Source organism: Dermacentor silvarum, chromosome 2 (genome assembly GCF_013339745.2).
Source record: "Dermacentor silvarum isolate Dsil-2018 chromosome 2, BIME_Dsil_1.4, whole genome shotgun sequence".
Lineage (NCBI taxonomy): Eukaryota > Metazoa > Arthropoda > Arachnida > Ixodida > Ixodidae > Dermacentor > Dermacentor silvarum.
In genome coordinates this window covers 178353441-178497619 of record NC_051155.1, presented here as the reverse complement: position 1 = coordinate 178497619, position 144179 = coordinate 178353441, and the positions used below count along the sequence as shown (strand labels likewise).

General features: G+C 46.2%; 3 protein-coding genes and 1 long non-coding RNA gene across 6 annotated transcripts in view; 1 reads left to right on the top strand and 3 right to left on the bottom strand.

Annotated features, from left to right (window-relative positions):
- Nucleotides 1-30411, bottom strand: part of LOC119442203 (sodium-coupled monocarboxylate transporter 1-like) — a 54638-nt gene extending 24227 nt beyond the window's left edge. Inside the window, exons 1-10 of one of the 2 annotated variants that reach the window (XM_049661956.1) lie at nucleotides 30289-30411; nucleotides 17212-17719; nucleotides 9678-9743; nucleotides 8999-9050; nucleotides 8516-8583; nucleotides 7462-7616; nucleotides 5362-5502; nucleotides 3198-3327; nucleotides 2062-2150; nucleotides 1349-1461 (exon numbers count right to left, since the gene is read on the bottom strand). In XM_049661956.1, coding sequence (XP_049517913.1) covers nucleotides 1349-1461; nucleotides 2062-2150; nucleotides 3198-3327; nucleotides 5362-5502; nucleotides 7462-7616; nucleotides 8516-8583; nucleotides 8999-9050; nucleotides 9678-9743; nucleotides 17212-17613 — 1216 coding nt within the window. In that variant the 5' untranslated portion in view covers nucleotides 17614-17719; nucleotides 30289-30411. The remainder of the gene's footprint in view (nucleotides 1-1348; nucleotides 1462-2061; nucleotides 2151-3197; nucleotides 3328-5361; nucleotides 5503-7461; nucleotides 7617-8515; nucleotides 8584-8998; nucleotides 9051-9677; nucleotides 9744-17211; nucleotides 17720-30288) is intronic. The other variant, XM_037706981.2, reaches the window with a different exon arrangement.
- An 18671-nt stretch (nucleotides 30412-49082) lies between these two features.
- LOC119442201 (sodium-coupled monocarboxylate transporter 1) lies at nucleotides 49083-100568 on the bottom strand. Its single transcript, XM_037706980.2, has 16 exons — nucleotides 100098-100568; nucleotides 94977-95042; nucleotides 91767-91818; nucleotides 88175-88242; nucleotides 80614-80768; nucleotides 79225-79365; nucleotides 76655-76784; nucleotides 75009-75097; nucleotides 74818-74930; nucleotides 71626-71693; nucleotides 70467-70553; nucleotides 62522-62697; nucleotides 62104-62204; nucleotides 59301-59419; nucleotides 58409-58610; nucleotides 49083-49629 (listed from the first exon to the last, which is right to left on the bottom strand). The coding sequence occupies exons 1-16, from the start codon at nucleotides 100470-100472 to the stop codon at nucleotides 49511-49513; spliced, it is 2061 nt and encodes a 686-aa protein (XP_037562908.1). The 5' UTR covers nucleotides 100473-100568; the 3' UTR covers nucleotides 49083-49510.
- Nucleotides 100569-138113: 37545 nt separating this feature from the next.
- Nucleotides 138114-144179, bottom strand: part of LOC119442200 (uncharacterized) — a 53622-nt gene continuing 47556 nt past the window's right edge. The window contains exon 10 of one of the 2 annotated variants that reach the window (XM_049661961.1): nucleotides 138114-140598. In XM_049661961.1, coding sequence (XP_049517918.1) covers nucleotides 140564-140598 — 35 coding nt within the window. In that variant the 3' untranslated portion in view covers nucleotides 138114-140563. Of the gene's footprint in view, nucleotides 140599-140757; nucleotides 142496-144179 lie in introns of those variants that run through there. The other variant, XM_037706979.2, reaches the window with a different exon arrangement.
- Nucleotides 141526-144179, top strand: part of LOC125943229 (uncharacterized) — a 40580-nt gene continuing 37926 nt past the window's right edge. Inside the window, exon 1 of the long non-coding RNA XR_007465676.1 lies at nucleotides 141526-141659. This is a non-coding gene — a long non-coding RNA (uncharacterized LOC125943229). The remainder of the gene's footprint in view (nucleotides 141660-144179) is intronic.

The window sequence follows — 144179 nt, the reverse complement described above, 5'->3', positions numbered from 1 at the left end:
AAGAGATAACCCGAAACAAAGCTTGTCTGATCATGCCAAGAACGCTATTCGCATTAAAAATACGCGCCTGTGTTGGTTTGTCTTCGCTTGGTTCTGTTTCTGCGCTGGTTTTTCTCGGACTGGCGATTTCACTGTTGATGGCATGCTATACGACAGCAGTTCCCCGTGGAAAGTCTACTTTTCAGGAATCTGAAGGTTCTGTTTGCAAGCTCACATTTTCGTTGAGCAACGCAAACGTGGGCCTTCTCGTTCCGATTAAGCGCAATCAATTTATTGCCCTTTGACGAACGAACAGTTTGCGATTGGCGTTGTCAGCTGACCTCCAGGTCTTCTCTCGTTATCGACGCGTCATTCGACGCTGGCGCAAGGGCACACTGCGACGCTCTGCAGCTTCATGAGCCGGTGCTCAGAAAGGGATGGAAAGACCCGTGCAGACGCATTAATGTCAACTGTATTGTGTTGATTTCTTCTTATTAGCGTTATCAATTATACGTCATCAGCTGCAGCGCTACACTAGCATCAACAGAAAACAATCGAAAATTTTCTTTGTCAGACGCTTACAACTCCCCTATTGAAGCCTTGATTAGGAGTAGCTACGACTGGAAAAAAAAAAACAACGCTTAACCTTGCACTCGGCCGCGCAACGCTTGAAACAGCGAAGCTGGGCGATCGTAGCCCAGCATTTTCCGAAAGTGCGCGCGAACTCTTCATCTTATTACTCATGATGATAACAATTTTTTTCGCGCGTATCGGTCTTACGGCCGTCACTGCGCGCTGCATAGCACAGCTTGCAACACTGACACCGCGTTCCACCCCGTTGCAACGCCGACAACTCGTTCCAGCAGACCCGCTCCGTGAATGCGTCGCTCTCTCTCTCTCTCTCTCACTCTCATAGCACGCAAAACTTCTTCCCCTCGCAGAGCACGAGCGTGCGAACCAAAGCCACCTAGAGGTGGCTTTTTGTGTGAACGCGCCAGCTGTGGACGAAGACGACGACGCTCGAACGCAATCATATGGTTCGCATAAATGCCTGTTCGGCAAGCGTGGCTGCCTATGACGCTCGCCTTGGGACCGTGGGTACGTGGATTCGAGTCCGGCCTCGGCAAGAAAGTTTATTTGATGGTTTCTTGATACGAACCACAAATTACGGCTGGCTTGAACAGCTTCGCTGTTAAAAGACTATTTCCTTTCATTTCTAAAAAATATAATGCGGATGTAAACACGGAATGTTTGGTTGACAAATGTGAAGGTTAGTTCGAGACCAACGGAAAGGAGTAATGTGCATCACCTTTCCTCGTGTTTATATTTATTTCCCCTCTCTTTGGGGGACGAAGTGCCATCCACCTACCTAGTGCCACAATAATCTTTGCCCCAATTTTGTCTGGAATGTCTGGCTTGATGATGGCAATGATGTCCACGTATGACACCGCACACAAGGCGTTGACTCCAGATGATATGGAGCTATAGAGGCATTATAATGAAACAAAAATGACAAATCAGTTTTTTGTAAGTGCCGAAAGACTAAGTTGCTTATATTGCACGAAATTTTCATGGGATACTTGGCAAAAATACAAAGGAAAATATTCTGCCTTAGAATGGCAAGGTGATGAAGAAAGTGAAACAACTGTTGTAAAACTAATAGAGATTCACTGAATAGATTACAAAATGACATCGAAGTTGCTCGACGTTGCATTAAGATGTGACGACAGGAAGTGTGCTATATTGATAGCGATGAGATTTGTCTCTAATGCTTTCTCGTTTATGAGAATTTTGTTGAATATTTCTTCAAATGGATCTCTTACAATGCATAGCTTTCAAAATGTTTATTCCTGGTCGTTCCGCGGACCAAGTACTGAAATACGCCTCTTAGGGGATATTTTGTGTTGTGTGTTTTTAATCAGATAAAAGATATTTCATAAAGCTTAAGCAGTCACTCACTGCTTCCCAGTTTGATACTTTCCTTGTCAGCAAAGGAAATTTCAAAATTTACATGCACCTTCATTTAGCCACCACTCAGACGTATCAAACATCGTTTGAAATGGCTGCAAAGGGGACGTTCACCTCAGTGAAGCCGCAAAGATACCGGCAACGAACAAGCCAGGAACTCCGGTCATCTTTCCAAGCACATCCATCACAAAGTAGGGCAGCAGCTGTGGAAACCGAAAGACAATAGTTTTAACATTGATCGCTTTTCTGTTTATTTCATTATGTTGTCAGATTAAGCAAGGTAAACGAAATTAAGTTTTTTTTTTTTTTTTTTTTTTTTGTTGGCGCTAGACCTGAAACGATTGCCGTTAAGGATAACCACTGGGGGGTGCCGTCTGCGATCTTCAACATTTCCCGTGTAACAGCGCCAATTCACGTAGAATAATAGTTGTACTCTCTTAATTACCACGCGCAATGCGTATTTATATGTTTTATAGATATAATAAGTTTTATAATTTAGAACGCAGATTGTTAACGATAGCGCATTATCCACGCCTGAAGCGTCCAGATGTGCAGATTTGCTAAAACAGGAACAAATATATCTACGCCAGCTGGCATCATCTGAATAAGTGTATGTAAATGCTGCAAGAAGTACGAGCAGGAACAGCTGAAATACAAATAAAAGAAGCTTACGCGTACTATAAAGCTCTGGAATAAGCTATAAGCGAAAACGCACGTGTTTTTTGGGCAGCTGCGCCTTTAAAATAAATTTATGAAAGGAGATGCATCTCTCCGAACCTGCTAAGCAAAACAATAAATGTACCGGTAGTCTGCCGAAAACTATACATTAGGCCTTGTAGCTGAAGCAAGACCCCTATAGAATGATAACAATGGTCAAATATATTCCGATTGACTGAAGCGTCGAGCCGAACATTAATTTTATTGTACAGACTCGAGCGAGAAAGGACAGAACCAGACTTGAATGGGCCCTTTTTATTTCAAAAGCGGTGCCTGAAAATAGAAGCAGTGCCACTTTATGTCATTTAAAATATGCATAAGTGCGCAGGCCTAGGTTTCTTCAACACTTTGGAAGACATCCAAAGTTTATTTATTTATGAATTGTTTTAACCACACCGCCAATACCCCAGTAGGCGTTAAATGTTTCAAATTTGTATTTTTAGGTATTAAGTAGGAGAGAGGTCACGTGCATTTGCCTCGTTGACCGCACGCTGGCTGATGAACGGGGTATAAATTCATATTCGGGGACTCACCTGGTCGTCCGTAGAAATTTGGTGAGCTGCCACGGGATCACAACTGGCGTATTTTACGTAGACTAGCAGACCAGCCAAGCAGCTCAGCGACAGCACAATGCACAGCAGGGGAAAGTTGAACCAGACGACACTTTTGGAAACAAAAACAGAGAACAGAGAATCAACAAACTTCAAAGCGAGAATCTCAAGCCAAAGTCCGCGAGGCGCTGTGAAAGCTGTCTCGAAAAAACAGTCATACAACTAGAGTCTGGAGGAGCTCTAACAACGGAGTGCGGGTACTCTCAGGCAGAATTCCACAGTGCTGCAGTACTTGGACGCCCGTTCAATTGCCGGCGATCAGAAGCAAACTAAGCTGAACTTACACCAAGCCAAATCATGCTAATTTCCTCAAGCCTAAAACTCCGAGTTTGTGCACGCTGATCGTGCGGTGTAGCTGCGCAAACCGACGCAAGCTCGCGCATAGTTATGCTTGAATGACACGCGGAATGTTATGATTGGATGACGGGCCCCAGAACAACACCGGAGATAAAGAGACGATGTTAGTGGAGGGCTCCCTGTTAATTTGGCAACCTGGGATTATTTAACGTGCATTTAAATTTAAGCACACCAGCATTATTGCATTCTGCCCCCGTCGAGAAATGGCCGTGGGGTTGGAACTCGAACCCATGACCACGTGACAGCAATATAACATTGTAGCACAGCAATGAGTTTCCGCGGTCGGATATTAAAATTATTTCAGCGTATAGTAGCGACATGCGCACAGTAAGTTTTATTGCGATAGCAATTATATGGACACTCCAAAGCAGATTTCTGCCGTCGGCGTCGCCGTCATCGTCGCCGTCGCCGTGAGGTTCCGTATGACGTCAATGGAGACAAAATCTTCGCCGCGCGCCGAACGCTGTATGTGCGAGTGAAAGGGCGCGAAGGATGCGCGCTTTCACTGTGAGTGAACCCACGGCGGAGAACAAACGCGCGTTCTGCGCCGTGCTCCCTTAAGGGCTGCAAAAGTAGGCGTCGCTTTCCTCCTTTACAATCACCATATATGTAGAGCAAACGTGCCTTCTTCCGACGCGCGAAAGGCCGTTGGGGGAAGGGGGGGGGGGAGGGAATCGAGGCGACGTTTAGCTGCGGCACCAAGTGCCTATTTATATAAAAACGTTGTGAGGCGAGAAGGTGGTAAAGACTTCGGACGCTGCTCGACGAGTGTCCCGTTCTGATGTGGTCGAAAACCTCCGAGCCGCCCCCAGAGGCTCCGGCAACAGTCACCAACGCCGCACGCGTTTTGTGCGAACGCGGGCAAAACGCCGACGGCGTCGACAACAGTTCTACGTGTTGCCGGTGCTGCTGCATGTCCAAGTTTATACAGCTGATAAAGCTACTATCATTACTCCGTATAGCTCTCTACAAATTTGCTATCGCAATTGATGCTTCGCCTTTCGGGTGAAACTGCGACAACTCTTTTTCATTAAGCTGTTCACTCAGCAGACGGTTCGTGGTACTTAACTGAGCTTAAGTTACGCTGAGGCTTCCATTAAGAAAAAGGGAATCTTTAAGAAACCACAAGACACATGGTTCAAGTTTCTTGAACCCATCGTCTTAAAGAGCGTGTAGCTTACACCTTCAGGAATATACCTATACGTGGTTCCTATACATCTGCGCAGTTTTGTGGCAGTTCGCACTGTATATAGCCTATTACTTTATTGAAATCACTGTAAACATGTTTTAACAATTCGTCTATTCATAATCACTAGCTGTTTTAATGCGAAGCATTTTTGTCGAGTTCAATCCACCTTTTTGTGACGACTGCCTCGCCGGTATCTGGCCTCTGGTGGCTTTCGTGGGCCGATCCCGAAGATTGTTCAGTCCAAATATGCCGGCACTTCCCGTGAATAAGGGTCATTACTGGGTATGTGTCACTTTTCAAAGAACCTCTTTGACGCCAACTTGTGTATGTGCCAGTGGAGCAACTGGGGCCACTGGATACGTGCCAAACCACAATTTTATTCGTTTTTCACATTACCCACAGCGCCCGTAGGCATGTTACCTGGAGTTGACTATGCTTATTTTCTCTGTTTATTAAATTTTGCTTCAGCTTGGGTACCAGTACAGTTATTGATCATGCTGCAATGAACACGTACTCACAATGCAATGAACAGGTACTCACAACTTGGCTTTGCTGAGTGTGGGCACAGTCAGGTAGCGCAGCACCATCATGTGGTTAGTCGCGTAGCTGGCTGCGTTGTTAAAGAAAGATCCAATAGCCAAGCCCCAGACGGTGTAGTGAACCGTGGGATCCGGGTCGATACTGTGAAATGAACGAGCCAAGCGCTATGAGTCGTCAAGAGGCTTTTGTACGGGCACCGAAAATCATGTACATATTATGAATTCGCTTCGCCGTCAGGAACAGGAATAATACTTTGCGAGTCGATGTTTTTTTTTTACATTTGTTTAGATAACCTAAACGCCTTGGATGGCATAAGGGCGATTAAAAAGAAGAATAAAAATTTTATTACAACATGCAATGCGAAGGTAGAGTACGAAGTTGCAGTGAATTAGATGGTTACAGCCCTGTAATAAACAGAAAGAGATGTGAACATCGAAAACTCGCGCAGGTCAACTACAGTCAACAAACGAACCACGGGAGTTCAGGCTTTAGTCACGTGCTTACATGATCTTGTAAGCTCTGAGTAAGTGAATAGTGTGCTTTGTGAATGTGTATTAAATTTTCACGAATGCGAACAATAAATTTCACCCCCGCTGCAAGCCGACGGTACTCGGGTTCGTGCAGTCGCTGGGAGATTTCGCCCGTGAATCAGGAATGTTTTCAAGGATATAGTTTAGCCTATTTTTTGTATTCTTTCTATTTTCCCTGTACCTTAACATAGGACAGCATTTTATGAACTTGCATTATAAAGTTTTTGTAATCCATTATATGAACACCTGGCAGGAAACAAAGCAGCACATGGTGTTGCCCGAAAGCATACCAGCCGGGATTTTCTGCCATATAGGCAGAAAATCCCGGCTGGTATGCTTTCGGCTGGAGGACGTTGTTATCAACTACGCCGCAATATTGCAGCACTACTGACTGTAAAGAAGGGAAAATCCACTACTACATCCAAAATTAGGCAAGGAAGAAGCCACCGTCCTCCGCAGGCTACAAACGAATACATATGTCCATAGATTTATCATGCACCTGACTGACCCCACACAATTCTCCTACCTATGCAGATTCTCTGATGTACCGGACACCCTCCAACACATCGGGTCGCTGTGCCCACACCGCGAGAAAAACACTCAAGATGAAGCTTCAGAATCGGTACAAGCTATGAGAAAACGTGGGAGGCAATGTTAACGGCACCGAGCCTGGAGGATCAGCGAAGTCTGGAAGCACGGGAACGGGTCGCGGCATTAGCCAACGGCTTTGTGGACTGAGACAGCAACCCACCTATAGGGCGAAGAAAGAACACTTTATCGCTGTTTCGCACAATAAACGTTTATTTTTCCTCCATTATATGGACTCATGCGTGTGTTTTTGTACGTGTTCCAGCGATTATTTACTCAGAGTGGTAGTCTTGGCTTGGACTGGGCGCCAGACTTACTACTACCAACAACACAATTATCATCATCATCATTATCGTCGTCATTGTCATCCGTCACAACGTGTAGCAAAGGGTTCATGCGTTAGCGTCTTTAGTTTATTCTCTAGGGCCGGTATTTTGTAGCGATGTATTTAAAGTAATAATGCCTTTTCGCGCTTATCGCGCTTTGTCAGTGGTCAGAGCGACGGTCCGCTCGCGTTATCAACGTTGATATCATGAGTGGACCGTCGCTCTGACCACTGACAAAGCGCGATAAGCGCGAAAAGGCATTATTACTTTAAAGGCATCGCTACAAAATAGCGGCCTAGAGCAGCGTTGCTGAGGTGCGGGATGTAGCTGGTCCGTGGTTTCTCAATCCGATTTCTGTGTTTGCGAATAGTGGTCCGTCCTTCAATCGCATACAAAACACTGAACAAAAACTAGCGTGACACAAATATATTGTTTTCTGAGGGGATCCAAAACTTCAGAACTCTACCGCGAGTCGTCAAATCAATTCTTCCATTTCAATAGAAATCAATTGTTTATTTAGAGCTTCGAAAACGCTCTGCCTCTTCTCAGTATGTGTGCCAACAAATAAAGATAATTTTTCCTGGTTCAAGTTTGTACCTTTTCACAGCTTCACCCATGCTGACATGCAGAGACAAAAGCTTTCCGCCGGTACTCACACATCGAATTGCACGCGGCCGCCACTGAGTGAGATCCGCCAGACTTCCTGCAGTCCCCCCATCTGATACATGCCCAGCGATAACACGACCAGCATAGCCACCACCGTCACCACCGCCTGGAAGGTGTCCGTCAGAACCACTGCCTTGATGCCTCCCTGCAAGAAGGGCGCGTATACCACGCATTGTCGCTGAGTGCGAGGTGTCAAACGACTGCGATCTTTACAGACGGCTATGTGTTGTACTGTATACAGTTATTGCAAATTTTTATTTTGATTGTGTACCTACTATGGCTTACGAAAAAGTGAAGCACTGGGGCTTGAAAACGGGCAGAAGAAAAAGGGCAGCAGAAAAAAAAAGACACACGCCACACAAAAAGAGGAGAAAAAAAAAGAAACAGAAATAAATCTGTCATTGTGCCACCTTGCGAATAAATTTTTATGCATAAGGAACCGGTCTGCCTTATTCTGAGCAAATAGTGCAAATCCTAACCTTTCTTTAATCTGATGAACTTCTCTGCCCTAAACATCTTAGTTTCATACACACTCTGTCTCTCTTTGACCTTCCTTTGAGTAAAATACACTAGGAGCCCAGAAATCCAGTTATGTGTTTTTTTCTCTCTCGTGCCCTTGGAGCTGTGCTTCAGACGATAACGTCCCTGTCGTTCCGTCTATTCCTCGTCCTCCCTCGCACTAAGCGGAACCAGCGAGGCGTCTTAAAGTTTTTGGTGCTGTTTTGCGTTTCTCAGCAGTCTGGTACCGCAATATGACCTAATATTGAGTGTAAATTATGTACGAACAGTTTATGCAGAATACCAGTTCGTTCCCCGTCCTCCGCATTTTCTTCCATCATCCTTTCGCCGTTTGAAAGCGTCAAGCTTGTATAAGAAAAAACAGCTGACATTGTTTGTGTTTCCCTCCACAGTAGAGATTTCACCAATGCCTAATACCTAAGTTTTAACTTAACCATTAATCATGCGATGCCTTGAGCTAGGGCACAAGTGCGTTTTATAAAACCGCAAAATTCACAATAAATGTCTAAACCAGAGAACACGTACGACGCTTGTGTAAACCGTGCAGACCAGTCCGATGGCCACGACTGCCGACCACAGCGTCATTCCGGTCACTGCAACGGGAACGAACCGATAACTGTTGGGACACGCCATTCTGGTTCACAATAAATGTCATGCTTTTCGAGCTCTCTTGATTACCCATGCTCTAAGTGTGCACGGTTTGTTACCGTGGTCGCTATGCCTGGCTATGGGCACCGTCATAAATATGCTGCATGACACCACCACAAAAATTGGCGCACTTAATTCGTAATCACATTACGTAAACGTGCATAATAAACATAGCTTCCACACCAAGACTGTAGGCGCCTTGCGGCGTAATATTAATGAAATTAACGTACCCACGTTTTGAGCAGCAGTGAAAGCGAATTTATTTGATGTAGTCAAAGATTGTAGTAAACGGGATCCCACGCGCGGATGTTATGCGAAAGGGAAAAAAAAGTACTACACATGTGCTTCGCATTTACTCACGTTGAGAAAGTGCCAAAGCTGGAGCGTACAGAGATATCGCGATGTAAATTGTCTGAAACAATAAAAATAGCAAGTCAGACAGTCAATAATTTTTCATTCAAACTTCACACTCTATTCTCTTAGCCAATTGGTCACTTTGTATTTTATTGGCTCATTGTACATTTCATTTTTATGGCAACCCCCTCCCCCCCCCCCCCCCCCCAAAAAAAAAAGAGCATGTTGAAGAAGGGTAGGTAGTTGCGCTGCTTGTCTTGCTGTCCTATCCATTGACCTAATGCTCAGTTCCCCGCCAATTTGCAGATAACTGAAGCAGCAGTAGAGTGCCGACAACTTTAGTTCTCGTACGTGTAACAAAACAGTCAAGAAAATGTTGAAAGTAGAAGTGGAACAAGAGTAAAAAATGATGAATAATATTTGAACTAACCTCCTCCTTTACCCCTCCCCCCGCCTAGATGGATTCACTTCCTGGGGGGCGGAAACTTTTTATGATTATTTTAATAAACGTTCTAACAACAACGCCAACAACCCCCTTGTTCCAATGTCGGCTGTGCAACAATCGTTCGTCCATGCCATGGCACTTGAATATGCTTCTTTTAGCTAGGATTATGTATTTCGCTTCGTATTGTGCGTTGTCCGCTTTTGAGTTCATTTAACTGGCACACTCTGCACCATCACTTACCATTTCGAACATATACAGGATAACAGCAGCAATCCGTACGATCCGACTAAAGCGCAATTCCAGATACTGTAACCAGAAAAGATGGAAAGGCACGAAAATAAGGAAAAACAAAAGAAAACATATAGTATCACAGAAACTGAGTGTAATTAAACAGTTCATCTAGACGGAATATGCTGAGAACAACATCGGTCAACAATTTTTCTTTCGAATTGAATACCAACAAAATTCACGTAACATACAAGGTGATTTTCACTTAACTTGGGTCAAACTTTAAAAATATGTGAATGCTGGGTAGCTGGACAGAACCAAGTTAATGGTGTTTGCCGTCGCTTGGAAATACTCAGATAATTTCTTGCATTCCGGCTAATTAGATAATTAGTCTGAATAATCAACTTCTCAATTATAATTTGATGAAAAGTATCAATGATAAAATTGTAGAGCAACGTGCGAAAATCCCGATACAGCTTTCTGTTGCTCAATACGTGCTACATAAAAGTAGTTTTCCAAGCGTGAAAGAAGCCCCCGAATAGACGCATAATTGCCGCTCGACTGGCCGCTCGAGACACTTTGCATGTATTCGCGGGCATCTTTCGTGCTCGGAAAAACACTTTTATGCAGCACGTATTGAGCAACAGAAAGCTGTATCAGCATTTTTCCATGCTGCTCTACAATTTTCTCATTGACACTTTAATCTAATTATAATTGATCAGTTCATTATTTAGACTAATTATCTAATTAGCCGGAATGCAAGAAATCATCTGAGTATCTTCAAGCAACGGCAAACAACATTACCTTGGTTCTGTCCAGCTACGTAGCATTTCCATATTTTGAAAGTCTGGCCCAAGTTATGTGAAGCACTCTGTATGTAATTATGATCCTACATGTTCAGCACTTGTGAGTCTAAGGCCTTTGCGACATTTTAACTGCTACTAGGCATCGAGAATAGCCTTTAATTTAACAACTACAGGTAGTGAAACGTAAATGAACCAGGCCACCGCACGTGACAAAGAAAGGGGACACGCTGAAAGTTGTTAACCTTAATGATACAATATGGTTAATTGACCGTATTGTACCTATTTCAATCCACTTCCCTGCTCCAAACCACATGCCAAGGCATTCATACTTGAGTTTTCCAGAGATAGTTTTTATGGCGCACTGCTCTTTCATGGTTTACTATATGCAGGTACAGGGCCCGGCCAACAAACCGGCAGCCAGCGTGGGTATATTGCCGCATGGTGGGGCTGCCGCAGCCATCAATGGGCGATGTTTTTTTTTTTTTATGTAGAAGCTTCCAGGACCTCGTCAAGCTTTTTCGCATACAATTCATACCAGTGCCAGCAAGCACATCACTGCCACAGAATATGCCCGCGCTATGTGCGGTTTCGTTTCGACTGGGAACCTTTGGGAAAATCAGTACATGTATGATCACGAAATAAATCTCCTTTCCGGGCGCACATTTTTGTGGCTCATAAAAAAAAAACGTAACAGTAACGACAAAAGCTATCGTTCGAGGCATAACAACGCATACGGGCCATGAACCTCTACCACAAGTGCGCTTGACGTGACGCTAGCCTATCGCTAATCAACCGTCACCCTGCTTGGAATCGGGCGCTGTACAGCTGCGAATGAGCGGGAGCAACAAACGTGCTGCGACTTTCGAGCACGAATTACTGCGTAGGTGAACTAAACAATATAGCGTTCAATTTTGTCGCTGCCGAACGACCTCAAAGGTTATTATCTGCTCGGTCTACGCTTTCCATAACTAAACAGTTAATCGCATGGCTTGACCCACACGTGAGAATACAAACAGTAATTTATGCAATGGTTGTAATAATTCACGACTATTGGAAATTGGCGGACCGCTTCGGGTGCAGCCCCCGGGGAGGGGGGGGGGGGGTGCAGCTGGGCAGTCAGATGCGGAGGGGAGGGAGTGAAATGAAAAAAAGATTATTCGTCAAAGAAGCGAAAAGGTACCGGGTGCTTTTCATTGAGGGGAACGGTGGCCCTATGTTCTGACTAAAGAAAGGAAAAAAAGGATGGAAATTTGGAGGAGGGTGCCCTTAGCAAAGCGTAATGACTTAGCGTGCTTTAGAGCGTGGAGTTAAAATGTAATACACATTAGAGAGGTCGCCCCTGAGAGGTACGTAAAATGCTTCGCAGATACACCCACGTAGAGCCCGTTGTAACTGCTGTAGAAATACTTCCCCACCGGGGCTGACCGCACTAGCGAATAGTGCGAGATTAGCACAAATTTGTGCTTTAATGTACTTACGAAAGCCCCTTTGAAATACCACACGTTGTAATGAGACTGCACTTTTCATCGCCTAGTCGCCTCCTCTTTCTGGCTTGTCTTCATTTTGCTTTCCTTTTTCTTTCAAGTTTCCTGCTTCCGAGGTGCTTCCTTTAAGTTCAATAAAATGCGGATAATCTATTCTTGTATATACTTACGTGGCTACGTATGCAATGTGCACCGCACGCGGCTTTGCATACACTGTGCCTACACATGTGCACACATATCGCTACAGGCCTTTCTACATGCTCAAAGTTTGCGTGTCTGAGATGAATCCGTAGTGTCTCCTGCGAAGACAGCACGCCAAGAGGCAGGCATATAGCTTCAGCTGCTGTTCCTAAGCGTGGAAAGCCCTTCGGATAGCCAAGACACTGAAAAACAGTTGTCTCGTCCTGCGTCAAGCTTTCGTTTGCTTGCGAGAGACAATTTGTGCAAATATATATATATATATATATATATATATATATATATATATATATATAAGAACCTGTGCTACGTCTAGCTTTGGGCAGGCCGTCGGAAGCATATACCAGAAGCATAGATACCGGAGATACCGGAGTGCACATATTGATTATGAGCAGCCACCTTCGCCGCATAGTTACACTTGCCGTTACTCGGGTCGTACGAATCGCCGACGGCAGCACCGTGGACGTGGCGGGACTGTGCACTGCACGTGTAAGCATTTCCGGCCGCCATACTGTCGTCCTTTTCACTGTGCTTGACCAATGCCCTTATGACCTCATACTAGCTAGGCCTAGACTCTACTAGGCCCATCCACTCTGCCCATTCAGCGCTCATCGATTGTTCCTCAAGTACTGTGCGTCTTGACCTGCCTCTGCTGGACGATCCTCCGACACCACATTAAATTCGCCTAAGACCGACTGATTTTGTTCACGTTCCACCACAGGCCTTGACATACATCGAAATGTCGTCTTCTACGCCAGTTCCCTAGGGTGATTACATCTCCGCTCCTACAACTTTCATCGTTCTCAGCCACAACGTTACTCTCCTGCATACAATACTGAGCGTCACAGACAATCGCAAGTATCTCCCTGTGGGGAATTTTGGGCTCACAAAGCAAGTTCTGCCTAAAGATATCACCCTGGCTACGATCACTTGATCTAGAAGTTCGCTGCGTTGAGACTTTTGCCATCGACGCTTCCTGTGAGCCTTCTCGATCTGCCAATTGTACTGACAACGACATTAGGAAAATGATCGCCCCGAATCTCACACCTGCGGAGGCTGAACAGCTCTGCAGTTTATTGCTTTTGTACAAGGACATAGTCGACCTGAATAACTGACCCTTAGGCCAGACGTCACTTGTCAAACACCGAATACATACAGGCGATAATCCACCCATCCATCGGCGACCCTACAGAGTTTCAGCCTCGGAGCGCCAAGTCATCAAAACGGAAGTAGACAAGATGCTCGCGAAAGACATCATTGAGCCATCGTCAAGTCCCTGGGCTTCACCTGTCGTGCTGGTCAAAAAGAAGGACGGCACATAGAGATTCTGCGTTGACTACTGGCACCTCAACCGCATCACGAAGAAAGACGTCTACCCACTACCTCGTATAGATGACGCCCTTGATTGCCTATATATATATATATATATATATATATATATATATATATATATATATATACGGGGCACAGTATTTTCGTCCATCGGCCTACGGTCCGGATATTGGCAAATCGCTGTGGATGATCTCGATCGTGAAAAGACCGCCTTTATAACGCCTGATGGTCTTTACCACTTCAAAGTTATGTCCTTTTGGGCTATGCAACGCTCCGGCTACCTTTGAGCGTATGATGGGCTCATTACTCCAAGGATTGAAGTGGTCGACTTGTCTCTGCTACCTAGATGATGTTATTGTGTTATCGCCCACATTCAGCCCACACCTCGAGTGCCTTTCAGCTGTACTTGATGTTTTTCGCAAAGCCGATCTACAGCTCAACTTGAAGAAATGTAACTTCGGACACCGTGAGATTAATGTCCTTGGACCTGTCGTCAATGCGTCTGGCATCCTGACGGACCCGGAGAAAATTCGCGCCGTGAAATAGTTTCCTGTTCCGCAGTCCGCAAAAGATATTCGAAGTTTCGTGGGCCTTTGCTTTTACTTCCACTGCTTTGTTAAAGATTTTGACACCCTAGCACACCCTCTGTCAGATCTCCTGAAGAAAAGTGTGCCGTTTTCATGGAGAGCCTCTCAGGCCGCCGCCTTTTCTTGCCTTACCACCATATTCCCGACCCCGCCGATTCTAGGACACTTCGATACATCAGCCCCTACAGAGGTGCACACCGATGCCAGTAGGCCACGGAATCGGTGCCGTCTTGGCACAAGTCCAGCACGGCCATGAACGTATTATCACGTACACTAGCCGTCTTTTGTCGCCTGCGAAGCGGAATTACTCCATTACCAAGCGCGAATGTTTGGCCCTTGTGTGGGCAATAGCAAAATTCCGCCCCTATTTATACGACAGGCCCTTTTCTATTGTAACGGACTACCCCGCCCTCTGTTGGCTTTCGCCTTTAAAAGATCCCACAGGGAGGCTTGGACGATGGGCTTTGCGGCTACAGGAGTATTCCTATTCTGTGGTGTATAGGTCTGGTCGACCACACAATGACGCCGACTGCTTATCCCGTTACCCAGTACACACGCCCGCCAACGCCAACACGGGACATTTTCACGGATGACCCTACAATTCATCGTCGCTCATGATGCGGACTTTTTGTGGCCTCTATAGGACAGCGATTCTTGTTTCGTCTTGAGCGAGCGATATCATCTCCGTCAGAAGAGCTATATGGCATGAAGAAGGCCCTTTGCATGTGCTTTGATAGCAGCCGTCAAGGAGCTGGGTGATGTTTTCGGATTCGAAAGCAGTCACACAAAGCATGTGGAACAGGCAAAAGCAATGTTACAACCAATCTGCAGCCTGTGACATTGCCTATCTACACCGCGAGGCCAACATTGCTGGGCATTGCATCACCTTCTAGTAGATACTTGGCCATGCGAGTATATTGAGTAACGAAAAAGCGGATGAAGCTGCCCGAAATGAATTTGGATACCAAATTTTTAGAATATTTATTTACAAAAGCCGGCGCTTTGAGCATAATAAGATGCGATTGCTAGCGTAACAGGACAGCGACCAAAGAAAGAACATGGGACTGTCTTACACTAGTAATCATGTCTTATTATGCTCGTTACCAAGTAGCCCAATTTTCTGCCTTAACGACGCTTTGGACATGGCAAAAATATGCATATGAAGGAAACTATCGCCTCTCTAATCTGTCCCTTCACCAAGATAACTTTCTGCCATCAATTGACCCTGGAGTAAGATCAAGCATTCCATGACCACTTCCTCGCCATTTAGAAACATTGTAGCATCGCTTCGACTGAACGTAGCATTCACGAACAATTATCTCTATCGTCTAAGGCGTATCACTGATTCTTACAGTCATACCCGTGACAGCTTATAAAGACAGTGGAGCACATTTGACTTGAATGCCCCGCGTACCGTGACGAGATACATTCTTTTGAACGCCAAATTGACATGATTTGTCATGATCCTCTAACGTTACCTAGCATCTTAATTAGGTCCAATGCCTATCAGAAATTGTTCTTCTCGAAAAGATTTAAAGATTCACTACACGACTCAGCAAATCCTGAATTGGTATTCACAGTGAAACCTGTGAATACCGTTATCAGGTTCACTGGCCCATTTCATATTTATTTTAATTATCTTTCTGTTTTTTAACTCCCCTCCGTCAAAACTATTGTTACGGAGCGATCCATACATGGATGAACGCAATGCCGGGCAGAGCGACGAAGACGGCGATGACGGCGATGAAGACACTTGCAGGTGGGCCGGATCAGACATCTTCTCTTGGCCTAGCCTTCTTTGTATGTACTCTGTAAATATATCGTTCAGCTACATCTCGCCTCTGTCACAGCAAGTTCTATTACGTGTTTTCTAATAATGAGCTCTCTCTCTCTCAATGTTGCCATTTCTTGTGATTTGTGTGCATGTTTATCTTTATAATGTTAATCTTCATTTGACGAAAATATTAGCTCTGTTTATTTTTTTAGAAGTGTTCTTTTCCGATATAAAATAATTGCACGCTCCTGTTCTTGTGCCTGTTAATACAAAATATAAACACGTAAATATGCGCTTTCAATGTGATGTGGTGCTGAATTGCGAGTTGTGTGGTGCACCCGTTACTTTGGACGTTTCAAAAATAAATACAAATAATTAGTCAGCTACAGAACAAACGCCATGCTGAAGCAAGCATTAGGATAAAATTGTGCTTCGCTGCTTGAAACGAGAAGGCGGGGAGGGGGGGGGGGGGGCGGCGGGCCACCACCACGGGTGCGGCTGACCCTAGTGACGCCATTGCGCCTATGAAAATGGGCTACCTCAACACATGTTCCGTACCACCAGGCTTTTCTTTTCTCTGGTAATCGCGTATTCTGGGCTTAACTTCGGAGCAGAGGTACACACGCAGACTCTCTTGACGTTGCATATAGTTATACAGAAATGAAAAGCGTGTTTGTCTTTCTACGTTCGACAGTGAGCTTGATAAGTTTGTGTTGTACGAGCAGAAAAGAGAAGTACTGCATTATGACACTAACGCGCACCGACAGTGAACGCTTCTTCTCAGCACTACGACGCCTCGATGCCAGCGGACGCTGGCATCAAGAAGCACTACCAACGCGTTCTCGCAGAAGCACTACTAGGTGGCTTTCACCGTACTCAGCACAGCGGAGCGTGGCCTCCGCAATTAGCTCTGAAAATGTTTCTGAAGTTGATCGCGGAGGCTGCAATTACGACGCGCTGTACGCGCTGATTTGACTCGGTGACGATTCAGTTACGTGCTTTGTCTTGCGCGTTGTATTAGTGTGTCAGTTACGTGCTTCGTCTTTCGCGTTGTGCTAGCGTGTGCAGCGTAGTGCAGCTTCCATATGCACGACGGTTGCTCATGGTCATCGACGTTGGTAGTCGTGATGGAGGAGACGTGCCACCAGGCGTCAGCGTGGGTGCATCAACGCCTAAGGGCGCTTTAGCCACAAAACACCAATAGACATTATATATCTGGCTGGGATGTTTTTGGCAGCCGCAACGTGTTTAGCGAGGCACATACGCCCCCTATGCCACTCTCCGCAATCCCCTAACCACGCACCTAGATGAATTTGAAGTCATATTCTTCCATTTCCCGACGAAACGCTCACGGTTTATACTCACCTCGTACGCTGTCATGACCTGAAGCTGGTAGAACACGGGCATGAACAGGTGCGCCGTCACGGCCAAAGCAAGCGCGTACGACACGAAGGTCATCATGTAGAGTGTTCCGTTGCGATACACCTCGGCCGCATTTCCCAGCAGGTAGGCGGCCGATATGAAGCTGGCCATGAGCGAGGCGCCCACGGGCACCGCTGGAAGTCGCCGCTCGCCGTTCAGCAGCAGCGAGATGCCACTCTTGGCATCGCTGCGGCTGTCGTGCCAGGCGCTCCACAGGCCCATCGAGCCGGACATGGCCAGCATGCACACGAACACCGCGTAGTCGTAGTACGTGAACCTCGCCAGCAGCTCCCGCCGGCTCGGGAAATGCAGCAGCGTCGGCGTTTGAGTGTACACAGACTCCATGACGTCACGAGAAGACTGCTACGTGCTTGCAGCACCGTGTTCGGTGAATCTTTTTGCGAGGCGATCTTTCAGCAAGCCTGTATTCGGCAGGACTGCAGCTGCAAGCCTAAACAGGGAAGACGCAGTGCTCACTTCGTGTATCTGCAGTGAACCAAGACGTCTCATGCAAAAGAAGGCCTGTACGCACTATCTGCGAGTTCAGTATAGGACGGCTGGAGCTTATATATTGAAAACCACGGTTTGTAAAAAGTATGATCACGTTAAGTGTCACCGGCATCACGCCATTGCAGTACATAGGCTTTTGGCTTTCCCGCGCGACGTTACAGATCAACAGAAGCAGATCTTTTGTTATCTAGTAGATGTTGAATAAATGCTGGTTTGTCCTTACTACGTGCTTGTAGACATCAGAAAAGCGGTATCGTGAGCCTCCTCAAGGCGTTCACAGTAGTCCAAGGTAATATGCATTTTTGTTTTACTGCGCAGAGTAAACAATAAAAATATTGATGTGTACAGACATTTTACGAAAGCAATTTAGTGTGCGTTCGCATACAGCGTGCTCCTTTGACTACTGAAGCCACAAAAGTGCTCGCAAGCACTGTATACACTTGCTCACAACAGGTGAGTGACCGCGCGAAATTTCCTTGCTTTTTTGGGGGGTATTACAAGGAACACATGTTTTTTTTGTGTGTGTGTGCGCTGAAGAAGTTTTCATGACAATAAATTGAGATGTAAAAAAAATTAAGAGTCCTTCCCCTGTCGAGGAAATGGGGCTAAGCGAAACTCGGTGGCAAGACGACGCTGTCGCAGGCGTTCCGCCGGCTCTTGGTGACGTTTGGCTTTAGCATCGCACTCCCGCAACTCGGGGTCCGCGGCTCTTCGCTGACGTTTTTCCTGGGCTTCGGAAGCCCTCACGCTAGAATCGGCACGTCGACGACGCGCCCTTTCCCGAGCGAGTTCGCGGCGCCGTTGCTCAAACGCAGCCTGCTCCTCGGCGGAACACACCACGCGAGGCCTTCCCATCCGGGCGCCGAAACTGATCTGAGGCGTGGGAAGTTTGGCGGAGCGCGCGCCAACACCCTTTTCTTCCCTTTCCCTCCCCGCGACACACCAAACGATCCTGATTTGTCGCGCACATCACGTGATCCGGCACCGCGCAGCTTTCCCCGCACATGATCTTTCTTTCTTTCTTTCTTTCTTTCTTCTTTCTTTCTTTCTTTCTTTCTTTCTTTCTTTCTTTCCTTCCTTACTTCCTTCTTAGCTTCTTCTATTCTCTATTTCTTCTATTGCTTCTTCTCTATTGCTTCTCTATTGCTTCCTCTCTATTGCTTCTTTCTCTATTGATTCTTCTATTCTCTATTTCTTTATTTATTGTCCCTTGCTCATACCCGCATATCCAATGCAGGTATCCGCCACATGTGACTTTTTGCGTGACTACGCCGCCACCGAAATCTGTAATGCAATACAAGCATGGCTTGAAAAACATTGCAACAAAGCATACAACATGTCACTGACACGGAAAAGCCATCACAACGTTACAGTGGCATAAATATTACGTCACACAAAATATATTGCTACGAGAGAGACATTCAGCCTGAGGCAGACGACGAATACGGTTCTCTCTGGTGCTGGTGGCTGTCCACCATCTTGGCTACTGTGTAGCCAAGATGGTACAATATTTAGCTCTATTTGGAAGGAACTAATGAAATTACTATCCACACAAAAATTGCGCAAGGCCTTTTTAGCTTCTGTTTGTTCATAGGTACCAGGCTTTTTTCCGAACAATTTCTTTGCCGATAATGGACGCCTGTTTAGAAATTCCCTTCTGATGTTGGTAAAATATTGGGCATTCGATGACTATGCGTTTTACGGAGGAGTTCAGTGTGCCCCAAAGTACGTCATCTGAAGAGGGTATTTTCCGTATCTGACATAGAAAGCGGGGTGTGTAGCCTACGCCAGAACGGGAAGCGTAAGCAAGAAAGCTTCGTTTTAAGATCGCCTAATTATCTAAAACCAAGCATTTATCTCTTTGAGGCTGTTGATCAGCAGACATCGTTCGCTCATATTACACAGTTCTAGGCACTTGCTGTGGTGGCTCAGTGACTGTGGCGTTGAGTCTGTGGGCACTAGGTAGCGGGTTCGATTACCAGTTCCGGCTGCCACTTTCACGTTGGGGTTAGATGCAAGAACTACCACCCTTTGGGGGTGCGTCAAAGTTAGACAGGTGGTCCAAGTTAATCTGAAGCCCCCCATTAGGGGCACTTCTCATAACGTCAGTGTGTTGCTTTGGCAAGATTAACTCCAACACACATATTTAAACCTTTATCTTGTGGAATATTTACACGTTATGGATCATGCCGCCGTTAACATCCTCAGGAACTGGCTTCTGGTAAGAGAACTTGCCTTGCCCCCATTTTGATCATTTTGATCATATGAGCTTGCTCTCTCCTTTTGATCCCCGAGTGTGTGGGTGTGTAAGCAAGCACGCTTTTGCGGTGTTTGTCTAGGACGTTCTCCTCTATAAATAAAATGTGGAATGCCATTTTGAAACCAGGTCATGGATACTTCGTATCTCGACAAGCACAGAAATGCTATCCTGAACGCACACTTCACCTGTATGTCAGCTATATTATTTTTACCGAAAAGCCACCTTCCTCTTTTTTTTTATGGTAATGTGCTAAGCTATCGGTCCCCACAACCTTCATCACCATCACCAGGCAAAGTTCAATTGCAGAACAAAGACCACTGCAAGAATATCCTTGTGCCGCTGTCTCGCGTTAGCCGAAAGAAAACCACACCCACATATTTCTTAATCTCACAGCTTCATTTCCTTCTCGTCACACTCGCCCGGATTTCCCGCGCTTCCAGTACTTTTGTGCAACAAATGGACTTCCGTGTATCTGTGCTATGCATTACAGTTTATTTTATTTCTGGCCCAATCAATTACTCATCTTCTTTCCCTTATTATGAATTAGCAATTGTTCAATTGACAATGATTTGTTGTACTTTGATGGTTCGCCTTTTAAAATCCTTATTCTTGCACTGTTTCTTGTTTTGCGAACTGCCTTATTATTTTTTTTTGTTACTATGCACCTTGTATATTCGCTTTTTTTATGTGCTTAATGCCCCTTCTGCTAGTTCCCAGTTCTGGGTCAGCAGTATTTTGTTGAATAAAGAAATTAAAAAAAAAATATGTGATTAGCCCTATCAGTAATGGTGTCACCATTTTGTGACACAAGTAATATTTTTAAATGTCGCAACGGTGACGACAAGACAAATATCGAAAGTGGTGGTGAATGTAAATGTAACCCTCTGCAAACAAAAACAATGTCATACGTGACATTAGTTTAGAGAGTAATGCAAAACAAAGGCAATTTAAGAGAACTAGTTGGTTTGACGAGAACTTCCAGCATTTGCTTTGTATTTCTGCTGTCAATTCGAGTCTTTTCTTGCATTAGAAGGCCATCAAGCTAATTTTAATCAGCGCGTCTACTTGTAAGAAACAAATATTTATCAGAGGTCAATATCCGCAATTGATTAATTTTTCAATATGAATATTGGTCGGACGTGACTTGAATATTCATGCTACAGGTTCGAAATTTGCCCTGCAGTATTTGCGCCTTATATTCAGACAAACATAAATGTAGAGGCCTTAAGAACACTGAACAATAATTCGTGACTAAGGGGTTCGAGGCGCATTGTTTTGTTATTGCGTCGTTTTTTCGTTGGAGGCGTGCGAGAAATTTTGAAATAGGAAAGAATAATTCCAGACAGCTAAATGTATTCCTTATAAATTAAGCTTTTACACTTTACTGCGCTTATTATTATTTTTTCTTTTTTTTACCCAGTATTGCAACACGCTAATGGTTTTCAATAAGGAACTATATCCAGCTTACATTCATCTTTTACACCTACTCCTGCCATAGCCCTAACGGGCTGCAGTTATGTATGTATGTATGTATGTATGTATGTATGTATGTATGTATGTATGTATGTATGTATGTATGTATGTATGTATGTATGTATGTATGTATGTATGTATGTATGTATGTATGTATGTATGTATGTATGTATGTATGTATGTATGTATGAATGTATGTATGTATGTATGTATGTATGTATGTATGTATGTATGTATGTATGTATGTATGTATGTATGTATAAATAAATAAATAAATAATTAATTAATAAATAAATAAAAACTTTCTCTCAAACAATGTGCAAAACACTTCTGTCTGCGAGTTTGCAGAAGAAAGCGAGCTCTTATCCCAGGCTATCTAACGGAAACTGGGAACATTTCCTTTACCACCTTGCGACTCACTTTTTCGATGCCGCCTCTGTGAACGAGTAGCGTAACAAATATTGCAGGCATATGCTTTTTTTTTCTTTACTCGGGTATTACCTACGCGTATGGGTCAGCGTTCTAGGTCTTTATTTTCCGAAAGTTCGGCGTACTCTCTTCGGTTATTTTTACCTAAAAATTTGTTTTTTTCTTTCGACGAACATATCTTTCCTGGTGAACTTTGATCGGCTTTTCGGTGGACGAGTTTTGGCGCTGATTTATTTCTTCAGTGGATATATGGATCGCTAAATGTGCTGATGTTGAAACGCGCTGTATATGACCGCAGATCAATCCTTTAAACATTGTGGTAGGATCCAATATACAACAAAGTTTTCGAGAATCAGTCTAGACAAAAGCAATGAGCCACATTGCGATGCGATTTTGCAAGAGTACGGATTCGTCTCTAACATTATGCACGTACACGCATTCAACAAATAATACACGAAAATATCACTAGGGTCAGTGACATGCAGCTCAACCACCGGAGTGGACGCAGCACGAAGACTACAAGGATCAGAACTCTTCCTACCTTCTCTGCGTACCTCCAACCCCACTTATCATTTTCGTCGTAGCGGCAGGTGAAACGGACCCAGATAAGGGAAAGGTAAAGATTGATTGGGTGGCAGGCTGACTTCGCCTGGCAACTCCTTGCATACAAGTGCATGTAGACTCGCATGTGCGCGCCGATAACCGCCGCTCAGGCAAATTTTCTTTCTTTGACCCATTTCGGTTGAAGCACGTTTCGGGGAAAAAAAAATCGGCGGACTTTTTTTTTTTCAACCAAGTGCACTGAACCCTATCTGTAGGCTATATCGCACTCGCTTTATTATTATTATTATTATTATTATTATTATTATTATTATTATTATTATTATTATTATTATTATTATTATTATTATTATTATTATTATTATTATTATTATTATTATTATTATTATTATTATTATTTGAGTTTGGCAGTTTGGTTCGTCTGTACTGGGTGCCTATTAGTCAAGGACACATTTATAGATATGACCTCCTAAGAAGAAATCTTCAATGATATTGCTATATTGATGTAACATTTTCTTGTGCTATTAGGCATTCTTACTGACCTTACCGAAACGGATGTATTCGTGAAAAGGCCAATTCGTTTGTTAGAAACGCATCTGGCGGAACATACGTGCATTGAAAGCTGACTGTTGTTCATGTGCGACTTGCCCCGATAGCCGGATGCAGAGCAAGAGCAGGTGCAGCACAAAGGGATGCAATCGTAAACCGAACTATAAGGAAGGCCAAAAAGAAAGTAGGAACGTAGTTCTATATGGGCGGCTATTATAATGCATGTATAACAGCCGTCAGGAATGGCACGATGGCTCGTACGTAAAAGATTATATATTGTGCTGAGATTATTCGAAGATTTTTTTTTTCAGAAAGTCAATTTTGAGAAAATATCTCGTGTTAGTACTGTTGGTGACAATGCGCCTCTAACGCCTTAATTTACTTTTTATGCCTTGTATGTACATATAGACGACATTGTCACTAACTTTCTGTTGCCGTAAGGTTGACTCTTGGGTTTAAACAAATGTGTAGATCCAACGCACACGTTGGAATTTATGTGAAGCGATAATGTAGTGAAGCGGTCAATTGAAAGCTTTACAACTAAGGGCGATGCGTACAATTTCGTTTCCCTCACAAGCTATGCCGAAATGCAAACTCCAAATCAGACGGACGCACTGTGTGACACGTACACGCAGCGATGTCGCAAGGACGAAACCGGTGTATATTGCCAAACAAAGGAAACACAGTGATTACAGGTGCGCGCACAGAAAAGCATGGCACGTATCAAGCAGCATTTAGGGATTCGGTACCTCTTGTGTTACAGTGGGAGATAGCCATTCTGAAGGATTGGTCAAGAACGGGCACACATCACGTGGCATATACCGAGTATCTAAATCGAAGAAAATGAAGTAAATCAAGAGAATTCGGTAAATAAAATTCACGATTCCATTAAAAGACCAGTGTGCTTTAGAGATGCCTGTGTGCCGACCTTACATGTTTTGGCTTTATGTAGGAAGTTATTTTTATTTCGGTTACGCATAATACATGCCCGCATGATTGATCAGCATGCAAGGGTTATATCAGCCCGTTCTCTGGTTTCTTTCATTCGGTGCACATACATCATTTGTATAAATATCGACAAATATATCAGCCGAGATAGCGACCTACTTAAAGACACCCTGCAGCCAGGCAGGCGCACCAAACCCAGGAAAGTAGGCAAATAAAGATTCGCCTTAAAAATTTGCACTGGCAAGCAGAACATGTTTGCAGTTGCTCTTCCATGACCATGTTTCTTTCGTAATCTATACATGTTGCACGGCTCACGTTATAGGTCAGGCACCTGTGCGTTTGGGTATAGGCTTACCTTTGACAGATCATATGAAAGTATACTGCAGAAATTATTGTTTGCCAAACAGAGGGCACAGTTTTTATCGTAGGTGTAACCACAATGTGGTTACTGGGCCGATGTAAAAATGCGCGTGAATGACGGTGCTGTGCAAGCTGTGGATTATTCCGTGTGTCCCAGCAAACGTTAATCAAGCTGTTCGGCGAAAAAGAATATTTAAGAAACACGGCGCACAATAAATTTATAATACCTACAATGTTCAGTTGTCAGAATTCTCACGACCAAACACCGTAGATATTAAGATCGTATTTTGCACCGTTTACTTTTATTGTTTTTCGTTTAACAGTTTGGCTAACCTTAGTTGGGGCACCCAATTTATATCTCCTTCTCGTGGCCTGTTAGAAGCCAACTAACATGGCGTTATATACGAACAAGGAAATAGAGCTACTTCACAGTCTTTGTACGCAACGAAATGCGGATAGCATTGCACCTATGTTCTAGCTTCTGAACTTGGATTGTGAACTAGTCGTTTTTGGGTCACGACTTGTGAACTACTCGCGGGAAGTCGTTTTTGCGTGTTTTTGCGTTGATATGGCTTTATTGTCCCAAGAGCGTTTATCTTTTTAGTGCGCGTCGGTGCAGACGATCTCTACGAGGCGCAAAAATATCCTTACATATATTTAAAAAAATAGATTTGAAGTTCTCAGTTGTACCGTCTCCATCCCAAATAAACGGAGCAGCAAACTAAGTTAGGTCAACCAGACCAGACATAAACCCTAAAATTTACTTCGTCATCTTTGGACATAGCTGGCCTTTGCGCCATTAAACACTACACATCATCACTTCGTGGATTTTATCGAGGGTAAGATGGCAGATCTTTCGTATTTCGGACGCCAAATATCCCAAGCCCTCAAGACGCAACCACGCTCTAGAGGTTACCTTCGAGCCGCAAAGCGCGAGACATCAACAACATGGATTAAGAATCAAATGCGACTAAATCGTATTGTTTACATTCGCAGGCAGGTAAATCATGTAATGAACATAGCAAGTAAGTGCGAATAACTGGTGTCACTTGGAGCAGCAAACACACTGGAAGGAAAGTTTAGTCGATGGCGGCGGAGAATTAGCTGGAGGAATGAGCTTGAGAAATAATTGATTGACGTAGGTGAGCGGCAGTTGAAGTTCCGTGCGAGATGTAGTTTTCCTGCAGTGGACGTAATTAAGTTGACGATAACTATGTGATCCCTTAGCCGAGATCACAGAGCCTGTGGGGCCAGTCAGTTAAAACGTGGCGTAAATTTTAGCCTGGATAAGTCTCGTGGTGTAATGATGGTCTTGTCGGTTCTAAATCTAATGACAAGGGGTTTGCTTTTGTCTTTTTCCCAATATCTAGGTCGGTGAGGCGCAACCTGGAATGCTGGAGACAAAAGCAAGGGCCATATAGGTCCTTGCCACACGTGCACAGTTCACTGAGACACATGATGAACCACTATAAGAACAGAATATACGTCCCGGGGCGTCCAGGGCGGTGAAGAAATCTTATGATTGGGTGCGCAAGCAAGATGGCGGATGTCGACATAAAGGAGGAGGAAACAACTTTATTTTGTTAATTTGCTTAGTGAGGGGTGGCTACCAGGTGGTGCCTTACAGCCACCTCCTCAGCTCTTTTGATGGCCCGAAGTTGAACCTCCAGGTTCGGGTTCATGAGTATCGCTTCCCACGCTTCAGGCGAGGGAGCGGCCAGGCGATCTGGGGGGGGGGGAGATCTTCTCTGCAGTCCCAGAGAATATGATTTAAGGAGGCTATGGACCCACATAATGAGCAGTGTGGGTCTGTCAAGTCAGGGTAAAAGTGTGCGTATATTTGTGGGCTGGGAAAGGAGTGCGTTTGGAGTCGGCGCCAGGTGACTTCTTGTCCCTTGGTGAGCTTGGGATGAGGTGGGGGTTTTGTCCGTCTTGCGAGGCGGTAGTATTGGGCAATTTCGTGGTATGTGGTCAGTGGCTCGCTGACCAGGTCCCCTGGGTCGGAGACGGGACCCACCGCTCGGCTGACGAATCCTCGAGCACACTGGTGGGCCGCCTCGTTCCCCGGGTTCCCTGCGTGAGCCGGGACCCATATCAATTCAATTGGGGTGGGTTCTTCTTCACTATCTTGTTGTTTAGGGGAGAGTAGGGGATGCAGTAGTCGTAGTGTGGCTGGGGCCACGATTCCACGTGCAAAGTTGGATATGGCGGTCTTTGAGTCGCTGATTATGGTTGTAAATCCGGCTGCTGCAGCGAGGGCAATTGCCGCCTCTTCTGCCTCCGCCGAGTTGAGGGCACGCAAAGAACAGGCCGTCCGTATTGGTGTTGCTCGGGGAGTAAATTGGTCGACATAGATGGTCGACAGTAATGTCGACATAAAGATTGCTGACGGCTGACTGATTCCGAATCACATGATCTTTCCAGCCATCCTGGCATACTATTTTCAATGGCCAGGTATTGCCAAGCACAGTGTTAATGCTCACGAAAATGCCGTGAAGGAACCCATCCTGATATCAACAACCGATGCAACAACAAAGCTTCGCATATCCTCGCGTGATGCCACACGATACATGTGGAACATGCCAGGTTTCCAGCATACTAGACTGCACCGCCTGGACCCCTCCCTCCGACTATGCATTCCATCTGGACTATCCCGGATCGAGACAACCGTTCTCTGCCGACTGTGGAGTGGAGCATCTTTTACGAATGCATTTTCTTGCCGCATTGGAGTGGCCGACAGTGCTGACTCTGATAGCTGCTGCAGCGAGGAAAAAAATGTCGCAGTTTCGACCGAAAGGCGAAGCATCAATTGCAATAGCAAATTAGTAGAGAGCTGTTCGGAGTAGGGATATTAGTTTTTATCGGCTGCATAAACTTGGGCACATTCGCCTACTAACTGAATTAATAAGCGTGGTGTCAGCGCGCACAAGAAAACATGAATAGATCACACTCGATAACCGCAGACAACCACTGTCAAAACGCTGGCAGCAAGCGCAGCCGCCGCAGCGAGAGAAGTTTCATGCGGTCTATTGCTTCAACGGAAACTGAGCGGGGCGAATGCACAGCGCATACAAAGCTCAGAGCCGTGTGGAGATCGCTTTCAAGATACGGCGCGCGTGACAGCCCGCACCGGCGCAAAGTTCAAGCGCAGTTGTTAGCAAAGTAGAAGCTGCCCCCCCCCCCTCCCGCGCTGCCTTCCCGCTTTCCTCCTTTCCCATGGGAGATTGAGTGGCCAGTTCTCCTTGCGCCCGTTTGCAGGATACGCATTTGGTGCCGCAACACAGCGTCGCCCCCCCCCCTCCCTCCCTCCCTCCCTCCAATACCCCCACGGCCTTTCGCGCTACGGAAGTCGCGTTTGCTCTCCGCCGTGCGTTCGCTCTCCGTGATAGCGCGCGTCCCCCGCGCGCTTTCACTCGCACATACTGCGCGCGGTGACGATTTTTCGCCCTCGGACTTCATACGGAACCTCACGGCGACGGCGACGCCGACGGCAGAAATCCGCTTGAAGTGTCCATATAATTGCTATCGCAATAAAATCAAACATACCCTCTGTCATTGACCTCGCTACAGCTTCCAGAGACAGTCGCTCGTCACGGCCTTGGTACGCCTCGACGACCGGCCGCTTTCTAAGCAGACGATCTTAGAGTGCCGGCTGAAGCGGTCTTCACACCAGAAGGCGACGAGGGCGCTACTGACGTGCCTCCGGTCAGAAATACGTCATAGAACATAATACAAAGAAAGAAACCAGAAGAAAAAGTTCCACAAACATGCAAAATTTGGGAATCGAACCCACGACCTCTCGGTCCGCGACGATAGATCGCCGAGCGTTTAACCCATTGCGCCACAAACGCATTCGCAGAGAGCTACACAGACGCGCCTTATATATCTAACACTCCTCCGTGTACCCGCGCTCTTGCTCGGGGCGGTGCCGCCGCCTACGAGCAGAAAAGAGAAGTACTGCATTATGACACTAAAGCCCGGGATACATGGAGCGAACTTTCTCGACGAACTTCACGCGTCAAGTAACGACGCGGCGACACGACGCAGGATGTTTGCTGTGTTGCAATACATGCGGCGAACGCCGCCGCGCGTTGGCCGCCGTGTTGGCGGCGGTCCCGGCCGCCCGCTTCGAACTGAATTTGGCGTTGTCCTTGTAGAATTCACTTAGTTGGAAGCAAATGACTGCGTAAACGGCTTTCGCTTAGTCTCAGGCCGCTTCGACGACAGAGTATTATGGATAACCTTGAGTAGTTTTCGAGATCGCTTCTCGTTTCGAACGCGTCTAAGCCTAGCGAAAGAAATATCCGATGCCAACGCCATCTATCGGGGAAGTCGGGAGATAGGCATGACGACAGCATGTGGCCTCTGAGATCAGAAGATTTCTGTTGAAGGTTGTTGTAGAGAGCTTGCACTGCTTGTCTGTTTCCTCGCAGATCAGCGGATATGGGATGTACAAATACAACGCGATTCCTGAGAGATCATACTAGGAACTACTCAATCGGTGCAGAGACATGCAGACACGGCAACACCAACGCGATTGCAGACGACGCGAAAAGGCGCGCGCGCGCGAAACACCAGCATGCATTGCGACCGGAACTAGTGCCTCCTGATTGGCTGTCGTCCACCGCTGCGCGCTAGACGCTTCCGGCTTCCAGAGACAGTCGCTCGTCACGGCGTTGGTACGCCTCGACGACCGGCCGCTTTCTAAGCAGACGATCTTAGAGTGCCGGCTGAAGCGGTCTTCACACCAGAAGGCGACGAGGGCGCTACTGACGTGCCTCCGGTCAATCAACATGTTTGAACGACTGTGACACTCCTTGTGTGCGGTATTTTTCTTTATCTCCCTCTCTTTCTGTGTACTTGCATTTTTTTCTTAATCTTTTTGTCTCCCCTTCCACAGTGCCGGGTTGCAAACTGGATATCTATGTTCAGGTTAGCTTCCCTACGTTTCCCATCTCATTTATCTGTCTCTCTCTTTCCTGTCGTCGATAATTGATCACACCGGAGTGGCCCTGGCGTGACAATCATATAAGTAAGGCTCTTAGAAATTTCAACTTGAGTCCTTGAACAGCATTTCACACTTTCCCTGTGAAGGAGTTTCAGAAAGTGTGCAGTGGAAGAAGACCTCCTGAAGTTCAATTTGAATATCAGTGTGACGACGAATTTGAAATTTTGAGGTTGTCTGCCACAAAAAATCGGAATCTCAGAACTCTAAACGGCGGTGAAGGAGCCGTGAGAAATTCATAAATAGTATGAAATATTCTCGGTTAGCACACAAAAACAAAAAAATTGTGCATAGATAAATTTACGATACATAAGTAGCAAACGTGCTTATTAGTAGGTTTGACAAACTGTAACAATTGCATCATGTGAAGAAGATTCCTCTGACACGCATAATTGTTTTCTACGGTTTTTAAGTCAGTGCTTAATTTCGGTGCCAAACAACAATATTGTGAATAAATTAATGCCTTAATGTACCCTATGAGCTTTTGCTTAGTATCATGCAGACGTTTAAGACCTTTAGGTCTTCAAAAAAGAATTCCTAAATTTGCCAGAAGTACATGTAATTGATGATATGCGTGGAACTTTAAGCTAATTCATGGTGATCTCCTTGGAATATTTTCCGCGTGAGATCGGAAATGCTCCGAACTCTTGCTGCCTGAAAGAAGGTCGATAAATTATATATCGAGGCGTACAATACGCAAGAGAAACCATGAAACGTAGTTACCCGACACTTAATAGCGAACGTCATGAAGTGGTAGTAATGGAGTACTCTTTTGAGAACGTCAGTACTTCCTAAGGCCACGGGGCCAGTCGCGTGTCATACAAAGTTTCATCACAATGCAGTCAACAGTGGCACATAAAACCAGGAAACAAGAAGAAAAATAAACAGAAGAGTAAAAAGAACAACAAGAAAAGCCGTCACGAACCTGCAGAAGAATGGGCGCTCCACTGCAGGGTGCACCTGATGTGGTATCTATATTTCCTTCACAGTTACAAATGAGACGATACGAGATGCAGCGCAAAACGGCGCAACACCACCACACAGAGTGTCAAAGGCAGCTGAGCGCGCCCTTCTCTCAGCCTCTATATATGCGCTAGCGCAAATGTCGCTCGCGCGTGCACTAAAGCTGCAGCATTAGAGGGTAGGAATGGGGGGGGGCTTCTGACGAGAGCGAGGGCCGAGAGGAATGAGGGAGCAGCTGGGCCGAGTGTGTCAGGTCGCTTCGGATCGTATACACGCTGCCACAGGAAGCAGATATGAGCAGTTCTGTTTTACTCGCGTTGCGGCAGTGGGCGTGTGACGTGCGCGTTCGTCGTTGTCAGGTTTGTGTCCGCGCTCGCCATATGGCCTCGCCCCTGGCTTGTATACACATGATCGTACGCGTGTCCTGTCCCGTCGTTGTCGTCTTCGCAGATAAACATTCCCGTCAAGCGGCGACGACGACCGCTTGATCGTACGGGATGGATGTGCAAGTCTTAGATAACGCTGTTATGCGTGGCGCGTGCATCCAGAGTAAACCTCGACGTAACTGCGCCCCCAGGGGAACCAGCTCTGGGTGGTCACGCAGCTCGGAACGTCCGTGACGCAAATAAGCTTCTCGATCAAAACAACAGCGACAACAACAACAGCAACTTGATGCATTCCTGCTTCTTTGCCCCTATATAGAGCAGCGGGCATGGGCTATTCGCGGTGTCTTCGTTTTTCCTTGCCCGTCGTTTTCGGCGCATTTAGTAAAACTTCGTTCAGACATCTCTGTTTTGCATCAGGAGCTATAAGATGGCGCGTAACACCATTGCTAAATCAATAAGTGCAAGGTGTGTGAACGTCTTTTGGCTCGAAAATTGTTTCCCAATCTTTATAAGTGCATTTCAAGAGCTTCTCAATTACCCCATTCGACGTTCCCAACATATTTTTTTTATTCTCTCTGCAGACATGCCTTCTGCTTTCCCCGGATACAAAATAGATACGCAACGTATTGCGCTTCCTACCTTACTACTTTCTTTTTAGGTTAACGGCCGTAATTATTTGCTTGTTAATGTGACTCCTTCAACCTTGGTTTCTGTTGCATGGTCGAATGCCCTAACAGTTCTACATATCTACCACAACAGTTGTACGGTTGCATTGTATTCAACATTTAAGTGAAATGAACCACAAAATGATTCTAACTGTTATTCGATACTGGATAATTTGCAAAGTTACCTGGATAGAGCCGCGTGAGACGACAATGACCTTTCAAAAATAGTTGGAAATGTTGATCCACCATTACATCTTGACTCTCAGGAATGTGTGAAAACAAGTGTTCTAGCTCGTTAATGAAATGCATACTTGGTGTTGTGTGCGCAGCGTTGCAGCCACGTATATAATTAGACACTTTATATTGATACAAGTTGAAAAGGTTCAAAAGGCAACAAGATGTACCTTATTCATAAAAGAGGTGAAAAGGCGCTAACCTCAATGACTCACTCAAACTCCCCCACTCTTTCACACCCCAACATTCCACCTGTGACGTAAGAGTGCACAACTTCATTGAAAAGAGACGGCTCTATCTAAACATGACTGTTTGAGAATGTTATATCTATTTCGCATCTGTTCAGTCAAAACTTCCGTTAGTCAGAATGCGTCTGTGGAAGAGGAAAACATTTATTTTTCGCTCTGCAACCAAAGATAACAACGACGAAACGTGCTGTTTGCACCGCGAAGTGCAATATTGAGCAAATGTCGACATTCTATTTTTGTTTGTTTGTTCGAATGAGGGCTCTTTTCTTCTAATTCTCATTCCACCATTCGGCAAAATGATGCAGCACTTGAGCCATATGTTATGGCACTGGGCAATCTGTGAGTTCACCAATTCGGCTTTGCCAAAGCTGCTAAGCTACAAAGGAAGCAGACAGCAACCCGTGTGGCACAATGACAGTTATGCTTCGAATGTGGTGGTGGTGGTGGTGGTGGTGGTGGTGGTGGTGGTATTGTCACAAGCAGTTTTAGCCTGGTAGACGAGGCCGGCAATTTCTCCGCCTGGAGTGCCTCTTTCTGGATATACAGTTCGTCGCCGAGCCAAAGGCCGTGCTCTCCTTTAGAAGTTAGGTGAAGTGACGCAATTAATTATGCCGGGCACAATATAGGGCATATAGCGTTTGGCACAGGTCAAACTTCAGTGCTTCAGTGCTTCATCATCGCGGGCGCTTCGTGCAGATCTCATCAGGAACTGCGTACGGTGTGTCGCCTTTATCGCCTTACGCCTTACATACGGTGTGTCGCCTTAAGACGCCCCATTTCTACGATAAATTCAGTACGAAGCGGCGTGAACTTTACTTGACGTTTGACAGCACACGTCTTGGGCATTTCAAGACAAGCGTTGTGTCGGTGCCAGAGCAGCGCTACAAAAGCAGCGAGATAGTCTCGATTCGACGTCAGGTTGTGATGGACGTGCAATCTCGGTCGGTTAACCTTTAATGCTACCTTCTCCAAGAAAAGACTTAACTCCAAGAAAAGACTTAAATGGAGCAACATTAACCAGGCCAAGTCAGAAGAACAGTGCACCTCTCCAAGTACAAAAACGGGCACGTTTTTTTTCTTTTTTTTATAGCGTTAGCTTTTATTAGTCCGTTGCTCATTTTTGTGCCGTTGGCGTGCCGTCCGCAGTGCTGGGCCGATCCCGGACATAGTGTGTGCCGCTGGGTATGTCGTCATGCCACAGGGTGTGTGTCACCATCGTCACGCATTCGCTGTCATACAGTCGTCGTCACGGAATCGCGCGCCATAGTCGTCATCCGATTTTTGTCACACGGTCGTCGTTCGGCCGTTTTCGTCACGTCATCGTCGTCCTACAGCCATCGTTACGCAGTCGTCGTCACACCGTCGTAATCACGTGGTCGTCGTTATAATATCTTCATCATTTCAGAATTGTCATCCCATTGTTATGCTGTCATTGACACGCTGTGAGTCGTCACACTATGTTTATAACCTTTCAGAGTTGGCATCTCCTTGTCATGCCGTCGTAGTCATATCGCCTTCAGTTGCGCTAGTGTATGCTTAGAAAACAGGTGAGCGTTCGAGCATCGGAGAGGAGCTTAGTCGTTTAAACCAAAACGCTATAAAACGTTTTTTTTTTACACTGTTAAGGAAGAAGCAGGACCTTCGGACCCCCAAGCGATTTGGCGAGCTCGATCGGGGAACGAACATGTGCCCTAAACACCGCAGCTAACGCTCAAACATTTGCGTTACAGACTCGTAATCGTCCTGCGAGATATTTTTACTGAAATTAAAATCAAAGAAAGAGATCTAGTCATCTGTGATGATGATGACTACTCCTTTTCATGTAATAGTAAGAATAACAAAGAAAATATTATGAAATAACAAGCCCGCGAATACACGCAAAATGCCTCCAGCAGCCAGTCGCGCGTTAATTTTGCGTGTATTCGCGGGCTTCTTTCACGCTCGGAAAACATTTTTATGCAGCACGTATTGAGCAACAGAAAGCTGTCTAGAGCGTTTTTCATGTTGCTCTACAATTTTCTCATTGACACTTTTAATCTAATTTTAATATTTGAAGTTGATTTAAAAAATGAAGACTAATTATGTCAATAGGCGGAATGCAAAAAATAATCTGAGTATCTCCAAGCGACCGCAAACAACATTACCTTGGTTCTTTCCAGCTACGTGGCAGTGACATATTTTTAAATCTTGCTGCGTGATTGTTGGGACACCCTGTATATGAGACATATAGACAAAAGTACAGATACGTGAAGACATATTATTCGGCGGCGAATCACGTGCGGAACTTTCGTAACAATGTTGCCATGATAAATGTGCACTATCAACAAAAAAATACGCTTTTATTTCCATATTATTGCAGCATACATTGTTTCACTGTGGTTCACTGCATATTTGAGGTTTATTTTGCCCATTCAGATGCCATAACCGAGTACACTCGTCTGACCGTCGATGCACATTGCTGGCCTTGCCCGAGATGATTAAACTCAGCGCTCAGAAGCACAGAGCTCATCGCTCAGCTCAAGGCTGTCCAGAGGGCCCGGGCCGTCGCCGAAGGACTCTGTCTACCAGTCCCGACCTGGGTGGAGCCGCCGGGTTGATTGGCGGGGCCTCCGGCCCCGCTTTAATTCTTTCTCCTCAGGACGTACATAAAGTTCGCACTCACTCACTCAGTTAATGTAAAACATCCATACACTTGTTGCGCCGTTTACTCAGGAGTTCGTTAACCTAAAATTTTATAGCAGGTTCAGTTTTTATACGAGAGGGGGTGCGACAAAGCTTATCGATTTATATATAAGATAAACACGAACTGTAGCTTGCGCCACATGATCTGAAACGCATATATACCGCGTGGTGTGGGCATGTTTCACCCATCTGGGGGGAAAACGCGGAAGCAGCGCAACCGTGAAAGCGTCGTGTCCGCTCCACCCTAACAAACTATAACAGAGACACAAAATGGCCAATTTGATATAAAGCTGACAGCTTTAGCAGTACAACGTGCACACGCTTTTCAAAAAGACCTTTGCTCACACCGAGCAAGGAAAGCCGTAGAGGAAGAAAAATGCAAGGCACTGTTTGTCCGGCCCGCTTATTACGTGGTACTGACGTAATCAAGCACAGATGACAAGGCATGCGTGAGTTGCAGTTCATTGCGCAAACGTTTACTTCAGCGAAACATGATTTGTTTTCAATGGTAGGCAGTTGGCCGCAGTGAAATGGTGCGCTCATTCTACCGGAAGTCATCGCTCTCCGAGGATCTACACAGCGCAATGTGACAGTCTGTTCGGTGCCGGTAACCGAAATTTGTAAATATCTGGAAATATGGCTTTCTAATGTACTAATGATCACTTGTTGCATCTATTTGAAGGACCTTGTAAGACCGTAGAGGCTTGGGCTAGTCGGTACATACTCGATAGGTACAGCAACCGTCATAATTCGCGGGAAATCTAAAGCTAATCGGTGTCTGTTTTTGCCCGTGCGCAGTGGTCTACCCTTCTTTTCTTTCTTTTTTCTTTTGGTATATATGTGTTCCTTTATGAATAAAGAATTCAGTCGTCTGTCAGCGCTGGTTTGTGCACATGTCTCTCTTCTTGTCTTCTTGTCGTATTTTTTTTGCGCTGTTCCCCTATCGACCTTGTAACTGTATTTTCCCATTATCTGCTCAAGGAGAACTTCGAAGTAGTCATTGGATTGTCACCTTGCGCAAACAAGCATAGATTCACCGATGAACGTCATTTCAGTGTCACGTGTCCGTCTGAGTGGGTGCATATACTTAGCTTCCGTGTAAATCCTTCGGCTATACTGCGCAGTGTGCTATAGATGCCACCTGCAGGGTTGAAAGGCCGGCCTCGAGACAGCGATTGCTGTAGAGTTGTTTGGGAAGAGACATTTGCTTGCTCTCAGACACGTGAGGCACATTCGTGAGAACAACACGTTCCCAAAGCGCCGCGTTGCTCCACGCTGACATAATTCCTAGTTCTATTCTGAAAAGAAATATTTTTTTTCTTTCTTTTTCATTGCAGCTTTGTGTGTAGAAACTTCACCCCACTCTGTACAAAACCGGCAAAAACATATGCGATATTTTGTGAGCTTTCTAGCTCTATAGTTCTATCTGGGATCAAGTTATCAGCTCCAGTCGCGCGCACGCGGCAATCGTCTAATACCGTACTGACTACCTACCTACCTACCTACCTACCTACCTACCTACCTACCTACCTACCTACCTACCTACCTACCTACCTACCTACCTACCTACCTACCTACCTACCTACCTACCTACCTACCTACCTACCTACCTACCTACCTACCTACCTACCTACCTACCTACCTACCTACCTACCTACCTACCTACCTACCTACCTACCTACCTACCTACCTACCTACCTACCTACCTACCTACCTACCTACCTACCTACCTACCTACCTACCTACCTACCTACCTACCTACCTACCTACCTACCTACCTACCTACCTACCTCCTACCTACCTACCTACCTACCTACCTACCTACCTACCTACCTACCTACCTACCTACCTACCTACCTACCTACCTACCTCCCTACCTACCTACCTACCTACCTACCTACCTACCTACCTACCTACCTACCTACCTACCTACCTACCTACCTACCTACCTACCTACCTACCTACCTACCTACCTACCTACCTACCTACCTACCTACCTACCTACCTACCTACCTACCTACCTACCTACCTACCTACCTACCTACCTACCTACCTACCTACCTACCTACCTACCTACCTACCTACCTACCTACCTACCTACCTACCTACCTACCTACCTACCTACCTACCTACCTACCTACCTACCTACCTACCTACCTACCTACCTACCTACCTACCTACCTACCTACCTACCTACCTACCTACCTACCTACCTACCTACCTACCTACCTACCTACCTACCTACCTACCTACCTACCTACCTACCTACCTACCTACCTACCTACCTACCTACCTACCTACCTACCTACCTACCTACCTACCTACCTACCTACCTACCTACCTACCTACCTACCTACCTACCTACCTACCTACCTACCTACCTACCTACCTACCTACCTACCTACCTACCTACCTACCTACCTACCTACCTACCTACCTACCTACCTACCTACCTACCTACCTACCTACCTACCTACCTACCTACCTACCTACCTACCTACCTACCTACCTACCTACCTACCTACCTACCTACCTACCTACCTACCTACCTACCTACCTACCTACCTACCTACCTACCTACCTACCTACCTACCTACCTACCTACCTACCTACCTACCTACCTACCTACCTACCTACCTACCTACCTACCTACCTACCTACCTACCTACCTACCTACCTACCTACCTACCTACCTACCTACCTACCTACCTACCTACCTACCTACCTACCTACCTACCTACCTACCTACCTACCTACCTACCTACCTACCAGTCGCGCGGGAGTTTTCAGGGTGTTCGACATATATTCATATCGACGCCTTTGCCCTGAATGTAATGCGCGTATTCGAGCAGTTGATTAGTTAATAATAACTAATTATATAATTAGGCTAAATACAATAAAATAGTCTGACTTGCACCAAGCGACGGCAAGAAACATTACCTTTGTCTGGTCTGGCTACGAGGCACTTGTTGCATGTTTTAAAATTTTGTCACAAGTTACATGGGACACCCAGTATACCAGATAAATGAATTCTCGCTCTTTGAAAGCGGAAGTTGGCACTAGCCGGCGCTGTCTGGGCTGTACATTGTTTTCTTTGTCCTACTTACACCACACACATGACGCAATCGAGAACACCGAACACGAGTGATGTACCTGCGGTGAAAAGAAAGCGTATATAGTGCGAGCACACTAAAGACATGCACGGTATAGACCAGAGCCTATTATTTAAAGCAAACGCACGTAATCTCGACCCCAGTCGCCAGCGGTCTGCTGAGCCCGCGCTGGGCTGCCAATTTGATCATGGGGCAGCTGACGACAAAGCCATGTCGAGCGAACGCTTGCGGCAAGTATGCGACAAGAACAAGGAAAGTATTATAAAAGTAGCGGGATACAAAGGACGCAGCAGTGAGACGTTTCGATTTGATTTTAACTATACCAAAATTATGGGGTTTTACGTGCCAAAACCAGTTCTGATTTTAACTATACCAGGTGGTTCTTGACAGTGCGAGCAATGATGGTAATAAATAATCTGGAAACCGCATGGCGACGTCCCTGATAGCCCGTGGTTCGTCAACATAACAGCTGAATACGTTGCTTGGATGACCGTTTATACGAACAATACACGCACACATGTCAAGTAAGTGTAATTTAGGCCGACAGGGACGTAGAAAAGAATGAGTGGCAGGCATGTTATGCAGGACAGGGCCCCGTTATTGGTGGAAAGTTAAATGGAGAGAAAGGGGTTCGAGACAACCACTTGTGTTTGAAATAACTAGAAAACTATGCTGAAGCAGGTTAAAAGTCAGGAAAACGAAGTAAGAGGAGCATGCCACAAAATTGAACGATGAATGAAAATGAAACACAATGCGAGTCCGAAAATAATCAAGCCAGAACATTAACTTGGAGAATGCAGTTATCGATAGCGTTCGTATTGTGGCACGCAGCGCCCCACGTGCAGAAGGCCCGTACAGATGGAGATGTCAGTTGGTTTTACGGGTAGCGCAGGATCACATGTTTGTGACTAATGCGTACAAACCGGACTTGTGGAAAAAGCTGGCATTTTTATTATAAAAGTAGTTGTTCATATTCATCTTTGTGTCTCTTATGGGATGAAGCCCACTTGTGACTATCGTGTATCATGTGCGCGTATCATGTCATCTGTGTATTTTCCTCACCTATACGCCTGTTGTTGATGATGATGATGATTTATTGGCATCCGATTTGAAACCAATCGTCACCTAGTTACTCGAAACGTCTCCTTGCTTATCCCGACTGCTGACCGGTTGATACTTCCGTGTACTTTAAATCTTGGTCATCTTGGACCGCATCGTCACCTGGTGTACGTGTTTAATTAGAACTGAGCATACGTGCGTAAGTCGGGATTCAGTGCAGTGCGTGGTGGAATTCGTCCGCACCTGTTGTCCAGGACTCAGTGCGGGCTTCATTTACTTTAGCTGACACCGCTCTCGGCATTCCGAGCCTGTGACGTCTTTTTTTTTTGCTCTACAATATTTTTCTTGTTATTATAACTAATGCGTTCAAAGGAGTACATGTCACCATCACGTCACAAAATCTCTTTCATTTATTTTCCATTTCTATAAAGAGAGCTGTTTTTCGGCCTTTCCTCATATAAGTGACCATGGCAAAAAATATTTTCTGGGTGACACTTGCGCAGAGATACCTACGTCCGCTTATTTCAGCGCCATAGTATAAGCGAAGAGGTCTCATGACATCAACGGTTCGATGGAACTGCGTACTCGTTTGCTTCAGAACTGAGTTTTGGTAAATTTCGCGTAGTCATTGTCACGACGCTTAGAGACAAGCTGGCAAGTTATCGCATCAATTCTGATGTTCGCTTTGAAGCTTAGTCAGTAATTATTGTCCGCTTGTATCGAGTCTCTCATTTTTGAAAAATTCGAGACCATCGCCGCGGAAGCACCGTAACTGGTTTCAAACCTCGGTCATTTCTTAGTATAATTGAGACTGCATGCTACCAGCTGCACTCGTCAGAGAGACGTGAAACATTGAGAGAGGAAAAAAAAAAGAAGCTGTAATTTTCCAGAAGCAGATTCGATCGCTGCAGAAACTGGGTGTTTCAGCGAAGACTTTAATAAATTTTTGAAGCCTTTCTGTGGCAGATAGCACAATTCAAGCTCATGAGCTGGTCTATTAGAAGAGGCGGACATGCACAAGCAATTTAAATGCATAATCGACTAATTAACAAAAAACACTAACTAAGTTTTTCACTAATTACCTTATGGCTCATATTGCAATTTACAAATTCGAGCCGTGGAGTTCGCAAGGCGGAGCCATTTGGAACGAATTGTCATGGTGACACCAGTTTCAAGAGATTAATTCCCGAACTTTGCGCTTCAATGCATAAAACGACGTTTTCTTAAGAAAGTAACCGGAACGCCAATGCATTTCTCCGCTATGTTCGGGAATTAATATATTGAAACTGGTAAACCCGCCTTGCGAACTCCACGGCCATAATTTGTAAATTGTAATATGGGCGATAAGGTAATATTTTTCAATTTCTTCGGATAGACCAGCTCATGAACTAGAATTGTGCTATCTGCCACGAGCAACCTTTACAAATTTTTTTAAAGTGTTCGCTGAAACACCCTATATTTCGTGCAACACAAAGAGCGTCAACACTTGGGCTCTTACCGAGCGCAATAATTTTAATTAACTGGATATCGCTGCCACTGCTTCACAAGTTCACACTATTCCACGGACACATTTACATTTCTTTAACATACCTTGTTCTTTAGTGTCGCATGCGGCATTGGTGAGAGTAAAGCAAATACCCAATATTGTCATAGTGCACGTGTTTTTGTACTAGATTTATGTCCACGTTTGCCACTTGCATACAGAGCTATTCCTACCGCCTTCATGTGATCTGCGAATGGCACCGTCTCTGGATTTCCAATTTCACTGGAACAGTGCACCTGTACTTAACCCTATAGTAGCAGTTCTAATTTTAGACTTATCTTGCCAAGTTTAATTTTAGACTTACCTTGGCACTCGTCGAACTCGATGGTGGCGGTTGATGCACGAGCAAGACAAATTAATCTAACATTCTAGCACCGGCCAACGTGCGCACTAGCCCGTCGAGTCACTTGAAAAACACACGCAGCCCGAATAACCTTGAATCAACAAGGCGTCAACACAATAGTTTCATCCGCTGCTTTCGAAAGGGCGATAACACAGGTCAACCAATGGCGCTCACAGATACCAATGCAGCCACCGACCGGCTCACCTTCCTGTGGAATTCATCCTGCGCAAGTGCATAGGAACTGACTGTCAGGAGGTCCGTCGACAAAAATAAAAAAGGAAGGAAAGAGCAGCTCTCGGCGTCAGGAATGGTCGACACGCGACATATGGGACTGGGCCTCTTTTTTGTTTATATGGCGTCTGCACAGACATCGTTTAAACAAAGAAAACTAGATCTGCTGTACAATAGAGCTGCGATTCACGCCTGTCACAGATAGAAAACTGCTTGTTTCGTTCTTTGAATGCCTAGCACAAGCATAGCACCCTCCTTTTTTCTTCTACATACATACATACATACATACATACATACATACATACATACATACATACATACATACATACATACATACATACATACATACATACATACATACATACATACATACATACATACATACATACATACATACATACATACATACATACATACATACACACATACATACATACATACATACATACATACATACATACATACATACATAGTTGTCTATAGATTTCTATAGCAAGCATCAGTAGGAAATGTGGAAAAGATGCAGCGTTGGGACTGTCATGATATTTAGAAATATTAACCCTTTACAGAAGCGAGAAGTAAGTGGTCTAATAAGGGAGTTTGTCGACCTCCGCTCAAATGTAAACATGCAGACCTGTTTCCGCGAAATGCATCAGTATGGTGCGATGATGGGGACGATGGAACCAGTAGTTGAGATTTATTGGACCTATGTAATATCTAGTGTTACACGCTAACCTTTGCAGTGTCCCGACCCTCCCTTTCCAAATATTTTTCTTCTCTGAGAGTAACCATCAACAGAAACGTCGCATATGCTTCTACTCTATACGAAAGGGTGAATTAAGCGGGTTTCAATCTCCAGTATAAACTGACGTAACTTTAAAAAAATTAAGTGGAGGTTTAAAAGAAAGTGCCATCTGGACCAATGCCAGCATCGTTTACAAGTAACGTTACCACTCATGGCGGCCTATAGGAAACCCGAGTACAACAATGTCATGACAGTTGTGCTCAGCGGGCTTGTTATACAACTGTAGATTCATTTAATTTCCACATTGTCCCTGCTCGCCTCTTTCTTGGCTGCATTTCAGTCATTCACAATCTTTCCTTCTCTCTGCGGCGTGGGATTGTTGCGAGCCGGGCCATCACGGAACATGAAATACATTTGTTTGAACGGTTGCAGAAATAATGCGCTCTGGCTGGTAAGCACAAATAAAAGCCGAAAAGATGCAGTATGGCTGTGCCCGAATGGACGATTATCGTTGTCCTCGAATACACTGCACCTGGCGTGTAAGAATTTGTTTACAATGCTGAACTACGACAGATACGAGTGAAATGCCAGGAGGCAGATCGCCAAGAGCTGTCACAGAATCCCTTTAATGTTTATACCGCTGGCCACAACCCGCACGTTTTATCTAAAGTGTTTAAAATGTCTCTCACGCTATTCGCCGAAATAAAACAGTGAATAATTGTCAAGGTCTACCCCATGAGGAGACAGGAAGCCATTCCGACAGACGTCGTCAACAGTTTCCGTACTCGCCAATGCATGTAGCGCGTGGAGGTCTGGTTTTTACGGCTTCCTTTCATGAAGTTGCTATGCTCAGGAAACGACGTGGCAGAGATAGCGTAAAACCAACGGCTAAGCGCATACGAGTGATGTGACCGAAAAGCGCTAGCGCGAACCGGTTCTCCTGCGCTTCGGCCGCGCGAACAATGTTGCAAATACCAACTCAGTTTGACTACTGCAAGTTGGTTTGACTACAGCGTGCATGAGACGTTCAGTCCAGCACAGTGAGGGTTCAGCGTTTTGGGCGTAAACCGAGGAAAAAAAAGAAATCCCCGACAGAACCAACTATAGGTCTTTATAAGCGATGCCTTGCACATTACGACAAGAGGCGTGCTGCCGATTTCAGTGAAGAGCGTGTCCCTCAGCCACCATGGTGTATCGACCTTACAGAGAAAGTGGTACATTTAGTCGGCCTTAAAATGCGTTTAATCACAGGACACGGCGTGCTTAACCTTGCAGAAACGCGCCACAGCGCAGCAGTACGATAAGATACGTGCAGCGAATTTTTTGTTTTTGCCAAGGAATTTGCCCATAGCTGGAGTATGGCCAAGAAGGAGGCGATTTTACAAGTGTTGTTATTAGGGTTGCAACCGACATAAAACAAGCATATCAGAGCGTATATTCGGGGATGAACGTGTCCCGTAACTACTTTCTTCATCGTCGTTTGGAAGACACGTGCGATCACTTTTATGAAAAATTGACAGTCACTTTAGCATACGCCAAAGAAGGTCAAGGCGAAAGCCTGCACGCTCAAGAGACGTTCATTACTTGTTTTTCCCGACCAAGGCTCGCCGGTTCGAGTGCCATAATTAACTATATATTGATTAACTGGGCCTAAATTAACTTCGCTTTAACGCCAAAGGTGGTAAGTTCGACTTCCACATAAGCTCTAGTCTTCGACTCCTACCGAAGGTCGTTGGTTCTAGTGCCTGAGTTAACTCTGTCTTAATTAACCCGATGATGACAACAATTTTATGGTACACGTACGGGTCACGGTGTATCATAAAAACTGTTGCGTGAGTGTTGCTTGCTTGACCCGCGCACCATCAGAATTGTCACGCGAGCGTTGCTTGCTTACTCATAGAAGACGATGACGACGGTGACCCGCACACCATCACAATTGTTGCGTGAGCGTTTGCACATAGGTAAGACACGATGCCGGGGCGGTCGAGTCGTCGTCGTGTACGATTTCGCTTCGACGACACGGTTTTCGCTCAAGGACCTTGAAGGTCGACTAAACGAACGACGAATATTTTAAGGCTGTCGCCGTAAGAATTGATGCTATGCGACGCGCCTAGCGCGCCTTGCGCGCCAAGCGTCTGAAACACTAGCTTGTAAGAGTTAATTTCCCATTTTTAATGCACAATATTGTTACGTTGGGGAAAGTCACATATAAACATGTATTTACACTATTTACAAGAAAGGCAACGAGATACGAATAAGATGGCTGTCGAGACTGATTACACCTGGACACGTCAAATCGTCGTCTTCTCACTTTGGCGCCACTCTCGGTTGCGCCGTAACATAACCCACGCTAGTAAAGGCGCCGTCTCGAACTCTCGACAAAGAAAGGCTTCAGCCGAGACACATGCACAATGTCAGTGGGGACAGGGGAGTCCCAGCAGAGCGATCTCGGAGTTAACATTGCCAAGAGAGAGAGAAAGAAAAAGGTAAAGGAAAGACAGGGAGGTTAACCAGAGGTTATCTCCGGTTGGCTACCCTGTACCGGGGGAGGGGTAAAGGTATGCGAAAGGAGAGAGAGAGAAAAATAAGTGAAAATAAAGAAACCTGCTAATAAGAAACCTTTTTTGCCGAGTCATTGTCATTTTTGCTGAGTCATGCTCATGACTATAGCTTCTACCATCATCCTTTAGTGTTTCCTTCTATTAGTACCCACGTCCGAACCCATTTCAGAGGTTCTTGAGTATAAATTTTTTTTGCTGAGCCATAGTCACTTTTGCTCAGTCACGCTCATGACTATGACTTCTACATTGCCAAGCTGCCGCAATATCGTGTAGGGCCCTGTGTAGCGCGGCAGCAGCTTTTCAGACAAGCCGATGCGATGACGTGGCGTCGGTAGGAGGACAACGGAGCCAGGGAGAAACTGAACGTCCCAATGTCGGCTGTCGTACCGGATCTTCTGCGCGGCCTGAGCGTCTTGTTGCTATGCGACGTGACTCACACGAAAGACAGTGCTAATAATGTTTGCTATTATTCGCGCGTTCGATTCCCAAGTTCGTCACCTAAAGGAGATTGAAGCGCGCACAGGCTCTCGCTCGTGCTATGCAACGTGACCCACACGCCAGTCATCTCAAAAAGCTAGTTGGCATTGGAAAACGAGATGTGCGCTGCAAGTGTGGCCTAACAAAAGATAACGCAGAAAAAAAAGCCGGCAGATCCCACGCCATGTGGGAGTCTATTTTATGCGAAGCAGTCTGTGAGGAGCCTACCAAGTTAACGAAACGACCATGAGAGCGCCAAGACTTAGGCGGCTGTTTCATTACCTGCATGACACACATGTCACGAGTCCTGAGGAGTCCCTTTAGCTAGGCCTAAGAGACCTTAAGGCCAAAGCCTTAGTCATGCTCATGACTATGACTTACACCATGAATCTTTAGCCTTTTCCCTTCAATCAGTACCACATCCGAACCCATTACATTTGGTTTTTGAGTGTTAATCTTTTTTCGCCGAGTCTGTCATTTTTCCTGAGTCATGACCATGACTATGACTTCTACCAGCATCCTTTAGTGTTTCATTCACTTAGTTCCCACGTCCGAACCCATTTCAGTGGTTCTATAGTTAATTTTTTTTGCCGAGTCATTGTCATTTTTGCTGAGTCATGCTCATGACTATAGCTTCTACCATCATCCTTTAGTGTTTCCTTCTATTAGTACCCACGTCCGAACCCATTTCAGAGGTTCTTGAGTATAAATTTTTTTTTGCTGAGCCATTGTCACTTTTGCTCAGTCACGCTCATGACTATGACTTCTACCATCATTCTTTAGTGTTTTCTTCACTTAGTACCCACGTCCGAACCCATTTCAGTGGTTCTTGAGTTTGAATTTTTTTCGCTGGGTCATTGTCATTTTAGGCGGCTGTCAAAACTATCAGCCCTTCCACTGGGGTGGAGATGGAAGACCAGCGAAGCTGTAGTATGGTGGGAATTATGTATTCCCAATTATGACTATTAAGATGTGATGGTGGAATTGGTTATTTGAATAATTAAAGAATGAGAAATATATATAATCGGGTGGTTTTGATTTTTTTAGTGACCACAGGGACCATGACCTTATGGTCGCTACGCGGTACACCGCCATAGGGTGTATGGCAAAGGTTGACACGTTCTTCATAAACACGTCACCAATGCCGCGCGCGTTCGGTACGAACGCTGCCAAAACGCCGCCGCCGTCGACAACAGTTGTGCGCGTTGTTCGTGTGACCGCCCACAACCGCTGTCAAAACGCTGCGCGCATGCGCCGCAGGGGGAGAGCGGGCACGCACACGCACAGTCTAGGTACAATGCCTAGAATAGGCACTGTAGTCTAGGGTGCCTCAATGCCCTCCTCGCCCACCGCTCCCCTTCCACTGGGAAGTCGCGTTTGCTCTCCGCCGTGCATTCGCTCCCCGTGAAAGCGCGCGTCCCTCGCCCTCGCGCGCTTTCACTCGCACATACAGCATACGATCAATGAGAGGTTTTTTTCTATTGCCGGACGCGACCATCGAAGAGTGAGCCCTTAACAGCTTCGCTGTAAAGAATTCACCAACAATAGATGGATAGCAAAATCTCGGTTGTCGCAAGGGATTGTGGGGTACGGCGTATTCTGCTACAACTTCCGGCTCGAGACCACGACGCCGTCTATGCCGCCGTCACTTCATGCCCATGCTTCACGCGCTTTGTCTTTTATATACTGCGGAACTTTGGTGAAAAACCACGATATAACCACCGCTGGGCAGTTCCAAAACGTAAGTGTGAGCTATCGCTCCTTCGTACTTATGTTGGCGCCCTTAAGCCCAAACCGCATGAGAGCGATTTTGTGCGCGACGGCGACGAGCGACGGCTTCGAGCGACGAAACGGGCCGTCGCGCGAACAGATCGCTTGTTCTTGTCGCTCGATCGCTTCGGTTCTGTAAATCTAGAATTCGTCGCTCAGAAGTGCTATGAGCGACTAGCCAATAACGCGAAGTCGGAAATGGATATACATTAGTCAAGTACTACCGATTGTCGCACGGAACGAGCAAACGACTAGATTTTGATACGTGTAAGGATAATAACGTAGTGCAAGACCTTTAGAAATATTAATGCTACTCTTTACACTAAAACACATCGACTTAAATTAATAAAGCACGTGTAACGCCAGTTTCGGCGAGTATTTGCTGCCTTCATACCGGCAACACCGGGGAGACGTCGCTCAAAGTCGTCGCTCGTCTCGTCACTCGTATGCGGTACGACTTGTAGGCGACGAGTGAACGCGACAGCCATCTCCATCGCGTCGCTTGTCGCTAGACTCGTGTATTTTTTATGTGGCAGGCATTTCATGCCCTAACGTGTTTGTGTCGCGTCAAATATAGTCATAACGTTTATCAAGCGCAAACGTTTGTCGAGCGGATATAAACGTTCGTTAACTTAGTAGTTTTTAATAAGTGGTAAGTCGACCTAATAAGTGGCTGTTGGTAACGCTTCCCATAACAAACGGTACAGTCGATCGCTTCGTCCGCTGTTTTGTCTGCAGCGGTGCCCAGCGCGCACTATGTCGTCGGCTGCTGTGCCTTCGCAGTCTCCCGTTTTTTTTTTTTTTTTTTTTTTTTTTTTTTTTTTGTCAAGAGACGCATGTCGTGTATAACTGCAGAGAGAAAGCACTGTTTTAAGTATCTCAAAAGTGCACGAATTATTTTGACGTTACCTCTCCTCCCTCTTTCGTGCAGCCTCAGTTGCCTTTTCGTTGTACCGGAATGAAGACGGCACATAATCAATGTGCTGAGGATACTTGCTGGGTGCACTTGTGCGTATTTAACTGATTGTTAAACAGGGGGTATTTGTACTAGAACGTTAGTAGACGAATTTATTCGCCAAAACGCTTGCCTGTGGCGAAATTATCTTCACATATTCTGGCTCCTACGTTCGGTACCCACAGCTCGCCGTTCACGGTGGCTCGTTTGACGGCAACTGCCCATTTACGTTTGTGCGCTTCATTCCATGGAAAACGAAACACTTTTTTTTCCTTTCACGGAAGAGTTCTCGCATCCTAATGCCGAGCAGTTAACCATAATCACGTTGCTGAAGCGTGTTTTTTTTTTTTTTTTTTTGCGAACAGCGGGAAATCGCACTGTAGAAACTGCTGACAAGGCTGAACGAAGCAACAGAAGCGCTAACCCGAGAACCGGAAGTCGCTAGCTGACGACATCGTCATTTTGCTATCCACCTATTACGATACTATCTCCCTAAAGCAAAACTTGAGCGCAGCTCTATACGTGTTTTTATTTTGCGATATATTAGCTTTCGCAGACAATCTGTCTCGTACGGCACATTGCAAACGGAGTGAAGTGTGGCGCGACTGCCTCACTAATCGAGAGATCGCGAGAGGCAGCGTATGGGTGACGCGTGGGCGCGATTCGCAGCAGCCGCCGGAAACAGACATCCGCTCATGCAGCGCTTATGTTTGTTTCCATATATGGTATCGGTGAACAGACGACGGCGCACTGCTCCGGCGCTATCTCGTAGCGGTCGTCACCGCAGAGCCCGTCTTGTGCGGTACTACGCTTTTCTTCACACGCGTTCGCATTACCCCCCTCCGCTTTCCGCCTCATGGTGCCGCTGCACACTCTTCCTCCGCATTCCTCTTAGCGCTATCTTCGCTATCGCCGTCTTTCATCCCCCGCAGCTCCCCGCGTTAGCTCTTTCCTTCGCTGTGCTCATTCGCTCTGTTACGCCGAGGGACGACGACGACGTGAAATGCAGGAACGGGCGCCTAAGTGCTGCGGTTTAAAACGCCTACCGAACACGTACGCGATGAGAACTATACGGATCTCCCATTTACTAGCGCGCGCTCTCCTCCGTGGTACTGCAGTGCCTATAGTGAAAGGCGGATTCCGAGAATCGAACGTCTCCAGATACCTCTCTCGCAACTCATGCGTGCGCACGACGCTCGGGAAAATACGAAAAAGAAGGTCTCCAAGTAAAAATGTTGCAATAGCCGAGATGGCTTGTGGAATCGTGGACGCTGTATTCTTGCGCGCCTAGTCTTGGAGGTCGCGTAATCTCAAGTTTTGAAGGCGCGTTGAAGCTGAAGGCCGCATGAAGCGTTCGCTCGCCGCTGCTGCCGCTTCATCACGCCAATGTTCCGACAGCGAGTGCCGATGGCCATTGAGTGACATCGGTTCAGTTTTGCCTGTGCGCGCGTGACGCCATGCTTATTAATTTAGTTAGTAAGCGAATGTTTACTACAATTTATGCCAGCCGATAATACTACTAACCTTACTTCGTACAGCTATCTAATGATTTGCTATCGCAATCGATGCTTCGCCTTTGGGCGAAACTGCGGCTTTTTAACTCAGCTACAGGAGATTAATAACTCAAGTTGCCTTGTTGCAAAGTCTAGTAATCTGACGTGTTCTTTGCCTTCCAGCACCCGATAGCCACACATTAGTATACGCAAATCAAATGTCCCTCAAAATTGTATTTTGGGATGAAAATTTTATTTTATTTGAGATCATACAAATCAATCGGGCGCACAGTGTCTGACGGTTAAAAAAACAAAATCGAAGCATTGTCCTTTTCTTACGCTTTCGACTTGATTTGCGTTCACGGGTTGTAAATTGTGTTCTATGGTGATGCGTAAAGGCAGTTCATTCGACTGCCTCGTGCGCTTTAGGGAACCGCCATCATTTGACAAAATCCCAGGTCACATCTTGCGCACCCGAATGCATGACTGAACGATGCAATTTATTGGCAGTGATATAGCCATTGTCATACTAGTCTACGACCCATCATCGTCACGACCACTGTTGTTTTCTTCGCAGCTGCTGGTGGCTCCGTACTCCAAGGACAGCTTTCTGCGAAGTTTCAAGTCGCTTGACTGCCCCCTTATTCTATGTCGAAAGTCAGAAAACATGGGGGTAGTCCTACATCCTCGATGACTCGCCGTTGCTGGCACGGTAACTAGAATGCCTTCTTCGTGGGACGTGAGCTAGCGATGGCTGCGGCAGGCACACGACATCGGTTGGAGGCGGGAACGGTGAGCCTACGGGAGGCCAGAGAACGCACACAGCCGTGTATCAGACTCCGGAAGCATTTGTATGTTACGCCGTGCAATAATGCTGCCAACAGGCAGCTGCTCTGCAGTAACCCACATCTAGCTTCTTAGTTTGAAACAGTTGCTCTACGCTCGCATTGTCACATGTCACCTGTGTTTTAGCTCAGGCGAATCACTGATTTCTTCCCGCAAATGCAAATGAAAAGAACAACTTGCACTGTTGTGTTATTAAGACTGGACACTCAATAGCAAATAGTCCTTCAAAGATCTAGGACCAATTCAGTTCTGGTAATATAATGAGTTCATAAAATGGGCTCGCTGTTATTACCAGGACGTATTACCACAGCCATATAAAAAATATATGATTTTGTTGATGTTGGTATTGTTTGCTGTTCTTTCTTTTTCTTAAAAAAAAAAAAACACGCACGAAAACCATTACGCGCCCCGTCGTGCTTCTTTTCTTTTTTTTTTTCCTCTATGGTGGAAGAAACCAACGAGTAGGAATCTTACTTAAAAGGAAACTTTAGCTCGGGGCCAACTGCGGTTTCCATATTCATGTACATGTAAAACGCAGAAATGTATTACGAAACAACATCCGGACCGATTTTAGTGAAATCGGTTGCATTTGAAAAGAGAAAGTAAATTATAGTAACTCTAGGAAGCAGAATAAGGATTTATGACCTCGAACTTTTTGAAAAAAATTGCCGACCATCGGAAAAATAGAAAAATAAATAGAAGCACAAAGTTTACAAATCCATAACTCTGCGCCAAAAATAAGTATCGCAGTTCTGTTAACTGCATCGGTTAGATCCATTAGAGCATCTAAAGCGGCAAAATTTGATGTACACGTTTACAACTTCCAAACGTTACAATGTTTACAAGGGCCTAGCGAAAGTTCTACTCACAAATTATTGGTATATGTAGGAGTGGTATAAATACATCAATTTTGACCGTCTTAAATGTTTCATTAGGTGGAGTTTAAAGAGTTATGGCGTCTTTCTTGTTACCAAATTAGATAATTGTAGACTAGGTACTTGAGGTTTTACAATTTTGCAACTTGCAAGATTTTTTTCTATAAATTTTTTTTTAAATTGAAAGTCGACTTCCAACAGTGACTTGATTTTACCTTCTTCTTTCGAATGCACCAAACTTCATTAAAATCGGTGCAGTGGTTGCCAAGGAAGAGGATTTCTCCTATTCCAGTATATTTAATTAGGAGGTCTTGAGCTGAAGCCTCCTCCTAAACTTGCTTTCAAAAAGGTTTTCTCTTTAAGCCCATTTAAAAGCTGTCTTCGTTTTTGCGAATCAGATTTTTTACAAGTTTCACCAATAGGTCCTTTCGTATTGTAATTTTGAACGATGACTACAACTGCTAGCGATCTAAGCTTTATAGGGTATGAAGTATTCCGTAGCATAATCTTGGAATCGTGCATCTATAAATGTGACTTGCACCGAGTGACGGCCGCCTAGATATCACGAAAGAAACACCGAAATGAGCAGTAACAAACTTGCCACAAAAAGGCAAGAATAATTACGCCAATGCCAGCGTATAGTTCTTATCTATATTGGTTGTGCTCACCATAGCAAGCAAATGAAGGACGGTTTATATGTGTTAAAAACTATTTATTGTGAACCACAAATACATCTCTCGGGGAGATGAACTATGCCTTTTTTTTTTCTTCTTCCGTGCGTCCCATGAAATGAACAGTGGTGTGAACATACAAATTGAAATAAATAAAGGAAAGATGCTATCGCGCTCAGTGAGATAGAGTCAGAGAGAAGGAAGCAAAAGACAAGAAAAGGCAGGGAGGATAGCTAGACTTTGCCAAGTTGCTACCCTACATGAGGGGAGAGGGGAGGGATCGGTGAAAGAGAGAGAGATGAGAAAAAATCAGATCAATCACGCGCACAGGCCAAAGCGCAGCGGGCCCTCAAGAAAGCATAACTTCGTTTATACACCAGTGCGCACGAGACATTTCAGCCAGAGCAATGCACATTCAACACTGACTACAAAACAAAAACAAAAAAATGTCGCAAACGATCACTCGACAGCACCGACAAGGACACTTGACAATGCCTGTGCGCATGCAGTGAAGAAAATGCTATTACTGCGCCCGCATGAGCATGCATTGAAAAGACAAGACGCGTATTATCATCATCATCATTTAGAAATGTCGTGGCTGAGCCTGCTGCTGTTATATTGATTCATCAACGGTGCGTACAGACAATCTTACGAAATCGCTAAGGTGTCGCGCTTCTGTAAGAAGTGAAGGCTCACGCGCGTCGCTCTGTTTCTGCCCTCTGTAGACTTATCTGATGCAACGGGTTACATCCGACACTCTCTTTCGCAGTACCTAAGCTGTACCTAAGGTTCCGCTTGAAAGATTACTTAAGAGCGGCCTCCCCCTAAAATGCCTTCAGCATTTAATCTGTTCCTGGAAGGGCTTAGAAAACCCACAAGTATAGTCCCACGTACTCGGCTTGGGTTTGTCAGCGACGCCGGCTCGCTGGACACAAGGTGATTCACCTTTGAGTTCGCGTGCTGTACAGTTTGCTAGGGGAAACACGCCTGAAGAAACCCATCGCCGCCACTAATATTGTATCGCAGAAGATGCCTAAATGTCGCACCCCACGCGTTACGTGAGACCAACGTGCGAACATTGAAGGTGTATTGAAGACGCGCTCAGTGTTCGATAAGTGCGTTTGCTGATAGTGTCCGAAAACGGGACGATGAGAGATACCGACGCCGGCTCACCAAGACGCACCCTTATTTCCCCGTACAGGTGTTACGGTTGCCGTTAAAGACATCATCGCGTGGCACTTTATTAACGCGAAAACGTTTCTTGGCTAGGTTGGCGGAAGCGCGCACCCAACTGGCGTCCGCCAAAGGCGCCCGCGAAAGCCGTGTACGGAAAGCACGTGACCTCTCCCACCGGAACTGACGCGGGCGTCAACGCCTGCCGCAGCACAGTTTGCGCGCGCTCCACTCCACCACAGCAACAACCTGCAGCCGCGGCCGCGTTTATTGGCTAGGTAGGCGGAAGCGGGCACCTCTCACATTTCCTCATCCTTTATAGCACAACTTGGCAACACCACTTTGCAGCAGCCCTCCGTAACAACAACCTAGCCAAAAGAAACGCTTTCGCGTTCTCATCTCATAAGAATATGCTTAGGGATCCTCTTCAACTTTTTCAGTTATAGTATACCAGTATTTGTTCAACGATCGGCTACAAGTCGATATTTTGTGGCCGGTGGCTACAGATTGAAGTTATAACAAACGCACCAAGTGTGGCGCCTCTCTGTTTGCCAGTGAGCGGGTTACTTGTCAAGGAGCTCTCTATGTGACACATTCTCAAGCTGCTCAAGATATTCGTCGCAAACTCATCGGTAATCTGCTTAGGTTGAAAGTAACTTATCGCTGTACAAATTGGTCTCAACAGTGTTCCAGAAACTACGTGGCGTGACACCAGTCAGGCATTTCCTATCCTGCAATGGAATGTATTTGGCGGTTGGCGGTGCCACTAGAAGCGTGTTTGTTTTAGTCTCCGTGCGTCATCGTTACGTCACGGAATTATGTTCCGAACGAGCGCCGAGCGATATGGTGTCTGCCGATCGCACGCGAAGCGTAATCGCTGCCATGTAAACGCGCCGTATGCCAGCCTGGTCGCGCGCAGTCATGCGTAAAGCTTTCTCGCATCAATTCCCACACCAACGCAGATACACGCCGCTTCGCTCAGGCTGTGACATTCTTCCGGAAAGTGTTTCCCATTAAGCGCTGCGACGCACTTTTAACGCTGACAACTGTTTGTTCGCTGCAACATGTGCGTATCTTTTATTGTTTACACGGTAGGTTTGCCGATCACTCAGCGTTTTAATCTTTAAGTTCCACCGCCTGCACCCTTTCCTTTTATTTCCTTCGGCTCAGTGCCGTAGTTTTCACTGGCAGAAACTGATACTTTACATGCCGTTGGCGCATTCCAGGGAACACTGACGTAACTCAACGCGCGAAGAACTCAAGGTCGCTTATCTGTGAACCATGTGACCTCTGCGACCAAGGCGTATCGCACTAGACGTACGCTTTGCTTGGGGCCTTGAAGACGAGAGATAGAGAGAGAGAGAGGGGGGGGATAGCGGTTGTTGCAGTGCTAACAATGTAATTACTCTTCAAACTGAAACATGTTTCGCCTAAAAAAATTAAATTATGGGGTTTTACGTGCCAAAACCAGTTCTGATTATGAGGCACGCCGTAGTGGGGGACTCCGGAAATTTGGACCACCTGGGGTTCTTTAACGTGCACCTAAATCTAAGTACACGGGTGTTTTCGCATTTCGCCCCCATGGAAATGCGGCCGCCTAGGTTGAAAGCACCACATAAATAAAGTGTACTAGCTAAATAGATGTTTCTCCAATGCTCCTGGGAAGGTAATTACATTGCTAGTATAGGTCTTAATGTTCTACGTCTTCATTGATTTTCAGTAATTCATAATAAATGTTTTTATCAGAAATTAACAAGGAAGATCGCCTGTAGGCATGTGCGAAGGGCGGGGGGGAGCAAGAATGCCACGACTCTCTAATTTCGCTACCAACTTTACCCACCGTATGTTTTCACGCACGGAACACAAAAACTTGGTTCTTATCGGAACTAATTCCTCCTCTCCAATTGCACTTCGGCTTGTCTTCGCGTCCTCGCTACACCGCAGTGCCCTGAGGCGCACTACTGGAGATCTGGTTTAGTTAATTCTTTATAACTGATCAACGGGCCACTATGTATAAAGGGCGTACAATCTACATGGCTCCATAGCCAGAGGTTGTTCATAAACGCGCAGTCTAGTCTATTTCGAGCATCCGCTTCCGTGCCTAGTCATAACGGTGGGTGCACGTAGGTGAAGGCCCAGACACGTCTGCACGTCGGCCTCATTACCTCTAAATATCCGGCAGTGTCAATGCTGGTAAAGGCGTTGGCCGTGCATTCTACACTATGACCTCTGGCAGTACTATTTCCGGTCGTCTGCCTACGAAACGCGTACAACAATAGCGTGGCCCTCCAAAACCATTGCGACCGGAATCGGTGGTTGACTGAAGGGCGCCACCGTCACAACACTGCGGCGTTAACAGCTTGTCTCTAAGCCCGTGTGCTTGCGTTGTAGTGCACGTTAAAGAACCCCAGGTGGTCGAAATTAATCCGGAGCCCTCCACTACGACGTGCCTCATAATCAGAACTGGTTTTGGCACGTAAAACCACAGAAAGAACAAGAAGAGAACAGCTTGTTTCTATAGTCCCCAATGAACAGAGCATAAACGGCTGTAGTTCTCTTTTTCATCAGAGCTACACGCTCCTATCTCTTCGTGCCAAATTTAAACCCTATCGAAGGTTGCTTATCTATATACATGTTGGGTTCGTTCAGGGGACAGAGGGTTGCTTACTGCTGTATTCTTTTCTTGGTTCCCCGAACAGCGCGGTATTATTGGTAAATGACGTTATTCTGCATTACGAAGGAGGCGTTGTTTGTCGGCAGATATATTTCAAATGATATTGGCAATGTAATACCACTTTTAAACTGTATCCAAGTCATTCTTTCTCTTGCTTTCAATTCATTGCTGTCACTCGTTTACAGCCTCAAACAATTTTGTCCCTCTTTGCGCGTGTTATCGGCATTTAAACTCTATCTAATACCCGTAAGTGAAATATGCAAATAGAAACAAGAATCAACCACTTTGTAAAAAGGCATGTCATAAAGTTGCAAAATCCTAAAATCTAGACAGCAACAGTATATCGTGATACCACCTAGGTGGATGAATGTATGTATATCAGTGCATTGTCAGCGTGGTAAAGGACAGAAAATCAATCCTAATTGCACAGTACAATGCACTTCGCTGTTCGCTTTCGTTTGCATCGGTGTACTTTACCTATACGGTGATCTTATTTTTTTAAATTCCAGCACATTAAAAAAAGAAAAAGCCAATAAAAGTCACTCAAGTGATGTCATTACAGATTGATTACTAGCCTAGGCTGGCATTTGCACGAAAAACAAATCAATTAATTAATTCATTCAACTATTTAAATTTATTAATTTCTTAATTACAAACTTTACAGCACATTTTAACATTGAAAAGTTGAAGGGAATCGTCCCAAAGGTATAGTTCCACGTTTCTACATTTCAGAATGGCCCTGCGAACCGAAATAAGTACCGTGAAATCATTCGTTCGATGTGCCTTATTACGCACGTAGCACTGTGAAACGCGGCTCCCCGGTACAAACTCTCTACGATGCATTAGGGCGGCGTAAAACTAAGCTTAGCTACACGGCGCGATAAAGCGGTCCGCCTCGTCCCTGCTGCTGAAGTGACCATGCATCTAATCGTTAGTTGCTCACAGCGCCAGTAGGAATGAAATCGCGGGATAAGGGAATCACGGCGGCAGCTTCAGTTAACTCCATAATTTTTACGTCACACAGGGGTTTGGCAGAAAGCCCCTTTTCACAGTGCCACGTACGTAAAGCGGTAAACCGAACGGATATTTTGACGCCAAGTATTTCGGGGTACGTAGCCATTATGAAATGTAGAAACACGAAACAAGAAGACTTTTACTATTCTCTTCAACTTTTCAATATAAACATGGGCCGCAAGGTTGGTAACTAGGAACTCAAATAATGCATGTACTTTAATTATTAAATGGATTGCTATGGTTTTTCTTGCAAATTATGTGCGTTCTGGGCAGATAATTCATCAGCAGTGACATAATTGGAGTAAATATTGTATAATTAAAAAATTGTGTTCGAAGTAAAAGAACGCACACACTGTATATGCAGTATATCAAACCACTACATCCATATACTCTGTTTTACAATGATGCAAACAAGACAGTGGTTCCTAGGACAATTAACGGAGACTTCAATTGTTCAACAGTTGTTGAACAAGGGATATCTCAAGCCAACGTGTCGACAAGAGGACTTGTCTTCCTCAGGGCAACAAGTTCTTTTTTTTTGACAGCGTTTATGTAGCTCCATCTTCTCCACCCACAGTGGGGACGTGATAATAAGCGGGTGAGTAGAGTAAGTCGAAATGCTCAAATAAGGGGTAGAGAGTTTAATTGTGTTAGCAAAGGGGATGAGCTAGGTGTAGAAGGTGTTGTGCTCTCAGCACTTCCAAGAAGTAGGGGTGCTAAGAACGGAAAGGAATATTCACGTGCAAGCAGACGTTGTCAATCAGGTAGTGTCAGTTTTCAAACAAACAAAAAAAAAAACACGAGAAAATTGGCTTGGGGCAGTTGAAAAACGATAAATAAATAATGAAAAACGGGTTAAAAAAATTCAGTTGTACCAAGAGGTGTCCAATCAAGTGTAACAAGTGCAAATGGGGAAATGAAAGCGCTGAGTATAAAAAAAAAAAAAGTTGTAGTTTCGCCCGAAACGCGATGCATTGATTGCGATAGCAAATTGGTGAACAGCTATACAAAGTAAGGATAGTAGTTCCATCGGTTGCATAAGCTTGCTAACATAGGCACACTAACTAAATTGACAAGCATGGTGTCACGCGCGCACAAGCAAACATGAACGCATCTGACTAGATCTGACCACGGAAACCGCCTGTCAAAACGATGCAGTGAATCAGCGCAGCAGCAGCAGCCACCGAATTGAGCTTCGTGCCGGCGCTCGCATCAACGTGATCTTAGCCGCGAAAACACATAGGGAGGGAGGACGCTGCCCCAAGCCGCAGATGGCTTTCAAGATACAGCAGCGCGGGCGGGCGCTCGCGGCGCAGAACCTCTGTCAATCAGAAGCTCGACTGCGCAATGGGGCATTTCCAATACGTCACATGTTTTTCCACCATATTATTGTGAAAAGTTAAAGAAAAGTTCTCGTATACCACATATGTTTTTTCCCTTGCACATGTGTGCGTTACTGCAGTGAGGTAGAATATACGCGGAAAACCTAGTAACGTTAGGCGACCCAGGTGAGAACGAAATGGTACAGGAAAAGTAATATGGAGTTTGTGAGAACAAAGAATGGAGCGGTCGAGTCGTGTATTGCAGTCACAAAATAGACATTGAACACGGTTCTTGTCGTACAACCATGTCAATGACCAAGAACACGCTTAGTGATGCCACATTGGAGAATTAGCAATCGAGACACAATGCGCACTGCGATCAGTTGCGATAGGTGATCACTGGCTGTGTACTACGCGGACAGGCCCTGCGTATTTTGATAAGGTGCCTCTTAAAGAATGTTGGTGCTTACTTCCTCTGTTTTGCGCGCTAATAAAAACCTTTAAATAAGGCTCTGTAAATAACTTTGTGTGAGTGCGTTTCGCGTATATATGTATGTATGCGTGTGTGCGTTTTCTTTTTCTTTATTGCTATTCTACCTGAAGTAGAATGCCAAGCCTTTCAGTATGGAAACCTCTGATGTTATCATTCAAACTTAATCTCTCTTTCTGATTGCCAAGCTGACTCATTATGGGGGGAAGCCTGTGGCTTCGCCCCCGTTGCCGAAGCCCAGAACTATCGGAAATACCGGCTCGCGCGTCGTACAAACTATTCTTTCCCATTTGAGTTTATATGTTTAACGGCCATTTTATCACTCATCCTTAGTCGGATATAATTATACGAGCTACCCATTTCCTTCGACTTAATATTGTCGCAAGGACGTGTGGATCCGGTCAGAAGCTTTCACTGGCGGCACTGGCTTTGCTTGTTTGGCGCTGCACGGCGGAGGCCTGCCCCCTTTAGGTAAGCCTGACGTGCGCGCTATAAGTGCGAGGAGTACTGACTAGCAGAAAACGCCGAGTCATAGCGCAGAGGCTCCACGGGACTGAAGGCTGCGTTCGGGAAGAGCTTCTCCGTGAGCGCCTGGATGTAGGTCACATTCTGGCCCAGGATCTTGGGATCGCGCTCAATGGGTGGGACAGCCACTTTGGCGCTTGTCTGTGACAGACTTCTCTGTTGGTTCTTCTTTTGAAGCTGTGGGTCAACCTGTGCGAGCGAAAGAGGAAAGAATTACGGACACAAAAAAAAAAAAAAACTACAATGTGACTAGTGAAGCTACTCCACCCACCCTTTCTGACAAACGCGCAGTATAACTTCCATCTTTCTGTCTATCTACCCGCCGCGGTAGCTTAGTGGCTATGACGCTGCGCAGCTAAGTTCGAAAAAAACAAAACAAACCGGATTCTATCATGGCAACGGCGGCCGCATTTCGATGGTGGCGAAATGCAGAAACGCTCGTGCACTTATATAGATTTAGGTGTAAGTTAAAAGAACCCCAGGAGACAAAAATAAATCCGGACAGGGTCGCAATGCAAATGCGTCCATGTACCGTGCTTTGAGTGCACGTTAATGAACCTCAGGTTGTGAAATCTAACCCGGAGCCCTTTACCACGGCGTCTTCCATAGCCTCTGTGTGCGACGTTAAATCCGATCCTTCAAGCAATACCACCACGTGTAAATTAAAGAACAGCGTTACTCTGAGACGCCATATTAGGCTTCTCATCTAGAACAGAACAAGCACTGTAAGTGATCGGGCTGAAGTCTCATACTTATAGTAAAACTTTTTTCTCTTTTATTTCGCTGACACGGCAAGAGTGCCACGGTCTGCCACCTATAAGCAAAAAGCCCGCGGTGGGTTACTGCTGATATTTAAGCGATAAAAAGCACCACACTCACATATTCTTCTCCCAGCTTGAACCTGAACGGCCTTCTGCATCGTTCTGGAAGGTACGGGAATAGGATGTCCACGATGGGGCAAATCAACTTGGGATTCATTTTCTTCGGATCGTTTGCAGCTACAGAAAAGAAAGGAGAGTAGCGATGTCAAAATTGGATGGTTCAGTTCTTGCGCTTCTCAGCACATGGTCACGCCGAATGATCAATTGGTCTTGCAATCACACTGCGTAGAAACTCGAGGGGCGAAGTTATTCACCAAGAACAAGTTTCAAGTCAAAATCTTTAGGACACGTGATGCAAGTGTTACCCTTCCTAATCTGATATTAAAGGGCCACTGACATCAAATCTCAGCCTTTCTTTTACAGCGAAGCTGTTAAGGGCTCACTCTTCGATGGTCACGTCCGGCAATAGAAAAAAACTCATTCGCCGTATGCTGTATGTGCGAGTGAAAACGCGCGAGGGCGAGGGATGCGTGCTTTCACGGGGAGCGAACGCACGGCGGAGAGCAAACGTGACTTCCCAGTGGAAGGGGAGCGGTGGGCGAGGAGGGCATCGAGGCACCCTAGACTGTGCGTGTGTGTTCCCGCTCTCCCACTGCGGCGCATGCGCGCAGCCCTGTCGGCCTCTGCCGCCTGTGCCGCTGACTCTCTCTAGGCTCTCGCCCGCCTCTCCCCTAACAGTGTCGACAACAGCGTTTAACCGTTCCGTCACGTAGCCAGCGTTTTGACAGCGGTTGTGTGCGCTCACACAAAGAACGCGCACAACTCGACGGTGGCGGCGTTTTATCCGCGTTCGCACTAAACGCGCGCGGCGTTGGTTACGTGTTTATGAAGAACGTATCAACCTTTGCCGTATACCCTATGGCGGTGTACCGTAGCGACCATAAGGCCATGGTGCCTGTGGTCACTAAATAAATGAAAACCACCGGATTATATATATTTCTCCATCCTTTAATAGTTCAAATAACCCATAAATTGCACCATCACATCTTAATAGTCATAATTGGAAATACATAATTCCCACCATAGCACAGCTTCGCAGGTCTTCCATCTCCACCCCAGTGGAAGGGATGACAGTTTTTTTTTTTTAGCTAGGAATTATAGCAACGTGATTCCTTTCGTAATCACTAAGCTTTATGTTATATTAGTAAGCACTGTTGATTATTTTGTTTATTCTAAACTTTCTTGTCCTTAGCTGCGTCGATTTCAGTTTCCTGATGACAGACGTGCAGCGCGATGGCTAATTAGACCTGCATAAGCGCTGACAGTTGATTTTCTTTAATATCAAAGAGTTGTCTGAAGGCATGTTAGAAACAAAGCATCACAGTTGAACGAGCAAGTTTTTTTTTTTTTACGTGAAAAGTTTGAAAGAAATTGGTGCAACGACCGAGGCAGTTGTTCAAGGCGCAGTTTTAGTGAATGCGTCGATTTCATGCCATATTGCTTACTGGTTGGAAGATTGTAGAAATACTAAGAAAACTGTACCTTTTACGTTTCCGAAAATTTCCTTACAAGCTTGAAATAAAATCTGAGCCGGAATCAGGAAACTTTGGTGTATGCATGTGACATTGGAGAGCAACTTTGTTTGTGTTTCCTGGGTTGTTCCACTGATCGCGCAGCAATTATCCATGTAACAATACTGCGATTTGCGAAATTCGCGAACATCCGCGAACCTAGCTTGTTATGTACAGTTGGGGCCAAAATTTTACGGTGCGTGAGTTCTGCAAAAACGTTCAATTCCGTAACAGTTCTAATTTCAATAGCAAACTTGGCAACTTCGCTCCGTAAATACCAGACTTGATCAACGCAAACATGTTCAGCGTACCATGGTCGTTCACCGCGCTGGTGTTGAGGTTATCCAGGAAAGCCAAAGGGATGATTACAAAATAATAGTTAAGCTGTCCTGCTATGCCGGCAAACGAAAATATAATGAGATGACAACCATTCTAGCCTGCCACAACAAACAACAAGACATAGCGCATCATTATTCATGGGTCTTTATCCTGATAAGTAAAAAGATGACAACGTGAGCATAGTCATGCGACCAACCATGACAGCGAAGATGTTAACCGTGAGGGTCATTCGTGACAACCAAAACACTGATAACGAGGTTATCGTCAATAAGGTGGTCACTGGGCGACGACCATGTCAGAGATTCGTGATGGCCGAGAAGATCATAATGACAAGGTAGCCACACCAGCGTGTCATGGGAAGACGAGACAAAAGCTGCATGGACCAAGATAATGACGCCAACTCGCGCTTATTTTCCGAACTTATGAACCAACTCGCTTATGCTTATATGTGTGCGAGCTTGCCAAGATAGGTGAAGATATGGTAACAAGGCTATATGGTAGCAAGTGTCAAGGCCAAGTGACTGACAGTACGTACTGAGCGAAACTCTTGCAAATCATGTGCCAGGAAGCAGGACAATGCCTTAGAGGAAAAATAAATCACACAGCTCCCAACTAAAACCAGCCGTTTTCAGCATTTATGACTTGACTACGCTATTTTATTGATGCCCTCAATTCAGCTCAGCCACGTAGGTAAAATCAACTGTCGGAGCAACTGAAATGTAACAAATTTATGAGGCCCAACACCAACATGACACCAAACAACGACAGGCAAGCGGACTGGACGATCGCTGGCCCAAACAGTCGGCTTCCTGGTCCTTATTTTCTCTCGTTTCGCCTTGTTATAAACCATAGACGCAGTGTTTATTGCGCTGTTCCTGGCTGCTTGTTTATTTTCAAGCTTTACACATTCGGGCAGCGATATAAAGTTAAAATGCAAATGTGTCTTCTTACTTGCATAAAAGCTGGCAGGAATGCCGACCGCGAAGCTTATGAGGAACGCCACCATCGTTTGCCACAGGTAAGACACCGAGTAGATGTCGTCACCGACGTCTCTGGAATTGATAATGAAGAGACACAGAATGTTCAGGGAATAATCAATTTCATGAACCGTTAGACCAATTAGGTAGGTTAAAGATACAGCGAGAAGCATCTGGGCGTGCGCCAGCTTGGGGAAGTCCGGGCTGCCAACAATATTTGAAGTGACAGTTCATGCGATGGGACTGCTAAACACATCGTCATTCATTTGGCAGCACCTTTCTGCCAAGGGACAGAGATAATTTAACACAATCCGAGTTTCTCAACAGTGGATCAGTTTAAACCTAGTCTCTCCCCTTTCAGGTTATATGTAGTTACGATGAGCAGCGCTTACTCGTTGGAGATCATTGGGTGCACGTATGGCTCGGAGCTGTTGGTGGTGTTTCGGTACAGTGCGGGGCAGCCGTCCACTGATAGCGGCGGCGACGGGTATGTGGCCGGATTAATCAGGCTTCCGATGCTGATCCACAGGGCGATGCCCAAGGACGTCAGCAGGCCCAGCATGGCGCCCTGCGTACGGTAAGCAAAACTTCACAAACCACAAACTACACCAGTACACCTTTAGAGAAGTGGACCTGCCTAATAAAAAAAAAAAGAGGCTCGCTGCGTTGAAACAGAAGTGAAGAAGTTTTGTAAATTTGAGCTCCTATAGCATGCTTGTGCTCCAGCAAAGCTTTATACCTACAACTAATATGGACGCTCTTTATAATTAACGAAAAATAAATTGTTCAGATATCTGGAATATTTTCAGCGCGAATGAAAAATCGCGCGTTTAGTGCCTCTTTGACAATTAGTCAAATTCCTTGAAAACCTGATACACGAATTCTATGCGTAATATAAAGGGTAACTATTCTGATTCGTATGCCTTGAAGAATAGAACGACACATGCACAATATGTCACATTTAACTGTTCGCATTTGTTCGCATGAAGAGGCGCTATGCTATATGCGTGAAACTAAAGTGGCAGAACTCTGACGCATCTGCTTATTTAACCTCGAACATTTTAGCGTGTTGGTACATTTTGAAATTTATTTGGAGGAGAGCTAACCGACGGGACAATTGGAAAGATAGCACAAGGGCGCAGACTAACAACCAATATTTAATTGAAGGAACGTATGTACTAAAAGGCGATGCGCAAATAGTTAAAATCCATGCACCGTGACGCCAAATGATCAATGCCTCGAGCAACCCTATAGCGCACAGCCATGTCACTTGATCAGGCGATCAAACTGTTGACATTGTAATGAAGCAGAGGCGCCCCTGGGTAAGTGCCGACTGAAGAGGAAGACGAAGGACCCGTGCCGTGATCGCGAGAGAACCCCGTGCTACAAACAGCCCTTGCAGTGCCTACGCTGTACCTAGCGTTTCTTACAACGTTATCGAGGACAATAAACCTCGTCGCATTTGGTGGAGGTTGCTGAGATCCTTCGCCTCGTCCTGGAGCTCCGCACTCGAACCCTGCCAACACCAACACGATCGTCCTGCACTATGCCTGATCCAGCCACTTCGTCGCCTGTACCACCGGCTGCCACCGTCGTCTGCGCCGGCGTCCCTCTTCATCGCGATCCACCCGTATTCAGTGGGACCGCCGTACACGACGTGGAAGCCTGGATCTCATCGTACGAACGTGTAAGTGCCCATAACAAATGGGACGACCAGGCTAAGCTGACCTATGTGTCCTTCTACCTCGCCGACGTAGCCAAACTGTGGTTCTTCAACCACGAATCAGACTTTTCAAGCTGGTCAGCATTTAAGACCCTTTTTGCCGAAGTGTTTGATCGCCCCGCTGTGCGTAAGCTACGCGCTGAACAGCGTCTGCGCCAGCGCGCACAGCAGCCTGGAGAGACATTCACCAGCTACATCGAGGATGTTCTCGATTTGTGCAAGCGGGTAAATCCCACCATGTCAGAGGATGACAAGATTAAACATATCCTCAAGGGCATAGAGTACGGCGCATTCCAGATGCTGCTGGCAAAAAGCCCAACGAGCGTATCCGTCCTTACTAACCTATGTCAGAGCTTTGACGTAGGTTACAACGTTCCATCGCTCGCCAAAACATTCAGCTCGCCGATTCCGTTTCGAGCATTGCGGTTTCTGCCTACCTTCTGCCCAACTCGACCCTATCGCAACATATAAAAGATTTTATTCGTGAAGAGGTGGCCAGGCAGCTATCGCTGCTGCCTCACAGCGACTCACCTTCGGCAGCTTTGACTCCAACGCTACAGCAAGCCATCCGCAATCAGATATCGGAAGCGCTTCCTGCAGCTCCTACAACCTCCCCACCCAATCCTATGAGTGTGCCGCTGCCATGTGCCAACTTTCCCACTCACCCTACGTCGCTGCCGCTCAGTTACGCAGCCGTGGTTGCACGGCCTCCTCCGCCGCCAGCTTCCTTTTCATCGCCCATGCATCCGGCTTCATTTCCAGTTGCCCGACCGTCACCGCAGTTTTTTTGTCCAAGCTCGACGTGGCGCACTGAAGACAACCGGCCTATCTGCTTCGCCTGCGGCATTGCTGGCCATGTGGCGCGCTTCTGTCGCCGCCGCGCCCCAACAACGCCTACCACCTTTGAAACGACCACCTACGCACCACAATACGTCGCCGCGTCTCCATTTTCACCGAGACGTCTTGAAACTGATCGCCGATCAGAAGCTCGTCGTTCCCCTTCCCCTCGTCGGCGTTCGATTTCGCCCCTGCGTCGTCGAGCTCCCACTGAAGCGGGAAACTGACTGGTGCAGTTCCTGAGGCAAGAACTGCTAATACGTCGACGTTCTCAAGACCTCCATCTTCGCCGCAAAATGTTATTACCGTTTTTGTAGAGGGAGCACCCGCAGTTGCGCTAGTCGATACCGGAGCCGCCGTTTCCGTCATTCGCGAGAACCTTCGTCGCAAACGCCGAAAAGTGACTACAGCTCCCTCTGGCCTGGTACTCGCCACTGCCAGCATTCACCCTTCAGCTGTATGCACGGCCCGTGTTGTCATCAACGAAGTTCTGTACATAATCGAGTGTTTCGTGCTACCATCGTGCTCTCACGACCTCATCCTTGGTTGGGATTTTCTGTCACGTCATCATGCTGTCATTGACTGTTCGCGTGCAGAAGTTTCGCTTTTACCACTATGTGAATCACCGCTGACCGGCTCTCCTCACGTTGCCGATAAATTCATTGTTGCTGCCGACACAACCATACCCCCTGAGTCGTCGATGGCTGTTGTCCTGTCGTCTGCTGCCGACTCTGACGCCACTGTAGTGTTCACGCCGTCCGATGTGTTTGCTTAGCGCAAGGGCATCGTTCTTCCATTTGCCGTGCTCACTATAACATCTGGGTCAACTGTTATACTGGTCACCAACTACTACCAGTACCCGATCAGCCTACTGCGTGGAGAGACCCTAGGATACTTGCAGGCGGTCGACTACGTTGACGATCTCGATATTCCTACCGACTTCCACCGTTGTTACGTTGACGCCATCGCTTCTGTCTCAGACTCGTCGTCTTCAGTGTGTTTTGACAACGCCATCGACCCTGCTCTTTCCCCATCTCATCGCCGCCGACTTCTCGCTCTCCTTCACAAGTTTCTTTCTTCTTTCGACTGCCATCAGACGTCATTGGGCCGTGCCACCGGTGTTTCTCACACCATCGACACCGGTTCCCACTCCCCCTTGCGACAGCGCCCGTATCGTGTATCGACCAAAGAGCGACGAGTCATCACAGAGCAAGTGGACGACATGCTCAAACGTGAAGTCATCCGTCCTTCTCAAAGTCCTTGGTCTTCACCTGTCGTGTTGGTAAGAAAAAAAAGATGGCTCCATTCGTTTTTGTGTCGACTACAGACGCCTAAACAAGATAACAAGAAAAGACGTTTATCCACTGCCTCGAATCGATGACGCTCTCGACTGCTTGCAAGGCGCAGAATATTTCACTTCCTTGGATCTGCGCTCAGGGTACTGGCAAGTTCCAATGGCCGAACCTGACCGTCCGAAAACCGCTTTCGTTACACCCGATGGCCTCTACGAGTTTAACGTCATGCCCTTCGGGTTGTGCAACACGCCTGCTACTTTTGAGCGTATGATCGATACCATCCTTCGCGGCCACAAATGGAAGACATGTCTATGTTACCTCGACGACATCGTCGTCTTCTCAACCGATTTTCCGACACACCTCGCTCACCTGCATGACATTCTGACCTGTCTCGCCTCTGCCGGCCTACAGCTCAACCTCAAAAAGTGCCGTTTTGCTGCAAGCAAGTTAACCATCTTGGGTCACGTAGTCTCAAAGGACGGCGTCCTCCCGGACCCAGACAAGCTCCGCGCCGTTGCCGACTTCCCTACGCCTACGTCTATCAAAACCCTCAGAAGTTTTATTGGCTTATGTTCGTATTTTCGTCGCTTCGTACGCAACTTCGCATCCATCATGGCGCCCTTGACAAGTTTACTTTCCGACAGTAACGGCATAGCAGCGTGGTCACCTGAATGTGATGCGGCATTTCAGCAGTTGCGCCACTTGTTGACCTCACCACCAATTCTTCGCCATTACGACCCTGCTGCTCCTACGGAAGTTCACACTGACGCCAGCGGAGTTGGCCTTGGTGCGGTCTTAGCGCAACGAAAGCTGGCTATGATGAATACGTCGTCGCTTATGCTAGCCGTACTCTAAAGAAAGTGGAATTGAATTACTCAGTGGCAGAAAAGGAGTGCCTCGCGATCATCTGGGCACTAAGCAAGTTTCGTCCATACCTTTACGGCCGTTCTTTCGCCGTAGTTACAGACCACCATGCCCTTTGTTGGCTTTCTTCCTTGAAAGACCCGTCGGGACGCTTAGGACGTTGGGCGCTTCGCTTGCAAGAGTACGACATCCGCGTCATGTACCGCTCCGGTCGCAAGCACTCCGACGCTGATGCGCTCTCCCGCTCCCCACTGACGCCTGACTTGGCGTCTTTGTCAGACTCCGCGTCCACCCTGTCACCATTGACCATCACCGACATGCACACAGAGCAGCGCAAGGACCCAACACTTACAATGTTACTTGACTACCTTGCCGCTCCATCTGATGTCCCTTCGACACGAGCACTGCGTCGCCAAGCAACCCACTTTTCCGTGCGAGACAACATTCTATATCGCCGCAACTATATGCCGGACGGTCGGAAATGGCTCCTTGCTATACCTCGTCATATGCGCTCTGACATCTGCGCATCTTTTCACGCTGATCCCCTAAGCGCTCATGCCGGCGTTCTCAAAACTTACACAAGGTTGCGTCAGCGCTATTATTGGCGAGGCATGTACAACTTTGTGCAAAAGTACATTCAGGCTTGTACTACTTGCCAACAGGGCAAGACACCTACACACCGTTTCACAGGACCGTTGCAGCCGCTACCATGCCCGGCTCGTCCGTTCGACCGCGTCGGCATCGACCTCTACGGCCCGCTGCCATGCAGCGGGTGTGGAAATCGGTGGATTATTGTCGGCGTCGATCATCTTAGTCGCTACGCTGAGACTGCAGCTCTGCCGGCAGCGACCGCCCGTGAAGTTGGGTTTTTCATCCTTCGCAATATTGTTCTTCGCCACGGTGCTCCCCGAGAACTACTGAGTGATAGGGGCCGTGTCTTCTTGTCGGAGGGTGTCGAAGCCCTCCTCACGGAGTGCAGGATCATTCACCGAAAATCGACCGCATACCATCCCCAAACCAACGGCCTGACCGAACGGTTCAATCGCACACTTGGCGACATGTTGCGGATGTATATTTCATCCGACCACTCCAACTGGGACACCGTACTCCCCTTTGTCACGTTCGCATACAAAACCGCGACGCAAGCGACTACCGGCTTTTCCCCGTTTTTCCTTGTGTATGGCCGAGAACCTTCTTGCCCTTTGGACACCATACTGCCGTACCAACCTGATGCCGCAGATGACACTCCACTTTCCGAAGTCGCCAAGTATGCTGAAGATTGCCGTCAGCTGGCACGTTCCCTCACTAGCGAGACTCAAGAACGTCAAAAGACACGACATGACCATACTCATCAACCACCACCCAGCTTTGCTCCCGGTTCGCTTGTTTGGCTTTGGATACCAGCCCACATTCCTGGCCTCTCTTCCAAACTCCTGGCGCGTTATCACGGCCCGTACCGTATCATCAATGCCACTTCACCGGTCAACTACATCGTTGAGCCGTTCACAGTGTCACCAGACCTGCGCCGTCGTGGGCGAGAGACAGTACATGTCAACTGCCTGAAACCGTATTACGACCCACTCATCTTCTCTGCGCCCTGAGTCGCCAGGGTGGCTATGCTTCGCTCCCGGGGCATTGTAATGAAGCAGAGGCGCCCCTGGGTAAGTGCCGACTGAAGAGGAAGACGAAGGACCGTGCCGTGATCGCGAGAGAACCCCGTGCTACAAACAGCCCTTGCAGTGCCTACCTGTACCTAGCGTTTCTTACAACGTTATCGAGGACAATAAACCTCGTCGCAACATAATTGAGCTCTTTGTCGATTAAACTTAGTGATGGCACGCTTACGCAAGAGGTGGCACGCTTCCTATGTATCGCGCACTCTTCTAAGAACTATTTCGCGCGCTCTTTGGTCTCTGTGTCACCTCTGGCGTCGGCACTGATTAAATTCCGGCGTATATATAGCGCCGCACGGTGCTACATGTATGGTATAGGCTGCTACCACGTCCTGTGCCGACAGACATAGCATGTTCTCGGAGGCGTTCGTTGAGGCACCGTCCCGTCTGTCCTACGTAGTTTCGGCCGCAGGGCAGCGGGATTTCGTTCACAACACCAACCGCACAGGCGACGAACTGCTGCGCGTTCTTCTTTCCGCAAATTTTGTGTCTCGGCTTCGTCCGGTTGACTTTCCTGCATAACGCGCCTAGCTTGTTCCGTGCGGGAGAAAACAACGCGAACTCCAGCTCTTCCAGCAATTTTGTGAAGCCAATGGCTCACCCTGTGTACACACGCGCGCGGCTTATCCCGGTGGCCCTCGCCCGGTTTGCAGTCCTCGGCCCTGAGGCATCGTGTGCGCGAAGCTTCATTAAAGGATTGTCAGAGATGCCCGCCAGGTCTTGCGATAGCAACTTCAAGTTTCTCTTGCATATGGTGTCGCTGGCGTATACGTGCATAGTGCTCTTGCTCGTCAATCGTCACTTCAAATGCACGTTGGCCAACTTGCTCTAGTAAGGCCGCAGATACTACGCGTCTTGGTGAGGCCTCTCTGTAACGACGCGGCGTTGTGGTGCAGTGTAGCATGCGTTGAACGAACGACGGCTGTGTCTTCAATGTTTTGATTCATAACTCTCCGCCTTTTCCCATCCTTCCTTATAGTTTTTTGCTCGATTAGACATATGACACGCAACTGGCTCCAAACAAGCTAACATTAACCAGTGCAACCATTAAGTTTAACTTGCTATTGGGAGTAGAGAGAGAGAGAAATTATGCATAGAAAGGCAGGGAGATTAATCGGAAGTAAAATACTGCGTGACATGCCTATCTCGGAGACACTTATGACACACTAGCTATAGTGCAAACAATAAGTATAACTTTCAATCGCAAATTATAATAATAATAAGGCTATCTTTTTATCTAAACTGGCTACACAAGTGTAGGCAGTGTGGAAAGTCCCCATTTCTTTTAATCTGCAAGGAAAAAGTGTAGTTTCGCCCAAATACACGAAGCCACTTTTTTATAACAGAAGTGTCGCATGGAAAATACTTTCTGCACCGCAGTTTCTATGGGTGTAGGTTACAGACGACATACCAAGAGGCGGGCGTTGTAAACGCGTGGCGCCATTTTGTTTGGTACTGTTGTCGGCATACATTATGGTGACGACAGTGAATGTTTGCTGCGGGGACGGCAGCTAAGTGCTGGCACGACCATTTGTCACAGAGGAAGGTGAGCTTGTCTTCCATGAAGCGAAAATGATCTTGCTCACGCATGGGGCATATACGGACAAGCTGTTTCAGATTCCGCGCTGTTTTCATAGCGATGTTGTTGTCGTGCGCTGCGAATTCGCGATGTATATAGAAATGTTGCTGAAAGGAAACAGTGGCGTTTAGTGTGGAGCACCGTGGTGCAGAGCATATATGCAGATAGCGGGTGCGCAGTGCGAAGTCAGCCGTTTTCCGTCTGCTAATTCAGAATAGAACGCGCAGCCTGCTCTGATTGGCTAAAATCCAGCCAACCAAGCGCATCACAAAACGCCATAGCCCCTTCCCTGCACTACACTCGTCTGCATGAGCCTACATTAAGTGTACGTAAAAAAATATAGCCCTAATGGCGCCGTAATCGTACCTTTGTTGAGACATGCGGGATGAACATCCCCATGGAGAAGAGGCCGAGCAGTGGCCCTCCAAGTCCGCTGTTGATCGCTGACTGTGCCTACAGGGTGATAGTTCCACGTTGTTGCACGTACTCACAGATACCCTATTTAGGGTACGGATATACGCACGTTACGAGTGGAAATTTATGTGACCAGCATACACAAAATACCTTGAAATCATATGCTCCTTGTAGGTTAGCATTATACCTTCTGACATCGCAGGCCCAATGCACAAGAAAAAAACCTAACAGCACAGACTACGCCACCCCAGACTAATATTCTAGGGACAGACCTTCTACTGGTATAAAAAGTACACTGGGTGCTGCACTTGTAACGTAGCCATCTAGCTAACAACTAACCGCACCGATCTTGAATACATGCAGTGGTATGCACCTCTTTCTGAGATGCTGAAGTATTACATTCAATATTCACGAACTATACCCAAAGGGGTAATGGTATCTCATATCATGATTAATTTTTTTCTTTTCTTTTTTTCTTTGAAAGAAATACCGGTGCTCAATGTTGGAGCTCAGTGTTGAGTGGCCAGCCACGCATTGTTAAACTTTTTTTTTTCACGAGCACCGTTAGTGTCAGTTTCACGAAACATGGACCCAGTTGGGCGTCGGAAGTGTTCACATTATGATATCCCCTGCCGCAGATACCATATTTATCATGGTCGATGTGTTCTATATCAGAAGATGATACAAGGGGATTATGCTAACCCCATGGTCTCCTTTCCAAGCGCTGACAGGGATCAACCCTGCTATGCTTCATTTGTGTGACGAGAACCGATTCATTTAGCCGGACAATACCGATAGCCATGAACTGACGTGACTATACGAGATGCTAGGGCAGCTTGTTCAAGACCTGTTTAACGCCGACCACAAGCACCTCATCCTTAATTAAACCAAAGCCAGTATACGAGAAATCCTGTTATGAAATATCTGGCCATTACTTCTTGCCGTCGAAACCTGTGCTTCGTTCTTTAACTACTTGCGCTACTCGATGGACGGAAAATGCAATAAATAATGTAAGGTTGTCTCTCTCCTAAAGGCTGATTGCATGTTACTTTTGGGCTTGATCAATGTCAATATATTAGATTATCTGCGAGAACATGGAAGCGTACAATACCGCCAGAACGTCTCCCAACTGCTGGGCCACCGCAACCAATGCAATAGATAGTATCCCGAAGAACACACCTGCGAAAAGAAGACGTTACTCAAACGTTGAGCCTTCCTCACAAACATTCTACAACATCATGGTTGGCGAGACAAACTTCAAAACGAAGGGTCGCTTCGAACACGCGCCATATAACCAGAAATATTGATATTCTGCTTTCCTATCTGAGTAAACCGTCTAGTATAAATTCTGTCACGTAGCAATGAAAGTTGCGACAGTCTAGTTGCTGTTTGCTGTTGCGATCGTCCTGTCTTGTCTTTCTTCTTGTGTCCTCGTTCTTAGCATTTTCAGTCAAATATGTACTCGTAAAGGAACAAAGCTTAATTTCATTGGCTTAAGGAACCCCAATTAATTATTGAGCTTTAAATTATACAACCTTGCAAGACTTTTTTTTAGTTGCCATGTGTTGACCTAGGTTTATAAAATGCTACAGAACGTTGTTCACTGTGTATCAGTGAAAATAATGATACAACATTACCAAACTTCCTGCAATCACCACGTTCCTTTCCTTTGAAAACACCGCTAGTAAGAACAAATTATGCGCTGTTTTTGTTTACTTGCACAACCACTAAGTAGTTGAATGAACTGCACCCTACACATAAACTCAACAAAGCCGCTCTACAATTTCAAACAAAAAGCTTCGTCCGGAACTTACGTTGTTCTTGTGGTTTGACAGCGGATAGCGAAAAAAGATGATCGAAACTTTCGGTGCCCAGTCACAGCAATATCTTACAACATCATCGTTCTCAAACCCACCAAATACACTTGAAGCATGTTTGGCAGCTCTCTGGCTGTCTTAAACGTGCATTCTATTCGCTGTTAGTCTTGCGACAAGCTATGAAGCCGCCTCCGCCCAATTTTACGTAGATTTGTTCTATCTGCAAGCGGTCTAATACGGCCTATTTATAACGTAACTTCAGGATACTGCGACCGTGATCAGCATTTCGCATACGACGTTGACTTCGCTGCATCGTGAGACATTAGGTCATCTGAAACCATGCGCGCATTTGGTGTCCTGATGGTGGAATCGACTTCTCGAAAATCGAAACGGTCCAAGTTGAATCCCGTGGTTCTGGTAATTTCGTTTGCTTTTATTTCGTTTAACGACGGTCATTGTTGCTATTTTTAACGTTCTTGCTCCTGTAAGTACATAAATGGTTCTAACATAAAGCAACGCTCGTGAGCGTTCAGTGATGGCGGAGTTTTTTTTTTTTTCTGAATATGGTAACGTGGGCTCAATTTCTGACCTCGGCAATCATATTCCGATAGAACTGTGGAATGCAAAAGTAGCTGTGTACTCATGCTGAAGTGTGCATTAAAACACACACGCGCTTTACGTTAATCTACAGTCCTTCATTACGGTCGGTTCACCTCGTAGTCACGCGTCGTTGCTTTGGGACATTAAAACCTATAAAATAACTAACATGCCAACTATCATGCGTCTGGGAAGGGACGAAGAAAATTACTGCAACGATTGTCATTGCACAGGATCATCCGATCACCACCCATATCACCGTTGAGACGCTAAGAGCGAACATCCGACATCTTTCACGGCTACCATCCCACCATTTAGCCGGTTTGCCAGCGCGACGACCACAGGCTACATTCTGTGGTATTGTGAGGAGACACCGTGAGTCCATACCATTTGGCTTCAAGCCTGCAAAACGCCCAGCATTGGCATTGTTGTGTCTCCGGAAAATTCCCGTGTGCCTCTTAGTCCCTGGGATTGCTAAAAAGGCGTACTCGTCACCGCTAGCCCTGAAGCAGTTCTATCTGCTTCTCCTACACGAGTATTATATTGACCGCATACACATTTACACGGACGGTTCCGCCAACTCCAGCAGCTCTACCGAAGCAATGGTTGTTCCATCGGACGCCGTCTCTATGCAATTTAAATACCACTTCGACAGCAGCAGAACTTATTGAAGGGGACTGGACTGTGTGAGCGCTTGTGACAGTGGACATCCCTCGGCGACTGACTCTGTGAGTGACTGACTCTTTATTATTTTTCTTCTCGCTCCTTCTTATCTATTCTTCTCTTTGTCACTACCCAAGCGTAGGGTAGCCAACCGGGCACGTCCTTGGTTAACCTCCCTACCTTTCCCTTTCCGTTTTTTCCCTCTCTCTACTGCAGCGGGCTGGCTCCACCCATAGGCGTTTATAATACGGAAACCAACTTTGACGAGGTCTGCATGTCACGGACTCACGGACACCTAAAGAAAAAGGCTTGTAATCATTAGCATATATGCTACCTGGAGTGGTGGCACAGTGATGTCGCGCTGCTAAGCACGAGGTTGCGGGATCGAATCTCGGCCGCGGTAGCAATATTTTGATGGCGACGAAATGCAAAAACGCTGTGTATTAAGTGCACGTTAAAGAGCCACAGGCGGTCAAAATTAATGTGGAGTCTACCACTACAGCGTGCCTCGTAATCAGATCGTGGTTTTGACGTGTAAAACCCCAGAATTTAATTCCTTAATTAACATATACTGGCTACCACCTGTAGAACATGATCATTGGAGCACGTAACTTTCGGCACATGTTTCACTGAGGTTGAACCATAGAGGGAATTTTCTTATAGCTTGTAGATAACATGTGTATAGCTTGTAGATAACATGTGGCAAGCAAATGTTTACACCACTCACCCTAAAGTAACCCCAAGTGAAAAGTTTTTCCTTGCGCTGTGACGGTCAGTGTTGTTTCATTTCAAAGCGCACTGTGGAATAGGCGTGCCGTCTACGATAGTCTCGAAAAATAGCAGACTATGAAATAACGGTGGGACGTAACATATATATTCCAACAGCATATGCGGATTTGTTCAAATATATGCCGGCAAGAATATATGTCAGATGACCAGTGAAGTGTGGTATCGTCTTCTCGAAGAGCAATAACAGCAATTGTTTGCTTTCATTGCATGCTTGCCTATCTTCGCTTCGTTTACAGCTGCAAGCTTGCAAACTGGGTGCGTAAAACTATCTAGTGCCTACGGTTTTTATCCATTTGTTTGAATCAGTGGGCGACTAAATTGGTAGTCTCCATTTTCGAGGAAGCTTAATGCAACTTCTTGTTTTTCAGGAGAACAGAAAGTAAGTTTTCCAGGAGCTTTATGAGACTCCCTGAAGAAGAAAATAGATGTGAACTCACCCAGGGCGACCATAATATGGGATCCCGTCGATTCTTTGATGCCTGGCCTGAGGACGGCGATAATATCCACATAGAAGACAGTTGCCAGTGCGTTGATTCCAGAAGACACAGAACTGCAATGTTACAAACAAAGTGAAACGGCGGGCGCTGGAGCCGTGCAATAAGAGATCCAGTTAAAATCACCCTCTTACCTAAGTGACGCCATGAAGATTCCCGTGACGAACACGCCGGCCACCCCTGTAGTTTCAGCGAGTACGTCCATCACAAAGTAGGGCAGCAGCTGCGTACGAGATCAATAAATGAGGTTAGGGCACAATGATCTGTGATGAGAACGGCTTAAACACGGCTATTATATATATCTGCGGTTTATTTCATCTGATAACGATGTACGATTAAGTTGTTACACCCTTCACTTCGTGATCTCATGAAGCAGAAGGTGAACAAATTGGTTATCAGACGCCAAGGTCAGTGTTCATAAGGCACCGTTTTTAAATCGCACCACATTCGCCCCTTGCCCCCGAATTTTTCGTGGAGCTGCCCGAGTCAACATGTTCGTTCTGCTTACTTCATTTTCCCGTTGTTTGGAGGGCATTGTTTCACATGAGATGTTACGCGAATCTTTCTTCACAATATCTTATTTCTGTGGAACAAGAAAAAAATCTACTTCTGAATGGCCGACCAAGCGACCGACCGAATTCATCTTACTTATAAGGGAGGCCGCTACACAAGGCCTCAAATCAAATTTCTAGTTGGACTTTCAACACGAATTGCAATCTACACTCATGGACGTTGTTTTCGTACTGACTCAAATGGGTTCGAACCTGTAACACCATGCTCAACATCTAAGCGTTCTAACCTCGAAGCCGTCGAGGTGGAGTCAGACCCACTTCTACTTTTGCTACTCATTTTCATCAAAATTTAGAAATAGGTTATGCCGCTTGAGTGAGTCACAAAAGCCTGCTGCTCCAAACGTCATTCCCTACTTAGCGATGATGGCGCAAATTGCGGCATCGACATGGTTGCTACTAAAACGAAGACACCACCTAAAGACAGCTTTCGACACAGTCGTAGCTTGTTGCGGAAACCTGCAGATCTCTAGCAACAAAGGACGGAGGCAATGAGCATAGACAAGCGCCGTTCTTGCTCTTTGTCTTCGTTAGTTGCCCCCAACAAATGCTTGCTAAGTAGGCCGCTTTCATGCCGCAGTTCGTCTCGAACCGCGTAACACAGAGCTTAGAGACGCGCTCATGGAATATCAATGCCGCTAGTGCCAAGTTTCTGCCGCGGGGCGCAGCATTCGGCCTTCCACTAGTCTACGTCATATTCTACGTCAGCAAGGTACCTCCGTGCGGCATTGTGACTCCGGTACTTACGACGCGTGCATACTCTGCGAGGGGAAGGAAACGTAGGCTTATCATTAAATGACAAAGAGATCGCGGTGTTCTGAAGAACAATTAAATACAATTTGCCTGTGTTTTACTTGAAATCAAGCGCCACTAGACTTTAACAGGATGTGTGGCACGAAGAGGTGCTAACAGAGGTTATTAATTAACACTAAACAGAGGTTAAACAAGGACAGGGAAATAGACTCTAGGAAGCAAGGGGAATTTTTGAAATTCTTAGTTGTACAGTATGCATGCAGTTTGGGGGCATGGCAGGAGTTACTGGAGACGAGATTTGTCTTGCTATGGAGTTTTCTTTCTTTTTTTCGGAATGATAACGACGTTTCTCTCTATTTGAGAATAAGCCGATCACGTTCACCTATTCCAATGCATGGGCATTCAATGACACACTTCTGCATGTGTAGAGTACTTGAGTTGAGAGGCATCTCACCTACCTGGTCGGGTGTGTCGATCCTTTTCGTCAACAGAGGGTCACACGTGGCGTAGCGAGCGTACATCATCAGACCGCAGAGGCAGCTCAACAGCAGGATTAGGCACAAATACGGCAGGTTCAGCCACACCACTCTGCATGTGGTAAATGTTTTTTTTTTTTTTTTTTTTTTCATTGAACGACGTGGGAGCGGCCCGCGGTCCTCCCTCCATGAAAACGAGGGGTGACTACTTCAGGACGTCAATAAAGTTTACTACCTACCTACCTATTGAACGTCGAATGTTACGAGTAAAGTCCCTTGATGCTCTGCTCTCTTTTAAGTAGCGACATCTACCTCCGTCGGCAGCCATGTTCTTCCTAACCTCCTGAAGCGGCGTATCCGCGTAGATAGCATCCGACCGTCAACGGTCGCTTCTGCGCCGCACGAGTCAAATATAAGTCTCAGGCAGGGGGCCAGATAGTCAAATGCGAACCCAAAAAGCGGCTTAGGACTGCACTGTCGAGGTCGAACGCGAAAGTTGTGTTTACGGCGACGCCAAGAAAGCATTAATTATATATATATATATATATATAGGGACTTTAGTTAGGAGCAGTGCGTAACTGCCGTAAACGATACGTACGTTAATAATAATTAAAAAAACGTTTTCTTTTAGCCGATAGCAAGGTTGCAGTGAACTAGAATATAAAGTTTTTGCGTTGTGATGAATGCGACTCAGAATGCTCGCGGGATGAGGAGTGTGCCAGAGGCGTTACAGGCATCGCACCTTGACGGTGGACAAGATGAGATTGAAGGAAAGCCGTCGGCACTTGTTAGCGTCTAAAGAAAGGACGAGCCAGATTTACCCTGACGTTAATCGTCTGTTCCTCTCAGAGTGCATGCGACGCTGTGTGGTAACACAGCTATACTCAGCAGGAACGCTAATGTGCGTGTGCGTGTGCGTGTGTGTGTGTGTGTGTGTGTGTGTGTGTGTGTGTGTGTGTGTGTGTGTGTGTGTGTGTGTGTGTGTGTGTGTGTGTGTGTGTGTGTGTGGTGTGGTGTGTGTGTGTGTGCTGTGCGTGTGTGCGTGTGTGTGTGTGTGTGTGTGTCTGTGCGTGTGTGGTGTGTGCGTGTGTGTGTGTGTGTGTGTGTGTGTGTGTGCGTGCGTGCGTGCGTGCGTGCGTGCGTGCGTGCGTGTGTGTGTGTGTGTGTGTGTGTGTGTGTGTGTGTGTGTGTGTGTGTGTGCGTGCGTGTGTGTGTGTGTGTGTGTGTGTATGTGTGTGTGTGTGTGTGCGTGTGCGTGTGCGTGTGTGTGTGTGTGTGTGTGTGTGTGTGTGTGTGTGTGTGTGTGTGTGTGTGTGTGTGTGTGTGTGTGTGTGTGCGTGTGTGTGTGTGTGTGCCAGCAGTGGAAGCCAGAAGGATGTCCTGGCTCCGGCAGAGCCGACTGAGCGGAGCACCAATTAATCAATCAATCAATCTTAGTTTATTTATTACCCACGTCCACGTGGCTTCGTCGATTTAGCAGCCTGCGCGTATCTGGAGGCCTTTTAAACCACCACGCGCGATCCGAGCATGCTCCGTCGATAGTAGAACAGCACGACAACGCCGTCACCGACGCTAACAGAGCAAATGTGCCGGAAACGTTCGTATAATTGCTATCACAATAAATATTTTATCTGTGCATGCAATTATATTACTATGATTATTACTTGAAGAAACACGCTAATAAGGTTTATCGGTAACACCGAGCGGAGATCACTAAAGGCTTTAATATGCCAAAAGCTATATTATATCAAAAAATTCATAAAAAAGCATAAAAGCATAAAGCACATGTATAAAAAACGGAGTTCTTTCTCTCGCACCGTTGCACTCGAAAGCTTTGTTTTGCGACCTCTTGCTTAAAAATTCAGGCAGGCGCAAGGAAGCTGAAGTATTGTGTATTGTTGGGATTATTAGAAATAGCACTTAGCCACCACCACCGCTCTATTGGGAAAGTGGCCTGTTCGTATTAAATTCGAGCTCGTCGGATAAACAAGCACGGTGCGTTAAACGGAGCAGTTGGCGCTGTAGCCTAAACTTGGAATATATTTCATGAAGAGGGAGGCTGTTTAATAAGCAATTAAACGAAATGAATTCGTTAACTTTCCTGAAGTCAGGTAAATTAGGCATCTCCTGAGAGCACTGGACTTGGTTAACCTCCATGCCTTTCTCTTATGACTTATCTCTCTCTCTCTCTCTCATTGGGACTACATAAAATACTCCCTCATTGCCACTCCTTACGCGGCCCTCTAAATAAACAGTGCGCATACACACGTTAGTGGCTAAGTAACAACATCAAATACTATCGCTATTGCATGAAGCCTTCAATCCCTTCCACCGCAAAATCAGCACCACGTGTATCTTCATTCGGTTCGTTTATCGATAATCAGTGAAATCGTAGTTTGGCCTGTATACCCTTGAATCCACCGGACCTGACGTTGGGCCTTTCACTACGCATGCAGGTCTGACTATTTTTCCGAGGTAAATATGACCGTAATTTCCTTCAATCTGTCTTCTATGGCTTCTGGCCTACTGTAATATCCACAATGAATACGTACATTTTCGCCCTGGTGAGAGTTTTTACTGTCAGGTAGCGTAGCACCATCATCTGGTTCGTGTTGTAGCTGGCAGAGTTGGCGAACCAAGCGCCGATTATGAGACCCCAGACGGTATGCCGGACGTTCAGCTTGTAGCTCGCACTGGAAAGAAATGGAGCGGATGTCTTTTTTTTTTTTTTTTTGCCTCTCTTTCCCTTTGACGGACCTTAGTCACGTCTGGAAGTCCTACGAAGACGTTTCTTTTGTGGTAGTATGTCTACTTTTAGACAATGCTAATGAAATCCACAGTTCCATCAATTCTTCAATTGGGCCGCAATTGTAAGCATGATTTGCCCCCCCCCCCCCCCCCTCTAAATGGGAGCCCCTAGCAAATTTCAGTCAAACTTTCTTCGAGTCTAGCTGATCTCACCAACGTCGCAGAGTATTGCGAAATACCATTCGTCATCACAAGTCCTAACGTGCAACTTTAGTGATTGCGACGGGACCATATAGTACATATCCTTATCTACTGTCCTTCTTTTCATGATGAAACACAGATCTTACGTACCACTTTAAGCCGGCTGGACGACAGAGTGTGCGCGGAAGAAAAAAAATATTGGAACCATGGAATAAGCCGTCACATGCACAGAAAGCCACCAGAGCCCTGCTGCACTTTCACAATGTCTGAGCTCTGTGACCGCCTTTTAATGTGTGGTGAATGTTGCTATGAGTGCGCGTGAATCAATTCTTATCCCTTTGCTTTTTTTTCCCGCTTCCCTCTCCCCCAGTGTGAGGTAGCAAACCTAGTGCAACCTCGTTAACTTCCCTCTCTTTTCATTTCTTTTCTCTCTCTCTAATGCAACCAAGCAACGCAAATCATTCTTTCTTTTATTTTTTATGCATTGCGGGAAATCCTCCAGAATTAAAAAAAGGAGACTCTATCTATCACTGGTTCAGCCTGAATCAAACCTTTCTCGATCCAGATCCCTGTAATGTACTGCCCCACCTTTCTATACCCACAGTGACTCTCTTAATTGTTTCTTTTGTGTCTTCATAACCGGCAGGGCACGGACTGGAGACATTACCGTTTGTTTCCCTTGATGGAGGCCTTTGCCCCACTCTGTTTACCTATGCATTCCATGTTGCTGTAAGCGCTGTCTTATTGTGTCATCAATATCCCATCAAGGTCTGGGCTGAATGAAGATTACTTTTTGTGTGCTAATTGCGCACTTCGAATCGAAGGCGCCTAGTGCACGGGATGTCGTCAGCGTTTTGCTAAACATGGTCATTTGTAGACATGCTACACTAAGCGCGGAACACGATTTCTTAACGTGTTTCTTGCATAATAATTACCTGTTCTTAAGTAGCCTTTCTTGCCACCAAGCACTGCAAAGTTATAGCAAAGTTCACCTGTTGAACTGGATGCGTCCTCCCTGCTTGGCGATGTTCCAGGCGTTCTCGAATCCGCCAACTGCCTTGAAGCCCATACTGACCACCACAATTAAGGCGATGAACATGACGACGCATTGGAAGGTATCCGTGTAGACCACTGCTTTGATGCCGCCCTGCGTACGAATGAGCCAGTTCAATTTTTCCTTGCGAAAGAACTGTAGAAAAGCGAGGCGTGATATCGAAGAATAGCTACAATGTTATATTGCAAACAAGGAGGAGGAGGAGGAAAAAGAAGAAAGGAAAGGCAGGGAGGTCAACCAGATGCACGTCCGGTTAGCTACCCTACACAGGGGAAGGGGATTAAAGGGATGAAAAGAAAGGAGAGAGAGGGAAGAAAGTACTCGCAGTATGAACACGTGCGGTTGTCCTACACTTCACAGTCAGTCACTGAGGCCAGTCGACTTCAAAAATTTTAACAATGGCCGCGTCGCTTTGTGAGCCTGCGACGCGTGGGGCCACGGTCCAAGAATCTGTGAATTTAATGGCGCGATTCACAGCAGCCGCCGCAGACAGACCTCCGCTGATGCAGCGCTTTGTTTCCATATATGGTGTCCTTGGCGTCATAGGTTAACAGACGACGCGCGCTAATCCAAGAAACTGTGAATCGGCAAACAAAAAGCCCTATAGTGGCTGTACTCCTAGCACCAAATTTTAGCACCTCGTTTAAAGTAATATATTTGAACCTATTAAATTAATCGTGACTGGTGTTTATCACTAAAAATGTAAATCGTAGATGCAATTGAAAAAAAAATATTGTGTCAACTGAAAACAAAGCTGTAAATTGTAAATACAAGGAGTGCCTAAAAACACTCAACCAGCTCGTTGATTGCTCTTTCAAAACCTTCTGTGCATTCCTTGGGCGCAAAATTAATCCCCCTTAGAGGATGAAAAGAAGACGAAATTGCGCTTTTCCAATATTGCGCCTAAAGCTTATTTGACGCCTTATGGACCTCCTATTTTTTTTTTTTTTTGTGCGTAACTTGGTGCTCATTTCGCGAAAGAAAGGGGCCGCGACTACTCGTTTATTCTCGAATCTACGTAATTATTTTCTATTGATAAGCCTCCGCCCGACGCTACAAAAATCCGTGATGTCACGGTAAGATGGCGCGGGAACTGAGACATGGCGTCTCAGCATGTCGCTTATTTTACGCTGCCTCTTTCTGGCATAGGAAGCCCCCGGTCACGGTAAAACTGAAATATTTGCGACTGCATAAGCGTGCTATACATGTCTAGCTTTTTATTAAACCCTTTCATTGTAATCTTATTGTCGATGCAAACGGTAATAAAGTATAATGATAATAAATTTGTAAACCTTCTATTACGAGGGGCATGGATGCGATGCCTTATAATCAAATGGTAGTTTTGGCACCTAAAACCCAAGCATTCAATTCAAGCGAGAGCAGAAACTGTGTTTAATGCTTCTGCATTAGCCAAACAAAATATCTTCATTCACAAAACTATTAGGCTTCCTCGCGCGTCTTTCTTCTTACTCGCTCGCGCGTCAAAGACATGGCAGCCACTTTGCCATGTTCTGCCATTTCATGCAAAATATGTTATGCCATTAAAATCTCATTATAGGGCAACGAACGTACCAGTGAAAAGTACAAAAAGTCGCAGAAGGTTTGTAATGTACAGCCAATGTTATTTCAAATAAACGTTTTTTTTTTTAAGAACAATGGCTCGAAGCACGAAAGCCAACACTACCCGAGAGCGATGCAAATGCTATGAGTACGCATTAGGAACACAATATTTTTAGGGCCCCAAACGACGGGGGAAATGCGGGGACACACATGCATCTCGCCCGCCATTGCGTATATGGCCGCTCATTAGCATAATTCGCGCGACTTGTCGCACCACAAATTATGGATGAAAATCTTTGCGATGGTGGCCCAGCACAACGTCAGGCACCGTCAAATTGACGTTTACGAAACGGCCTTTCCTGTGACGTCCTTCCCGTGATATTCCTTTAGCCAATCAACAAGCTAACATGGCAGAACCTTGGATCGCTGCCACATATTGGCGAAATTGTAGATGCATTGCGCGGGCTTGTGCACGCTACCATTCACTTTCTTGTAGAGCACAGCTATTAGGCACCCGTTACTCCGGCGAGCGTCGGCGTCCCCCGTAACCGAGCGAACGAGCACAGCGAAGGATGAAAGAGCGAACGAGGAGTGCGGATGAAAGACGGCGATAGCGAAGAGAGCAGAGGAAGAAAGCGGAGGAGGAGGGTATGGCGAAAGCGTGAGAAGAAAATCGTAGTGCCGCGGAAGGCTGGCTCTGCGGCGACTATGGCTACGATACGGCGCCAGAATAGCGCGCGTCGTCTGTTAACCTATGACGCCAAGGACACCATATATAGAAACAAAGCGCTGCATGAGCGGAGGTCTGTCTGCGGCGGCTGCTGTGAATCGCGCCTACGCGTCACTCACGCGCTGCCTCTCGGGATCTTCCGATTAGCGAGACAGTCGCGCCACACATGCCGCACAAGGAAGATTGTCTGCGCCAGTCAATATATCGCGAAATTAAAACACGTATTGAGCTGCGCTAAAATTGGGAGTATCGCAATTGTCGGTGATTTTTTTTAATCGCTAACATCGCTAAATAGCTGCCAAGGACAGGAAAAAACGATTAATCCGTCATCTTGATGAAAACGCAAAATTGGAGTTCGCAGCACTTCTGGTTCCCAGCACTAATTTCAAAGCTCGTGATCTCCCGACAGCCAATCAGAGAGCCAACATGGCGAATAATGGCGGCCGTGAAGCCGCCATGCATGTCGAGAATAGAGCCTGATGTCTTTTCTTCACAAGGCTGATTATACTCTCACAGTTCTACTGACGGCGAACAACCACAGTGACACAATGCAAGTCACGAAACCAAGCTGTTTATTGGGCTAACCTGTACCCAGAACACAAGTCGAGATCTGATCAAATAAAATTGTTCAAGTCTGATCCGCGGATCAGAGATGTCGGTTATTTATACTATTATATTTATACGATGCAGCGAGCCGAACTTCTTCACTTACTCCAAGGCCTTCTCTTCCTCTTTTGACTGTCAAGCAACGTCACTTGCCCGCACAACGACTGTTTCGCACACCATCGACACCGGTAGCCATGCACCCATTCGGCAGCGTCTGTACCGAGTATCGGCGAGCGAAATACGCGTTATCGATGACCAGGTGAACGATATGCTCAAATGCGGTGTCATCCAGCCTTCTAGTAGTCCCTGGGCATCACCAGTCGTCCTGGTTAAGAAAAAAGATAGCACCATACGATTTTGCGTTGATTATCGAGGGCTTGACGAGATTACTCGAAAGGATGTTTACCCGTTGCCACGTATTGACGACGCACTTGACTGTTTACAAGGAGCGGAGTTCTTTTCTTTCTTAGATCTCCGCTCTGGCTACTGGCAGGTGCCCATGGCTGACGCTGACTGTCCAAAAACCGCGTTTGTAACACCAGATTGCTTGTACCAGTTCACTGTCATGCCGTTTGGTCTCTGCAACGCACCCGCCACCTTTGAACGCATGATGGACGGCATCCTGCGCGGCCTGAAGTGGCATACTTGTCTCTGCTACCTCGATGACGTTGTCGTGTTTTCTCCAGATTTTCCGACTGATCTTCGCCGTTTACATCAAGTTTTGACCTGTCTCTGGAATGCTGGTCTCCAGCTTAACTTAAAGAACTGCCTATTTGCAGCTATAAAACTGACTATACTAGGCCGCGTTGTCTCCAAAGAAGGCATTATTCCCAACCCTGCTAAACTTCATGCCGTATCCGAATTCCCGAAGCCCACTAACTTGAAAGCACGCAGCTTCATTGGACTATGCTCCTATTTTCGACGATTCGTTCGCAATTTCGCTACTGTGATCGCACCCCTCAACCAACTTCTCCAAGGCGACAATGCACTTTCTAATTGGTCGGAAGCCTCTGAGGAAGCGTTTACCACTCTTCGCTGCCTACTTACGTCTCCGCCAATCTTGCGCCATTTTGACCCAAGCGTACCTACAGAACTTCACACTGACACCAGGGGTGTAGGCCTTAGTGCCGTGCTCGCACAACGTAAGAACGCTAATGCCGAATACGTGGTCGCTTATGCCTGTCGTGCCCTTACAAAACCTGAGGTCAATTACACAGTAACCGAAAAAGAGTGCTTGGCCATCGTATGGGCACTTCAAAAATTTCGCCCATATCTCTACGGTCGACCCTTTGACGCGGTGACGGATCATCACGCTCTTTGCTGGTTATCTAACCTCAAAGACCCGTCGGGTCGCATCGCTCGGTGGGCCCTCCCTCTCCAGGAATACGATATCCGTGTCGTTTATCGCTCTGGACGCAGACATTCTGACGCCGATGCCCTCTCGCGCTTCCCAGTTACTTCAGACGCCAGTACTCCTACCGACAGTCGTGATATCTCCCCACTTGACATCATGGACATGGCCTCGGAGCAACGATAAGACCCACGGATCGTCACGATATTCGATATTTTGTATAACCCTCCGGCGGCTTCGGCAACTCGAGCGTTACGCCGACAGGCCCAGCATTTCGCCATCCGCGACGGACTTTTATACCGCCGCAACTACCACAATGACGGCCGCATATGGCTCTTAGTCGTGCCCCGCCACCTTCGAAACGATTTATGCTCCGCTTTTCACTCCGACCCCCAGTGTGGTCACGGCGGAGTGTCGAAGACCTACACACGGCTTCGCCTACGCTACTATTGGCGCGGCATGTACACCTTCATCCGCAAATACGTACGCTCCTGCATTGCCTGCCAGCGACGCAAATGTGTCTCGCACCTCTCCACCGCACCTCTCCAGCCACTTCCCTGCCCAGCTCACCCATTTGACCGTGTCGGCATTGATTTATACGGGCCTCTTCCATCTACTGGCGCTGGCAACCGATCGATTGTCGTCACCGTAGATCATTTGACACGATATGCTGAAACCGCCGCCTTACCTGCCGCATCAGCAAAAGACGTCGCCTCGTTCATTCTACACAACTTTGTTCTCCGCCATGGCGCACCTCGTGAACTGCTGAGCGATCGGGGTCGCGTATTCCTCTCGGACGTGCTGCAGTCACTCTTATCAGAATGCCAAATTATTCACCGCACAACTACTGCTTATCACCCACAGACGAATGGCTTAACTGAACGATTCAACAGAACTCTTGGTGACATGCTATCAATGTATGTGGCGTCCGACCATTCCAACTGGGATGCTGTACTTCCCTTTGTCACATACGCATATAACACATGCCTCCCAAGCAACTACCGGGTTCTCACCATTCTTTCTGCTTTACGGCCGCAAGCCCTCCAGCACCATTGATACGGTTCTCCCGTACCGGCCGGACCCTGCCGACTGCTCACCTGTTGCTACGGTCGCTCAGCACTGCCGAGAAATGCCGACAACTTGCCCGTTCGTTGACGTCTGCTCAACAGTGTCGCCAAAAACAGCGTCATGACCTCACACCACCTCCTCACCCTTTCGCCATCGACTCCCTCGTGTGGCTTTGGGTCCCGCCTATCGCTGCCCCTGGCCTTTCGTCGAAGCTCCTTCCCAGGTACCACGGGCCCTACCGCGTGGTTGCGCAAACATCACCAGTTAATTACGTGGTTGAACCCGTGTCGCCATCTTCCGATCTCCGTCGTCGCGGGCGAGAGACCGTACACATTGACCGGCTCAAGCCGTACTACGATCCACTGCACTCTCCCTAGGTCGCCAGGATGGCTGCTCTTCCATACCGGGGGGTGATTGTGAGGAAGAAGATCGGCACGCTGAACAGCCCCGTTGCAATCGTGTGGCTCGTACCCAGTTCGCTCTCTGGCTACGCCCTACCTGCTGGTGCTGCGTTTCTCGCTGCCGCTCTACGACCCAAATAAACCCCCTTTACAATACTTGTAAAGTTTCCAGCGTAGTCGCTGGTGCTCGCGTAAGTTCTATATAATCTGCATTAGTTATTTTCGTCACGCCCGAAATCTGATTACACACGGCTCGGCGATGACATAGAGAATAGATAGAACCAGCGATAACATTCGAGAAACTTTCGATACATGAAAGACGCGTCTTGCGGTGGGCGATAACTCGAATACTTCCTAGCCAGTTAAAGATGGTCACTGGAAAAAAATAAATTAGTACGCTTAGCAATATTAACTACTTACATGTGGCTCTGAGAAGCTATACGAGCTTTTCCATACGCGCCATTTGAACAATATGACGGAAGTTTCCCCTGGGCTGTGTGACAGCGAATGTCCAGCGTGAGCTTTTCTGTTTAACCTGCTTACGATAAGTGGTAAAGCTTTCCTAAATTGTTACAAGTCCTTCGCTTCCTGTTGTCAGTTTGCCTCTATTATCAGCTTTAAGTTCTCATCAAAAGCTTATTCTCATGCCCATCTATTTCTTTTCTCCTTCCCTCGTAGCAAAGTAGCAGTCTAGGTGACTTTTATCTCACGATTATGTTTTTATTTCCAAATAACATTTTCTCACTCTCTCATAAGAAGCCTAAAGTACACTCCTGGCGCTGCCAAACATCAGAAGACGGAGGAGGAGAAAAAGAGGAAGGGCGAGGAGGAAAAGAAGAAATGCTGCTTGCTGCAGGCGGACCCTAGCCTTGCGAAAATTGCCGGCAATTTCTCCGCAAGTGCGGAAGCCCGTCACACTCTCTGGTAACATAACACGAGTGATTTGAACCGGTACGCAACAGGCAGTGCGCCATTCATTCCACTTCGACCCACACCCATTCACATTCCAGCTTTGTATCCTGGCGGACATTTAGTAGGAGGCGAAGCACCTCACTCCTAAATATCCAGTATCCTCGCGGAAACACAATGTCAATTCCGCTTGAGTGTGCGGCCATCTTGCGCTGCCGTCCATCTATTAACAAATCAGGAGACTGATAAGCATCGTCCCTCTCAGTCTCTAGGGCAGCGGAGCAACTGGTAGTGGCCCCACTACGCATGGCCGACTCTACGTCCGGTAACGCACGATAGGAACGAAACTTCTGACAAAGGCAGTCTCGATGTGCAGCCACTTTGAAATATTACCGCAGGTCTAACGCACCTCTCGGAATATACGTTGAGTGGAGCTTTCTCGAATCGTTTAAATTAAACACTACACGAAGAGACGCATAGTGCGTGCAATTGTACTTTCAGTTCAACTTGTGAGATTGTTTACACCTTGTGCTTGAACGCAAGCACAAATTCACATGGCTTCATGGCATGCGAAGTGTATTCAGCAACGACTTGCAGACTAATGCGACGTTTCGCCAGCGGTGGCAGAAGCATTGCATTGTGCAAAGGTACGTGGGGATACAGAGAAGTATAAAACATAGCGATGCAAAGCGAAATGCGCAAGTAGTATGAAGTGCATAAGTAGCATGAAACATTGCGGAGAAAGCTTGAGCTTTAAAACAGGGAAACTCGACTTCTTCTGCAAGGGTCACTGAATTAACCTGTTACATCTATTGCAAGAAACCCCAGTAGCGTCGCACTATATAAGGAAAGAAGTCACTCAAATTGTACTTACGATGCTAGTATAGATGGTGCAGATAATTCCAAGTAGAGCTACTGCTGCCCACAATGGCATTCCCATCACTACGAGAGAAAGAACAAAAGCAAAATCTAGTAGCAGTCATTGGCCTACTACACGTTGCCGCGATTCTTAGCCTCGATACAGTTCTCCGCAGCTTCTAAAAACATGCTACTTGCTCAGTTCCTGCAACTCATGCGACGACTTCACATCTTGAGAAGTAGATTTATACTGATTTGGTGATGGTAAAAACATCTCGATTACGAATTCTTAAATTATTTTAGTTTTGCCCTCGCGTTCGCGTTTTATATCCTTGAACTTGTGTAGCGTTACTACGCGGGCTCACGCGGAACGAAACTGTGAGCACGCACACACAATGCGCGAACATTGCAAGTCGCACGAAGACGTTTAGAGTGAGTGAGGCACTAGAGAATGTTTGCCTCAAACTGCATCGCTACTGGGCCCGTATTCACAAAAATGGTCTTACGCGGAAACTGTTCGTAAGAACGGACGCCAGCTGGTGGCGATTTCGAACACATCATTGGTGACGGCGCCCGGCCAATGACATGGCCTACAAAACCTTTCGTTCGCCCTTACGAACGAAAGGTTTTGTGAATTGAGCCCCCGTATAGAAGGTGCACAACGAAGACAGAGGTATTTATTTATTTATTTATTTATTTATTTATTTATTTATTTATTTATTTATTTATTTATTTATTTATTTATTTATTTATTTATTTATTTATTTATTATTTATTGTTATTTATTTATTCATTAATTTATCTGTTGCTCTAGAACAAAGAGAAATGGAGTAGCAGAGGTACCCTATAGGCTATACCTTAATCTCTACACCACAGGAACGGATGTATAAAAGAACATGGACCGAATTCACAAACCTTTTTGAAAATAAGGTCTTAGCTGACTTCACACGGATTTAGTATATCTGAGATTGGGTATCTTGTAAACGCTTTAGCAAGAAATGTCCTTTTTGCGCGCCTCCAGCCCGTCACAGCGAGTGATAAGAGGTATCAAAATGTAGGTCTCAACGAGTCAAAAGCGATAATTAGTCGCAGAGTAGGTATAATTACCGGAACGGGCGTAATTAGCGCCGATATAGTCGAAAATTAACCACATTGCACTATAACCCTGTAAAGGGGGCACCGCCATCGATATTGTGATGGAAGCGAGATGGAGGCGAAGGATATAGTTACAGAATATATACAAAGAAGGGCTAGGGCAAGAGATGTCTGAACCGGCACACGTGCAAGTGTCTTCATCGTTGTCTTCGTCGCTCTGCCAAGCATCGCGTTGGTGTATGTATGGATCGCTCCGTAACAATATCAACAAGTTGAGGTAAAGCCACCGTACGGCACACTTTGGGTAATGGAGCGAGTTAGCTTGGACTGAGCACGGCTCGCCCGAGGTAATGGTAACGGGAAGTGGTACACAAAGGCAGCGAAAACTATACGCAGAGTGGGTAAAATTAACGGAATCGGCCTACCTGGCATCTTGATCTTAAAATGAAAGGGTCGACCAAGTGTCGACGCAAAGAAGCCAGGGCCGACGTAATATCGCGCGGAATACGATTCGAATAATACACACATGAGCCAATAAATGAGCATGAACATGAAACATAAAAACGCGAAATAGAGAGATTTATTAAACTTTTAATTACTGAATCATATGAACCACAATACTCATCAAAAAGGAAATTTACAGAAGAATAAAATTGAGTTGGAGTGCATACGGCAGGCATTACCAAATCCTGACTGGGAGCTTACCACTGTCGTTTAAAAGAAAAGTGTACAATCATTGCATTCTACCGGTGCTAACATATGGGGCAGAAACTTGGAGGTTAACAAGGAATCTTGAGAACAAGTTAAGGACCGCACAAAGAGCAATGAAACGCAAAATTTTAGGCCTAACATTAAGAGACAGGAAGAGAGCGGTGTGGATCAGAGAACAAACGGGATAGCCGATATTCTAGTTGACATTAAGCGGAAGAAATGGAGCTGGGCAGGCCATGTAATGCGTAGGATGAATAACCGGTGGACCATTAGAGTTACAGAATTGATACCAAGAGAAGGGAAGCGCAGTCGAGCACGGCAGAAAATTAGGTGGGGTGATGAAGTTAGGAAATTTGCAGGCGCAAGTTGGAATCGGCTAGCGCAATACAGGGGTGATTGGAGATCGCAGGGAGAGGCCATGGTCCTGCATTGGACATAAATATAGGCTGACGATGATGATTCATCGAGCTTGTCTTTTTGAACGACGACTATTGGTTGACCCTTTCTTTTTTCCTAAAGGCTATTTACCATTTGCCGATCGCCTTCGCTAATTATGAGCGCAGTGTCAAGATTCGCTAGCATTTTCTCTTACGAGCAATTCTATAGCGTACGAGCCTTCTTGCAATTCATCTTTACAAGCCCACTTATTACAAAAACCAGCTTTCTTTTTTAGAGGAACGAGCATAGAGTGGCACTCTTGTTTCTTGCGCAGCACTTCCGGTTCACCTCGTGAGACGACCGGGGACGAAATTCAGAAAAAAATAGAAACAAAATTGTACAGTACAAAATTCTTGGTTTTCATTATAGGTATGATATTAGAGCATAAGTTTAGTTACAAGTTGAGTTACTGAAGTGTGTGGAATAACTAGAATTAATTAACTTCCGGTTCACCTCCTGAGACGACCGGGAACGAAATTCAAAATAAATCAGAAAGAAAACTGAAAAAATATTACAGCACAAAATTCATAGTTTTCATTATAGATATTATATCAGATCATAATTTTAGTTACAAGTCGAGTTACTGAAGCACCTGGAATAATTATAATGAATGATAAATCACTGATTACCGGGGACAAAATTCAACATTTTATAAATGAGGAAAAATAGAAAGAAATAGTACTGTCCAAAATCCATGGGTTTCATTATAAATACGATATCAGAGCATAAGTTTAGTTACAAGTTGAGCTACTGAAGTGTCTGGAAGAATTATAATTAATTAGAAATAACTGATTACCACACGCCAATGCACAGAATACCAACGCCGAGGTACGAGTGCCACTAAGAGACACCTCAGTCACCTAAAAGACACCTAAGGGTTGCCTACCGTTTTTTCTTGCCTCTGTCTAAGATGGTGCTGTTGAAGGTGAATCGTTACCAACTTGACCAATTTGCAATCCTAATAAGCTTTTTGGGAATACGGGCCCAGGTTCACAGGATCATGAATAATTGAAGTGATCAGTAGTGGCCGAACAAGGAAAGTCTCTTACGCTGAAATTGTTCGTAAGAGAAAATTTCAGCCAATCCCGATGCTAGACATATCATTACCGAAGCCGGCCGATGACAAAGAGCACTTACGAACGAAAACCTTTTTGAATTCAACCCTCAGTATTTATACGGCGTTTCTACAATTACCTTCTGTTACCCTGACGAAGACAAGTGCACTTGTCGAAGCGTTGGCTACAGGCTGAGTCATCCCTTCTTCGCACAAAGAAGTATTTTACAGCGAAGGCACAAAGCTAAGAAAGACATTTTGTATTGGGCTCGTTCAAAGCTTCTTAAAACAGTAGAAATTGTTGACCCACCTTTCGACAGCGCCAGTGCTGGGGCGTAGAGGGAGACGCCCAAATAGAGAGCCTGGGTCAGGGAACAAAACAGCAAAATGACTGCACAATGAAAGACTATACACATGGAACCCTATCGGCCACCGCACTCAAGCTCAGCGTCATCCCAAATTCGCCAAAATGTACGCACTCAGACACTCACTCAAACACACGCATGCACGGAGAAACCAATTACAAAGAGGTTTGATGTCATTGTTGCAACTGGGGCATTGTATTGATTGCTGCACAGAAGAGGCCACATATTGCCTTACATTTTGAGTGATTTTCGCAAGCGAAGGAGAAGTACAAAAAGAAGCAGTGGTGCACAGGTTTCTCTCCCGCTAGAGATACGCGCACCTGTTTGCCGTGCAAATAAAATAATTTCCCAAACACATTGCCACAAGCGGGCAGCTAAACAACATTATCGCCAAAATCTTCGCTCTGACCCTCCGAAGAGAGTCTAGTATCAGTCTCACGGTTCATTTTTCCCCTCGAGGCAAACAGCCGAGTTACGCACACCGTGACTCACTGTGTCGAGGATGATGTAATGTGCTGCAAGTATTGCAATAAGCTTTGCTAATGCCTAATTGGGGAACCTAATTAGTCGGAAATAATCTTATGGGGTGAAATAATGTAATCGTAATTAATCTGAATTAGGGTTAAGTAATGTAATATGAATAATTTTCATTACCCTTATTAACCTTGATTGGGCTTATGCAATCTAATCGTAACTAATGCTAATTAGGCCTCATTGATGCTAATTTTCCTAATTAATCCAGATTAGCCTTAACCATCGTTCATCCATCGTAATTAGGCCTAATTAATCTTAAGTACTCTTGCTTAGTGTTCATTAGGTTTAATTGACTTAACCTTAATTAGTCTTGAATATCTTACAGAAGTAATGAATTATTCAATAACCTCCATTAGGCTTCCCTATCCTTCAATATTCTTAAGGGGTCTTATTTGAGCTTAATTAATTTTATTATTCTTTTATGTACCTTAATTACTCCTAATACAGGTTCAGTACTCATTATATGTAGTCATAATCCTAAATCTCAGTAGTCATGCGTAGTCATAGGGCAGTCTCATATATACCCCCATAGGATCCCGTATATACCTATGGAGCGCATCGTGTCACGCGGTAGAGACAGACGAAAGTAGCCCTAGAATGGTGACGCATTAATACGTTGAGCTTGAAGCCTCGTCTGCGGCTATCGTTACGTGCTGTTGCTTGTCTCAGTGTAGCATCATTCACCAACCTGTTTGACATTTCGCGTTTGTCCGCTACGACAAAGGGCTGGCAAGTGGACAGAATGTGTTGTGAGGCGCGTTGGTGAAAATGAAATGAGCACAATTTATAGTGATAGAATCGAGCACGCAGTTCACGACTTAAGCAGGAATTGTAAATTTGTAATCATATATTGGCAAAGAAAGTCTCAAAAGTAGGACGTTCTGGCGGGCTAGTTGGTTCATAGCTTTTAGACGTTCTTAAAAGTGCGCGAAAAAAACGAGGACAAAAAAACGAGGTGGCGAAAAAAAATGAGGTGTCGTGTGTGTTTCTTTCGTGTGTCCTCATTTTTTTCTTGCAGTTTTAAAAAACGTCTAAAGTCTAAAAAACTTGTAAGTGGCGCGGCCTGGCGGTCAGGTCTTGGTGCATCGGATGGAGTATATGAGATTACTGTAAGTCGGCTGTTATTAAGTACAGCATACTTATTGCTTTGAATTGCAGATCGTATATTATTAGGCTTTTGGGCTTTATTCTATGCGTATTACGAAGTAATGAAGTGCACGGTAACGAGCGACGATGCCTTCGTGGTAACGAGTGGAGCGGCAGAGTGGGCAGACATGTTCAATCATCGCGGCGCATAACAGGGTTGTATGCGAGCGAGTTTACGAGTTAGTACCCCTAGTTCTGTGGTCTCTGTGAAATACAAAATGCCATCGACGAATTTGCCGTAATAAGTATGAGCACTGCAATAATAGCACTGCTGGCATATCCTACCACTGAGCTTGGCTTGCCTAAAAGAAGTCCAAGTTTCGCCCGAAAGGCGAAGCATCAATTGCGATAGCAAATTAGTAGAGAGCTACACGGAGTAAGGATAGTCGTTTTAGCGGCTGTATAAACTTGGACACATTCGCTTACTAACTGAATGAACAAGTATGGTGTCAGCGCGCACAAGCAAACATGAATAGATCCCACTCTACGACCGCAGACAACCGCTGTCAAAACACTGGCGTGAGCAAGCGCGGCGACGACCTCACCGCGGCGACGACGACAGCATCGAGGGCAGAAATCCGCTTGGAGTGTCCATATAATTGCTATCGCAATAAAGAAAGCCTGGCGCATGCAGACAGCAAAAACGTGGCCTTTGAGATTGGTTTGTGTGACTTGGAGGGAGTCGTCGCTGGGGCGCAGATTCGGACACTACCTACTATTGTAAAAACAATCCAGTGCTTCATAAAACATAAACCGCAGGAACACCGGCTTTATAAACCAATATTACTTTCTCACAGCTAGAGCGGCACTTGTCTGTTTCCCAGCAATGCCGGCGTATAACCGCCTTCGCGCTCACCTATCACTGTTTCCAGCATGTTTCTTGAGCACGACTACATCCTCAATGCAGATCGGAAAATTCTGATAAACAATTTTGCACGGCGTTTTCCATGTTGCCACTGAATGATTGGACACTAAGACCAGTAAGCTTTCCGTCGCACTAAAAAAAAAACAGGTACCATAAAAATGGCTTTCAGTCTATTTAAATTAACAGTCACACGGACTACAGTAGCAAATATTTATTTGATCCATGTTTGATGGTCCTTCAGAAGTTCACTTGCCTATCTAACCAGTTAGACGCCATTAATGTCATGGTAAATTGAAGTGCATCACACATACAAGACAAGGCAAGTGTAAAGCGTTGGTAATGGCTATACATGTATGCATTTTAGTGTTGCACTATGAGACGTACAAAACATTAAGCCACACCAAACACATCGACACATCGTTTGAACTACTTGGGTGTTAGATGCATGCAGATGAATGTGCATGTGACTCAGCTGGTTCTTGTTATGCGTTTGGAGTGTTCTGATATATATATATATATATATATATATATATATATATATATATATATATATATATAACCATTTCTCATGCGTTATATAAAGTTAACACGAACAAGGTTTCACGCTTACCATTTGTACAGTGAACATCGCCACCGCGATGAACCGTATTGCTCGGTTGAACCTCAGTTCCAGGTACTGCGTAGAATGGAATAACGGTCGTGAACAGTGTCAGAGCAACACCAGGTTAAACAACTCTGGTAGGTCATATGGGTGCACAAGGAAATATTGTTGGGTCAATAGGCGGTCGCAGTTGTGAAGTTTAATTAGCACATATACATAGCCAGCCCCTATCGCATGTCGCTGAACGATTCCGAAGGTTGCTTACAATTGGCTTACAAAAGTCCACCTCCTAGCTCCCACTCCCCGCTAGTTCACTTCGGCAAGTAATGAAACATTTTAAATTGTATCCTAAAACCCTGCTGTAAAACTATTCATGCAGCAGATTTCAACACGTTACCTGAAATAGGGCAGTTGAACGCCACCGCCAATGAGCTAGATGTGTAGAAACAACGAGTATGTTTTAACAAAAAGAGTATGTCATCTAAGCTTTGCATCGTGTACTTGCTGTGACATAATAAAGAATAAAAAGGTGACCGGAATGTTTATTTCAGGACACATATTGTCAATTGTATGGAAGAGCACGAGCCTTGGTATATTTCCAAACACGGTTCTATACCTATACCCGGTGTTCAAAATTAAGCTTTACAGAATTCTTAAAGATCGCCTGTGGCACGTAGCATAAATCTTATCGTTGAGCTGGGTTATTCGATGACGGGGACATTAGTAGCACGAGAAATCAAGACACTTATTCAACTAATTAAGCACAATTCACTCATTACCTTCTTAGTTAATTACTTTACGGCACATTGCAATTTACGAATTGTAGCCGGTGAGCTTGTCAGGTGCATCCACTCGGAATGAGTTTCCAGAATGACACCAGTTTGGAGATATGCGCCATCAAACTCGCCGTAAAAATACACTGCTGTTCCACTTACTTTTTACCAGAATGCTGTTTCATACATACAAAGCACAAAAGTAACTGAAACGCCCATGTATTTTGTGCTACACTTTGGGAAATAGTATCTCGAAAATGGTGCCATCCTGGAAATTCATTTCAAGTGGATGCGTCTTGCAAACTCACCGGTTACAATTCGTAAATGGCGTATGTGTCGTAAAGTAATTAACTAAGAAGTTAATTAGCCATGTTTGTTAAATAGTTGGATATGTGTTTCGATTTCTCGTGCTACTAATGTCCGCCTCTACGAATAACCCAGCTCAACGATAAGAATTATGCTACCTGCCACAAGCGGTTTTTAAAAATTCTGTAAAGCTTAAGTTTTAACACCGTGTATATTTTTGCTAAAAGAACAGCATTGTTTTTTTTTATTAAAATAAGGGGGACATTTCCACAAATCTAAAGTTTCCTGGCATCTGCATTCGCTTTTCTGACCCTTGCTTTTGGGCGTGCCGTTGCATCCTGGCGGGTTCCCAAATTGCACTACATATATTGCAATCAAAACAATGCGATATCTTCTTGCTGCTCTTGTAAGAATACCTGAGGACAGTTCTGTCATAATTTTAAGAAAGAATTAAAGTTTGGGCTATTGTTTTATCGGTGCTTAAATAAAGTCGCTTACCGAAAAATAACAATTAAGGTAATTTTTAAAAGTGTGCGTTCGTGCTAAAGCAACAACATTCTGTACAATTGCTTAACGTATTACAACCCTACAACCCTACCTTCTTTTTTTATTAGGAGATAACAATATTTGTTATAGCAACATTTAGGAACTGCCGTTTGTTCATATTTCTAAAATATATTTCTTTGTACCGCAGAAGTCTGAAACCACACTGGTTAACTATCAATTAGGTCTATTTTTACAGGAAAGCTGACTTCTTATAATTATATTAGTAGTATTTCGTATGTTATATCGTTGCATAATTACAAAAAAAAAAAAACGGGCTTTGCATGAAAACGGCGCCTGCACCACGAAGGCCTTTGGTATTTAGTTCTCCCCAAATATACGCTTACTTGAAAAACAAAGGTCCCTCCCATACTATTGAATAATATGAGTAAAATATTAAAAAAACCTACTAAATGTAATTAATGAGATTTCGGCCATATTTCAATCTCTCGAAGAATCACCCAATGTTGAATTGCACGGTGGAGATATTTCAGTATAACGTATTCTCGTATTGAGGTGACACCTCAATACGAGAACAGTGGGAAATCAGCTTGCAAAGACACATGAGCAAATTGTACTCTGGTTATGTGTTTGATATATTTTTCTGTGGCAAGATAGCGACAATTATAATGGCTGATATCACGAGCTCCGCACGTTCAACCGGTAGTAATCTGCATTTCTGGGCGGAGGTGTAGGTAAACAATCAAACAGCAATACTCGGTTCAGACACTCATAAACTAAACTATATATACAGGGTGTCCCAGCTATCACGCAGCACGATTTAAAAAAAAAAAGAAGATTGACGTTACGCGAAGCAAACCTAGTGCATATTGTTTCCAGTACAGTGGAGTAGCCACCAGTAATTTTTTCGTTGCTCAGATTTAATTAGCTAATTGTAATTAATTATATAACACGAGAAGTACTGTCCTAATTATCATATTGTCAATGAGAAAATTGTAGAGCAACATGAAAAACTCCCGATACAGCTGTCTGTTGCTCGATACGTGCTACATAAATGTGTTTTTCTGGGGGTGAAAGGAGCCCGCGAATACACGCAGAATTGGCGCGACTGGCTTTGCGCGGCAATTCGCGGGAATCTTTCACGCTCTTAAAAACACTTTTATGTAGCACGTACTGAGCAACAGAAAGCTGTATCGGGAGTTTTTCATGTTGCTCTACAATTTTCTCATTGACAATATGACAATTAGGACAGTACTTCTCGTGTTATATAATTAATTACAATTAGCTAATTAAATCTCAGTAACGAAAACATTACTGGCGGCTACTCCACTGCACTGGAAACAATACGCACTAGGTTTTCTTCGCGTGACGCCGTTCCTCTTTTTTTAACTCGTGCTGCGTGATAGCTGGGACATATATATATATATATATATATATATATATATATATATATATATATGGAGCGGCGTAGACAACATACTCTGTACGCCACTACTACTGGCGTCCTGTGCCATAAGATCACAACGTTAGATTAAACGGTTGACATTACTGCTCTTACATCGCTACTAAATTCTTAGCAGAGCATTTTTAATGATGTTTTTGCAGTCATATTCTGCAAATTAACAACCCTTCGCGCTATGAAACACCAAAAACTTTGTGTCATGGGGCAGAAATATAAATCTAAATAATGTTTCACCCTGGTTATTATGGAAAAGAGCCCAAACTTGAATATGTCTTAACACAAATGGCCGTAGCGCACGAACCACAGGTATACGTTACAAAAGTGATAACTACACGCACTGCTAATTAAAAATATCACTGTTTCGAGAGAATAAACGTTTAGCAGATTGGAATGTAACATCACGATTTCCTCTAATGTTAAGCTTGTTTCAGCCTTTTCAGTTTCTTAATATAATGCGTGTGTGTGTGTGTATGTGCGTGCGTGTTTGTGTTCGTGTGTATATGTGTGAATTTCTTTGCGCACTAATGCGGTTTTTGAACTCAAGCGTTTCATCAGGTATTGAATAAGTCAGGTTGTTATTTTACTCTTTAAACCTTCGCTGTTTCATGTTATCTTTCTTAGCTGGACCTTTTGTTATGATAGACCTGACATCCAACGCACGTGATAGACTGTCTTTCATATTATTGTGAGAAATGATCTTGTTTCCAGCACTACGTGGTGACTAAAAAGCTACAATGAGAAATGAGAATAAGCACTACAATGAGAAAATTTGGAGGACGCTTAAGCTTCGCCTTTAAGAGTGGAACGCGAAAGCGTTATCGGGCTCCGTTCGCATCACATTTTAGGGGCGAAGCTCCTTATAGCGGCACCCGTTCGTCCCCGTCGTCGTAGTAGTAGTGTGTAACCGATCTGAGAAAAATGAGAAAAAAAAATTCCGAAGTTGTGTCCGTAGCGCGGAATCGAACCAGGGACCCCTCGCTTCCGAGCGCGCGGCGTTAGCCCACTACGCCACGAAGTGGACATGGACACACGCACCACGATGGTGATAAATACCCAACATTAACGAAAGTCCGCGTTTCTAGCGCGTTTCTAACGCGTTTGTGCTAGCGCGTTACGGCCCGTGTAAGAAGCTGGTGTAAGACGCTGTGGCCTCTCCGCCTTACCTTCAACGCGTTTCGACCGCGCTGCCCAAAGCGGTGGCAAGTCAAGTTCAAGTCGAGGAGCGTTTATGAATACGGGGGGTATACTCTCTCAGCAGTCATGTGATGGCGTCGGCAAACGCGGTGCACGTTCCGGCATGTGTAAATGGCTGCAGTAAGACGCTGTGGCCGCTCCCCCTTACTAGAGAGTACTGCACGTTTCTAACGCGTTTGTGCTAGCGTCCCCTTAAGCGGGAGATCCGATGATTCCCTCCGGAGCTTCGCCCACTCATCATCATTCACCCCGTGGATATGCTGTGATTTTTTTTCTTCATGAGTAGGCTTCACTGCAACACACAACGTGGGAAAGACCAAGTTTACACTGATCCCCTTAAAGTCGGCTTCACTTTTAGACACAAATTCATTGCTGGGAAGAGATTTTTACAGGAGCAATTTAAGCCTTTTTATTTCAAAATATGAAGGCCCTAGGACCTTTTTTTTTATTATTTTATTGTTTGCTGTTGCCACGAGGAGCGCATGTGTCCAAAATTTAAAAACGCTCGGTTTTCAACGTGCCCTTCAATGTTGCCAATAACATTCAAAGATACCTGGCTGCTTATCAGGCTTTTTTGTCGTATATTCAAATTATAATCCGACGCTATCACGCCTGTGGGTTGTGGTTAAGCCGTATTTTTCTGGCGGATTTTACTTTGAGAAATTCAATGTTTGTTCACTAACGCCTTGCGCCACGCGGAGTGCCAGTGTGGTCGGGGTGGTTTGGGATGATGTGGTTCGGCATGATTATTTTCGCCAGACGCCGATGCTTAACGCCGAAGCCGGCGTAGGATTTTCTGCGACACGGGGCCCTTAACGCTTTCGCGTTAAAAGAGGTAATTGGTCTGCCGTTCGCACTATAGCCAAAGCGGGGTCACGTGCAATCACTCACCTCGTAGGCAGTGCACACTTTGAGGTTGTAGAAGACGGGCATGTACAGGTGCGCCGTGACCGGAATCACAAGAAAATACGAAAGGAACACCAGGAAATACATGGTGCCGGCGGTGTATATCTCGGATGCGTTGCCGAGCAGATAGGCTGCTGATATGAAGCTCGCCATAAGGGATGTACCAACGGGAACAGTGGGCAGGTTTCGGCCACCTGTCAACATGTCCTGCAAAGACTGGCTGCCTCCAGAACCACCGGCGAAAGCCTGGTACAGACCAATTCCGCCCGAGCCCAGTAGAGCGCAAACGAACACGGCGTAATCGTAGGATGTGAATCGGGCCACCAGCTCTGCCGTTGAAGTAAGAGTGACGTTGTCCATGGTGTCTTTTTTTTCGGTGGCAGTATGCCGTTCGACTGTAAGTTTCTTTGAGCGAATCGGTGGTCTAGGAGCTGTTATACCTTCAAAATTTGTTCAGGGTCTGCAACGAAGGAACAGACAAAGGACCTACGTGAGCAATCGACAACAATGAACTGACTTTTCTTTACAGGACTAAGAAAGACAACATCTCTGAAAAGACTTCCAAAATTTAAGTGTCGAGCGCCATTCTAATCAGAAAGTACAGAGAAATTTCAGAAACTTATTACTGTTAATGTCTCTCGCCTATATTGCTTTTGGTAAGTGAAATCAGCCTCAACTCGTCTTGGAAGTAACGTAGAGCAGCCGTTTAGTGAAGGGTAAAAATCCCCAGAGATGTCTCCGCGACAGACAAAATTACTGCCAACTAATGCTTGTACATTTCAAGTCATTCCTAAAACGCCCTCTGAAAGGCGATTAGTTTCATAAGTTGTAGGATGTCTTCTTAGCAGTTGTTCATCATAAAAGCTCATTGCGTCCAGAACATTATCATTCGTGATAACATGTATCTATGCTGCCCTCACAATGATTCTGCATTTACACTGATTACTGCGTTTACAGTGATTCTAAAAGACACTGAAGGTCGTCCATCACAGTCTGTGGATGGCTGACCAGAAGGACCCCACGTACCTTCTGCGCTCCAGCTCAGCTCCTCCGTTCGCCGCGCCGATCGCTGTGCCAGCGACAACAATCTCGTTTCGTTTGTCACTCACTGTGTTGATGACAGCGCACAGGCACCAAAGCACATCATATGCAGATTAATGCGCCCCAGCGTACAGCCACGCGCACAAGTGTACGTTACACGGCCGCAGCTTCCGGTGCCGTAACACCGCTGCGCCAATTTCTATGAACCTGACTCGCAACGACGACAGTCGGCAACCTTGACTCACTAGCATCGGTCGATCATGAGCCCATAATGCGGAATGACAAATAAATGCGTGGCGTACGTACACCCTTGCATGCGCGTATGTGGGCTTCACATCAGGCGTAAAGAGTTTTGTGTACCATCACTTCCGTTTTGATCCACGCAGACCGACAACAAAGAGTCACATGACCCCTGCATGCTTGTGGTATGGGCAACCTTGATGCCAGGAGATATGCGAGTCGTAAACGGCCTTCGGCTTTGAGCAATGTGCATTGACGCAACTGTTTTGTTGGGCTGTATGCATGCGATGCGCAAAACCTCGCACAAGTGCACATGACGGGATCCGCTTCTAAACGAATTCTTCAATGCTAATTCCCCGTCTAAAACGATGCCCTCACGCCATTAATACGCCATATGCAACTGCTAAGGTACAAACAACGCGCTCTGGACGCCGTCCTTCTGTAGAAATCCTTTCTGGTACGTCACGACACCCTTACTGCGCAATGCACATCATGCCAGAACTTAGGGCAGAAAGCTGGGCTTGGTTGAATTTTTACATTTGGTGCATTTCCAGCGCTTGGTGGAAAAAGGAAATACTAGGAGAAGAAACGACAATAGGACAGGGAGGACAGGGACCAGCGTCCTTGCTGTCCTGTTGTCTTTTCTTCTTCCAGCATTTTCTGTCTCTCCCGAAGCGCGGAAAATGCGTAATACGAAAATCACGCCTGGCAATGGAGCGAAACAGCACATGTAATAATGTATGACGGTGACACACCCGTCAATCGCGACTCCAATGAATAAGCAAGTCTTCGAAGTCGTGGCCTGGATTCACCGGACTCAATTTCGGTGGCTTGCCTCTAAAGTTGCAAAGAGCCTCCAATGCGACATATCTCCAAATGCCCATAACACGCGTTGTCTGTTGACATCTGTCTTCTCTCAGTCTGCTCATCCTTATTCCTTATTTCCTTATTCGATTTGAACCGCAGTCTTTTTGACATATAAATAACTTATAACGGCTACCGCCGTTACCTTCAGGCTCAGGCCTCAATAGATGCCAAGCATGAGGTCTTCAATGCGTATGTTTTTCGCAAACTTCCTGCCCAAATTTGTGATGCGGTTTACTTCACTGGTCACACATTTGAAACAGTAAAAAAATGTTCCACATTGTTTTCGATTGTTTTCGTCTTTCGTCAGAAGTATCGGACGTCGCCACGCAGCCGTTATTGTTGGGATTGGCCTATCGATGCGTTTAACGTTAAGAAAAAATGAAAATAAAGTAAATAATTGCAAAATACGACTTCGAGAAGCAAGAATAAAAAAAGGCAGGCAAGCTTGAACTCGGTCGCGCAAAGCTCAGGCACAGCGAAGCTTACGGGCTGCTGCTAGGTATTAACTTGGTTTAACTTAACTACGCATGTAGGAAGGTATTCTCGAGCGATCATTTTCGGAGGTACCTTCCCTTTCGCGACATTTCGCGTGACTAGCGCTGGACGCATCGGGGCCTACGAGCGACAGCGCTCCTGGCATGCCACAAACGCAGGCAGGCTAACCAAGTTTGGTACAGTGCCAAGAAGGCTGTCGCTTGCCGACGCCGTACGCGTTGGCGACATGTCGCGTGACTAGCGCTGGACGCGTCGGCGCCTACGAACGACAGTGTTCCTGGCATGCCACAAACGCAGGCAGGCTAACCAAGGTTGGCACGGTGCCAAGAACGCTGCTGCTTGCCGACGCCGAACGCTTTCGAGGCTAGCCGCTCGATATCAATCGGCCAGCTTCACTGTGTGTTGAGCTTTGCGCGGCTTAGTGCAAGCTTTCGCCTTTTAGATGCGAAAGCATCTTATGCTCGGGGCAGGGTCCGTTCTGCGGCGTCCGCACCCATACTGCGCATGCGCCTCACCCTCATTCGCCTCTCATACGCAGGTGTGCGTTCTCCTCCCCTCTCCCCCTCTCCGCCACTGGTTCGGCGCAGCAAATCATTGCATATAACCCTCTCTCTCCCTCTTTCCCTCTCTCTCTAAGGGTACGCCGGTAGGCGGCGCAAGTGTCGCGGCGCAGTATAAAGCGCGGGTTCGCTGTGCTTCCGTCATTCTCTCTCTGTTCAACGATGTGCGAAACGCCATGAACAACGTCAAAGTCGGCGCTAGTTGCAGCCGCAGCGCCACCGCCGCGGAACAGAGGAAGGCTCGGCAAGCCGAACGTAAACGTCAGCGTCGGCAAGCGGACCCCGAACTTCGGGCCAGGGAAGCCGAACGTAAGCGTCAACGTCGGCAGGAAACTTCTACGGAAGCAACACGGGCTCGGCACACCGATGTGGAACGTCAGCGTTATCAAGCCGACCCCGAACTCCGGGCTCTGAAAGTCGAAGCGCAACGGCAGCGTCGACTTTACCTCGCAAGGAGCATGGTAGAGTACACCAAGACCTACAGACACGCGCCCTTCATACTCGCAGAGGACTTCAACGTAGACATATTGACAACCGATTGGCTGGCGCAGCACATGAAGGACGTATACTCTTTGTGATGCATTTCCCAAGATCACAAGCAACCCACCACCATCAGGGGAACGTGCATAGACCTCGTCTTCGCAAATTTCAAACTCGACCTTCTGCAGCAAGACCCATTGACGCTACACTTCACCGACCACAAAGCCATCGTCTTCAAGATACCGCGCGCATCAACGCTAGGAATCACGTACGATCTCTAAATAAAGGCGCAACAACCCCGTACAAACGTCTCCTCTCTTCCAGCTATTAAAGAGTTGTTGGTCACAGTGACCATTTGAAGAAGACTAATGTATTAACTTGAAGTAAAAATATTACGAAAAATAAATATTTGAAATAATATTTAAATTATAATAATAAATTATGTGATATTAGATGAAAGTGTTGTTTAGATAAATAAGATGTGACTTAATCTTTGCAATGCGCGCAAGTTACTTTCTGTATGCTATTTGAAAACATTTGATTCATACCACCACGGTGCATCATGGTGGTCTTCTGGGCTTCCCCAGCGGCCAAGCAGTATGTCATAGATGGCATTCACGACCCCACGCATACTGTCGTCCTGTCCGTTTATGCGTTAGAGACAGCGCCTGACGCTTTCGCCCGCAAAGCTTCAGTACTACAGGACACAGCTAGACGGCGTCGGGCTGGCACCACACAGCCGTGTGCTACTTCTCAAGCACCCCTGCTGCATTGTGGCTGCTCCTGCGTTGGTGACGCTAGCCACTGCGCTAGCGACGGGTTGCAAGGCACAAGACAGCAAATGCGATACCAGAGCAGCAGCACAAGGCCGTTGGTGCCAATTCGCGTCGACGGTATCGGAGAGCTGACGGCGCATGTAGACACGGGCGCTGAGCGTTCAGCGCTCCTTCGGCGGCACATGCCTAGCACTCTCCATCCCTGGACTCAGGCATCCTTGCGATGCCTAGGGGGAAACGCACAGCCAGCAGGCACCATTGACCTCCGGCTACACACAACCGCTGTACAAAACATCTACGCGACGTGCCCGTCTTCGATGACTTGCCTGTTTACATCATTCTTGGCGCGGACTACATTCTTTCCGACGACGTGCAACTGAACATTGAGGGCGGTAAAGTTATGCTGTGCTCCACGACCTCCCGCGCACCACCGACTGAGTCACAGAGAGGTGAGCCTTCCGGCAGGAAGACCCTTTCTAGCGTTCTCCAGCAACATCGCGCCCTGTTTGCCGACAACAACGCACACCTTCCCGGTACTGACTTGCTTGAGCACCGCATTCCCACAGTCACCCACTTATATGCGTACCAACGCGACGGTATGCTGAACGCGAACGGACTGTCACTGCCGAACAAGTAAGTGAGATGCTGGCTGCTGTCGTGTAGACCGTCGTGTAGTCCTTGTGCCGCACCTGTTATCCTTGCTCGCAAGAAAAACGGCACTTTGCGGTTCTGTGTTGATTATAGAGAGCTCAACAAGCATACTATACCAGGACTCCTACCCATTGCCCCGCATCGACGATGCCATTGATACAGTACGGAATGCAAGATTCTTTTCGTCGTTAGACCTGCGGGCTGGGTATTGTTAAATCAATGTCGCTGAAGAAGAAAATTTTAAAACCGCGTTCCGTACACCATCAGGGCTTTACGAGTTCAACCGTATGCCATTCGGCTTATGAACAGCTCCCAGCACGTTCCAGCGTGCTATGAACACCGGGCTGGGCCCGCTTAGGGATCACGGCTATGTTGTGTCATCATCATCATCAGCCTATATTTATGTCCACTGCAGGACGAAGGCCTCTCCCTGTCTCCAATTACCCCTGTCTTGCGCTAGCTGATTCCAACTTGTACCCGCAAATTTCGTAACTTCATCACCCCATCTAGTTTTCTGCCCTCCTCGACTGCGCTTGCGTTCTCTTGGTATCCATGCATTCTGTAACTCTAATGGTCCACCGGTCCTACACATTTCATGGCCTGCCCAGCTCCATTTTTTCCGCCTAAATGTCAACTAGAATATCGGCTATTCCCGTTACTCTAGGATGTGTTGTGTACCTAGATGATATCTTAGTTGTGGGCACAACAGAAGAAGAACATCTTCGGAACCTAGACGAAGTTCTTGAGAGGCTCTACGACGCAGGATTCCGACTAAACCGTGAGAAATGCCGATTTGGACTTACGGCCATTTCGTACCTTGGTTACTCCATCTCTGAGAAAGGCGTACAGCCTCTCCCTGAAAGGATATCAGCCGTTACGAGCTTCCCCACTCCGACGTGCATTAAGCAGCTGCAGTCGTTTTTGGGCATCGTGTCTTACTTGCGAAAGTTTGTTGCCAACTTCGCCTCGACAGCTGCTCCTCTTACTGACCTGCTCAAGAAAGATGCGCAGTTTAAATGAGGCCAATTACAGGAATGTGCGTTCCAATCGCTAAAATATCAGCTGACCGACTGCCCTGTACTCAGCCACTTCAATGAATACTGGACCACAGAGGTGCACACAGACGCTAGCCAGGTTGGACTCGGAGCAGTATACTTGTGCAGCGAGACCCAGATGGTGCTGAGCATGTCGTCGCCTATGCCAGCCGAAAACTTTCAAATGCTGAAAGTCACTACCACTCCAACGAGCTGGAATGCCTAGCAGTTGTGTGGAGCGTTGACGACAAATTTAGACACTATCTGCCTGGTCGCCATTTCACGGTGGTAACAGATAATGCAGCAATTTCATGAATGTTCTCAAAGCAACACCTGAAGCATAAATTCGCACGCTGGATAATACGACTACAGGAGTATGACTACAGCGTCCGACATCGCGCCGGTACTCTAAACCAAGTGGCTGACGCATTGTCGCGAAATCCTAGTGGGGACGACTCGTCTGGAATGAAGGAAGCCTAGATATTATTTTCACAGCAAGACGTCGCCGAGGCCCAACGCCAAGACACTGATGTGGTGGCTAACATAGCTTCACTTGCGGACGCGCAGAACATCTACAAATTTGTCATGTATGACGCAACTCTCTATCATCGTCTATGGAAGAATAACTGGCAAGATGAAGAACACCTTCTAGTCATCCCTGCTTCTTTGCGGCCTGGTATTCTTCACGCCATCCACGACACACCTGAAGGCGCGACACATAGGTCAGCGATCGACGCTGAAAAAAAAGTACAGGAGCACTTCTGGTGGCCCAAAATGGGTAAGAGTGTTCGTGATTACGTCGCTAGCTGCAAAATATGCCAACGACACAAGCGGCTTCCAAGGGCTACTCACACCAATTCCACCTCCAGCTACCATATTTCACACGGTTGGCATAGACCATGTTGGCCCCCTACCAACGACAGCGGCTGGCAATCGTTACATCCTGATTGCTGTTGACCATCTATCCACATTTGTGGAGGTGGCCGCCGTGCCTTCTCTGGCACCCAGTTACGTGACAAGATTTTTGAGAGACCGAGTTGAATTGAGGCATGGTTTCTAAACAAAATAATATCCGATCGGGCACCCACCTTCCGCTGCTCCGAACTCCATGCCTACCTACGCCATGCAAGAGTTGAGCACCACTATGCCTCAGCGTACCATCCGTAAGCAAACGGCCTGACGGAGAGAGCTAATCAGACAATTCAAGCACGTTTGGCTGCCTACTGAAGAAATAGTAAGACGGGAGAAGCAGATTGGGACGGACATCTCCAGGCTGCTGCTTACTCAATGAACACTTCACTACAGAGCTCAGCCAGGACATCGCCGTACGAAATAGTCTATGGTCAGCTACCCCGACTTAACGCGCTCAATTTGGATACCCCTATAACATTTGGATGCCCCATCGCGCGACAGATATCATGCCGCAATATTAGAGAAGAAGCTCGCAAAAGTGCCGCGAGCGCCGAAGACGTTCAAAAGCGTCATTACGACCGTCGCCATCGTCCCGCCCCGCAGTATCAGATAGGAGATGAGGTATGGGTCCAACGAGGTAGTCGGCCACCGGGCAAGAAGCTGTACGCGAAATTTGAGGATCCCTTTGTGATCACAGAACGCCTGGGGAAGAACACTTGGCATGTTCGCACTCTGGATCAACTATATATATATATATATATATATATACAGGGTGTTTCAGCGAACACTTTGAAAAATTGAAATGCATAATCGACTAATTAACAAAACTTCACTAATTAAATTTTTAACTAATGACCTCATGGCCCATATTGCAATTTACATATTGTAGCCGCGGAGTTCGCAAGGCTGATCCACTTGGAACGAATTCTCGGGATGAAACCAGTTTCGAGATATGAATTCCAGAACTTTGCGGAGAAATGCATTGGCGTTCCAGTTAAGTTCTTAACGAAACATCGCATTATGCATTGAAGCACAAAATTAACTGGAACGCCAATGCATTTCTCCGCAATGTTCGGGAATTAATATCTCGAAACTGGTGTCATCCCGAGAATTCGTTTCAAGTGTATCTGCCTTGCGAACTCCGCGGCTACAATATGTAAATTGCAATATGGGCCATGAGGTCATTAGTTAAAAATTTAATTAGTGAAGTTTTGTTAATTAGTCGATTATGCATTTCAATTTTTTGTGCAAGTAATGTAGTAGACCTTCGAGTAGACCAGCTCATTAAATAGAATCAGGCTATCTGCCACAGGCAACCTTAAATAAATTTTGAAAGTGTTCGCTAAAACACCCTATATATATATATATATATATATATATATATGAGGTGGTTGTCTAAATTGGCACGGGAGAAGTATGTGTGCGATCGTGACTTATAATAATGGTCAATAAAGAAACAAAATTGTGGCCTAATGGTTAGAGCATCTCACAGCTGTGCCGGAAACTAGAGGTTCGTGTCAACAATCAGTCACGCATTCCTTTTCATTGAGGAGGTCCGAAACGAGGCGAGACAGGAACCTACCTACCTAGCTGCCACAGTGTGCCTGGAATAAAGCAAGGAATGCTTCGCATTAAAATGTGGCATTGTCGTTGCGACGTCGATTTGGCAGTCCATGCTTTCGACGTTGTTTTCCACCAGCTGCCGCATCCTCTATTAGAGCACTGCACGGGCTCGGGCTTACCCGAAAGCCCGGGCCCGGCCCGGCCCGGCCCGTGGGCCGGGCCGGGCCGGGTAGAGCAGTTTTTTCACGGGCTCGGGCCGGGCTCGGGCACGGCGTGTGCTTTTTGACCCGGGCCCGGGCCGGGCTCGGGCTTTCTGGTGGTGCGCATGTAACGTGCAGCGAGTTATTCTCGGGCCTCTCAACTCTGAAAAACATGTATTTTTCGGTCTCGGGCCGGGTTCGGGCCGGTTTCGAGCCGGGCGCGGGCCGGGCTCGGGCCTAAGGTAAAGGGGTGGCAGGCCGGGCCGGGCAGGTAACGTAGACTATTTCCGGGCCCGGGCCGGGCCCGGGTCTCGCCATAAAAGTTTTGATCGGGCTCGGGCGGGCCGCCCAAAGTAAAAACGGGCCCTGGCCGGGCCCGGGCTGCAAAAATCGGCCCGTGCAGTGCTCTATCCTCTATTATGGTTGTGTGCCACATTTTAGGCCTCCTTTGTGCCGTCGACGCTGTTCTACAAGCATGACGACGAAGAATTGCACGCCAACGCACCGCCATCTTCTCGCGAACAACTTCTGTGCGATGCACAAAATGTCATCCTCGTCCGCTACAGTATCGCTTATTCTGGCCTCCGAAATACAGACGCTACGTACCACTCTCAGAGTCTGTAAGGAGCGCAACAACTTGCACTATTTGCCCTTTGTTAGTGTTTGCGCGCTAGCGCAGCAGTTAGCCCGTCCGACCCGCCATATGCATATCGAGGCAGAGACGAGGGTTCGAAACCCAGTGGTGGCGGCCGTGAGAAATTTTTGCTTCTGCGCACAAGAGCGATTGTGAAGCTGCAGACGACGAGGCTGCTTGGCGACCGGATTGAATAACGTTGATGACGACGAGGTCGTCATCAGCGTAACAGGAGGAACGGACGGACGGACGCACAAGGGAAACCCAGTTTCGAGCACTTAATTGCTGTATAGCAGTAATATTCAATAGCCGCGAAAGCCATAGCGCCTTACACACAGTGATATACGGAGTGCAAAGCAGCTAAGCTCAGCCGATTTTAATAGAAGGGCCTTAGGGACAGAGAATTCCGGCGTGCGATACCGGTACGTGTCAGTCGTGTTTGCGAACACGCGGAATGGAAGAGAAGGTTTTCAGTGAATCTCATTGATACAATGGTTCATGTGCGTTTCGGCATTTCTGTTACTTCAGATGAACATGATGGCACAGAAAATGGCCCATTCTTACATATAAAGATGCACACGAGCACACGGTGAAGCATGCTTTGAGAGCGAGAATAATGGCGATCAGATGGGCTCGGTTTTAACGCGAAGGTGTAACGGTTCTACTGGTGAGTGAGCAGTTGTGGGTTTGCACGCCTCATGAGTGATACGTGCCACGCCCTTTTAACCTTGTTCTCTACCGGGCTCCAGCAAAAATCTTTCCTGTGTACATCACGCAAATCCGCGATATGGCGATACGTTCTTGTTTTGCGCCTACCTAATGATTACGAAAGTACTCATTAAAGGGTACAAAAGATTGCTTTATTAAAGGAATTGTGTTCTTTATGACGTATACATATTTGTTGCAATAAGGATATTTAGGTATAATTTGTTTTGCCACCGAGTAAGTTCGTAGAAAACAAGGCCAGCTGCCTGGAAAACTATGAGGGTCGTAAAAAATGGTAGCATTTGGAAGCAGTGTTGCCATTTTCAGCAATTTTGTTGCTATATTAAGCGACCTTTTTGTATTTTTAGCGACAGGGTTTTCTGCGTACATAGTAGCCGGCGAAGTTCTTTAGCGACATGATAGAACAAGTGGTGACATTTTAGCGACATTGAAGTTAGGAAAGTTCCTTAGAAAATGCATTTCTAGGGCGCACTTTATATACTATTTAAAAACTGCGAATTAGAGCCCTATATGGCCTGTAAAGCGCGTGGGATCTGCGATCACGATAAAAGAACGATTGTCTTCACATCAATTTGTCCGTGTGTCTTCTTTGTAACTGTGCCTTCGTGCTATAATATGTCAATAATGATGACCTACATACTTTCACGAGTGCCAAATACTGCAAAATTTTCAAGGATAATGTGGTCCAAGTTCCTTAATTTTCGTGCTAAAAAAGTAACAGGCTAAATTTACAAACCTATTCGTTCGTAACTGGTATTTGCCATTGGCCGGCCACTTTCGCTAATGATATGTTCAGGATAAGGATAAGCTGGAATTTTTCTTACGAACAATTCTAATATATCAGCATTTTGTGAATACGGGCCCTGGTTACCCGCGTTTTACAGCGGAGCTGTATACGTCTACGTTCCCATAGATTTTTCAGTGTCCGTGCCTCAAAACTCCCGCACCCTCTATGAGGAGGCGGAACACACCACTAAGGCATGTGCTGACACCTGGCATAGCAAGAGGAAAGCTAGGGAACGGGCGTCGAGTAGCAGCGAAGATCGTACCCGAGAGGCTGCCCGTAAGCGGCGGGCTCGACAGGAAGACGGGTGCTGCGAAGCGGAGAATGCGCGAAGCGACGCAGGTACCACGCCAGTAAATTGGACGAGCACAAGGTTGCGAATGCTAAATTTCAGAAGGACTTTCTGGACAAACATTTCGGATTCAGTTTTGCGTTGTGCGATAGACTGTGGTTCGATAACAATTTTATGACGATTGGTAACGTTTGAGATGTCGCAAAGCGTGAACGTGATGTAGTTTTGACAGTATACCCCAGCTCCTTACTTAACCAGCTGCTCGGTTTGGCTGCGCCGAGGGAGCGCTAATGGCCGTAGCGCACATTGATCATTTGGTGTGACAGGTAGTTGTTAACAAGCCACCTGCTGCATTTCCGCGCCTGCGCAAAGAACCAAATAGGCAGTTAGTATGTTGCGTGCGCTGGTATGAGGAGGTCGTGTGTAGTGCGTACTGCCGAAGAACGGCATCGCTGGTTGCCCACGTTCTCAGAGTGTAATGGTTGCGATTTTTTTTATCGTCCTGGATTTGTAGCCTTACCAATGAAGCTATATGCAGAATTTCATGTTGCCTGATCCGTTGTTATGGATATATATATATATCCGGCCGAAACGTCACTAAAATAATAGTATTTTTGTTGTTGTTAAACGTGTGAGCATTTCTTTCATAATATATATATATATATATATATATATATATATATATATATATATATATATATAAACAAAAGTTCTATACACCCTTCCGGTAAACTTACTGTTTGTTGCTCACCTGCATGGGCACTAGACAAACAAGAAACGCTTTGGTGGATGATTTATGCTACATTAGATTATGATATAGTGTTCCAAAACGCCTGCGCTATTTAAATTTTACTCGACAGTTTTAGCGACTTCGAAGATAAATTGAGCGGAGATTTATCGTCTTCTTTATCTTAATTTAGCGACATGCACCAAAAAATATGGCAACACTGCTTGGAAGTGTTTTTTTGTCTGCTCACCTTTGAACGCGTTTATATGGGCACATGCGCATATACACATGTCGTCATACATCGTCAGAGCTCTGACGATGCAGTTTCGCCACATACGCACTCACCGTCGCGTCGGAAGTACCTATATGACGACTGGTAGCCTCCGGGTTGCTGTTTATGCTGCGCATCAGCACAGGTCTCACGTACTTGCTATCGCTGTCATATTGCTTCGCCATTAGAGTAAAACTGCAAATAATGAAACACCATGCACATTTGTGGACCTGTGTTTGTGAATGGGCAACAATTAAAGGCTAACACTGCATCTCAGAATAGATGTTTACACATCTATTCACTTTCGTGTTAAGACGAATTCCTCTGAAAACGGGATCAGCCTTTTTTCTTTGTTAGTGACAACCATACGAAGAAACAGTCGATGAAGCTGGAGAAAGCATAGTGTAAGTTAATTATTATGCTTAATTGAAGCGTAGAAATAATGAGGTGAAAGAAAATGAACGTGGACGAAAAGGCAGCTCACCGCAGGTGGGAGCCGAACCAACGTCTGAATTCCTGCATTACACGTGTGATACTTTAAACCAATTAAGCTACCGCGGCGGCCATCTTCCCATCCGCTTTCATGAGTACTTGTGCATGTGTATTCGATCTAGCCTAGGGACAAAGTGTCTTCGTAGCACGTGGAGCACTACCAGCACAGCTCCAAGGTCCAAGTGCATGGTGCCGTTCAGTGCAGCTGAAGTGGATTATGCTTTGTATATTTGTGCAGCATCACCTATGGCAGTCTCGACAGTCAAAGTATACTGTAAAGCTGGTTCAGATATACAATGAGAGAGAAACAAGGCTTATTTAAGAACACTAGCTGGGGAGGAAATGAAAAGGTTCAGATCGCCGGTTACACTTAATTTATTTCTGCAAAGTAGAAGAATGCGGCATACCAAAAATATGGCAAAATAAGAGTTCAGTGCATGGGAGAGAAGAAGCAATATGCCTTGATAAATAAAAACGAAAGGTCTTTTAAGTGTTCATTTATCTCTAAGCCGTCGCTGTCTCGAAAAACCTTGTTCTTGGGCGAGTTGGTGTGGTCTATCGAACATTATTTTTTGACGCAAAAGAATATGTACACAAAAAAGACACACCCATGCACACACAAAGCGCCTTTGCGTGTGTATGTGCGACCTCTTTGCGCATGTTTTCTTCCGCGTTAAATAACCACGTTCAGCCATCGCCATCTTTCAACAAAAAAATACCTTGCACACCTGTAGAAACAGACAACCATAGCAGAGATGCACTGAACGGCGTATTCAGTCACGCTACTGCAAGAAATGAAAGCGATGCGCTTTTCTCGCCGGTGGCGGTGCTCGGTATAGGAAAACTCTTTACAAACATCCGCGTAACAGCACGCACACGCACTGCCCTTTCAGGCTTCACCAGCGCAGCGACTAGCACGTCACAAGTGTGTCGGCTGCGTGACCGTGATCGTCCGGAGGATGCGTGCGTAAACTTTATGACACAAGGTTCGCTCGAGTGCGAGACGCACGTGGATCAAGCGTTTGTCTCGCGGCAATTATAGCGGAATCGGAGCGAGGTCTGTGAGCGCGCGCGTGCGTGTGTTTCTTGTGAATGGAGCGAACAAGCGTGACGCACAGGGCGATGTTTCTCGCGAACGGCAATGCGTATAGACGCGGTTTTGCGATAAGTGTGCGTCGCGCTTTCACGCTCGACATGCAGCCTAGCGAGGCATGTGCGAAACAACCACAGTGACTGCATTCGTACACCTTGAGCGCGCGGGTTGCGGCTCGGTTCTGTCTGGTTTAGCCCGCACACTGGAAGTGCAGGTGAGGTTTGCGTCAATAAAACAAAGAAGCCGGCAGATCCCACCATTCGGCCAAACGTCAATTGCCGCACTTCCTTTGCTTTGTGTTCCAGCGAATCTCGTAACCATTTACTGGGTACACAAGTAGTTCGGTGCTGTAATAAAGGTAAATAGAAGCGGTCGTCTATGCCATCTTGTGAACTCGCTACTCTTTCCTTTATCCCCGAACCAGCGAATGTACCATTTCTTTCTCCTTATTTGCTTATAAATCTAGCAGGAAACCACATTGCAGGCGGTGATTCAGCCCGACCTCCCACTGCAGGCTACAAGTTTCGCACATTTCTCGCACAGTTGTATGCTTGCTTGGACACCTCGAGTACGCACCCACGCTTCGCCAATGTGGCTAGGATTGACCGCTTTATAAAGCTGCATTGCATATTGAAGACTGCGTTTACTCTGATTGCCCTTTCTTCTCTTTTCTATATCGTCACGAAGTTCATAAGAACGTCATGCTCGTAACATAGTATATATCCTTGCGCTCGACATTTATGTCAATGCGATCACTATGTCACTTAGATGAACAATCTCTCCAATACAAATTACCCTGCTTATTCGGTATAATTACGATACTATTGGTACACCGGCGGCTCTCGATCATGGTGCTATCTAACGTTGAAGGCGACGATGAAACGGACGGCCTGTAGCTTAGACTATGAATTCCAAGGTAATGTAACACCAATACAAGCTTGACATTCCCGCGAGAGGCTGGTCTCAATGAGCTACTCTGCCATCTTCCATCTTCAATAGCTTCACTTAAGACGAGGTAATAAAAAGAATACAGGACACGTGCTGACTACCGGTTCAGTTTATTACATAGAAACAGCAGCTTATACAATGGGTTTCACGTACCTAGAACCAAACACCAGAAATAGAATGGTACAGCTTACACAAATCAGGCCAACGGCATTTTGTTTGTAGTCGTCTTGAGTAACTCAGACTGTTCTTTAAGTACGATTAATTAGTTAATCAGTCACCTTTAATCATGAAATGTTTTATGTATTCGTTTTAGGGCATATTTCGCATTTCAGAAGTGGTAGAGCGTATTCAGAAGCACCCAATGAAGTTGTTTTCGTGCAGTTATCGCTTACATGAGTCTTTCTCCGCTCTGCAGAAAGCCCGCAAAATATATATTTAAAAATACGTCGCTGCAGGCTTGCGTGTCTGGATTGCAGCGCTTTCAATCGTGTTTTCAAAGCACGAAGCCCGCATGACCGTTGGAAGCCGACGAGTGTTTGGATCCCTGTTCAGCGCCGGCCCGTCTCTTATCACTTAGGACCATGGCCGATTTCGATCTGCACAACGAAGGCGCTGACGTATACTGGCCGCCACTGTCGATTGCTTTCTTTTTTTTTTCTTCTTTCTTCCTTTCAATGAACATCTATGTTAAATTATGTAAATTCTGAGGTCTTAAGTGCCAAAACCACGATATGATTATGAGGCACGCCGTTGTCTCCGGACTGCTTTTGGTCACCTTAGGTTATTTAACATACACCCAGTGCGCGGCACATAGGTGTTTTTGCATTTCGCCCACATCGAAATGCGGCCGCGGCGGACGAGATTGGGTCCCACGCCCTTGGGCTTAGCAGCGTAACGCCAAAGCCACTACACCACCACGGCGGGTAACTGTTATGTTCCCTTAGCCTCGTGTTTACACACCTTCCGGTCCGGCCCACGTATGTAGGTGCCACTGCAAGATAACGGCACTTCATACACCCCTGCACAGTCCAAACTTGATCTTATGCTTATTACCGCTGGCACCCTTCCCGAGCTCCTGCTGGCTTTAGCTCGGTTTTCGATAGCTGCACATGCTCCGCTAATTTTTCTTGTCAAAAATGCTGCTTCTATACACCGAACATCGAGGCACACGTCTTTAAGCTTCGGGACATACCGTGAATATGAAGGGTATAAACTACTTTTCTGTGCGACGAACCAGTTGTGCAACGCCCTTAAGTTATCTTGTCCTTGGATTTGAGCGACCTCATTATCTTCATTGATTCCGAGGCCAACATGCCAAATGGAGCGTGACTCCCTCTGTGATAAGCCGATTACTTCGATTATTTTTGCATGTGCCCGACTGTGCATGTTGTGCGAGTGTCGTGTATCATTTCATTTGTAATCGTATTGACCTGAAGTACATGCTTGGCGTGCCAGGCAAATCTCTCCACTTTTTATTAAACAGCCTTTCTCTCTGTCTTTCAAGCGCCATTAACTGTCACGTGCTGAACACGTGTGCCTACATGATCTCCTATAGTTTCCGGCTAACGCACACGTGGGGTTCCTTTCCCATCTGCTGCGCTATTAATGCACGCACTGTCCGCACAACACTCGCGTCTCGTTCGCCGCGCACGCTTGAAGGTCACAGCTGTCCACGCCGTAAAGCACGGGGAAAGCCTCGAGCTCCATTTGCCGTCGCTTCGCTTTCCCCGCACCGGTAAACACACTAAGCCCAAATGCCGCTGCACGTACCATTCGGGCCACACGTGGCGAACCTGGCTGGCACCCGCTGCAGTATAGTTTCACAAGCCCAGTGTGACACTCTATGGCCGTTATCACTGGACCGTGTGCGGGTGAAAGCCATGAATGCGACTACTCTGCTGCGCACGGATGCGTGACGGTGTTGTTTTGCATGTACAGATTAAGGCAGCTTGTGTTCCTCGGTTCCATTGTTCCCAGAGCCGGTGTCTGTCACCCAGCTTTGAATATACCATTGTACACACTAATCATGATGTTAGCTATAAACTATTTGATAACTTTCCCACGAATGTATAAAACCGTCAGTAAACGAAACGTGCCGACGATGTGGTTCGAATGGGCTATCACTATGTGGAGAGTGGGCACTTAAGTACTGCTATGCCTAAGAACGATTGCCTTTTCTTTTATCTTTTATCAATGAGCAGCAAACTCTGCTTTTCTTCTCCTACCGTAAATTACTTATGATAATTTAGCGCGCAGTGTAATAGGCGAAGGCTGTAAACATTTGAGATGCACAGTGAAGAGTGTGCAATGAAGACGATATGCCGCACTTGTTTCCTTGCTTTAGTCTCTTATAATAAACCACTAAGCTACAATGGCGCCGGAACGCACACATATTAAATAGCTCATTCGAAGACGTTGCGGTTACTTCAAAGCGGTGTTGTCACTCATATTGCAAAGATGTCACTTTTTTTTTTTTTTTTCAAATTGGGACAGGGAAGTTTGAAAGATAAGCGCGACGTCAGAAGGTGCAGCTCCCGCAACACTGAAGGTCCAGGCCTAAGAAGGGCTGCGTCCAGATTCTGGAAACGGCGGTGATCGGTCGCTTTTAAATGTTAAGGAGGAGACGGAGTCGTAATAGGAACAGGAGTGCTGCTTGCTGCAAATGGACCTAGCGTTGTAAATGTTGCCGACAATTGCTCCGCCCGAGCGCCACTTGTAAAGCCCGGCACATTTCATCTGATAACGTAAAGGCACCCGGTAACACCAGGAACTTGACACACAGCGTAACAGCTGCGCGTCATTCGTTCCTCGTCGACCCACACTGTTCAGCCATGTTCCCGCCGCCGCCAGCTGCGGACGTGCGCGTGCCTGCGGACCGGCTGCATCTCCACGGCGACCTCTCTCTACCTGAGGGGCCGCACCACATCTGATTCCAGGATGTGCGACCACATCGAGAGTCTGAATCATCTCTTACGTGCCTGCTTAGCACAGGATCAAGAACGAGCCAGGTTCTTCACTATCAAGGCCTCCCGCCAGTGCCCTTCCCCGTGAGGTTTGCCTTATCCTACTGCTACGGACGGATGAGGCTACCTGATGATCCTTCCTACCCTACTCCTTAATTATCTTTCGCTCCACCTTCCCCCTGCCCTTCTCCATAGCCGCTGCACTGTGCTCTGTAAGGCTGCAGAAATAAGTGCCTTTTCCTACTTAACTACTACCACCGCTACCACCTCTACCACGGCTCCAGTTCTGTATCACGGATGAGCTTTAGAAGGAGTCGAAGCACCTCTCCCCAAGATATCCAGTGTCCTCACGGGAACAAGCTGTCACTTGTGCTTGAGTGTTGGGCTATCTTGCGCTTCAGCCCATCTATTAATACTTTACGTTCTGCGTCAAATTTAGGACACTTTAACAAATAATGGCCGATGTCACGAATAGCTTGACAGTGCACACACGACGATGATATGCTATGTCCTGTCTTGCACCGCCATGCTGGAGTTCCCGCTGGCCCTGTGAGGATGCAATAAAAGAGAGCTGCTTCAGTTGTGTCAAGTCCCTTAGTCACACAAGATTGCTGCGGTGGAGACCACAATGAACGAAAGTGACTGACTATTTTTGCGTCCTGAAGAGCCTTCTTTGGCCTGAACTGCAACGATTTACGCGTAAGACCGTCAGCGGCCTCGTTGCCTGCTACGCCGATGTGTGAAAGGTATATCTACTGGAAAAGCGATGTTTTGTCATTGTTTTGTAACTTGTAGTTTGTTTTGTATAGAATGTGTGGTAATTTTTAACAGCGTGTAGCGCACGTTGGATACACTTGTCGAGAGGAAATATACGCGGTAACCGTTACAGCGGAGCATTGCTTTTTTTAAAAGAGAACAGGCTGCGACTGGCAGGACTCCAGTTTCCACAACGCTGCTTTAATGGCGACACATTAACATGCTGTAGAAGACCAGATGGACCGACGTTTTTGCATACGTTAAGCAGTTGTGTGTGCTTGACGCGAGTGTCTGTGTCACGACAGCAGCAAGAAGACGACGCCGGCAACGCTGTTACTACGACGGCACTAGCATGAAGACAGTTTTTTTGTATGTGTATTTCAGCAAAGAAAACGTTACAAGCTGTTTCGTTATGACTACAGTCAATCCCACAAGTGAAGTTTAACACTGCAGCGTCTCAAATCGCTAGTAGCCACGATGAAAGAATCCAGCAAATCACATAAGTTGCTTTCATATCCATGAGATGTTCTTAGTCGGACCTTCCTTTTTATCCATTTTAGCAAATATCAACGTTCCTATGACCGACAAACGGCCATTCAAATTATGTCACAGAAATATTGCCCATATGTAACAGGTGGATCATCATCATCAGCCTTTACTTATGTCCACTGCAGGACGAAAGCCTCTCCATGCGATATCCAATTACCCCTGTCTTGCGCTAGCTGATTCCAACTTGCGCCTGCAAGTTGGAACAGCTGGATATTTAAAACGTATTTAGTTATCCCGTAATTCAGCCTAAGCAGAATTTGCGTTGCATAGGTGGTTTGCTGCGACTGTCACGGATATGCGTGTCGGCCGAGAGTGTTTGCAGAGTGTTATAGTCTAGTTATAGGTCTAGGTTATAGTTATAACCTCTAGTCACGATGATGAAGAAATAGAACAGTTTTATGAAGATGTTGAACTAGCAATGAGAAAGGTGCAAACTCAGTATACTTTAGTCATGGGCGACTTCAATGCAAAAGTGGGGAAAAAGCAGGTTGGTGAGCAAGCAATTGGCAACTACGGCATCGATTCTAGGAATGCAAGAGGAGAGATGTTAGTAGAATTCGCGGAAAGGAATAGGCTCCGAATAATGAATACCTTCTTCAGGAAGCGCAGCAACAGGAAGTGGACCTGGAAAAGCCCTAATGGAGAAACAAGGAATGAAATAGATTTCATACTCTCTGCCGATCCAAGCATAGTGCAGGATGTAGAAGTGTTAGGTAAGGTTAAGTGCAGTGACCATAGGTTAGTGAGGTCTAGGATTTCTCTCAATTTGAAGAGAGAGAGAGTGAAATTACTCAAGAGGAAACAGGCCAACCTAGAGGCAGTAAGGGTAAAAGCAGACCAATTCAGGCTGGTGCTTGCAAACAAATATGTAGCTTTAGGAAAGGAAGATAAAGACAACATAGAGGTAATGAATGAAACCGTAACTAGGTTGATCTCAGAAGCAGCAATTGAAGTGGGAGGTAGGGCACCAAGGCAACCAGTAGGTAAGCTCTCCCAAGAAACAAAGGACCTAAAAAATGTCACAGTTTCGCCCTAAGGGCGAAGCAATGAATGCGATAGCAACACAGTAATGTCATACGAAGTAAGGTGAGCGGCTTTGGTAGCAATATGAATTGTAGTAAACATGAGCTGATTAAGTAAGGAGGTGTGCTGCGGCGTAAGTAGACCGACATGACGAGACACTCGATGACCACGAGAAGGCGCGTGTGAAACGGTGGTGTTGATGAGAAGCGCTTCCCGTGGGCAGCGCGTGCGAAGGGACACATCTGTAGCGCTGCACTGGCGATCCGGGCAGCATTGCATGTGTAGCGTGCGTTGGAAAATGTGGCCCGACTATTACTAACTGAATGAACAAGCGTGGTGTGAGCGCGCACAAACAAACATGAATAGATCACACTGAATGACTGCAGACAACGACCGTCAAAACTCTGGCAGCAAGCGGATACGCCGCAGCGGCGAACGTATACGTGCGGTCTATCGCTTCAACGGAAACTGAGCGCATAAAGGTCAGAGCCGTGTGGAGATAAGAGACGGTGCGAGCGAGCGACGATCGCGGTTGTTGGCAGCGTAGAAGTGCGCCCCCCCCCCCCCCCCCCCGCTCCCTCCGGCGCTGGCTTACCGCTTCCTTGCTTGCGCGTGGGAGAGATAAGAGCCTGTGCGGACGAGCGACGAGCGCGGTTGTTGGCAGAGAAGTGCCCCCCCCCCCCCCCCTCCCTGCTCCCTCCGGCGCTGGCTTTCCGCTTCCTTGCTTGCGCGTGGGAGATTGAGTGCGTTCGCTCTCCGTGATAGCGCGCGTCCCCGCACGCTTCCGCTGGGGCATACGGCGCGCGGCGAAGATTTTATCTATACGGAACCTCACGGCGACGGCGACGGCAGAAATCCGGTTGAAGTGTCTATATAATTGGTATCGCAATAATAAAGAAACGACAGAAGATGAAAATGTCCAACTCAAGAGATCAGATAGAATTCGCTGAACTGTCAAAACTAACAAAGGTGACATCGTTCCACTGATGGACCTCTCGCTACATGACGTCCCTGTCGCAAGAGATCAAAGTATGGAAGTGCCTTTTACTATGGAAGAAATGCAAGCGGCTTTGGCTATGTGCAGGCTGTCGTCATCACCCGGTCCCGATGGGGTGACCTACGCTGCCTTAAGACACTTGGGTTCAACAGCGCAATGCTGTTTGCTGGATATCTTCAATAAGTCTTGGCATGACGGCATAGTCCTCGACGAGTGGAAGAGCAGCCGATTGGTGCCTCTACTGAAGCCTGGAAAGTCTCCGCTGGACCTTACATCGTACCGACCGATTGCACTTGCGAGTTGCATCGGTAAGGTCATGCTGACCTTACCGGTCAGCAGGATGTTGCTGACACGTCTGGAGTGGTACCTTGAATACTATAACATCTACCCTGATGCTATGGCTGGTTTTCGACGTGCACGGTCTTCAATAGAACGCGTCATTGATCTTGTGACCTCCGTGCAGCAACAAAAAGCTATGAAGCGTCTCTCTGTGGCACTCTTCTTAGACGTAAAAGGTGCCTACGACAACGTAACCCACGAAGTCATTCTCCAAGCTCTTGAGGCTGCAGAACTTGGAGGCCACGTTTTTAGATGGATTAGGAGCTATCTCTCAAGGAGATCAGTGTTTGTTCTTACAGAAGATGGCCCGACAAATAGATATATTTCCAGTCGTGGTGTCCCGCAAGGCGGAGTGTTGAGTCCGACTCTTTTCAACCTCGTTCTAGTGGGGCTTACCGAAACGCTACCACAGACCGCCAATGTCTCGCTCTACGCAGATGATATTTGCATCTGGGCGTCCGGCGTGACACGGCCACAAGTGCGCGCTAGAATACAGAAAGCAGCAACCCTGACAGTGGCATACCTTCGCCGACAAGGTCTGACAATATCTACGGAAAAATGTGCACTAGTGGCATTTACACGAAAACCGATGTATTTCTACCCCGTGCGCATCGAGGGATACTCAGTTGCATATAAGAAAACTCACAGGTTTTTAGGCGTTATTGTGGATCGAGACCTCAGCTGGAGTCCCCATGTCTCCTACATGAAGAAAAAACTCATTTGTATTGAGAATATGTTTAAGTTCATAGCTGGAAAATCGTGGGGACCATCCGTGCGCTCTATGTTACAGCTATACACGGCACTATTTCTCGGATTTCTTCGCTACAGTCTTCCAGTCTTGTCGAACACATCCAAGACTAATCTCCTTGCACTACAGAGCGTACAAGCCCAAGCACTTCGGACATGTCTTGGCCTCCCGAGATGTTCTTCGACAGCTGTGACGATTGTCATTGCACAGGAGCATCCGATCACAACCCATATCGTCGCACAGACGCTAAGAGCGCACATTCGACACCTTTCACGACTACCATCCCACCATTTAGCCAGTTTGCCAGCGCGACGACCACAGGCTACATACTGTAGTATTGTGACGAGACAGCACGAGTCGACACCTTCTGGCTTCAAACCTGCAAAACGCCCAACATCGGCATTGTGGTGTCTCCGGCAAATTCGCGTGTGCCTCTCAGTTCCTGGGATTGCTAAGAAATCAGACCTGTCACCCTTAGCCCTGAAGCAGTTGTCCCTGCTTTGCCTACACGAGTCTTATCTTGACCGAATACATATTTACACAGACGGTTCCACTAATTCCAACAGTTCAACCGGAGCAGTGGTTGTTCCATCGGACGCCGTCTATTTGCAATTTAAGTACTCTCACAACACCACGTCGACAGCAGCAGAACTTGCGGCTCTTCAAGGTGCAATCCATTACGTGCTGCAGCAACCACCAAATCGCTGGTCCATTTTCTGCGATTCGAAAGCAGCCCTACAAACTCTGCAGTTTGCCCTACGTCACGGGTTACACGAACAGCTAGTGTACGAAATAAGACAAGCTCATCACCACGCGATCGAGAAAGGACACGACATCGTATTTCAGTGGTTGCCGAGCCACTGCGGAATTGTTGGCAATGACAGCGCCGATGAAGCTGCTCGCTCGGCTCATCAAAAACATCAGCGAGTGCCTATACCACTCTCAAGAACGGACGCTGCGCGGCAACTTCAATCACTTGCTCGCCACATCACACTTCAAAGATTGAATTCACCAGGTTTCAGCAACTCACGCTTGCATTCTCTCGACCCTAAATTGCGACTTCGCCTGCCACCTGGACTCTCCCGCGGAGAAGCAACTTTACTGTGTCGCGTGTGGTTGGGCGTCGCATTTACAAATTCCTATTCATTCCTAATAGGAATGGCTAACAGTGCGGCATGCAATTTGTGCGGCTGCGATGAGACGCTAGAGCACCTTCTGTGTCATTGCCCAGCTTTTGACGCTCAACGACGGATTCTTCAAACTCAACTCAGCATGTTAGATAGCAGAGTGCTGTCAAAGGAAAAGATTCTGGGACCATGGCCTACGCATTCCTGCATGCGAAAGGCCACAAAAGCTCTTCTTCAGTTCTTGAAGGAGACTGGACTATATGAGCGCTTGTGACAGTGGACCTTCCTCTGCGACTGACTGTGTGAATAACTGACTCTTTATGTGTTTTTTTTTTCGTATTCTCGCTCCTTATCTATTCTTCTCCTTTCCCTCTCCCCAAGCGTAGGGTAGCCAACCGGGCACGTCCTTGGTTAACCTCCCTACCTTTCCCCTTCTCGTTTCTCTCTGTCAAAACTAATCAACAAGAAAAAAGTAAGGGATATTCGACATTATAACGTGGGAAAGATTGAGGAAGCCGTAAAATATGGACACAGCATTAAATCAGCAAGAAGAAAGCTTGGCATAGGACAAGGCAAGATGTATGCACTGAAAGATAAGCATGGTAATATAATCAGCAATTTCGATGACATAGTAAAAGCAGCGGAAGAATTCTATACTGACTTGTACAGTGCCAGAAACAGCCGAGCTACTTTCATTCAAAATAGTGATGAACCGGATACAGAGGCTCCTTCTATAACTAGCGCTGAAGTTAGAAGGGCCTTGAAAGACATGACCAGAGGAAAAGCTGCTGGAGAAGATGGAATAACAGTACATTTAATCAAAGATGGAGGAGATATCATGCTTGAAAAGCTTGCAGCCCTTTATACGCGATGCCTCACAACTTCATGTGTACCAGAGAGCTGGAAGAACGCCAACATTATACTAATCCATAAGAAGGGAGACGTTAAAGAACTGAAGAAGTATAGACCCATTAGCTTGCTTTCAGTATTGTATAAAATATTCACCAAGATAATTTCCAATAGAATCAGGGCAACACTTGACTTCAGCCAACCAAGAGAACAGGCTGGCTTCAGGAAGGGATATTTTACGATGGATCATATCCATGTCATAAATCAGGTAATCGAGAAATCTGCGGAGTACAATCAACCTCTCTACATGGATTTCATAGATTATGAAAAGGCATTTGATTCAGTAGAGATACCAGCAGTCATAGAGGCATTGCGTAATCAAGGAGTACAGGAGGCATACGTGAATATCTTAGCAAACATCTACAAGGATTCCACAGCTACCTTGGTTCTCCACAAGAAAAGTAGAAAGTTACCTATCAAGAAAGGGGTCAGGCAAGGAGACACAATCTCTCCAATGCTATTCACTGCATGCTTAGAAGAAGCTTTCAAGCTCTTAGACTGGGAAGGCTTAGGAGTGGGGATCAACGGCGAATATCTCAGCAACTTTCGGTTTGCAGATGACATTGTCCTATTCAGCAACAATGGAGACGAATTACAACAAATGATTGAGGACCTTAATCGAGAAAGTGTAAGAATTGGGTTGAAGATGAATATGCAGACGACAAAGATAATGTTCAATAGCCTGGCAAGGGAACAAGAATTCAGGATCGCCAGTCAGCCTCTAGAGTCTGTAAAGGAGTACGTTCATCTAGGTCAATTACTCACAGAGGACCCTGATCCCGAGAAAGACATTTACAGAAGAATAAAATTGGGTTGGAGTGCATACGGCAGGCATTACCAAATCCTGACTGGGAGCTTACCACTGTCGTTGAAGAGAAAAGTGTACAATCATTGCATTCTACCGGTGCTAACATATGGGGCAGAAACTTGGAGGTTAACAAAGAAGCTCGAGAACAAGTTAAGGACCGCACAAAGAGCGATGGAACGAAAAATCTTAGGACTAACGTTAAGAGACAGGAAGAGAGCGGTGTGGATCAGAGAACAAACGGGGATAGCCGATATTCTAGTTGACATTAAGCGTAAGAAATGGAGCTGGGCAGGCCATGTAATGCGTAGGATGGATAACCGGTGGACCATTAGGGTTACAGAATGGATACCAAGAGAAGGGAAGCGCAGTCGAGGTCGGCAGAAAACCAGATGGGATGATGAAGTTAGGAAATCGCAGGCGCAAGTTGGAATACGCTAGCGCAAGACAGGGGTAATTGGAGATCGCAGGGAGAGGCCTTCGTCCTGCAGTGGACATAAAATATAGGATGATGATGATGATGATGATGATGATGATGATGATGATGATGAATATTACGTTTGTGACACCCACACTGCAAAATCAGATAAATCGCATGCACACGTATGTGCACACGCACGAGCGCGAGGGAAGTGCAGTGTACTAATGATTACAGACCTTCCGCCAGGTACAAGTGGGATATTGGATTAGCGAAATTTCTAAAAGTAAATTGCATGAGAAAATACGCGAAGCAGATGTAAACAAATGAGCTGTAGGCATAATAGTTTCCGATTGTAATTTGAACAAATAAGAAAATTTAATTCCGTCATATGGAAACTAGAAAATAAAGCCTATGGAAGGACTCATGTGTGGACTGAAAAAGGTTCATATATCAAGTTTTATTGCGATAGCAATTATATGGACACTCAAAAGCAGATTTCTGCCGTCGGCGTCGCCGTCGCCGTCGCCGTGAGGTTCCGTATGACGTCAATGGAGATGAAATCGTCGCCGCGCGCCGCCGAACGCTGTATGTGCGAGTGAAAGGGCGCGAGGGACGCGCTCTTTCACGGGGAGTGAACGCACGGCGGAGAACAAACGCGCGTTCGGCGCCGTGCTTCCTTAAGGGCTGCAGAAGTAGGCGTCTCTTTCCTCCTTTACAATCACCATATATGTAGAGCAAACGCGCCTTCTTCCGACGCGCGAGAGACCGTGGGGGAGGGGGGGGAGGGGGAGGGAAGGGAGGCGACGTTTAGCTGCGGCACCAAGTGCCTATTTATATCAGAGGCTCCGGCAACAGTCACCAACGCCGCACGCATTTTGAGCGAACGCGGGCAAAACGCCGACGGCGTCGACAACAGTTCTGCGCGTTGCCGGTGCTGCTGCATGTCCAAGTTTATACAGCTGATAAAGCTAATATCATTACTCCGTATAGCTCTCTACAAATTTGCTATCGCAATTGATGCTTCGCCTTTCAGGTGAAACTGCGACAACCTTTTACAACATACATTAGATGTCACGCGATGAGGTCTATGGGCCGTCTTTTTCTTCAGCCTAAGCAACATACTCGAGCTGTCCTGGATTTCTCTGGCAAAAAACGTGCCTGCCTCTGATGTCTGGCAGATGTCGGCCTTGAACTTAGACATTATGACCTATTTCATACATCGCAGAGACATTTGCGATTTACCGGGAATGCGAAATTCTGGCACGCTTTCGCTTTTATAAGCAACTTAATGATATGAGACGGGGCGCACTCAAAAGACAATAGTAACACTAATTATCATTCCCACGTTTCATTCCCTATAGTTTGTGGCCGAATGAAACTGGTGCAGGAGCATGGGCTCCCGCTCGTGTTATGCGGCGTGTCTCACGCACTAGATGCCTCAGTGATCTATATCGCGTTTGCACAAGCTTGTGACCATCTGTGGTGTGTTAATTAACTGTACTAAATGTTTAGGACTGTGGTTTGGCTCATGGATGTTCACACCGATGCAGTTCACCGGCATTGAATGGTCTTGTGCGCCACCAAAATGTTTTGGCGTTCCGTTGCATTCGTATAATTAGTCAAGTGCACATTACTGGAGACAACTTCTACCAACCGTCAATCATTATGCCCTATCTTTCGTTCCCCATAACCTCTCAATCTTTGGCAGAGCTATATGCAAATAATTATGGCAAAGAGCTCTTCTACGTGCTTTTTGTTCCTTGTTTATACGAAAGAAACGAATATTCGACAACTTGTAATCGTGAATTCTCGAATCGAATACGAATAGGATTAAATGTCCTTTCGATTCGTAGTCAAAATTTCAAGTATTCGAAAAAAAAAGACGTGCCAACCAAAGTCGACGTGAAAGAAGACATGGTCGGTACAAGGTATAGACCTACACCATATTTGCATATATCTATGCAAAAATGGTGTATTGCATATATATATATATATATATATATATATATATATATATATAGTAGCCAAACACTTTAATATCATTCAGCAGAGCACACGTTTGTCTTCAATTTTCACAGAGCCACCCCGAGTTGTCTATCGCCGGGGAAGGAATCTAAGAGATATACTTGTCAGAGCTAGAACAACCACGGTTCAAAACATAGAATCAGGCTGCAGACCTTGTGGTAAACCCCGCTGCAAGGTCTGTAAGCACATGACTTCAACATGTCTTGCTAAGGCTACCTCCTCTGATTTCACATTCAAAATTAAGGAACCTCTAAATTGTGACAGCAGCAATGTGATCTACATGCTCCATTGTGAAGTCTGCGACCAACAGTACATAGGCCAGACTGGAACCGCGTTCAGACTCCGTCTAAATAACCACAGAGCTCACACCCGCGCACTACCACATCTCCCATTCTCAAAACATATCAGTCTGCCTGAGCATTCATTTGATAAAATACGTGTCACTCTTCTCCAGTCAGGCTTCCGCTCTTCTCGTGAACGGGAACAAAGAGAGTCATATTTTATCCACAAATTTAGAACAATCACGCACGGCATAAATGAACACATGGGAAACCTCTCGTTTCTTTGTCCATAAGTTAAATGAGCTAAAATCAGAACTTAATCCCCACATAGGCAAGCCGAACACGTGTGTGATGTCGAAAGAATGCCCACTACCCCAGTGGGGGAGCGGACCGAACCACCCACATTATTGTGCCTTGCTTTTTAATTTCATGCTTATTTCGCCAGCTACGCTGTTACTGTCATATTTGCAGGCTACTTCTCCTTCTTTCGTGTTTTGCCCCTGCTTTTTTAATTTAATTTCATGCTTATTTCGCCACGCTGTTACTGTCATATTTGCAGGCTATTTCTTCTTCTTTCGTGTTTCTCGTGTTTTGCCCTTGCTTTTCAATTTCATGCTGATTTCTCCACGCTGATACTATTATGTTTGCAGGTTATTTCTTCTTCTTCCGTGTTTGTCGTGTTTTGCCCTTCGCTTTGCCTGGCAGGACCAGGTCTTGGTGTCTTTCCTTTAACTCTCTCTCTCTCTCTCTTTTTTTTTTTTGGGGGGGGGGGGATGTTCAACTTAACATGACAGGTGTGTCCGACAAATGTGCATGTCAAACACGCTTAACAGCGACCCATAATGGGGACCGTATCAAGCACTTATCCACTGCCAATAATGACAAGCCCACGTCCTGAAGAACCCCTTTACCAACAAGTAATCTCCCTGTCATTGGCTCTCTCACTGGGATTGTTATTTATTTATTTATGTTTTGTTTTTGGTCTTTCTATCTCTCCTTTCTCACTTTTTTTGGCGCCTTCTTTCTCTCTCTACCTGAAGATATAAAAAGACTGTTGCGAGAATTTCCTGTATCCCTTGAAAAAGGTCGGACCACCGACCGAAACTGTTGGGTAAATAATAAACCTAAGATAAGCGCGAAGTTGTGCTTCTGATTTTCATATATATATATATATATATATATATATATATATATATATGAAAAATGAAAAATTTCCGCCTATGAGGCACGCGGCAGTGGGGGACTTCGGAAAACGTTTGACTACCTGGCACCCGCGAAACCCAACGGACTGAGGTAGGCGTGGCGGCCCGGCGGCGGTGCGAAAGTCACTCCGGATGACAGCGACACCGCATCTTCGTGACGTAGTGCACCGTTAGCGGAGATAAAAGCCATCGCCTCGGCTGGGTGATGGGACCGGGGAGGTACCGACTACCGACTACCGAGGTCCTACGGCGACGCCGGCTGTACAGGGCCGCGCAATTAACGCTGTTGGCCGCGGCCATCGTACAACGATATCCGAGGAATCGGTCGTTCGTCCGGCGTCTGATCCGAAGTAACATTTTGAGATAACTTTTATTGAGACAGCAATTATATGAACACTCCAGGTGCATTTCTGTCGTCGATGTCGCCATGAAGTTCAGTATAAAGTCCAAGAGCGATAAAGTCGTCCCCGCGCGCTGTGTGTTGTATGTGCGAGTGAAAGCATGCGAGGGTGAGCCGGCGATCTCGGCTAAATCTCACGCACGCAAGGGAGGAACGCGGAGAGGAAGCAGAGGTCCTTCCGTCGCCCAAGGCTCCGGGGGGAGGGCAGGGAGGGGTGGCGCGTTCTACTCGTAGCAGCCTGAGCGGCCGCGCGCCCGGGTCGCTGTATCTTGAAAGCCATCTGCGATAGGGACAGAGTCCACCGTGCGCTGTGTTTTCGCGGCTTAGTTCACGTTGATGAGAGAGGCAGCATGAAGGTCAATTCGCTTGCTGCTGGAGCCACGCTTCATCACTCCAGCGTTTTGTCAGCGAGTTTCCGCGGTCATCGACTGAGATGCGTTCATGTTTGCTTGTGTGTGCGTGACACCATGCTTGTTAATTTAGTTAGTATGCCCATGTTTACAAGTTTATACGACTGATAAAGCTATTATCGTTACTTCGCATAGCTGTCCACTAATTTGCTATCGCAATCGATGCTTCGCTTTTCGGGCGTAAGCGCGATGACTTCTTCTATACATCGTTGGGGTGGTTGTTGGGACGACAATTCATTTCATTTCATTTTATTACCTTAAAGACCCCATTGAAGGGGTATTACATAAGGGGTGGGTACATACATAAAAATCAGAAGCTGGATCAAACAGCGTGACTTCTGCTTCTACGGGTAAAGCATCGCCAATCGCGCATTCATTAGCGCTTGCGTGAATGACCAACTCTGTACAATATATTTCGCTCATGGAAATTTTGGTTAATTAAGGTGCGTTAATAACATCCACACTGCAATTAACGCAGCTGTGAACGTGCTACCTGCGTATGTAAGCGTGTGCTAGGCTATCTACACGGCTAATGTGACGTGCTTTGAGGTGCATCTGCTGGCTCGAGCTACATTCAATTGGGTAATATCCTAATCTAGCTTTTCCACTGAGCAGTAAGAAATTGTAATGACACGATATTAATGATCCTAAGCACTTTTGTTGGCTAATGCACGCCACGCAAAATAATACAGAAGTTTAACTGTTACGAATTGTTCGGCTCGTAATTGATGAGCTGGTATCCGAATCCAACTTTCGCTTTTTACCGCGGCGGCCCGTTGCTTGCGACGGTTTTAGTCAATAGGAAACCTATGAAAACTTGAGCCGCTTGCCTTTCCACACAACGCAGCTCGTCGCAATACTGCGTTTCCTTCGTTGTAATACCATAAAATTAAGGCCGCGCACATAGAACCGCACACGCGAAACTCGGCGGCTATCTGAGGTAGGCGCGGCGACTCGGCGGCGGAGCGCATAGCTACCGTGCGAAAGTCACACCCGACGACAGTGCCACCGCATCTTCGTGACGTAGCACCGTGGCGTAAGACCCTTTTCGCGGAGCAGTTTGTTTAGAGAAACGAGATGGCGCTCACGGCGGCGCGCCATTAAAGTCCCTAAAAAAATAGGGACTTTACGCGCCATACGTCTCCACAGCGACCGCGCACGAATACGAAACCATTACCGCTTCTACCTTGTGCGATCAGCTGTCGAAAATGCAACTCAGTTTTCGCTAACGCACTGTGCTCCAATCACGCTAGATTGAATCATGTGGATTGAAGACGTGTGCAGTAGTGGGCTGCAAAAATAGTGACTGGCATGTTAAAGAATGGAATGAATCTGTGTGGCCAAGTTCGCGGACCACTGCTGCAACTGTCCGAACGTGTTACCGGCACTTCGAGAAGCACCGCTTTCCTCGAGGATACAGAAATTTGCTCATCCGCCAGCCTTGTATTGCTAACCTTCAAAGAAAGGGCGTCATCCCCAGAACGTCTGCAATATTGAGTACCACTCGTTAAACAATGACAAAGGGAGTAGCGCCGCTTCCTGTCATAGTAAGTTTCGCGCACGTTATCTATACACATTTGTCCCAACTGGCAGGAAAACTTACGCCCACTATATCGTCGACGTATCAAGAATAAGTGAATGGGCGCACACCTGAATATATGCGCACTGTATACGCACAATAAATGACGGACTACACCTATGGCGCACGAATGGTCGAAGCTGAATGTTTCGTGACGGTCCACAAGTACTAGCTATAATATATGTTTGCTACAAAATATTACAATGTACAAAACAGCTACGTTTCAAGCCTTGTGCGCAGCAAGAACAAATCTATCGGAACTGAGCACACCCGCGAGCGATTAGGCAGAAAATAATCAGATAGTGGCTGCACCGAAGAACTTCACAGAGTCAGAAACTGACGAGCCACTGCTTCAAAATATTTGCCGAATAAAAAACAAAGAGCATAACACACTAATCCTGACTGAATTCTTAATCGAAAGCTTGGATAGCTTGGCATACATATTTAGCCCCGCTTTAGAACAAGCACCATATACGCTGCTTGGGCCGTTTAGACATAGCTTAATCAGCCTCGAATGCGCTTTTGCATGTTCTCTGAAGCTGTGATCAAAGCTTCGTGTCGTCCACCTAGTCACCGTCCACGATATCTCCGAAAACAGTGGTTTTCTAGGCCGCGCCGGCGTCATACACTTCCATTGCAAACAAGGAGGCAACGGAGGCAGTTGAGGCAAGCAATGGACGCGTCACCACGTGATCAAACATGGCAGCGCCCACGGGATCGCCGCGAAAAGGGTCAATATAGGCATCCGGTTGTTTCTCGTATCACCAGTAGGGGGGAGGGAGGGCGAGAGGGGGCGCACAACCAACGGTAGAAAATCGATGACAACTTTCGAAACACGGCCCTCCTACACGCGCCTCCCTCACGTTTATCCCCTCTCTATACACCAAATGAATAATCCAATAGCCCTGCAGCTCGGACCATGCGCAGTTGAGTGTTGGATGCGCACCAGACGTCTGCGCCGATTCAGGTGCAGGAATGGTGTAACTGACAGGCCCCATCCACCACTACCGCAGCCGACTAGAAAGAAGTCACACAGAGGACGCAGCGTGCGCGTCCCCGGTGCCGCTCAGCGAATCTGCGTAGCTAGATTGTTGCATGCACAGAGAACGATATGTTAGCATGAGTCGACTTGTTTTGATTCCAATTTCCAGGAAACGTGTTTCGGAAGGGGGCGCCTGAGTGTGTGACTTCGTGCATTTGCACAATCTTGTCATTTGCATGTGTTGCTATTGACGTATGCCTATATAGAAAGATCTGTTTCTGCTGCCACAGGCGGCCACTGGCGCATATACCACGTTCGTAATGCGCAGTAGGTCCATCCATAATGAACAACCCGTTCACGTGGGCTTGAAGTGATCTTTCAGACGTCATTTTGGTGAATCTTAGAGGTGCCCGCTTTACCTCTCTGTCTTCTAGAAACCACCCCTTCATTAATGCCCACAGAACTGGAGGGCAAGCTCGCGCGCCCAGGCCGTTCTTGTAGCACCCTTAGAATTTGATACTAATAAAATAGCTGCTGCAGCTGCAAGGTTATTGATTGCGAGTAGCAACAACCGATGTCGTAAGTAATTAAGGCCTCTGAATCGCTGACCTACGTCCAACTGACGTGAAACTGAGACGTGTGGCACTTCCCTGACCGCACATATATAACCTGCCAATCCCGCTTATATCGGACTACGCTGGAAGCAATAACACACGTCCGTTAATCCACGACGTGTAATTAACCCTTTCAAATGTTCCTGAGGATTTTTCACGCCATACATTAACAACACGTTGTCTTTATAAACTCGTACGCCCTATGTGTGGATGTCTTACGCATCCTGTGACACAACGTACGGCCTGATTTTGCGCTGCAACAAATTTCTAGAATTCGCGGCACCCTTCCGCTCACGTCAAATCACTGTTTATTATTATTTTTTTAATATCGAAGGGAACTTTTCGGCTACAATTGACCTATACAAATAGGAAATCATTTTTTTCACAACAGCAACTGCAGGTTAGTGTCATTGCCTTCATGTGTCTGCGTAAAGCGAAACCTTGTAACAAAAAATTCTAACTTGAGCCAATGAGCTCCTTCGTTTTACTTATAAAGGAGCATATATGCATTACATTTTTTTACTTATCATCGTTCTTTTGCATTAAATGAAGGTCCGAACAATATAATGCTTCGAAAGAATATTGGCAAACATTAGAGCTACCTAAATAATTTACTATAATATTGACGCGTGTACTTGTTTAACTTTCGCCGGTGACCGCTTTTCACCGGCTAACAAATTTTAAACGTAATCGCTCGGCGCAGGACACGCCTGCATGTATCGTACGTTTCTCAAATTATATCGATGGTTCTATTAGTTGTCTTTTATCACCAAACTTTGTGTAATCAGATTACATGTGCGACGCTAATTGTGTAGTACTTTGTGAAGGGCACGCGGGCACCAGCGATTACGCTGGAACGTTCGACGAGCCACGGCCGCTGGATTAAAAAAAAAAAAAAAAAAAAAAGTTCATGACGTCACGACAGACTGACTCGCTCTCTTACTGTGATCGCTGCGATACCTAGCATTATTGCTACGTTTCGTCAGCAAATATTACTGTGTTATGACATCACAATAACCTCGATGGCACCAGGACTGGCATTTCGAAACAACTTTTGTATAAAACTAGGCTACAAATAAAGTTCATCGTTGCCGCGCAACCGAGTTGGAGGGTGCGTTCGTCGCCGAATAGCAACTATTATTGACCTTTTTCGCGGCGATCCCATGGGCGCTGCCATGTTTGATCACGTGGTGACGCGTCCATTGCTTGCTTGAACTGCCTCCGTTGCCTCCTTGTTTACAATGGAAGTGTATGACGCCGGCGCGACTTAGAAAACCTCTGTTTTCGGAGATATCGTAGACGATGACTAGGTGGACGACACGAAGCTTTGATCACAGCTTCATAGAACATGCAAAAGCGCTTTCGGAGCTGATTAAGCTATGTCCAAACGGCGCAAGCAGCGTATATGGTGCTTGTACTAAAAGCGGGGCTAAATATGTATTCCAAGCTATCCAAGCTTTCTGAATATGAATTCATTCAGGATTAGTGTGTTTTGCTCTTTGTTCTTTATTCGGGAAATATTTTGAAGCAGTGGCTTGTCAGTTTCTGACTCAGTGAAGTTGCTCGGTGCGGCCACTGTCTGATTATTTTCTGCCTAATCACTCACGGGTGTGCTCAGTTCCGATATATTTGTTCTTGCTGCGCACAAGGCTTGAAACGTAGCTGTTTTGTACATTGGGCACCTTGTAGCAAACATATATTACAGCTAGTGACTCGCTTACTCTTGTGGACCGTCACGAAACATTCAGCTTCGACCATTCGTGCGCCATAGGTGTAGTCCGTCATTTATTGTACGTATACAGTGCGCATATATTCAAGTGTGCGCCCATTCACTTATTCTTGATACGTTGGCGATAGAGTGAGCGTAAGTTTTCCTGCCATTTGAGACAGATGTGTATAGATAACGTGCGCGAAACTTACTATGACAGGAAGCGGCGCTACTCCCTTTGTCAGTGTTTAACGAGTGGTACTCTCAGACGTGGTGGCGTGGAGTAGAGGTAGAACACCCGACTTCAAATCTGAAGGTCATAAGTTCGAATCCTGCTCCATTCCACTACATTTTCAGGCATGGAGTGGTGCCTGACACTAGCAAAAAAAAAAAAAAAAAAAAAAAAAAACATATTGCCGAGAGCTAGTGGGGCTATACTAGTTTAGGTGCAACCAAACTAGGAAGGCCCACTAAGCTTCATCAAAGTCACTCCCTCACCAAAACAGGAATTGGCCTCCCTGGTGCAGTATTCGGCCACTACCTCCCTCATGACTCCGACAATTAACCCATGGCCCTCAGGCCACAGTGGCTGCGGAGGCGGTCAGACCTGCGACGTGGCAGAGGGTGCTAAGAATCTCTGGGTCCGGACAGCAGTGGCGCACCGACGGGGTTGTAACCCCCCCCCCCTGAGGCCGACTTAACCCCCCCTTTTGTTTAACCCCTTTTCTTTCCTTACGCATTTGAATACTGCAACTAAGATGTAAGACGCGCAATCGTCTGCACACTCGCAAAAAGCCCATTTTTTGACAATTTCCAGTGAAGAAATCGAAATTAGTGCTGTTTAGATGGTATTGGTGAACTGTCAACCCCCCCCCCCCCCCCCCCCCTGGCAGAGATCCTGGGTGCGCTACTGCCGGACAGGCCGCCAATGGAAACAACCTGGCAACGTTCAACACGCGCACCCTCTCGAGTGAGGCTAGCTTAGCAGGACTATTTGAGGAATTATCATGCATTGCCTGGGATATTATTGGCCTTAGTGAGGTTAGAAGAACTGGTGAGGCTTACACAGTGCTGACTAACGGCCACGTCCTCTGCTACAGAGGTCTTCCAGATAAGAGAGAATCCGGGGTAGGATTTCTAGTCCAAAACAACAGAGCGGGCAACATTGATGAATTTTACAGCATTAGTGAGAGGGTAGCAGTCGTCATAATAAAGCTGAATAGGAGGTACAAAATGAAGGTAGTACAAGCCTACGCCCCAACTTCCAGTCACGATGATGAAGAGATAGAACAGCTTTATGAAGATGTGGAATTAGCAATGAGAAAGGTGCAAACTCAGTATACTGTAGTCATGGGCGACTTCAATGCAAAAGTGGGCAAAAAGCAGGTTGGCGAGCAAGCAATTGGCAACTACGGCATCGATTCTAGGGACGCAAGAGGATAGATGTTAGTGGAATTCGCGGAAAGGAATAGGCTCCGGATAATGAATACATTCTTCAGGAAGCGCACCAACAGGAAGTGGACCTGGAAAAGCCCTAATGGAGAAACAAGGAATGAAATATATTTCATACTCTCTGCCGATCCAAGCATAGTGCAGAATGTAGAAGTGTTAGGTAAGGTAAAGTGCAATGACCATAGGTTAGTGAGGTCTAGGATTTCTCTCAATTTGAAGAGATAGAGAGTGAAATTAGTCAGGAGGAAACAGGCCAACCTAGAGACAGTAAGGGTAAAAGCAGACCAATTCAGGCTGGTGCTTGCAAACAAATATGCAGCTTTAGAAAAGGAAGATAAAGACAACATAGAGGTAATGAATGAAACCGTAACTAGGTTGATCACAGAAGCAGCAATTGAAGTGGGAGGTAGGGCACCCAGGCAACCAGTAGGTAAGCTCTCCCAAGAAACAAAGGACCTAATAAAGAAACGACAGAAGATGAAAATTTCCAACTCAAGAGATCAGATAGAATTCGCTGAACTGTCAAAACTAATCAACAAGAAAAAAGTAAGGGATATTCGAAGTTATAACGTGGGAAAGATTGAGGAAGCCATAAAATATGGACGCAGCATTAAATCAGTAAGAAGAAAGCTTGGCATAGGACAAGGCAAGATGTATGCACTGAAAGATAAGCATGGTAATATCATCAGCAATTTCGATGACATAGTAAAAGCAGCGGAAGAATTCTATACTGACCTGTACAGTGCCCAAAACAGCCAAGCTAGTTTCATTCAAAATAGTGATGAACCGGATACAGAGGCTCCTATAACTAGCGCTGAAGTTAGAAGGGCCTTAAAAGACATGGCCAGGGGAAAAGCTGCTGGAGAAGATGGAATAACAGTAAATTTAATCAAAGATGGAGGACATATCATGCTTGAAAAGCTTGCGACCCTTTATCCGCAATGCCTCACAACTTCATGTGTACCAGAGAGCTGGAAGAACGCCAACATTATACTAATCCATAAGAAGGGGCACGTTAAAGAACTGAAGAATTATAGACCCATTAGCTTGCTTTCAGTATTGTATAAAATATTCACCAAGATAATTTCCAATAGAATCAGGGCAACACTTGACTTCAGCCAACCAAGAGAACAGGCTGGCTTCAGGAAGGGATATTCTACGATGGATCGTATCCATGTCATAAATCAGGTAATCGAAAAATCTGCGGAGTACAATCAACCTCTCTACATGGCTTTCATCGATTATGAAAAGGCATTTCATTCAGTAGAGATACCAGCAGTCATAGAGGCATTGCGTAATCAAGGAGTACAGGAGGCATACGTGAATATCTTAGCAAACATCTACAAGGATTCCACAGCTACCTTGGTTCTCCACAAGAAAAGTAGAAAGTTGCCTATCAAGAAAGGGGTCAGGCAAGGAGACACAATCTCTCCAATGCTATTCAGTGCATGCTTAGAAGAAGTATTCAAGCTCTTAGACTGGGAAGGCTTAGGAGTGAGGATCAACGGCGAATATCTCAGCAACCTTCGGTTTGCAGATGACATTGTCCTATTCTGCAACAATGGAGACGAATTACAACAAATGATTGAGGACCTTAATCGAGAAAGTGTAAGAATTGGGTTGAAGATGAATATGCAGAAGACAAAGATAATGTTCAATAGCCTGGCAAGGGAACAAGAATTCAGGATCGCCAGTCAGCCTCTAGAGTCTGTAAAGGAGTATGTTTATCTAGGTCAATTACTCACAGGGGACCCTGATCATGAGAAAGAAATTTACAGAAGAATAAAATTGGGTTGGAGTGCATACGGCAGGCATTGCCAAATCCTGACTGAGAGCTTACCACTGTCGTTGAAAAGAGAAGTGTACAATCATTGTATTCTACCGGTGCTAACATATGGGGCAGAAACTTGGAGGTTTATTTTTATTTATTTATTTAATACATACTGCTAGCCTTATATGTAAGGCTGTAGCAGGGTCGGGACACAAATACAACTGTGAGAGTGGTATCAAACTTGATTAACAGTTTCCGTTAATAACATTACCAAACAGTTTCTGTTAATAACAATTCCAAATATTGTGGACAAGTAATAAAGGCAGTACAGACACTTTCCTGCAAGTCATATAAATGTATGCAATTCATATACACAAAGGTAATAATAACACTGTAAACATAAAAAAGAAACCTTTTCACAAACAATCACTGGCATGAAAAACACTTGAAAAACACTGATATATACTTTTAATCTTTCAAGCTAAGGCAGTAGAGAAATATAATTAGTTAGTCTTGAGACAAATATATCACTTGAACTGCTACCAACGACGTCTTCTGGTAGTGCATTCCATTCTGTTATTGCCCGTGGAAAAAATGAGAACTTAAATGTGTCATTGTGGAATCTATACTCTTTCAAGTGTTTACTATGTTTTGTTCTAGTGGGCCTGGTCTCTGAGAACGACAGAAGTCGGCGGCTATTTCCGTTTACTTCATTATTTAATAGCTGGAATGCGAACTTGAGTCGTAGAAGCTTTGCTCGTTTGTTTATTGTAAAAAGACCTGCTCTTGCAAGGAGTTCAGAAGGCGAATCACGGCGTCGATACTTGTTGTATACAAATCTAATTGCTTTTCTTTGTACTGCTTCTAATTTATCAATACATCTTTTCGTGTGTGGAAACCAAGCTATAATACCATATTCAAGAATTGAGCGAACTAATGATGTATATGCTAATAGTTTTGTACTTGGTGAAGCAGTCCGGAGTGACAACAAAGAAGCTCGAGAACAAGTTAAGGACCGCACAAAGAGCGATGGAACGAAAAATCTTAGGAGTAACATTAAGAGACAGGAAGAGAGCGGTGTGGATCAGAGAACAAACAAGGGTAGACGATATTCTAGTTGACATTAAGCGGAAGAAATGGAGCTGGGCAGGCCATGTAATGCGTAGGATGGATAACCAGTGGACCATTAGGGTTACAGAATGGATACCAAGAGAAGGGAAGTGCACTCGAGGACGGCAGAAAGTCAGGTGGGATGATGAAGTTAGGAAATCCGCAGGCGCAAGTTGGAATACGCTAGCGCAAGGCAGGGGTAATTGGAGATCGCAGGGAGAGGCCTTTGTCCTGCAGTGGACATAAATATAGGCTGATGATGATGATGATGACTCACTCTTGCCGACGTTCTGTTGCTGAAGCCCTTTCTTTGAAGGTTAGCGATACAAGGCTGGCGGATGAGCAAATTTCTGTATCCTTGAGGAAAGTCGTACATTACGAAGTGCCGGTAACACGTTCAGACAGTTGCAGCAGCGGTCCGCGAAATTGGCCACACAGATTCATTCTATTCCTTAACATGCCAGTCACTATTTTTGCAGCCAACTACTGCACACGTCTTCAATCCACATGATTCAATCTAGCATGATTGGAGCACATTGTGTTAGCGAAAACTCCGTTGCATTTCCGACAGCTGATCGCAAGGTAGAAGCGGTGATGGTTTCGTATTCGTGCGCGGTCGCTGAGGAGAGGTATGGCGCGCCGCCATGAGCGCCATCTCGTTTCTCTCAAACAAAATGCTCCGCGAAAAGGGTCAATAGCTCCTTGATACGCGCGTGCTATTCAGCGTGAGCTTTGATGTGTCTGAAGGTTTAGATCTGGCAGTGGAGCAATAGAAATGGAAGTTGAAATGGAAATCGAAATCGAAATCGTTCATTCGTTCGTTCGTTATATTCGCTTACATTGACAATCATCGTCGATGGTTTCCGAACAATTTTCTTTATCTTCAATATTCGTTTGAGCGCTGCACCCCCCTAGAGTTACAAATAAAGTACCATTCCTATTTGTGTTTGAAACTTCGAATATGAGAGCTCACTCTTAAGCCATATGACATTGTGCCCTCGCTAGACTGCTTCTCAAAAACGTTGTTATTCTGCGTATTGTGCGTGTTATTCTGCGAATAGCCAAATTTTCAGGCGGAAATAGAAGCCAAAAATTACGCTGAATAATGTGAGAATAAAAACCGAAAATGCTAAACCCTACCTATAGTTCTTTCTTAACGTTCACACTTGCTAAGCACAATCCTTTTAGATGCGAAAAGCGAGTAGTAGAACATCTACAAATGAAAATATGTGTGAGTACTCCTTTAAACGCACAGCGCACGTTAATCAGAGAAAGATGAGTATTATGAGTTGCAGAAAAAAAAAACAGTATATAGCACCGCTGCTTGTTCGTTCACGTGCACGTAAACCACCCCCTATTTAAAGCCCCTTGACCTGGCATGTGCCTGTAATAAAATGCTATCTTAATTCTCTGTAAGGAGACATCGACGTTAGTAGTTAAATGTGGCTACTTCGAGCGACTGTGACACCACGTACCATTGTCCAAAGTTATCTTTCAGTCACGCCGTATGCCACATTCCCAACGGTTAGCTGATGGAGAAAGAAGAAAAAAACGAACGCTGTAGAAATAGCATTTCACCCGACCAAGACATCGCGCCAAAAACACCCTTGCTTTTTACTGGTAAATGCATTTGCAATCGTTTATGCATGTTCTAAAAGGTGTACAAGCTAAAGAAGCTGCACATAGTGCGCATTTCATGACGTTTATTTTTATAACATGAATACAATTGAAGCACAGCTATTGAACAGGCATCTCTGCTCGTACTTGTGCCAGCAACGACGATCCCAGTTGGCGTCCATTCTTTACCTTTTTTATCAGCCTTCTCTTCGTTAAAAACTCAGAGCACACTACACCATTTAATTTCGCGCTCAGTGCTTCCCGCCTGTTGCGAGAACTTGTGATTGCGTGCGAACGACAGGGCACTTTGCTAAGCCGCAATTTGCCTTGTACAGAGGGCGTTACTGGCTCGCGTGATTTTTCTTCCCTCCTTCTGGACTTATTCATCGCCTGTCTCAGACTCTACAAATACAGCGAAAATATAACCGTGTAGCGATGAAACTGGAACCCGTTGTTGCTCACGAACCTGGAGTTTATCTGCTCTCATTTCCAAGCACGTACCCAGGTCAAATAATATAAACCAGCATTCCCTTCGTTTCACCGTCAAACGTTACACCACGTTTAGCAAAAGGAAGTTAAGCCCATGCGCGACCTTCTGTTTACGGCGTGTGTCTCACTTCACAATGAGAGCTGTAACAACTGACCATGGCACACAACCAGCTGGTACAGCAGTGTGGCCAACGAAACGTTCGTCGACAGCGAAACGTGACTGTCGTGGGGCACCATGTTACATGCCACCTGCTGTTGCGATCACAAGCGATCACAAGATCAAAGGAAGTTTACCTTGCCATTACCACTTTCATTTTTGCAAATCTATACGGTACGGCGAAGTGTTTGCGGTGAACGCACCACGAGTTCGGTCCTTACAGGGGGCATCAATTTCGGCAAAGCTGATCTGAACTCAAGTCGGTCGTGTTGCATACATCGACAGGCATCGCGTGAGTGGGATCGGTTGCGAGGCGCCACAGCATCAGTGGCATTGGATGTATGGCCGGGATAAAGAGGTGACCCCTTTCATTCTGCAGAGTAAGTGGCTCTGCAGACATTGTGGCCGGGCCCTGATGCAGCGCGCAAGTAACCGTAGGCCGCACCCTTGCATCCACCTCCGTGGACCAAACGCTTTCGATGCACAGGCATGGTAGTACAAAGTTTGCTCCATCAGTATCAGCTTAAAGAAGAGTGCAGCGTGTCTATGGCATCGGGTGCCTTCCGCCTGCTATGCGTGGCTGTTCGAACAATAGGCAAGACTGAAAGGTATGATCTTAATACTAGAAACGAAACACGAATAGTGTCCAGAGCACAGCGTTCAACAGTGATACAGTTCGGTGCCTTAGGCGCAACACGTTTTCCTAGAGACCGTCAAAACAGTGCTTAAGACCGCTGTCGGTGCTTCACGTTCACAGTTCACCCTCGTGCATGTCACTGGGAAAGCACATCTCGACGAACATGCTCTGTACGGAATCGCTGAGCGTGCTGTCACCGCAGTCGACCAGCGAAGAGGGCGGCGTCAAGTCTTCCACGGCTGAGCCGAACGCGATCTGCAGCAAGTCGCCGTCCGGCGCCACGGCGCCAGACGTGTTGCCTGGTTGGTTTTGCGTTTCTGTGGCTTGTGTCGAGTGCGCCGGTTGTGGGTGCAACTCAAAGTCGGGGGCACTGAATCCTGCGGTGACAGCGGCGGCGCCGTCTGTCGCTAACCCGGCGGTGCTGATATCGCAGCTGCCGGTGACACATCCGTTACCGAAGCCTTCCATGAGTGGCTCAACGACGCCTATTTGTGTTGGATCCGCGAAAGAGTCAAGGAGAGATCACCTGAAACATACAAAGAAAAGTTGATTCACTAACAATTTCACAGTGGCTGGATGTGCATTCCGATTGTTAAATAATTTAATTATGGGGTTTTACGTGCCAAAACCACGATCTGATTATGAGGCACACCGTAGTGGGGGACTCCGGAAATTTGGACCACCTGGGGTTCTTTAACGTGCACCTAAATCTAAGTACACGGGTGTTTTTTGTTGTGTTTGCTTTATGACCTATAGTAGGGAACCACTTTTGCCGACACGGATGTGCCCATACAGACGCAAGAGTTCTTGGCACATATGCACAAGAACACAAGCATATTGCTTTCAGCCCGGTAAAAGCTGCTGATGCATCAAGACAGCATTTTAAAACGTGTCCACGTTCTGCATTGTCTATATGTACTATGCGCCCTTCAGTAGAGGACATATCCTGTGCAGGCTGTCGAATCGAACCCGAAACCGAACAAAAAAGTATACCCGAACTGGAATTTTGTGCGGAACTGAACCCGAACCCCAACCGACATTCCTGGAACATGGCTGAACCCGAACGGACCTTGAACCGAAAAAAATAATACCGGTTACCGGTTCGGCGCGGAACGGTTCAAGCACATAGGGCGACCACTAGTGATCAATAGATTGCGCGATTTTTCTAATAATTACTACCTACATCAGCGCACGTCACTAGCATATTGTTACGACTCACGAGTTGGGATGTGTGCGAGAAGGGGATTAGACGATGGGCATGTGCTGGTAATTGCCGCAACCTCGGTAGAGACGCTTGCACTTCTGAAGCAGGCCATACCAGTTGTGTTCCATGGCCGAGAAATTGTTTCAGCGGCTCCGCGGAATCCCCATTTCTGTTGACGCGCCCAATTTGGCCGTCAGCTCAACTCGTTACTAATTGCAGACAAACTAGATAAACACGGAGATCGCGAAAGATGAAGTCTTCGAGGAGGGTAAATCAACGAGTTCAGCTGCACGGCTTATTGTAACCATAACACTGTGGTCGCGAATGAATGCCAGTGAGCGGTAAATAATGAATCAGTGAGCGGCAACCGCAGCTGTAAACGGCACACGAAATCGTGTGCCGTTAACAGCCCTTTACGTTTGCGATGCGTTATGCTTTATTCTATGCTTGTCTTATCATCCACCGCTCACGGCCGGCTGATACCGTTCATAACGCAAGCGGACCTTCACTCTGACCACTGACCAAGCGCGAAAAGCACGAAAAAGCATCAGCATCGGAAAGGCACCGCTACAGAATACCGGCCAAGGTCAATTCAACCCCTCTCACATCCTCCGCACACGCACACATGCCCGCTTCCCGTACGCTCCTGTTACGTCCGCAGCGTCAGTTCGAAGCCATCTCAGCGCAGGCAGTACAAGTAGCCGCCGCTCAATCTAGAATTTGCGGCGCAAGAGCGCGACACGCTCCCCCTCTCTGTTTCTCCTGGGCTTCGTTTTCCTCCTAAAGCTAGGGCAGGATGGAGGGGGTTTTGAAGGAAAGTGAGGGAGACCTCACTGGGGAGCTCACAGCATTCAGTACCATCAACACCCTCTAGCACAAGTTTAAAGATGCAGCACCCCTGGAGTGTGCGACGCTATGTCATCAGCCGGAGGCGTGGCCGGAGATGACCGAAAGAACGCCATGGCGTTCACGGCCACGCTTATACGCGAGCACATGTGATCGCGTT

Bases quoted from the DNA above. Each gene is read 5' to 3' on its own strand.
- LOC119442201 (XM_037706980.2), bottom strand. From the start codon at position 100,472: ATGGACAACGTCACTCTTACTTCAACGGCAGAGCTGGTGGCCCGATTC. The intron at 70,554-71,625 runs GTATTGTACGCT...ATCACCCTGTAG, and splicing joins AGTTGGGAGACGTTCTGGCG to GCACAGTCAGCGATCAACAG. The intron at 58,611-59,300 runs GTGAGTGTGGTG...TCGCTCGCACAG, and splicing joins TCAAGCTGGGAGAAGAATAT to GTTGACCCACAGCTTCAAAA.